This window comes from Artemia sp. Qi Xiang Cuo, chromosome 11, assembly GCF_049724085.1.
Source record: "Artemia sp. Qi Xiang Cuo chromosome 11, ASM4972408v1, whole genome shotgun sequence".
NCBI classification, from domain to species: domain Eukaryota; kingdom Metazoa; phylum Arthropoda; class Branchiopoda; order Anostraca; family Artemiidae; genus Artemia; species Artemia sp. Qi Xiang Cuo.
Window position 1 is genome coordinate 6,339,283 of NC_142804.1, and position 105,280 is coordinate 6,444,562.

Below are 105,280 nucleotides of genomic sequence, written 5' to 3' on the forward strand. Positions count from 1 at the left end.
TGACAAATAATGCAAGCTGTTTGATAAGTTCTACGAAGAGACGGAGAGCTGTGTTCAAGTCAACGGAAAACGGAGCACGACATTTGGTATCAAAACAGGTGTCTGCTAAGGGTGTGCCACCACCCCAGAACTTTTCAACTGCGTCATAGACTATGTCATGACACGAACTACAAATCGCCTGCCCTTCGGTCTGCAGTTTGGAGATCGGGTTCTGATGGATGCCGACTTCGCAGATGATCTTGCTCTCGTTGCCGACTCAATTGTCCATTGACTGATGCGCTGGAAGTCCTACAGGAAGAGGCAGCAAAAGAGGGGCTGAAAATCTACTGACTCAAAACTAAGATAATGGCAATCAAGCGCCCAAGCCTTGTCCCCTCTCCTCGAGAACATAACTGTCTGTGGAGCTCCTGTTGAAGTTGTAAGAAACTTCACTTATCTTGGCTCCGTGCTGTGCAGCGATAGCTCCATAGATGAAGAGGTACGCAGTCGAATATCAAAAGCCTCGTCTATAGTCGGAAGGCTCAACGATCTCTGGAGAACGCCATATATATCTAGGCACACGAAGAAGCGAATCTATAACGCATCCGTAAGCTCGGTTCTGCTGTATGCAGCAGAAACATGGCCCCTTAAGTTGACAACCCTCAATATGATAGACGTCTGCCAGACGAAACAGCTCCGTCGGATTGAAGAACATCGTTGGGATGATTTTCTCAGCAATGCAAGGCTGCTTTCACTCACCTCCCAAGTGCCGTTCTCCGTCCAGATAGCTCAGCGCACTCTTAGGTGGTTCGGACACATCCTACGTCTTCCAACGACAATCCCAGCCACATACATCTATGATTTCGACCCAAAAGCTCATGGCTGATCTAGCCCGAGGGGCAGACCCTGGACCAGGTGGAAGGATAGTCTCAATAAATTCCTGGAGATGGCCAACATTGCTGTCAACGAGGCCCCAATCTTAGCACCAAACTGGTCAGCCTGGAGAAGTAGAGTTGCGACGCTCTCTACGCCACCCCCAACGTGGCAGGAGCCCTAAGTCAAGTAAGCCAATAATTATTTACAGACCTTACCAAGATTTTAAATAGTCACAGTTTGAAAGCCAAATACAGAAGCAATATAGTCGTAAATTTTCCCCCGTAGCTTGTATGTCAGGTCAGCAATCCTATAAATAAATTTTGAATATGTGAGGCCAGCAATCTTACGCATATAATCACTATAAGCCATCATTCCTAAGAGTTCACGATGCGCACCGATTTATTGATGGCACGCCGCCAATAGAAGACGCACCACCATAGAGAAAAATTTCAGTGGCGCACAGGCTTGCCAACGGTACTTTCAGTAACAACCCCAACCTCTCGACGAAAACCCCCTAAAACGTCAAGGTATCTCAATGAAAATGGAATGAAAATCGCATCATCAGGTTCAGCATATCAGAAAACCCGGACTGAAGAAGTTTAAAGAACCTGTCAGCAAAAATCTTGAATTTTGTATTTTTTTTTTTTTTTTGCCAGAAGAAAGATCACGGATGTGCGTTTATTTATTCTTGTTTTTTCCTACGATTGTTCGTATCGAGCCAGAGAAGATTAGTCCTAGAAGATTTGGAAAGGGCTCATTCGGACGAGTACTAAAAGTTCTAGTGGCCATTTTACGTGATTAGTTTAAAAAAAATTCGACAAAATAAGTTTTGAAAGAAAAATAAAGAGCTCCACTAAGCCTAAAATGAGCAGAAATAAAGTCAAATAACCTTCCAAGTGTAAAACTACCGCAAATCACCATCAATAAATAAATGAAACTCAAAACTGTGCAGAAACTACACCAAACAAACGACTCAAACTAAAAACGAGAAAAACTTAACATGACTAGGCCTGACAATCTCCATGCCTTTTCAAGACCAGAACATAATTTTCACTTTACTGAAAAAACAAAAACAAACAAATGACCATAGATTGTCAGTTTAATATACATATGCTGATATTTGTTCCTTAAAGTTTTGATATTTCTTTTTATTAAAGGAAAAAGTGAAAACATTTTAAATACATCTTGTTTTCAGTTAAGTGCAAGTTATGTTCTGTTCTTGAGAACAGAACATATGTTAAGTTTTGCTCGTTTTGAGTTTGATTCGATTATTTATTGTAATTTCTGCTCGTTTTGAGTTTCATTTCTTTATTGATGGTGATTTGTGGTAGTTTTACGCTTGGAAGTTTATTTGACCTTATCTCTGCTCATTTTGGCTTAGTAGACCTCTTTACTTTTCTTTGAAAAACTTGTTTTGTGGAGAAATTTTTTTTTCAATTAATTTCTGTTCTTTTTTTGTTGACATAGTCTTTTTCATGGAAAAAAATATTTCTTTTCGTTTTTTTTCTATAAAAATCCATGGTTAACATGGTTTGGCTTGCTATTTGTGAGTTGGAGAAACTTTTGAGCAATTTTTATTTCTGACACAAATAGCATTGCTTCATTTAACTTTATACCTCCTCAAGTCGACCTGAGAAATAAAACTTAATATAATTCCCAAAAAACCCTATCTATGCCCTTTGACAGCCTGGATAAACTTACACTCTTTTGACTTATTTAAATTGTAAGAGCAGAAGTAGTAACAGTAGTAGCCCTGAAAGTTTCAAATTTATACCTTCAGTCGTTCTCGATATATTGCCGAAGTTTCTTATTGGCACCATACACACAGCGTCTTTTGATTTAGTTTTAAAGCAACATTCAGTTGAAAAGTATATTGGTCCAATTTCATAATTGTGGGGCATTGACATACCCAATATCCCTAGACACATAGCTGCTGGACTGCTCTACTATTCTGAACAAAATGGCTGTCTCAAAATTTTGGTTGGATGTGTTTAGAAAATGAATGGGTTTAAGAGGAGGGCTGCCTGTCCTCAAATCTCTCTTTACTTTTAAAAAGTGCACTAGAACTTTTAATCTTGGATCGAATTAGCCTCTTTAAAAGTTTCTACGGTATTTCTAGCTATTATAGAGCGGTGCTGCCTATGATGTTGCTTATAAGACCTTTTAAAAACCTACATTCATATATTATTTTTTTTTATTTATTTATTTTATAACCCATCAAAATACAAAGTATGACGATAGAGTATAACAAAAAGAAAGAAAATAAAAAAAACATACAAAAACAGGAGCAAATACGTGCAAATTAGAACTCAATAGACCAAACAATTCAGAAAATTAAGCCCCTCCAAGGGTTGTAAACCTCTTTAAATGTATCATACAAATAAATAATACAAAATATAAAAAAATAATAGTAACCCAGCAAAAAAATAAATAAATGAATAAATAAATAAATAAACAAAACGAAAACTAGCATTTAAAAAAAAATCCTTCCAGGATGGTTCGACGGATAACCCATAAGCTTCGAAAAAAGCTTATCTGCCGCATCAAGAGGATCTGGCAAGCTGTATCTCTCCCGCAGTCCACCATTCCTAGTCAAAGGAGGAACCTGGATAAGAAACTTTAAAAATTTAAAATAGGCCCTCATGATTTCTATTTTATCCGATTGGTTAAAAATTACCCAGAAAGGAACCAGGTATAGAACATGAGGAAGAGAAACAGCATTATTAACTTTCACAAGGTGGCGTTTGCCAAGATTCAGGTCAAGATATAGCTTTTTGTTTAATTGAAAATGCCCCTAATTGTGTCCTAAAAGTTTCACCGTAATACCCTTAGCGTCATTAGTTACAGAAACTATAGTGGTAGTATTACTAGTATATACACTGCTTTTAGTGATTTTCATATTAATGCTCTTAGCGTTACAAGTAGTTGCAATAGAGGTAGTAGTTGAAGTAGTAGCAGCAAAAGCAGTAGTAAATGTAGTAAAAGCAGTAGAATTAGTGGTAGAATGCATAAATTGCCTTTTGGTCAACTGATCTTTCCCTTTAAGCATTTTCTGGAAGTTCCAACTTCATACTCAAGTATATTCTTGGGATACGCTCTTTTGACAGCGTGCATGCACATAGTGTCTTTTGGTATAAATTAAATTTCCCCTCAATATCTTTTAAATGTAGTATTGTGGTTGTAGTATTAGTAGTGGAAGCAGTAGTAGTGGCAGTAGCTGTATTAGTAGTAGTAGTAATGTACAAATATTACCTTTTTGGTCAATTGATTATCTCCCTTACACTTTCTTTATAGTTCCAAATTAATATACTCAGTCATTCCTGATTTACGCCCTTTTGACAGCCTGTATACCGCATAACGTGTTGTGATGTAGATCAGCATTCCCCTCAAATTTCTCCGAAACACTCACCTGAATGCCATTTGTTTTTTTGGAAAGTAAAGGTCAAACATGCATACCTTTCTCAATAACATTTACTATATGTAAAAAATAAACAAATTGCCTAACTTAGAGCCTTTGTTCTGGGGGCTTTGAGGGGGGTTGACGAGCCCAAAGGCATAATTACAGGATCTTTCAACAAGTTTGAAGAAAGTAGACGTCTAAAAATTTTGAATGGATGTTTGTTTTGGAAAATGATGGTCGTGGGAGGAGGGGGGGCTGGTTGCCCTCAATTTACTTTTGACTCTTAAAAAGAGCACTATAACTTCCAATTTTCAGACCAATGAGCCCTATCCAAAGTTTATACGACCATCCATTCCATAAAAACCCTATATACGTTTGGGGCATAACTTACAATCATTGCCTCCAGGTTCTGAGGGTCTATTTCAATCCCGATTGCCTTTTTATATGATCTTTAGACTATTTTAGACTATTTTAGCAAAATGGCTAACCCATGATTCTATCGGTTGAATTTAGGGAAGAAAAGACGTGGGATGGGGCTTAACCCTCCTATCACTTTCAATGCTTAAAAAGGACACTAGGACTTCTGATTTCGAATTGAATGAGCCACATTCGAGGTTTATACGACCACTATTTCCATAAAAACCATAAATGTTAACAATGGCCAACTAATGTAACGTATAGCCCTTGCTCTGAGGGCCGTTGGGGAAGTTGTCATCCCCAAAGACACAATTACTAGACCTTTCAAACATGCTTAACAAAATAACTATCTAAAATTTTGATGTAATGTGTTTGGGGAAATGATCTGCGAGGGGGAGGGAGCTGGTTGCCCTCCAATCACTTTCGACTATTAAAAATGACACTAGAACTTTCAATTTCCAGTCCATTGAACCCCCTGCAAAATTTATCCGACCACGCCTTCCATAAAATCTTTATATGCCCCGGGCATAACTTAAGACCCTTGCCCTGGGGGCTCTGGGGGGAGTGGCGTTAATCTTCAAAGACAAAATTACTAAACCTTTCAACTACGCTGAACAGAATGGCTTTCTCAAAATTTTTGCTGGATGTATTTGGGAAATGATGGGCGGGGGGGGGGGGCTGGTTTCCCTCCATTCACTTTTGGCTATTAGAAAGGGTAATAGTCTAATAGAACCAGTAATTTCCAATTGAATCAGCCATTTTCTAAGTTCTACGACAACTCCTTCTATACGAAGCCCTCGTCTAAAAAAAACTAAAGAAAAAAAAGACATTGTGCCCTCATCTCTCTTTACTTAGGCAGTGCAATTGCGCTGCCTAAGTAAAAGTATTTACCCGGCAAAGCTTCTTTTACCTGGTTATGGTTAACAAAAAAAAGCTTCGGACCAAACAGCCATTTCGACGACGACCTGTAGCACGTCCACCGACCATCCAAACGGACCTGTTTACGGTAGCCCACTGCAATGCACGAGGTCTCAGATATAAGTTTGACCAGTTCCTACATTTAGTGAACTCGGTCAAGGCCTCTATCATGTGCATCACTGAAACCAATCTAAACCAAGAAATTCAGAGCAGTGAGGTTGCCATACAGGGATACACGCTCCTCAAGCAGGATGGAGAGCGCACTGACGGCGCTAAATACGGAGGAAGAGGTGTCGCTGTTTATCTACAGAGCCATATACCTTATTTATGCCTGAACTTACCAGATTCAGCAGGCGAAGAAGCTCTGTGGGTTAGGGTGACCCTCCCAAATAAATCCGTGATTATCGGTACCGTGTATAACCCTCCAACTTACCAGGTTACCAGCTACCTTGAAACCTCCCTTGAATATATTTATGGCAAGTACGCTAAGTCTGCCATTATCCTTCATGGAGACTTCCACGTCCATCATAGAATGTGGCTTCGAAGCAAAAGTACTGATAGGTAAGTGTCGGATGTGTATGATCTATCTCTCTCTTACGGGCTGGAACAACTTGTCGATTTCGACACGTATAACGGCCCAAACGGATCATCTCGTCTTGACCTATTCCTTACAGATCACCCTGACTCCTTTAAGGTAGACACTCATGCTTTCACCAGTGACCACGTTGCCGTCGTTGCACGTGGAAACCTACGTATTCCGCCTCCAGTAAAGCATGAACGAACAATCTGGCTATGCAAAAGAGGTGATTGGGCCGGTTTGAGAAACACTCTTTTTTCTCAGCAGTGGAGACCCTTCCTCCTGGAAGGCCCAGAGAAAGCTGCAGATAAGTACCAGCAGGCCATAGTTGACTCTGTCGAAAAGCATATCCCTTCAAAGCGGATCCATGTATCCAGTAAGGACAAACCTTGGTTCAACGCCCAGTGTAAGAAGACAATCCGAGAAAAGCAAAAGGCACACAAGCGATGGCTACTTTCGAAGAGCGAAGAGGACAGAATTGCATTCATAAATGCGCGCAAAGATGCAGTTCGAGCGATTTAGCAGTCCCGGGTTCAGTATAAGGAGAAATTCGCCACCAAGCTTCAACTTGCTAGAGCAAAGAGTTGGTGGAAAATTGTCAAGGAGGCTTTACCGTCGTCCAAGGGGACCGCAATTCCATCTCTCCAGAGTAACGGGACAGTGGTACAAGATCCACAGGCAAAGGCTGAAGCCAAATGCTTTTGCCAAATTCTCGAATCTAGACGATGACGGTAGAGAAGTGCCTAAATCCTCCGACCGAACCGACACTGTCCTGAAACGCGTAAATTTTTCTGCTCCCAAGATCTTTCCCATTCTGCAACATCTAGATATGACCAAAGCCACGGGTCCTAACAATATACCCAATGCTGTCCTTAAGTCCTGTAGTGCCAAAATAAATAGAGCCTTGTTAGTGCTTTCCCAGCCGTACTTTCACTCCGTAACGTTCCAACAAATATGGACTTCCACCAATGCTACGATAATTCTAAAGCCATAAGGAGATCCAACGAGCGTGAGCTCCTACAGGCCTATTAGCCTTCTCTCCTGTGTTGGCAAAGTCTACGAGAGCGTCTCCAATAAAACACTCCATCAGAACCTGGAATCAAATGACCTTCTAAGCGATCACCAATAAGGATTCCGCCGGAAACGCTCAACATTAGACAGCCTAGGGGTCCAGTATCAGGAGTGGATAGAACTTGCGGCAACGGGATGCGCCACCAGGCTATTATCCTTCTACATTGTGAAAGCTTTTGACAGAGTATGGCACCGTGGCCTACTAAAGAAACTCTATGTGTATGGTGTTCGTGGATGTCTATTAAAAGTGATTGAGAGCTTTCTTTCCGATCGTTCACTGCGGGTTGTTCTTGACGAGTTTATTTCCCGCTAATATTCAGTGAAAGCAGGGGTACCCCAGTGCAGTGTCTTGGGACCTACGCTCTTCCTCATCTACATAAACGACATGGGAAACAACCTCAGAAGCCCACTGCATCACTTTGCCGACGATACCATGACACACTCAGCCGTCCCAGAAACGAAGACCCAACACAAGCCTCCCTTTCGCTACAGATGGATCTTCTGAAAATTGAAAAGTTGTCTGATACATGGATGATTAACTTCAATGCATCGAAAACAAAGGAGCTTCTAATTACCCGATCAAAGGTGCCAGGTGAACACCCCAGTTTCATCTTCAAAAATGAAGCTATAAAGAGGGTCGACGAGCTTTCTCTACTGGAGATTCATTTCTCCCACGATCTCTCTTGGAACAACAACCTTGCTCGGGTGAGAACCCCCTGCGCAAGAAGGCTGGGAGCTACTCTTTGCTGCAAAAACCTTCTTCCATCAAGCTCGATCATCCCACTCTACAAGTCTTGCATCAGACCCATAGCCGAATATGGATGCCCGCTATTTGCTGGTGCTCCGAAAACGCTGTTGGCACCACTTCAGAAGATCCAGAATATGGCAAATAGGGCGGGCTGCACCTCTACACAAGAATCGGTCCAGTCTATAAATGAAAGTTTTGATATAGCGTCGATGGCAGTTTTCTACAAGTACATGAATTCGCCTCCCTCAGACGAGCTCTCTCTAATTGTGCCCCCCTTTGTAAAGCCGACAAGGCAGACGCGAAGGCACACAGCTCGGTCCAATTATCTAAAGGAGGATACGCCGATAACCTAGTACTTGAGGAACAGCTTCATCCGGCGTTGCACTTCTATCTGGAACGATCTTCCTGGGGATACTATCCCTGCAAATCCCTCTGTTGACACCTTCAAAAGAAGGTTCAATAGACATTTAAAACCTCGAGGCCATTGAAAGAGGTAAATGAATAGTGGCATATCAGATACTTTGAAGTACCTGGCGCCGTAAATACTGGAATAAAAAAAAGGGGCGGGGGAGGGGGTGGCTGGTTGCCCTCCAATCACTTTCGACTATTAAAAAAGGCACTAGCCCTTCCAATTTCCAATCGAAGAAGCCCCCTTTGAAGTTTCTACGACAACCCCTTCTATACGAGATTCCCTGGTGTGAAAAACCCTAAAAAATCAAAAAAATACATTGTCCCCACATCGTTCTTTACTTAAACAGATCTATTGTGCTGCCTATGACCAAATAGGAAGGAGGTCAACTAGCCCCCTCACACGCCCCATTTTCTCGAAAGTCATATGATCAAAATTTTGGGATAGCCATTTTGTTCAGCATCGCTGAAAGATCCAAAAGCTATGCATCTGGGGAGGACATAACCACACATCCTCTGGGGAAAGGGCTTTAAGTTATGGCATGTGCCTATTGCTTGTATATAGTATTTATTGTTAGGATGCTTGCAGACGTTTTTCAGGAGGGGATGATATTTTCTGTGTGGGGGACTTTTCACGGGGAGAATTTTGCGTGGGGAGGGTAGTTTCCGGGGCTGAATTTTCTAGGAGAACTTTTACACCAGGACAATTTTCCAGACCTCCTGCAGGAAAGTCTTTTTATTTGTCTTAGTTTCTCTTTGGTGACACAATTTTACATGTAATATTGAGGGAAAAAAACAGTCAGGGAGAAATGTAGCCCACATTATATCTTAGTTAGGCCTGCACATGATTTGAAAAACCATCCGAAATTAATAAAAAAAAAAGTTTTTTCAACTGAAAGTAAGGAGCAGCATTAAAACTTGAAACAAATTGAAACTATTTCGTATATGAGCGGGGACACCTACTCCTCAGTATCTTGTTCTTTACGCTAAAGTTTGAATTCTTGTCCAAATTATTTAAGAACGACTCATAAAACACAAGGTCCGCTTAAGTAGAACAAGAAGTTTTTTTTAAAGCACTAAAAAACGTTAGGGTAAAGAGTGAGGGATTTAAGAAGGAACAGCCTCCTAACATACGGAGCAATGTCTTCTTTTTAAGTTATAACGTTGCTCCTTACTTTCGTTTGAAGAAATTTGTTGTTTTTTTTATTCACTTTTGAGATCTATCTCGCGTCACCAGCCGTAATTTGTCATTCCTTCGGTCATTCCATCCCTGTGTTCTAGTTTCCAGCATATTTTATTTCAAAATTCTGTTGTTTTTTTTATTTTAGTTTTGGGATTAAGGATAATCAGTTTTGTCTTTCAAGTGACTCAGTAGGTCACGAAGCGGCAAAATATTTGGAATTTAGAGTCCTTTGATGTAAACTTCTTTTTCCTTCATAAAACAGCCTCCCGATGTCACGTATCATAGGCAGCGCAATAGCGCTGCCAAAGTAAAGAACGATGTTGGCACAATGTTTTATTATTATTATTATTTTTTCTTGGTTTTAGACCAGGGCACTTCGTATCGAAGGAGTTGTTGTAGAAACTTCGGAAAGGACTCATTCCATTGGAAATTGGAGTGGCTTGTGCCCTTTTCAATAGTCGAAAGTGATTTGAAGGCAACTAACACCCCTTCCACGCCCACCAATTCCGCAAACACAACCAATCAAAATTTTGAGATAGCCATGTTGTTCAGCGTAGTTGATTTCAAGATAGAAATTATGTTTTTGAGGAGGACACTCCCCTACAACCCTCAGGGCAAGTGTTTTGAATTATACCCTGGGGATGGGGGATGAATTATAAGAATGATGTTGGCACAATGTATTATTTATTAATTTTTTTCCTTTAGAGCAACGCACTTCGTATCAAAGAAGTTGTCGTATATACTTCGAAAAGGGCTCATTCAATTGGAAATTGGAGTGGCTTGTGCTCTTTTTAATAGTCGAAAGTGATTGGAAGGCAACTAACACCCCTTCCACGCCCACCATTTCCCGACACATCCAATCAAATTATGAGATAGCAATTTTGTTCAGCGTAGTTGATTTCAAGATAGAAATTATGTTTTTGAGGAGCCACTCCCCCACAGCCCTCAGGGCAAGGGTTGCAATTTATGCCTTAGGAGCATATAAGGTTTTTATAGAAAGCGTTGTCGTAGAAACTTCAGAAAAGGCTCATTCGATTGGAAATTCAAAGGGCTAGTGCCCTTTTTAATAGTCAAAAGTGGTTTGAATGTAACTAACACCTCTGACACGCCCACCTTTTCCCCAAACACATCCAATCCAAATTTTGAGATAGCCATTTTGTTCCACGCAGTTTAAAGTTCACGAAATTATATTTTTGAGCAGGAAACTCCCCCCACAGTCTTCAGGGCAAGGGTTATAAGTTATGCCCTGGGGGAATATAAGATTTTTATAGAACGCGGTGTCTTGAAACTCCAAAAAGGGCTCATTCGATTGGAAATTGAAATGGCTATGCCTTTTTTAATAGTCGAAAGCGGTTGGAAGGCAATCAGGTCTTTAAGGATGACACCCCTCCCACAGCTCTCAGGGCAAGGGTTGTAAGTTATGCCCTGGGGGCATATAAGGTTTTTATAGAAAGCGATGTTGTAGAAACTTCAAGAGGAATTATTCAATTGGAAATTGAAAGGACTAGTGCCCTTTTTATAGTCGAAAGTGATTGGAGGGCAAGTAACCCCCCTCTCACGCCCAGCATTTTTCCAAACACGTCCAATCAACATTTTGAGATATCCATTTTGTTCAACGTAGTTGAAAGTTCTGGAAATTAGGTCTTTTAGGATGATAACCCCCCAACAACCCTCAGTGCAAGGGTTTTGAGTTATGCCCTGGGGGCATTTAAGGTTTTTTATAGAAAGCAATTTTGCAGAAACTTCAAATAGGGCTCATTCAATTGGAAATTGAAAGGGCTAGTGCTGTTTTTATAGTCGAAAGTGATTGAAGGGCAACTAACCCCTCGCAACTAAGCTTTGTCGTAGAAACTTCAAAAAGGGCTCATTCGATTCGAAATTTAAAGGGATAGTGCCCTTTTTAATATTCGAAAGTGCTTGGAGGACAATTAACACACCTCTTACGCCCATCATTTCCCCAAATCCATCTAATCAAAATGTTGAGATAGCTATTTTTTTCCATGCAGTTTAAAGTTGAGGAAATTATATCTTTGAGCAGGAAACTCGCTCCACAGTCTTCAGGGCAAGGGTTATAAGTTATGCCCTGGTGGCATATAAGATTTTTATAGAACGCGTTGTCTTGAAACTCCAAAAAGGGCTCATTCGATTGGAAATTGAAATGGCTATGCCTTTTTTAATAGTCGAAAGCGGTTGGAAGGCAATCAGGTCTTTAAGGATGACACCCCTCCCACAGCTCTCAGGGCAAGGGCTGTAAGTTATGCCCTGGGGGCATATAAGGTTTTTATAGAAAGCGATGTTGTAGAAACTTCAAAGAGGAATTATTCAATTGGAAATTGAAAGGGCTAGTGCCCTTTTTATAGTCGAAAGTGATTGGAGGGCAAGTAACCCCCCTCTCACGCCCAGCATTTTTCCAAACACGTCCAATCAACATTTTGAGATATCCATTTTGTTCAACGTAGTTGAAAGTTCTGGAAATTAGGTCTTTTAGGATGATAACCCCCCAAGAACCCTCAGTGCAAGGGTTTTGAGTTATGCCCTGGGGGCATTTAAGGTTTTTTATAGGAAGCAATTTTGCAGAAACTTCAAATAGGGCTCATTCAATTGGAAATTGAAAGGGCTAGTGCTGTTTTTATAGTCGAAAGTGATTGAAGGGCAACTAACCCCTCGCAACTAAGCGTTGTCGTAGAAACTTCAAAAAGGGCTCATTCGATTGGAAATTCAAAGGGCTAGTGCCCTTTTTAATAGTCGAAAGTGATTGGAGGGCAACTAACCACCCTCTCACGCCCATCTTTTCTCCAAATACATCCAATCAAAATTTTGAGATAGCCATTTTGTTCAACGTAGTTTTAAGTTCTCGAAATTGATGTCTTTGAGGATGACAGCCCCCCCCCCACGGCCCTCAGGGCAAGGGTTTTTTTATGCCCTGGGGGAATATAAGATTTTTATAGAACGCGTTGTCTTAGAAACTCCAAAAAGGGCTCATTCGATTGGAAATTGAAATGGCTATGCCTTTTTTAATAGGCGAAAGTGGTTGGAAGGCAACTAACGCCCTTTCCACGCCCACCATTTCCCCAAACACATCCAATCAAAATTTTGAGATAGCCATTTTATTCCACGCAGTTTAAAGTTCAGGAAATTATATTTTTGAGCAGGACACTCCTCCCACAGTATTCAGGACAAGGGTTATAAGTTATGCTCTAGGGGAATATAAGGTTTTTATAGAAAGCGTTGTCGTAGAAACTTCAAAAAATGGTCATTCGATTGGAAATTCAAAGGGCTAGTGCCCTTTTTAATAGTCGGAAGTGATTTGAGGGTTTCATTTTAATCAACGTAGTTGAAAGTTTTGGAAATCAGGTCTTTAAGGATGACACCCCCCCCCCCCACAGCTCTCAGAGCAAGGGTTGTAAGTTATGCCCTGGGGGTATATAAGGTTTTTATAGAAAGCGATGTTGTAGAAACTTCAAAGAGAAATTATGCAATTGGAAATTGAAAGGGCTATTGCCCTTTTTATAGTAGAAAGTGATTGAAGGGCAAGTAACCCCCCTCTCACGCCCACCATTTTTCTAAACACGTCCAATCAACATTTTGAAATATGCATTTTATTCAACGTAGTTGAAAGTTCTTGAAATTAGGTCTTTTAGGATGATAACCCCCCAAGAACCCTCAGTGCAAGGGTTTTGAGTTATGCCCTGGGGGCATATAAGGTTTTTTACAGAAAGCGATGTTGTAGAAACTTCAAATAGGGCTCTTTCAATTGGAAATTGAAAGGGCTAGTGCCCTTTTTATAGTCGAAAGTGATTGAAGGGCAACTAACCCCTCTCTCACGCCCACCATTTTTTCCAAACACGTCCAATCAACATTTTGAGATAGCCATTTTGTTCAACGTAGTTGAAAGTTCTGGAAATTAGGTCTTTTAGGATGATAACCCCCTCAGAGCCCTCAGTGCAAGTGTTTTGAATTATGCCCTGGGGGCATATAAGGCTTATATAGAAAGTTTTCGTAGAAATTTCAGAAAGCTCTCATTTAATTGGAAATTGAAATTACCCTTTCTAATAGTCAAAATGGAGTGGAGAGTAATTAACCCCCTTCTCATGCCCATCAGTTCCCTAAGAACATTCAATCAAAGTTTACAGATAGCCATTTTGTTCAACGTAGCTGATATTTCTGGAAATTATATATTTAAGGATGGCAAACCCCTTAGAACCCCCAGGGCAAAGGTTGTAAGTTATTCCCTGGGGGCATATAAGGTTTTTATAGATAGTGTTGTCGTAAAAAGTGCAAAAGGGGCTCATTCAATTGGAAATTGAAGGGCTAGTGCCCTTTTTATAGTGGAAAGTGATTGGAGGGCAACTAACCCTCCTCTCACACCCACCATTCCCCCAAACACATCCAATCAAAATTTTCAGATAGCCATTTTCTTCAACGTATTAGGAAGTTCTGGAAATTAGGTCTTTCAGAATGACATCCCCCCCTCACACACTCAGGGCAAAATTTGTAAGTTATGCCCTGGGGGCATATGAGATTTTTATTGAAAGCGTTGTCGTAGGAACTTCAAAAGGGCTCACTTGATTGGAGATTGAAAGGGCTAGTGTTTTTTTTAATAGTTGAAAGCGATTGGAGAGCGACTAAAGCCCCTCTCACGCCCACCATTCCCCCAAAAACATCCAATCAAAATTTTGAGATTGCCATTTTGTTTAACGTAGTTGAAAGTTCTGGAAATTAGGTCTTAGAGGATGACAACCACCCTAAAAGCCCTTAGGGTGAGAGGTAATTTATGCCCTGGGGGCATATAAGGTATTTTTAGAAAGCATTGTCGTAGAAACTCAACAAGGGCTCATACGATTTAAAATCGAAAGGCCTAGCGCCCTTTTTAATAGTCGAAAGTGATTGAAAGGCTTGACATTTTCAAACAGTTCGTGGCAACGAACTGTAAGTAAGGAGCGACCCGGCTCAATGGTAACCGAAACTCTAGAAAACGGTATTTTGATACAAATAGATACATCAAAAGAATTAAATTTTAATGCTGATTTCAGATATATAAGTTTCATCAAGTTCAGTCCTACCCATCGAAAGTTACGCGCTTGAGAAAATTTGGCTGATTTTCGAAAAAAGGGGGAAAGACCCCCTAAAAGTTATAGTACCATAATGAAAATCACACCATCATATTCAGCGTATCAGAGAACCCTACTGTAGAGGTTTCAAGCTCTTATCTACAAAAATGTGGAATTTTGCATTTTTTGCCAGAAGAAAGATCACGGGTGCGTGTTTATTTGTTTTTTTTTCTTTTTCCCAGGGGTGATCGTATCGACCCAGTGGTCCTAGAATATCGTGGGAGGGCTCATTGGAATGGAAATTAAAAGTTCTAGTGCCCTTTTTAAGTGACCAAAAAAATGGAGGGCAACTAGGCCCCCTCCCACGCTAATTTTTTTCCCAAAGTTACCCGATCAAAATTTTGAGATAGCCCTTTTGTTCAGCATGTTCTAAAATATTATAAGTATGTCTTTTAGGATGACTTAATACCCCGAAGTTCCTGGGGGGAAGGCTGAAAGTTATGAACTTTACCCAATGTTAACATATAGTATTGGTTATTGGGAAGTATACAGACGTTTTAGGGGAGATTTTTTCTGGTAGTGGGGGGGGGGGTTGGTCGGGGATTATGTGGGAGGATCTCTCCATGAAGGAAGTTTTCATGGGGGAAGGGACATTGCTATGCAGGGGACGCCGGACTTCCCAGCATTATTTAAAAAAAAGATCAGAAATTAAATATAAAAAAATAGTTTTTCAGCTGCAACCGCAGCAACATCAAAACTTTAAACGAACAGAAAATATTACATATATGATTGGGTTCACCCCCTAGTCAATACCTCGCTCTTTAAGCCAAAGATTTTTTACTACTTTCATAAGAGCTATTTATTCTAATTAACGGCGTTTGTGATTAAGCGGTTATTTTTAAAGAGTTGGAACAACATTCGAACTTTAGCTTAAAGAGCAAGGTATTGAATAGGGGGCAAACACCCTAACATACGTATTAAAAATATATCAGTATAGAAGTTCGTTACGTAAGTTTATTCGTAAGTTACGTATATTTATTACTAATAAAAAGGTTCGTAAATAAAATTAAACAAGTTTCGAGAAAGCCATTTAACCAAATAAAAGTAAATTAATATGCACATTTGTTTTTAATTATTCATGTACGGTGAACCAAAATCAAAACCTGCATTTATTCAAAAACGTTCAAAAATTAAATAAAAAAACAAGTTTTTTTAACTGAAAGTAAGGAACGACGTTAAAACTTAAAACGAACAGAAATTATTCCTTATGTGAAAGCGGCTGTCCCATCCTGAACGCCTCGTTCTTCACGATAAAGTCTGACTTTCTCACAACTCTATCAAACAGTTCGTGGTAACGAACTGTAAGTAAGGAGCGACCCTGCTCAATGGTAACCAAAACTGTAGAAAACGGAATTTTGATACCAGTAGATACAACAAAAGAATAAGATTTTTATGCTGATTTCAAATATATAAGTTTCATCAAGTTTAATCCAGATTGTTTTTTTGTTGTTTTTTTTCCCAGGGGTGATCGTATCGACCCGGTGGTCCTAGAATATTGTGGGAGGGCTCATTGGAATGGAAATTAAAAGTTCTAGTGCTCTTTTTCAGTGACCAAAAAAAAATGGAGGGCAACTAGGCCCCCTCCCACATTCAATTTTTACCCAAAGTCACCTGATCAAAATTTTGAGATAGCCATTTTGTTCAGCATGTTCGAAAATATTATAAGTATGTCTTTTAAGATGACTTAATCCCCGAAGTTCCCGGGGGGAGGGCTGAAGTTTTGAACTTTACCCAATGTTAACATATAGTATTGGTTATTGGGAAGTATACAGACGTTTTCAGGGGTGATTTTTCCTGGTAGTGGGGGGGGGGGTCGAGGGTTATTTGGGAGGATCTTTCTATGAAGGAAGTTTTCATGGGGGAAGGGAACTTGCAATGAAGGGGACGCCAGACTTCCCAGCATTATTTAAAAAAAGATCAGAAATTAAATATAAAAAAACAAGTTTTTTCAACTGCAACAGCAGCAACATCAAAACTTTAAACGAACTGAAAATATTACATATATGATTGGGTTCACCCCCTAGTCAATACCTCGCTCTTTAAGCCAAAGATTTTTTAGTACTTTCATAAGAGCTATTTATTCTAATTAGCGGCCTTTGTGATTAAGCAGTCATTTTTAAAGAATTGGAACAAAATTCAAAATTTCGCTTAAAGAGCAAGGTATTGACTAGGGGGCGAACCCCCTAATATACGTATTAAAAATATATGAATATAGAAGTTCGTTACGTAAGCTAATTCGTAAGTTACGTATATTTATTACTAATAAAAACGTTCGTAAATAAAATTAAACAAGTTTCGAGAAAGCCATTTAACTAAATAAAAGTAAATTAATATGAAAATTTTGTTTTAATTATTAATGTACGGTGAGCCAAGATCAAAACCTGCATTTATTCAAAAACTTTCAAAAATTAAATAAAAAAACAAGTTTTTTTAACTGAAAGTAAGGAGCGACATTAAAACTTAAAACGAACAGAAATTATTCTGTATATGAAAGGGGCTGTCCCCTCCTCAACGCCTCGCTCTTTACGCTAAAGTTTGACTTTCTCACAACTCTTTTTTTCTGAAAAACTTTTTTTGAAAAACTGTAATAAAAAACTTTAGAGTAAAGAGCGAGGCATTGAGGAAGGGACAGCCCATTTCATATACAGAATAATTTCTGTTCATTTTAAGTTTTAATGTCGCTCCTTACTTTCAGTTAAAAAAACTTGTTTTTTTTATTTAATTATAGTAAAGATCGATGTGGGTACAATGTATTTTTATTATTATTATTTTTATTTGAGCTCAAAACCCCAATGCCTTCCCAAGGCCAGAAAATAATTTGCACTTTACTGAAAAAAACACAAATGAATTTGCATTGTCAGTTTAATATACATATACTGAAATTTATCAATCAAAATGTTAATATTATTTGATTTATTAAAGTTATAAAAGTAAAAAATTTTATACTTTTTTCAGTAAAGTGCAAATAATGTTCTGGCCTTGGGAAGGCATAGGGGTTTTGAGCCCAACTTATGTTAATTTCTGCTCGTTTTAAGTTTGACTCGGTTATTTATTGTAATTTCTGTTCGTTTTGGGTTTCATTTATTTATTGATGCTGATTTGCGGTAGTTTACGCTTGGTAGGTTATTTGATTCTAGTTTTGCTCATTTTCAGTTTAATGGAGTTCTTTACTTTTCTTGAAAAAACTTATTTTGTGGAAAAAGTTTTTTTAATTAATTAACAAAAAACCTGACTGCTTGAGTCTATGATAGTGTTGAATGAGTCACAGCAGTCTTATTTTGTTTCGGATTTTTTATGCTAAAGATTGAGGAGAACATACCTTCAATCATTATTTTCTATAAGGCAGATGAAAAGTTACGCTTAGATCAACGATTCTACTACTACTACTACTACTATTAACAACTCACCGAAGCACCAAGCCGCCTGAGGCCAACACAGCCACGCACGCTCCTCCTCCATCCCAATATATTCAAAGCCTCCCTTTTTACCCCCCCCCCCAGGAAGTTCCCATTTCCTTTAAATCTTTCTTTATGACGTCCTCCCACCCCATACGAGGACGACCTGCTTTCCGTTTAGCAATAGACGGTTGGCCGAAAAGAACAATCTTCGGCAATCTGTCATCCTTCATCCACAGAACGTGCCCTAGCCACCTCAACCTTCCTTTCATTATAGCCCTAGAGAGCGGTATTGAACCACTTTTTTCTTACAGCCTATTGTTTGAAATACGGTCAGTCGGCCGGGTACCCAGAACAATCCTTAAGCAAATTATCTGGAAAACATCTAACAAATCTTCATCCACTTTCCGGAGTGCCCATGCTTCAGAGCCATATTTGAACACTGTCATCACTGTAGCTTCTAATATTCTAGTCTTGGTTTGCACACTTATCTTCCTATTCTTCCAAACTTTTTTTTAACTGTAGGAAAACACCTTAGGATCTAGCTATTCCACTTATTAAATATTTACCGTTCCCACCATTATCACTCAAAATACTACCAAGATAGATGAAGCTGTCCGCCTGAACAATGTCTCCGAAACCCAATGTAACAGTCTCATCATTGCTTATTCCTAGCCTTAGTGACTTAGTCTGCGTAACCTTTATTTTTAGGCCTATTCTAGCACTTCGAACTCGAATAACCAGTAAAATTACTTTTATTTTGCTCAAACATTAATCTAGGGTTATTAAATCTTCAGAATAATCTAAGTCCAGGAGACTTTTTCCTCCCCATTTGATTCTGTGGTCTCCCATTGCCTTTCCTGTGCATCTTAAGACAAAGTCCATCAAAATAAACCATATAAAGGGGGATAGAACAAAACCCTGCTTAACTCCTGATTTAATGCAAAACCAGCTGCCAACCTCATTTCCTACCTTAACCGCAGCAGTGTTATTCTCGTACATAGCACTAACCACTTTAATGTATTTGTATGGTATACCATACAAGGATAAAACCTTTACTAAAGTTCTTTTATCAACAGAATGGACCGCTTGCTCATAATCTATAAAACTGAGGACCAAAGGTGTTTGACAACTGAGGCACTTCTCAATTATTAAGCTAAGATTGAAAATTTGGTCGACACATCCTCTACCTTTTCTAAAACCGCAATGTTCTTCTCTTAAAACTTTGTCTACGGCATCTCTCAGCCTAAAAAGTTTCATATTACTAAGTAATTTACTACCTACAGAGACCAGACTAATGTCTCGATAATTACCACACTCACTTTTATCACCTTTTTTATGAAGTGGATTAATTAAGGTTTTCCTAAAATCCTTAGGTACTTCCCCTTTTTCAAAAATCATATTCATTATCTCCAGTAACTTATTTCTAACCTCAGAGCCGCCATATTTAACAAATCTAAGTTAAGAATATTTCAAAGAAGCCGTGAGTTGAAAGCATATTCTTGAACTCTTGCAACTAAGGTCATATTTTACGTATTTTATTTTATTGCTCGCTGTAAAAAAATAGAATAGTTCAAACAAATACAAAAGCAGTAAATTCGGCAAGCGAGTAGCTTATTTTAGGTCAGAAACAGATTTTACTTTCTTAGTTTTAATTGGGCCGATTTGAAGAAACTACAAAAATGCAAGGTTAACGAGTTTGGCATTTTACCATATCTATTCCAGAAAATTCATTTGGATATCGGAAAGAAGAGAGGAATAAGATTAAAATTTCATGCGAAATTCGACCAAATCCTCAACTTTTTTTTCAAAGCTACGGTACGATTTTAAATTTTGATTGGGATTTCTACTACTACTACTACTACTACTACTAACAACTCACCGCAGCACGAAGCCACCTGAGGCCAACACACGCTCCTCCCCATCCCAATCTATTGAAATCCCCCCTTTTTACACCCTTCCAGGCAGTTCCCATTTCCTTTACATTTTTTTTATGACGTCCGCCCACCCCAGACGAGGACTTCACTATATTTAAAAACTAGACATATCAATACGCGACTTTCACAAAATTTATGAATTGTACCTTCACTACTGAATCTTGGAATTGATATCAAAATCGGATCGAAATTTTTGACTTTCTGAGATTCCACTGTAGCTATTTCGTTTTTACTCGGATTCAGTGTAATTTTGGTCCAAATTGTATTGAATCTCAAAAAGTTGGGTTGATACCCCTCTCTGTTCCGACACCCCTGTCCGTCGCAATAGAGATAGAAAGCATAATCAGCTTGAATTTACATGCATTGTAGCTTCCATTGTTCAAATCTTGTACTACTTAAGGCCTCCAAACTGGGTCTAGTTTAAATGCTATAGGGTAGTTGCAAGAAGTAGTTTATGCTGTTTTTTCCCCTTCCCGCAAACGAACTGAGTCAAAACTTCTGCTGTGTTCTGCTTCCACAAAAAATGAAAGCTGATTCACCATTGTGACACACACTCCTTTGAAATGTATGATACTGTGATTCCTGAGGTTTAAAGCTTATGATCATTTGAAACATACTTGCCCGTTGTACTAGCTCATCCATATTTAATTTAGATAATTTCGGAGACCGCACTGCCTATCCATGACGATAAATAAAAGTTCAAATAGGGATAAAATCTTTTTAATCGACTGTGTTTCACAAACAGTGACAGAAATTCACAAAAATACCAGATATTTCGGTCACTGCATATGTGACCGAAATATCTGGTATTTTTGTGAATTTCTATCACTGTTTGTGAAACACTGTCGATTAAAAGGATTTTATCCCTATTTGAACTTTTATTTATCATATTTAATTTAAACCTAAAGAAAAAACAAATTGCTTCAGATTCTGAATATCTTGTGAGAACCTGTATTCATTCAATCTGACAGGTAAATAGCCGTATAAACGAACTGCTAGTTGCAATTTACTAACAGCAATCCACTAAAACAAGAAAATAGTTTGTTGGTTTGCTTGAATTACATGCCAGCGAATGAAAACTGTAACGTTACAAACACCCTGAAAAAGTGTCATTTTTATAACTTAAGAATTTCATGTTTTCATTAGCATCATGAAAATAACATTAACTACATAGGCTACAGCACACTGTTTTGATTTGGATAGCTCACTATTATCTATCTGAAGTGTAAAATTTAGTAAAAAAGTAAGTCCTCTTGAAAGTCCCACCCCATCGATCCAAAAATCCTTTGTAAACTCTTTTTCGGCCTATTGGTGGAAAAATCAAGACAAAGGTTGCCAATAATTGAAAATAATCCATGGTATTTCTCAGATTATGTCTTGATCAGCGTTGTCCAGTGACTCTTCTGAATGTTCCTCTCGTAACGCTCGCATTTGACAATTATATCACCTATACCAAAGCAAAAAGACGCGTCTGAAATTTCATATTTTTGTAGAGAAGGAAAAAAAAATGTTTAAAACTCTTTAGGAAATAGTTGCTTGTTCAATGATTTAACAGCACAAATATTAAAAAAAACAACACATAATTGCTAATTTTGTTGGTAAATTTGAACAACTGCAGCTGAAGATTCTATTTCCAAGCCACACTTCATTCATATTTTCATATGAAAAAAGCCAAAATTTTTAAGCTCTTAGGCTATTCTTTGATTTTTTACGTCAAATATGCGCTAAAAAAGTGGGTGATTGAAACTGTGTGAACATAATATAAAAAAAAATATATACCGACACTAATTTATCATCAATCTAACACAAATATTTAACAAATTTTACTTGAGTGGCCATATCCTACAGGTTGTTTCAAGATTCCCAGGATTTTCTGCAATCCGGGGCTCAAAAATTCAAAAGAACTTTTGTGATCTTATCACAGATCATTTCCCCATCAAACAAAACTAACAATCTCTAGACACATGATTCAAATCTTTAAAATATGATAATCTAGTAGTCCTTAGATGCCCACATCAGCTACAATAGCGGTTCTGCAGTCAACCTCTAAGGAGTTTAAGGGACATTAATGGTTGTCCGTATACTTCCCTACATAGAAGAAAAGAATTTGTTTCCAAGTATTTTCTACTAATGCTTTGTCGTAATATGTTTAACTGCAAGCAATAATGTATCTTTTGTTTTGCAAGCTTGATTTAGGATTGATGCACATATCTCTCTAGCTCAATACAAAATTAGAATAAGTATCACTGCAAATTAGTTCTGAGAGGTTGTATTTTAGTTTGAGAGGATATATATTAGTTTGAAAGGCTGATATAGCTAGGGCACATTCTACGGATGAAGGATGACAGATTGTACTTTTCAACCATCGGTCTAGGGCTAAACAGAAATCAGGTTGCCCTCGGTCGGGGGGGGGGGGAGGATGTCGTAAGGAAAGATTTAAGGGAGATGAGAACTTCCTGGGAAGGTGTAAGTAGGGAGACTTTGAATACATTGGGATGGAGAGGGAGCGAACGTAGCTATGTTGGCCTCAGGCGGCTTGGTGCTGCGGTGAGTTGTTAGGAATAGTATATTAGTTTTAGCTTAATTCTCTTCCGGCTAATTTGACTGTTTGGAATGTGATAAACGAAGTTTTAACTTTGCAGTCATTAGAAGCTCTAAGATGAACAAAATCTTAACAACATCTGAATATCCCTAGAAATCTTGGATTCTCAATAATACTGTCACATTCTAAAATCCTACTTTTTTGGCTAAGTCCAGCAAAGGGAACGCACTAACTACAAGCAAATGTTTAGTTTTTGAAAATAAAACGTATATCCTTGACTAAAGAACTCATGACCTAGAAACGATTTTTATTCACCCTGGCATAAAGATTTAGCCCCAGCCCTGATTTTTGGCTACCCAAATAAGCAATTCTTTTTTAAACAAACCGTATAAAAGTACAAAAAAGTAACGGTTACAAATATTAATCAACTTCTATCTTGATTTTACGGTCGGCCGACAAAAGGATCCAATAGATTTTTTTAACATTTCTTAATTTCTCTCTTTTTTTCACAACGCTGCAAATGGGCCTGAAATGTCACAACTACTTTTTTTTTAAAACAGTAAAATTAATATTCTTCTTAATGTTTGAACTACTGGTGAGCTTATTAATTTTTTACTTTTGTTTAAATTTCGGCTGTAAATACGGTTTTTTCCCAAAAGGGACCAAGGAAATTTCTTCTAACATAATTTGGCACAGGTTTTAAGTTCCACTCTGGATCTGGTGACAGAATATAGCGACAAAAAAATTTTTGCTCCTATCAATTGCTTCACTCTACTGACTTCTGTAGCATAGCAACCCAAAACTTTCTTTTAACTGTTGTCTACATTAAGGAATTGTTGAACCTGTCATTAAAACTAAAATGCTCAATTAGTAAAATAATTTATTAAGACTGCATAAATAAATATAACTTAAATAACTTGAACCGCTTAGAAACGGTTCATCATGGGAATATTTCCAACGTTGGGAAAGTGACCAGGCATTTGTTGCTGCATAAGTGGACCACCGATGGACCCAACACTCCTTACAGGATTGAAAACCCCTTGCAGAGGCATGTTTGTGTTTGAAAGCCCTGATAGGTGAAGAGGATTCTGAAGGGCCAATTGGTGAGCATTGATAAGGGGCGACATCCTAAGGCCCATTGGACTTTGTGTGTTTAATGAATTTATAGCGCTTTGCGAATTAACTGGATTAAAGCCACTATTAAATCTTAGCTGATTTAGCTGCCCAGCAAGTAAGGGATTATAGCCTCCTTGACTTCCAAGTCTTTGAGCAACCATGGCTTCATTATTTAACATTTGACTTCTTAGTCTTTGGGTAAGCAAAGCCTCATTATTTAACATTTGACTTCTAATTCGTTCAGAATTTGCGGAGTCTTGGTATCCTAGTTGATTTCTAAGTCGTTCAGCTGCCAGATACTCTCCAACTTGATTGGCAAGTGTTTCTTCATTTCTTAGAAGAGTACCTATGTCAGTGAAGGGTGCCAGTTCACCTTGCCCTCTATTTCTGAGCAAAAAATTAAGCCTTGAATCTGCTGAAGATGCTGAACCGTAATGATTAGGTAGCTGTATCCTACTGCCTTGTCCTAAAAGGCCAATATTCTGATACTTTCCAACGGTTTCTTCTTTCTGAGCTTCTAGTTCGGCTAAGTCTCCTGGACTGATTTCTTGGTGGTTACCCTGAGCCTCTAGTTTAGCCAAAATCTGGAAAATAAAAGTTGTTATAATAGAATAAGTTATAAAAAATAAGAAGACCTTTTTCTTAAAACTTTGCAACAGCAAACGGATTCCCATCCCCTCTTGATAAAAATCTCAATGTTCGTTTCTTTGGGCAGAAAAATTGTGCTACATTTAAGTAATAGCTTCTTATTTATACACTGGTGGAAATGTACTACTTATATTCTTTTCTAGTTACGTACTAAAATAAGGCATATTTTTGGAAATTTTTCTAGGAGGTTTAAAGAGAAGTTTGTTTTCGGTCAGGTGTATCAGCCAGAATTCAATCTACGATGTACTTCATCATTTTCGCCTGAAAAACTTTACCGTCTTCTGCAAAAATTAGCTTTAAGTCCGTATTTGACAAATTTGTGAAATTTTTCGAAACGCGAAGTATGTAGAACAAAATCAAATCTGTATGTATTATATTCTAACTTTTATCATCTATGAAGTAACTTTCAAGGATCAGCTAGTGTACTCCCTAAGTTGAAAATTCAAGAATAAATGGAAACCCTTCTAAACTGAACTAGACCCTGGGGTAGGTGAGCGGAGAGGTTGGGGTGCTCAAACCATTTGATCAGGGAACGGTTTCTACTTACATTCATACGAATCTTGATAAGTAAAAAACAACAAAAACAATCATCATTTAGCGGAAATCTACGATCCTGTTGTGGAAGAGCAAATAACGGAACAGACCAACAAATTAAAGAGACGAATACCTAAGCATAGTGTGGTCGAGGGTGAACCCCTGAAATGCCAAGATAATGACAATTTCCCATTACTTACTTTATTTTTTACACATTTGGCCTTTTATCACCCCTCCCTGAAACACGAACTCTATAAAATGAGTCCCAGTAATTAAACAATCTCTGCCTAGCAGCAGCAGCAGTGAAAAAACTTGATAAAACTGTATTTTGTCATGTAACCAAAATTTCCATAAAAACGGAAGATTTACTAAATTTAGTGAAACAACGGTGAAGATTTGATTCCAGAACTTCAATTTTTCACCATAAAAGGAATGTAGAATCATCTATTTGAGGGTTTTTCTGAGGATTTAACTGATAACGATGATCTTTTTCATATTTAAAGAGGATATGAGGTGGAGGTGGAGGAATAAGTATGGTCATGGTATTCGGTACATTTTGAATATGAACAATTTTCGCAAAAATTTTCACCCTTCTATATCAAATTAAAGACAAAAAATCACTATTTTCTGCTTCATGCTGAGTATTACTATCAATTAGAATTGGGAATTGAAATTTTGGAAAATTTTACTGTAGTTTATTTTAAGCAAAGCTATTAATTTAACAATGTATTATTTATATAAACGACACTATTAATGTGAACAAAATTACTGTTTAACAATAGCAGATACATACAAAGTTCTTTTTTTAATTACAAGTGTTTTAAAGTTCCTGAAGACACTGTTAGAAGGGGGAGGGCTAGTGGAAAAATGTTCGCTAGGAGTGCCAAACTCGTCCAGAGTGAATTATACAAAATCTAAGGGTACCTGTATGATATACCCCATGCAGCTCAAGTTGTTCATGCATCGACGCACTGTAAACCGGTTTCTTTTGCTAGTTTCTTTCACCTTAGAGTGGGAAAAGACAAAGAGAATTGACAGAATAGATGGGAATATATATAGTCTGGGTTATATATTTGCACATTAAGGGAGGGGGTAAAGTATTTGGACAGTGTGAAGTCAGAAAACAATTCTTACTTCACAATATCAGAATTATTGTAGCTCACACATTTTGTATGTAGACCCGCTGTAATTTACCCCCCCCCTCCTTATGTGCAAATATATAGCCCAAATTTGTTTCCAAAGTGTTATATTTTATCATATTTAGGTATATTTTATTAGGATTGACCTAACTTCACTTCTTGAGCTGCAGGGGGTGTATAATACAAGTACCAATTTAGGCATTATCTGTCTTTTCTCTACTCACAGCACACAAAATGAAAAATTATAAGAAATCACAAGCTCAGTTAATTTATTATTTTTACTGTCAACATTTTAAATTTACATAACTTATTATGAAATATTATTTTAATTTGTTATTTATTATTTTTAATTTATATTTTTATTGAATGATAACCCAATTTACCAGAATCATTCACTTAGCAAAACGGAGAACCAAATTTTTACGGCATTAGTATATGTGCAGGCATACAAGTAGAAAAGAAGAGGGGGGGGGGGATTTCGGCCAACGCGTGAAATACGAAGAGGAGGGACACCTGTTTCCATTTGTTTACAGAAATTTTAATGCTACACACCTGTTTTATCTGTGTTTTTTTTCAAATTTGCCGTCTCTTCTTTCTCGAAAAAGTTCTTGGCTGCGTTTCTGTTTAGACAGGAGTAAGATTCTAGGAGCATTATACTTGACTAGAAAATTGACCCAAGAAAAGATCAGTTTTATTGCTGAATTGGCTTGGATTTTTCTCCTATTTTTACCATTAATCGAAATCAAACATTTAAAAATGAAATATTATAAATAACAACAAATAATTAGAGAATATTATTTTTTCATTACAGAAAGATGTACTAACATTACGAATATCGCTAACATGTATTGAGACAGGCAGCCAACATAAAAAATAAGCTTTGTACTCATATTTACGGATTTATCTAGGAAGGCTATGAATTAGAGAGTGCTACTTAACCTTTGTCCCCTAACTATTCCCGTGGAAGTAGGAAGAAGGGGTTGTCATAAGAGAAGGAATAGAGTAAAAAACTATATTTATTACCCATCAATTTGAGGAGGAAATAATGTTGAAGCACAAAAACAAATACTCCTGGTGAATTTAAATGAGTGCATTATATCTGTTAGGTAAGATTGGTTTCTCTGTAAAAGTCTGTTTGAGCATAAACTTTTTCTTTGCCATAGTTTTACTTGGAATTTGAGATTAATTCCTTTATTTTCTAGTTTTTTTTTTCGAAGGTTACTGCCATTTTTATATTCCATTAAAATTTTTGAGAGAAGTTAGTTTGAAAAATAGCCAAAAAAAATTCAATGTGGCAATTACGTAAAACTTTCTATTGAGGAGTAAGTTTTGCTTATAATTTCGATACTTGTAGCCTATTCAAAGGTATAAATATATATATATATATATATATATATATATATATATATATATATATATATATATATATATATATATATATATATATATATATATATATATATATATATATATATATATATATATATATATATATATATATATATATATATATATATATATATATATATATATATATATATATATATATATATATATATATATATGTATATATATATATATATCCTATGTTAAACGGACTCATTTATGTACTGCTAGTTTGGTTAATGCTAATAAAATAAAATAGGATGAATATACAATAGTTTAGAAACAAATTTTGGTTATATATTTGCACATTAGGGGGAGGTGAAGTATAGCATATATTATTACGTAACCTAACCTAGGTACCTCCCTCCCCCTAAACCCCATAAAACAACAGTTTAAATATAGTTTTTGCCATTGTTTATGTCCCACAAGCCAGCGTAAACCTGTTTTTCATCACGCATCTCGGTCTATTTCGTGACTGGTTTGCATTTCAGTATATAAAAGAGTCCGTTTAAGATAGGAATACCTCTTATTATAAATAATCTGCTTATATGTTTGGAAAGAAATAAATTTACTTTACTATCATAATGGGATGTAAAAAATTAAATACATTAATTGTTGCACTATATAGTCTTTTATAGTTTCTTACATAGGCTTTCTATTTACCGATATTATAATCTTTTTGTCTCTGCATTTCAAAGATATTGAATCTTTCCATTACTTTGTTAACACTCAAGAGTAGACAACTTTTTTTTAATTTAAATTTTCTGAAGACGTATTCTGCTTACTTGCTTAGTCCCAGGACTGGTTTGTCTCCCTGATCCTGAACGACCGCTCTCAGAGCCTGGCTTTGAATTGTTTTTGACGGCTGGAGTGGCATTTCTTAATGTCGCTTCTGAAAATAATAAAAAATCAATATTTAATAGAAGTTTCTAATAGTATATTACTGCTGTCATTAAAGCCGCTGAATTCTGTTGCAAAGAAATTTTTTGAAGAATACCATTTTTATCCTCATTAAATAACTTAAAAATCGAAGTCTCCCACATCAACATCTGTTTAAAGATAGGATACAACTTCAGTATGGTGATGCTGATGTGGAAGGCCTTGAAGTTCATTGGTGATGGATAAAACGCAAAACCATAATCTTTATAAATATTTAATCATAGGATCATAACCTGCAGCAGAAGATGATAATTTGATGAAGATAAGTTTTCGAGTTTTGTTTGCCTTAGAAAAAAACGCCTTGATTTTTTTCGAGACATTTTTTGGGTGGATCAATCTGATGGATAACATTATACTTTGATGAAACAAGTTTTCGAATTCTGCTTGTTTTTTGAGAATTGAGTCTTGATTTTTTCAAAACATTTATTTGAACAGCTCAAACTGCTGCAGAACACTTTGATGAAAAATAAAGTTTTCAATTTCTGCTTGTTTTTCGAAAATTGGGTCTTGATTTTTCGAGACATTTGTTTGGGGTGCTCAACCTGTTATATAACATGATACTTTGATGAAGAAAGCTTTCGAATTCTGCTTGTTTTTCGAGAGTTTGGTCTTGAGTTAATAGAGATATTTGCGTGGGCAGCTCAGTCTGCTGCAGAACATGAAAACTACTTTGATGAAAAATGAAGTTTTCAATTTTTGCTAGTTTTTCGAAAATTGGGTCTTGATTTTTGTAGACATTTGTTTGGGGTGCTCAACCTGCTATATAACATGATAATTTTATGAAGAAAACTTTCGAATTCTGCTTGTTTTTTGAGAGTTGGGTCTTGAGTTAATCGAGATATTGGCTTGGGCAGCTCAATCTGCTGCAGAACATGAAAACTTCGATGAAAAATAAAGTTTTCAATTTCTGCTAGTTTTTCGAAGATTGGGTCTTGATTTTTCGAGACATTTGTTTGGGGTGCTCAACCTGCTATATAACATGATACTTTGATGAAGAAAGCTTTCGAATTCTGATTGTTTTTCGAGAGTTGAGTCTTGAGTTAATCGAGATACTTGCTTGGGCAGCTCAATCTGCTACAGAACATGAAAACTTTGATGAAAAGTAAAGTTTTCAATTTCTGCTAGTTTTCCGAAAATTGGGTCTTGATTTTCCGAGACATTTGTTTGGGGTGCTCAACCTGCTATATAACATGATACTTCGATGAAGAAAGCTTTCAAATTCTGCTTGTTTTTCGAGAGTTGGGTCTTGAGACAATCCGAGATATTTGCTCGGGCAGCTCAATCTGCTGCAGAACATGAAAACTTTGATGAAAAATAAAGTTTTCAATTTCTGCTAGTTTTTCGAAGATTGGGTTTTGATTTTTCGAGACATTTGTTTGGGGTGCTCATCCTGCTATATAACATGATACTTTGTTGAAGAAAGCTTTCGAATTCTGATTTTTTTTCGAGAGTTGAGTTTTGAGTTAATCGAGATATTTGCTTGGGCAGCTCAATCTGCTGCAGAACATGAAAACTTTGATGAAAAATAAAGTTTTCAATTTTAGCTAGTTTTTCGAAAATTAGGTTTTGATTTTTCGAGACATTTGTTTGGGGTGCTCAACCTGCTATACAACATGATACTTCGATGAAGAAAGCTTTAGAATTCTGTTTTTTTTTCGAGAGTTGAGTCTTGAGTTAATCGAGATATTTGCTTGGGCAGCTCAATCTGATGCAGAACATGAAAACTTTGATGAAAAAGCTTTTCCGGGCAGCGCTGCTTTATCATAGCTAGTGATATCATTGAAACTTCTAAAGGAGCTAGTGCGATTGCAAATTAAAAGTTCTAGGTGCCCTTTATAAGGGTCAAAAGTGATTGGAGGACAAGCAGCCTCCTCCTTAGCCCATAATTTTACAAAGACTTCCGATCAAAGTTTTGACACAGCCATTTTGTTCAGCATAGTTAAACGGCCCAGTAACTATGTCTAGGGATATTTGGTATATCAACCCTCCACATTTATGCAATTTACCAATTATGCTTTAAAACCAAATCAAAAGGCACTATGTGTGATGGTTGCCATTAAGGCATCTCAGCAATATCTCAAGAATGACTGAGGGTATAAGCTGACAATTTAGCTAAATCAAAGGAGTGTAAGTGTATCCAGGTGGTCAAAGAGCACAGACATAATTTTTTTGGGAATGGTACTAAGAACAACTAGAGGAGGTATAAAACTGAATTAAACAATACTGTTTGTGTCAATATTTTCAAAAAGGTCCAATTGGTTAAAAATTGTTGAAAAGTTTCTCCAACATACAAATAGCAAGTCAAATTATGGATTCTTACAGAATTAAACGATAAAATATAAATATTATTTCTTTTTTCCATGAGAAAGACCATGTCAATAAAAAAAAAACGAACATAAGTTAATTAAAAAAAACTTTTTCCACAAAACAAGTTTTTCAAAGAAAAGTAAAGAACTCCATTAAACAAAAACAGAGCAAAAATAAAATCAAATAATCTTCCAAGCGTGAAATTGCTACAGATCACCATCAATGAATAAATGACATACAAATCGAACAGAAAATACAATAAATAACCGAGTCAAACTCAAAATGAGCAAATATTAACATTAATAGGGCTCAAAACCCCCATGCCTTCTCAAGACCGGAACATGATTTGCACTTTACTGAAAAATAAAAATAAATACAAATGAATGTGAATTATAAGTATAATATACATATGCTGATATTTATTTCTTAAAGTCTTAGTAATTTTTGGTTTATTGAAGTTAAAAAAGTGAAAACCTTTAAAATGCAACAGATAAGGGTCTCAAACAAAACAAGCTATGCTTACTTAAATCTACATTTAGAGTAAAGTAAAACTACGCCCATAACAGAGCTTTTTGAAGCCTTTTTACAGAGTATTTATTTAGCTTTTCAGACAGTTACACATAAATTTGATTCCTAAGGAGGGGGGAGGGGGGGGGGGTAAAAGGACCGAAAATTACCCCCACACTACGCGCGTGCCGATAGCTTTCAATTACACGTATGCTTGGTTTCAGACTAAAATATCTCAATCTTTGGTTTCAGACTAAAATATTTCTGTAATAAGAGACACAAGACAAACATTTCTGCTACCACCCCTTCAGCAACCATATTGAAAGTTTAGTCCAAAAATATTTATCCAAAATGTAGGTTAGGTTGTGAATCCCCTCCAAATTAATCAAAAGCACCCCACGCCAATAATTTGGAGGAAAAAAATATTATATATTCCATGGCCCTTGACTATCCAGATATGGGCCCTATTCCCCCCCAATAAAATGCTGAAGCTACTCCATTGCAGTTCAGTGATTTGACCCTTTCAGAATATTCACTCTACAGATCCTTGGTCCCAGTTCGGCCAAAAGTGTTCTATTGCGGCACCAGATTGCCCCTGTAAAAAAAAGAAAACAAAACAAGCGTCCTTGACTAGCCTTCTCGGGAAATAAGCAAAATTTTTCAGATTTAAAAGATCTGGTTAACTTCCTCGAACTGGGCAATTAAGACTGCTTTCTAAATCCTTCTGAAAGTTTGCTAAATCTGTGGGCTACACAAATAGCTTTGAATAAACGAATTGAAGGCCTTTAATGAGCACCCGCAATGGCAAGCGTAAAGTTAACTTTTGCTTTATCAGGGCGAAGAACCTGGTCCAGCACGTATTGCGATATTTTGAAAATGGAACACATCAGTATCGCTATTTTGGACCAGAAGTAGCCAAAAATGGCATCAGAGTCTTCAGTATTAGAAACTGGACCAGAAACGTCAAACTCGAACCAGCTGTGCCATGAAATTTTGATGCTTTTTTGGTAAATAAACATAGTTTTCTTACTTTTCTTTGCAAGTTCTTTTATACGTTTCAATAATGCATTGGGTTCAGAGAGAATTAAAGTGTGAATTGTCATAGATACGCCAATTTCCGTTATAAATTTAACCATAAGTGGTCCACAAAGGGGTCGTCATTTGAGGAGGGGAAGGGGGGCTGTTTTCCGTAACCTAGATTTTGAAAAATACCTTTTTGGGGTATTTTCATTGAAAATACCTTTTTTGGTATGTTTGCAGAAAAAAGTGCCCCCCCCCTACATTTCCGTGACTTGAAGCCACTGCTCACGACAAACCCGTGAGAAAAACTTGTTTTTCCAATTTTTTCCTGCATAAATAGCAGTTCAACAGTAAAATCCTTTTATTAGCCAGTGAACCACAACTAAATAATCTCTGGATATTTCGGTCACACATAAAGTGGCTGTCATGAGATTGTTTTGTTGTGGTTCACTGTCTAATAAAATAATTTTTCCCTATTGAACTGTTATTTGTGCGTCATGGAAAGGCAGTGTGGTCTTCGAAAATACCCAATTTAATTCTTAGAAACAGCTAATATTCAGGAATTTGTTCGTAGATTTTAACGCCACAATTCTACCACAAAAGAGGAAAATTGAAATGACATGAAATCATTTGAACGTCATCTATATCTAATCACTATACATCACTATTTTGTTCCAAAGTATTCTCTATTACTATCGTCCACTCATGAAGTAGGAGGAGAGGGGAAAAAGTATTTTACAAAATCTAGGGCAGAAGTTTTCTTTTTAGTTCTTCGCTGAAAGTACCATAAAGGCATTTTTTCAATGAAAATACTCCACAATTGGCATTTTTAAAATTTAAGGGGAGGGTGCGTAAAAAGATCTAGAGGAAGCGTGTCCTCCCAATTGACGTCACTTAAAGTACCCACAAATAGAAGAAAACTCGGGATATAGATGGACAGACACTGAACCCGTACTCCTGTGCAATTCCGTGTGTTAAACATAGCACAACTCATTGTATTATGCAAAGGATACATTATTGGCACTGTAGTCCGGGATTTTGCTTTTATTCATAAATGTGACTAAAATATGCCCTGGGCATAAATATTCAATTAATATTGAAATCAGTCGTTGGTTTAGCAGTCACTTCTTGATACTCGACTTACTATGGTCTACAGTAGCGACAAAAGCCGCGTTTTCAGGCTCACTGGGTTGTTCTCGTCTAGTTTCAAGTTTTTCGTCTAGTTTCAGCGGGTTCGAAGTTTCAGCCCCGTGTATGATGCACTAATGCACAACGCTTGATGCACTAGACGAGAACAACCCGTGTTCGAACCCGCTGAGCCATGAACAACCCGTCTTCGAACACGGGTTGTTCTCGTCTAGTGCATCAAGCGTTGTGCTTCAGTGTATCTAGTGCATCAAACACGGGGTTGAAACTTCGAACCTGCTGAAACTAGACGAGAACAACCCGTGTTCGAACCCGCTGAGCCTGAAAACGCGGCTAAATTGACATTTATTGACGAAATTAAAACCAACAGATTAGAAAAGTTTGTGCTTCTTAGTCTCAGAGTGTACAAATGGACCTGATTGAAGTAAAATTCAATGTGAAAAAAACAATCTTACCCATTACTCGGCTTGCTGGCTCATTACTGTATAACCTCTTCACAACTGAATTTAAATCGCTGTCTTCTGATGATCGGCGCTGAATCTTGGCAAACGAACATTTCGTAACGAAGAAGAGGAAGCAAAATGCAAATACTAATCCTATGAGTAGGAAAGTTACACCTAAATGAAGTGCTTAATTAACCTCGAATAAAACACCTTATCTATCACTAATACTAAAAACAATCAAGGGTCTCATCCGTATCATCAGCAAATCTAGGAAAACTCGGCGCACAAATAGCACATTTTGGCTAAAAGTTCACAGGCGTCCCTAGGAGGCACGATCAACTCCCCTTAGAAACGAGAAAATATTCAAATGTGTAATTTAAGAAAAATTATAGACGGTCACATTTAAATCCCGATAAAAAAGCTCTAGGTAGTATTCCCCCCCACGCCAAGTTTCCTAACAGTACTTTTACATGAGTTATACTGGAGGTAGACTAAATCTGATGATGCTTCACCCGAAAAACACATTATTCATAATTTCGTTACATTGGGCACTACATTAGACATTTTATTTTCAGTCTTCAGTCACTACGGTCTTCAGCACCTTACTAGGTACATAAGCCAAGTTCCATTTCCATGGATTACGATTCATACTTTCAGAAAAAGAGTACGATTCTCTGTCCAAAACAAAACTGCGCTGCACGAACCCCTTATCTCCGGAAAGGGGGGGGCGGGTAAGAACCTGAATCACCATAAAATTCCCTTTGGGCGCGTGAGTCCACTAGTGAAGATAAGCTTGACACGTTATCACCCATCCCTGTCAAATTCATGAGCCATATCCCCAAATTAAAAAAAACAGTGTTCGATTTCGTAAATATATGCTAGTAAGAGAGTTTATTTCGTTAGTTTTTCTTTTGTTCTAGTAAAACATGTTTATACTAGGAAAATAGTCGTGTTTGACACTTCTTTTTGTCACCTCCAGCCACTTGCTACGATCGGTAGCTCTGACCCTCAAAGCTCAAAGATTTTGGGTACTTGTCTATTATATGGTACACACTCAAGAAGTCAAATTAGGTTAATCCTAACGAAATTTACAGAAATATGATGAAAATACAATACTTTAGTAACAAAATTTGAAAACTACAACAAAGAACTATGGTAGGGGGGCCACACAGAACGCATTATATTAAATACCTAACCTAACCCAACCAAAATTACCATATCTATATATCAAATATTTAAGAAAAATATACCTACAACGTAGATTTCAACTGAACCTAATCTAATTTTCTTCAAATACTGACAGATATAAATCGGTTATTGTCTGATCTATATATCCAAATTCTCAGGTGTGTACCATAAAATACACAAGTACCAAATTTTGTACCTCTTTCCTTTCGGTGTGGTCACTAGCTTGGACTCCGAACTTCGTATGATGTCATTCCATGTAGTTTTCTGGAAATTTCTTATCCCGGTTAAGTTTTAATCAAGCTTATTAATTCACACCTATTATCATGGCTCTAAGACAGGGGCGTAAATTGCTATGGTGCAAGGGGGCAAATGCCACTCCCAGACCTCGGTTTGCCCCCCCAGCTAAAATTTAATTTCTTCAAAAATCTTGTCAAAACTAACATAAGCCTGCATAATTCAAGGATCAACAGAAACGGATCAGTTTTCTTTAGAATATATTTACCTTTATACTACTATATAGTACTTTCATGGTACCAAATGGCTCATTTTTCAGTTTTTACTATCATTTTTACTTGATTAGTAAAAAATGACTCCATCTTTGCCCCTCCCCCCCCGCCAAAATTTTGACCAAATTACGCCACTGCTCTAAAATTGGCGAAAATTTCACTTTCCTACCTTTAGTATTTTTTTTTTTTTAGTTCACAGAAACACACAAATTGACATTTTATTTTTCATGTGCTTTTATAACGCATTTTCACTTAAAACCGGATGTTTTTGCGCATTATTTCCCCGTCTTTTGTTGCAATTTCACGCATCATAACCCCTCAACGGCTGCAAAACTTTTTTCAGAATTTCCTTTAAAATAAAGCATCTAAAAAATTAACAGCTTGCTTATTTATCCCTACACATTGCCCTACATTTTTGGTAGGTTTGCCAATCACGTGTGAAGTAACAAAACGAATTTTTATGAAGTTCTACAATTTGTGGCATTAATTGTGTGTGAGCCATTTAATCTTAATATAAAAAATAACTATCTTGTAAGCACAGGATGAAGGATTTACTGATGTTTTATTAGGGGGTTGGAATCTTTTACTGTTTATTTAATGTTATTTAAAAATCATAAACCATTTTCACATCATAGATTCTTTACTATGTTATTTTATTTGTTATTACTATGCTATTAACATAGGATATTGCTTTAACATGACATACTGCTTTACTATGTTATTAACATAGGTTAAAAATCCTATGTTATTTTGAAAACCTTTAAGACTATGATGAGACAAACAATTAAAATAAGTAGTACGATCTTTTTTTTTAAACCTTGAGAATTCCTTTCTAGAAAATGTGAAGCCTATTTTGTAGTTTTGTTCAACATGAATGCATAAGGTTTTTAAAATACATCCTATGTTATTTTAAAAACCTTTAAGACTATGATGAGAGATACAATTAAAATAAGCAGTACGATCTTTTTTTAAACCCTGAGAATTCCTTTCTAGAGAGTGTGAAATCGGCCTGTTTTGTAGTTTTGTTCAACATGAATCATGGGCGCCCATATGGGGGGGCAGGGGGGCTCTTACCCCCCCCCCTGGCTGAATGATTCTGCCTTATTTTTATATTTTTGTTCTGAGATTTCTATTATATAGCATTAAAAGTAGCAATTAGACGAAGTTTGCCCCCCCCCCTGGAATTCAGCTTATGGGCGCCCATGACATGAATGCATAAGCTAAATTGCTTTTACGGACCTACTTAGAAATAAAAATTTCAGTTGGGTCATAGTGATGAATAAGTGATTTTTATTTAAATTTTAAAGGCTTATAGAATGAACTTCTTGACGCTGTTCTTAAATTTATACTCGAATATCTACAAAAAAGTACAACGGCAATAATATCAGAGGATTCACCCCCCCCTAGAAAACAAAATAAACACAATCCTGTAGCATTCGAAAAAAACGATACTTTTCCAGAACTTTTTTTTATTTTCAAACCTTGGCATCAGGGAAATATTTTGAAAACCATGCAACCAATCTTTTGAAAACCATTTCCAATGCAAATTCTTTGCATAGATATTTTTTATAGGGTTGTTCCCATGGGCGCCCGTAGAGGAAGGGGGGCAATCCCCCAGGAAACAATAAGCCATTAAACAATGTGTATAAACAGGAAAATAAAATATATTATCATTTGAATCTCGGCGAAAGAAGCTCCTGGTAGCACTCTCCCATCACTCCCTCCTTAACAAATTTCCTGGTGGCACTCATTACCCCCTCCCCGCCTCTCCACTTTTATGCCGTTAGGCATGTGAATATAATCTTTTATGTTACATAGAAAACTATTTTTACCCCTAACTAGAATTTTTGATTTCCATTCGATAGCCATCTCTTGATTTTCTAGGAAGATTGGTTCGATACGGTCACCCCTGGGAGAAAGAAACACAAAAAACAGATAAATATGCATCCGTGATCTTTCGTAGAAAAAAAAAGCAGAATCCCACAATTTTGTAGACGGAAGTTCGTAATCTCTGCGATAGAATTCGCTGATATGCTGAATTTGACAATATCATTTTTTTTTAACAACATCAATTACCCCCTCGGGGGTGTCCCCCCTTTCCTTAAATCAGGAAAACATGAGTATTATCACGATTGCACCTTTTGATGGGTAGCTTCAAGCCTGATGAATTTTATAATAATATTAAAAGCCGATTTTTGTTATGTATATATTGTTATCAAAATTATTATTGGAGTTTCGATTACTATTAGTCCAGGCCACCCCTTACTTACCACGAACAGACTTACCATTGTCCTGATGTGGAGTTCTACTATTACTAGCCGTCCAGCCATCAAACGCCGTTAAAATACTCAAGAATCAAACAATGCATCTTTTCAGGGGTTAAGCGTGAAGCCCAATTAATAACGAAACTAATTGGTTTTTATTAGTGAGTTAAAAATTAGGACGAACAGATTATTCCGTGTATGAAGGGGCTACCCTTTCCTCAACCCTCGCTCTTCACGCTGAAGTCTTAAAGTTCTTTAGCAATACTTCTCATTCAAATTCAACGGCACTTGTGTTTGATCAGTCAGTCTTAAGGAATCGTGACAAAAAGACTAACTTTCGCGTAAAGAGCTCGTTCTTTACGCCTGAGAAAGGGGCAGCCTCTCTCATATACAGAGTAATTTTTGTTTGTTGTAAGTTTTAATGTTAAGTTGTGCTTTCAGTTGAAAATGATTTAATTTTTGACCGTATTTCAAATCATGCCAGGAAATCCCCTTCCCTCCCCGTATAAAATTTGCCATGAAAAACTCCCCCCCTTCCCCCCAAAAGGAAAACTCCCCCCATCCCCAAAAAATTCCATATATTTCACAATAACAAATACTATATATAATCAACATGCAAATTGCATAACTTACAGCTCTTTCCCCAATAGCTGTGGAGGGGGGGGGGCGTGTTCCCCAGAAGTAATTATTGGACCTTTCAACTATGTTGAATCAAATGTGAACCTCGACATTTTTATCAGATGTCTTTGGGGAAAAACTGGCGTGGGAGGGGGGATAGTTGCCCTCTAAGTTTTTTAGTCACTTAAAAAGGACACTCGAACTATTAATTTCAGTTCAAATGAGCTTTCTTCCGATCTTCTAGGGCTATTGGTTCGACACGATCACCCCTGGGAAAAGAAAACACGCATCCGTGATCTTTCTTCTGACAAAAAGTAGAAAATTCCACATTTTGTAAACAGGAGCTTGCAACCTCTACAACCTCTAGGGTTCTCAGGTAATGCCAAGTCTGATGGTGTTATTTTCATTAAGATCACTTGATGTTTTGGGAGTGTTTCCTTCGTTTTTATTAGGCAAATTCTAAATAATAAAATATTAAATATAAATATAAAATTAGGCAAATTTTCTCAGGCTCGTAGCTTTTGATGGGTAACAGTAAACTTAATGAATTTTATCTATTTAGAATCAGCATAACATTAAATTATGATGTATTCTATGTTATCAACATTCTGTTAGAATTTCGGTTACTATCGGGCCGAGTCGCTCCTTACTTACAGTTGTTACCACGTTTGATATTAAAGGGTATATTCACCAGAATGGCCATTTTTCTAAAAATCAACTACAATAAGGGTATCACGTATGGGGGGGGGCACCTCAACTTTTTCAGCCAGTTTCGTTACAGGATCAACTGGCATAACGTACCCTACTATAGTTGTTGGTACTAGACCAAGTCCTTGGGAAATAAAAAATCCCCTTGAGGGTACTTCAGATCTTATTTTGCTTGGTTCTGGCTTACGGTCTGACTCCATGTTATTTAAACCAAGTAAAAAAAGGTACTTCAGATGGGAAACCTTCTGATGTACAGAGTTCTTGATTGCAAGGGACGAAATGGTATCACGTATAGGGAGAGGGGGACCCCCTCTCCATTTTTTCAACCACTTGGTAAAAAAATTTTGTCAGTAAAATAGTGGCGCGAAGCGCCAGTTCTTTGCTGGCTCTATCTTCTTTTAAAGGGCTGATGGAAATATTTAATTTAAAATCAAAGAAGGGTCGCTAACTGAGTTAGGTTGGTACATAAAATGCACAAGTGTATTTAATATTTTATTGTTAAATAAATCATAATTGCTAGTAAAACTGTTTCTACAATATTTTCTTAGAACGGCAGGAAAAGGGTGTCAACTAAGACCTCTACTTAATCAATAGAAAAACCTTTACACCACTACGAAACGTGTTTTTACTTCTTTAAATTTTGTTCGGTAAGCAAGTAGACTGACTGGCGTAATCTTTAAAAGTGATAAAGACTGATTTACATAGCAGAGTTCAAGGAACTTTACAAAAAGAGAACTTGCTGACGAGACCAGAATGGTGTTTCAAGTCTTTGCTTTGGAAATCAGCAATCCTTTGAAATTTTTTGCACATACATTTTTGATTTTGTAAGCATTGAATGCAAAAGTCTTTTTAAACTGAAAGTAAGGAGCAGCATTAAAACTCAAACGAACAGAAATTACTCCGAATATAAAGTGGTTGCTGCCCTCCTTGCTCTTCACGCTAAAGTTTTTAGCACTGTCAAAAAAGCTTCCTATTCTAATTTAAACGGCTTTTTTGGCAACAGACCAAAAACCCTTTTGTGTTTTTGCGTTTTGACCTTTTTGCGTTTCAGGAGTCGTTCTTGGAAAGTTGGCACAAAAATCTCTCCCCCCCCTCGAAAAATATCTGTATACTTCTCAATAGCAAATATCATACGCAAACAATGGGCAAATTGCATAACTTACAGGCCTTTCTCCACGAGCAGTGGGGGTCATGTTAACCCTAAAGGCATAGTTATTGGATCTTTCCACTATGATGAACAAAATGGCTATCTTGAAGTTTTGACCGGAGGAGTTTGGAGAAAAGAGACACGGGGGGGGGGGGCTAGTTGCCCTCCAATCTTTTTGGTTCTTAAAACGTGCATTAGAGCTTTTAATTTCCAATCGAACACAACCTCTCTCGATCTTTTCGGACCATTAGTTCGATATGATCACCACTGAAAAAAAACAACAAAAAAAACACGCATCCGTGATCTTTCTTCTGGCAAAAAAAAAAAGCAAATTTCCACATTTTGTATGTAGGAAATTGAAACTTCTACAACAAGGTGCTCTGATACGCTGAATTTGACGCTATGGTTTTCATTAAGATTCATTGACTTTTAGGGGGCGTTTCCATTTTTTTGGAGAATTAGACAAATTTTCTTAGGCTCGTAGCTTTTGATGGGTAACATTAAACTTGATGAATCTAATTTATTTGAGATCATCATAATAAACCAATTCTTTTGAAGTATATATTGATATCAAAATTCCGTTTTTTAGAGTTTCGGTTACTATTGAAACGAGTCGCTCCTTACATACAGTTCGTTACCGCAAATACCACTGTAATTTTGATATCATTAGATATATCAAAAGAATCGGCTTATTTTGCTAATTCCAAATATATAAATTTCATTAAGTTTAGTGTTGCCAATCAATGGCTACGAGCCTATAACATTTAACCTATTGTACATTGTCTCTGGCTCTCGCAAAATACATGTAATTTCCCAGGAGGGGAGTTTTGAAAAGAAGTCTTTTGCCCCAAAACCGCACAAATGTTAGTATTTTCATAGAAACACCTTTACACCACTACGGAGACGTGTTCTTACTTCTATTAATTATGTTCAGTAAGCAAATAGACAGACCTACCGAATCTTTAAATAAATTAAGTCTGGTTATACGGCCGAGTTCAACAAACTTTACAAAAATAGAAATTGCCCACACCAACAATTAGACTAGTCAAACTAGCCTTTTACTGGCAATGCCTATGGCCAAGGATGAAATGCAAAATACACCGTAAGCTTTAGATTTAGTCAACACAACCACGTGCCAGGAATTTCGCTTTAGCACAAGAACAAAAGACTATAAAGCGCGTATAATCACTCGTTTAGAGCAAAACACAAAGGCATATACGGATTTTTTATATCGTCCTCTATTTCCCAATTTAATAATTAACTCATCTATTAAAAACCCTCCAGTTTCCTCCCCCCACACTCTTATTTTTTGTTGTTGCTGTTTATTCTTTATCCTTGATATTTTTTCCCTTTTCCGTTAGCTTTCTGGGTTTTTCATGTTGATGTTAATTGGCGGACATTAATTTTTGTTTCGCTGAGTTTTTTTTTTTAACAACTTTTGATTTGTTGCGTTATTGCTATTTTTTTTTTTTGTGACAAGAAACGTAACTTGGGGTATTTTGTTTTATGTAAGCCATTCCGAAAAAATATCGGGTGCTGTGATTCAAAAGGCGGAATGTAACGTCTTTTGCCAAAGTGATATAATTCATCCTATTAAACGTAATACATTTAATATGGTCATTACACATCTTGTCTGGGTCTCAAACAGATGCGTCAACTCATAAAATGTAGAAGGGGGGGGGGCAAATTGAACTTTTCAAATCACGAAGGGGGAATTTTTAGTGTTTTATCCATTGTTTTTGCAATGTAAACACCAATAAAGGCTTTCACTGCTTTCACTGAAAACTATCATTTCCGTGTGTTTTTACCCAACAAAAATAGTTTTCAAAGATAGTTGTCGTGATGTGACTACGCGCTGACTCTATTGCGTGACAGGAGTTACAAAAAAGTCAACTAGAGTTTGACGGTAAAACGGTCAGAATGGCCGATGCTGCCGAAAGTAAAACGCTTGAACTTGACTTAGTTCAAATACAGTCAACTAAATTCCAAAGCCCGAACACACTCAATACGCTCAAAGATTGGAAGTGGAAACGACATTACAAATACAAAGATAAGTTTCTTGAAAGCGAATTTTATTTCTCTTTCCATTTTTTTAGCCTCTCCTAGTGACATTCTGCGTTGTAGAAACCAATATATTGAAAATTTTAAATATTGAAACTAAATGACTCTTGATTGTAAAAACAATTCCTAGCGAATTCTTTTCAGACGTCATTACGATAACTGTAATAATTTACATTGAACATATTCTAAAACAACCGATCATCCACATCGACAAAACCATGAACGCCTTAATTGAGATAGCTGCCTACCACTGGAGAAAAAAAACTTCCAGGGATGGATCTACAGACTAGAGTATGTTCCGGGAAGGTATTTTTAAGTACCTACTGCCACTCCTTCTCCTTCTAGAGGGCCTTGACCTTTGATGACCTTTAAAAATCTTTGTGTTATAAAAGTGAAACCTTACAAAATAGATCCTCTACTTAAATGAAGCACAACAAAACTGTTTTCAGCTTCACAACTTTGGCCCTGGATTCATTACTGTAAGTTTCATTTTCCTAGCCTAACCGCTTTCCAAGATAGCAAAAAATAGCTGAACTAGAATTTGACATATTTCTCACCGCATTCCTTTTAATCTTTGCTTTAGTTTCCCGCTTTTAATTATATACGTATAATTTTTCAATGATTTGCCTTCAAAAGGTTATTACAACGAGGTAGAAGAGTCTTTTTTATAGAAAGAAAAATTAAAATATATTCGTGCCAAAAAATTGATTCCAGTTAATGCGTCGTCTATAGTTTCCCGTCCATTGGGTTGATCGATGAAATCAACAAAATCAGTAGCAGTCTTCTTTTTTTTATAGTTTTTCGAAACAGAATCTTTTGCGGTTTCTTTTGTTAGTAGTAATGAACTTGTGAATGCAAGGAAATTTGTTTAATAGTGGATATGATGGGTTTCTATGGGATCATTAAATCCCCATCTGCTAGTTGAATGGTGGCGAGGGGTAATTTTATTCTAAAAGGTTTAGAAATACTTAAATTGGAACCTTTTTTTAAACTGTATCAGTTTCTTTTATATTTGGCATATGGCTTTGTCGGCTTTGAAACATGTTTCTAGTGCTTGCTGCCATTTTCCGTGCAACCCAATAGCTTTTGCCCGCAATTGGTAAGAACTTGTTCGTTACTAGGAACGCGTTATAATTTTGAACGGCTAGAGTTTCAGATAAACTTTGGTACGGATGAGAACAAGGATTTGCAGACAGGTCCTGCTCCTAAACAAGCGCTTTTCCATCGCGTAAATCTATTATGGTACTCTAGGAATTCATTTTATTAAAGAATATGTAACGACTTACATGTCTAACATATTTTCTCAATAAGGTTTATGCTCCCTACGAACCCCGCAATTTTGAAAAAAAAAAGAAAAGAAAAAAAAGAAAGAAAAAAAAAGAAAAAGGCTTCAGAAGAATAATAACCTCGAATAACATAATAACATAAACCTCGAACTTGGTGTTTTTCAATTATACCTAAATTTGTTCCAAAATGATAATAACCTCTATATATGTAAAGTTGAGTATATGTATATGTTACCGTGAATGTCCGCAAATTGGTGAGTTTCGACATTCACCTGTGAATGTCCGAAATACCTTTTCTTCTTGGATAAAAGTCAGCGTTGCCAGTTAACTATTTCAATGTAATGCAAGGTTTGATGATGACAGGTTAGCTTAGATTAGGTTTGGTGAGGTTGGGTTAACTAAGCTGAAGTATTTAACCCATTTCTGATATGTAGAACCATATTTAACCTAACTTTAACTTTTACCATCATAGCTTGCATAAGACAGGAAAAGCTGACTCGCAAATCCAATTGAATTCAAGCAGAGAAAAAGGAATTTCGGACATTCACCGGTGAATGCCGACATTAATCAGATTTCGGACATTCACAGTAACATATACATGGGTAAATGAAAGATACGTTTCTAAACTAGCGATAAACAATATAATTTTTTGGACATATACTGTAATTAACACAACAAAGAACACGGGCTGTTTGGTTTTTGTAAACAAACAAGGAAGGAAAAATTCGCAAAATTCCCATAAAAATGACTTGATCCATTCGCGAGGGCCTGAGTTACCGCCCCAGAATAGCAAGTTATTTGAAACGGAACAAGTCAATGAAAAAATAAGTTTCTAAAAAGAAAATAAAAATTATAAAAGAGGTTATACAAGAGAAAAGCCCCGCAGCTTTTAAACAGTCCCACAATTCCAGAATTAAATCCGAGATTTGGTCCCAAATAAAAGTTATAATAATTTATAAAAGAATCCACACCGCTGTAAAATAGTCCAACCGTAAGTATTAAATGAAACAAAAGCCATATCACTTTTAAATACCCCAATTATTTCCCTATAAGACCTAAAACTCGTCTCTAAATGAAAATAATAAATTCATAAATAAAAAAAACAATTAATTAAAAACAATACCACTTTTAAAAAATCCCATTATTTCACTATTAGACCTAAGATTCAACTAAAACAGTGACACAAATTGTCTCATCCAATTTTCAATACAAGGAAATATGAAAGCGACCTACATTCTTGGACAAGGAAGACCTTTGACAAATACTATATTTCAAGAATTCAATAGAAAAACTATACAAAATTTTCAACGTGACACAATGGATCTAAAATGACCCTATTCTATGAAAAACAACCTTGTCCCAAATATTAACACACTTTTCTTGGCATGGAATTTTGCATGTTCCAATCACAATATATGGCGACGTAAAAACCGTCTAAATGACTTAATATATAGAAGGACGGAAACATTTTAATAAGACTGAAACAATGCTAAATAAACAAATAAAAACAAAAACAAAGGAAGAAACAAAGATAGTTCGTTCTACTAAATAAAAGAAAAAACTATTTTCTTAAGTTTACTCATTGAAATAATCCGGTACTTGCGTCTTATAGCCACCACACTCAAGTTCTGGTGAGAACTGAAGTTTGGTTAAGAATAATGAAATCAAACAAAATATGGCGAAAATATAATACTTTATTAACAAAATTATGAAAACTAAAACAAAGAATTATGGAAGAAGGGCACCCAGACCGCATTATGTTAAACACGTAACCTAAACTAATCTAACCTAACCAAAATTCCAACTAAATATTTAATTAAAATATAGCTACAATGTAGTTTCCCACCGAGCCGAAGCTAATATTGTCTGGTGTAAAGACCATGAAAACCCGTTATTGTCTCCTGTTTACGATACAAGATCTTGAGTGTGGTCGCTATAAGACAAAAGTACCAAACAATCCTATATATATATATATATATATATATATATATATATATATATATATATATATATATATATATATATATATATATATATATATATTATATATATATCGCTGCCATCAATACATGTCTAATTGAAGAAAAAACCAAGACAATAGTCTGAGTGAAAGGCCCAGCTGGCATACGTACACATATATATATATATATGTATATATATATATATATATATATATATATATATATATATATATATATATATATATATATATATATATATATATATATATATATATATATATATCAGGGCCGTATCCAGGATTTTTGTTCAAGGGGGTTTTACTAATTTTTGACTTTTGGGGGGGGTTACTGATTTTTGACTCAGTTTTCGACTAATTTTACTGATTTTTACCTAGATTTTACTCATTTTCGACTTATTTTCGAGTCGGTCAAAAAATTTCGGGGGGGGGTTCAAACCGGGTAACCCCCTGGATACGGCCATGATATATATATATATATATATATATATATATATATATATATATATATATATATATATATATATATATAAAACAGTAACAGGGGTCCCCTTAAACCTTGAAAAATATCTTTTTTTGTACTTTCAGTGAACCAAATAAAACAATAACAAAATCGCCCTTCCCTGTACTTTTAGAAATATATTTTTGCCCCCTTTCCCTACATTCCGTGGATTAGCGCCAAGGCTTAGCTCATTTTACAGAAAAAAAGGATGATAAACTCCTAAGTTTTAAGCCGATCGACATAAAAATTCAAATTACTTCCTTTAAAAAGAGGAAATTTGTACAATACAGATAAGGATAAAATTTCACTGTCAAGTTGAGATTGTCAACAAAATTTTGATGACTCAAGTCATCTAACCAATGAAAAGAATAAAATATAGTACTCCCATACATTAAAACTTGTCACATTTCAACAGTTGATATCAATAGCTTTATAAAGAAAATAACCAAAAAAGAACAAAGGTTATTAATAAGTTTTAAACAGTCTTTGGGTAGTTGTATTATAGCCTACCGTATATATCGGTTTGAAAGTAAAAGTTATAAGAAGCTGTAAAATCAAAAAATCAAATCCCCAACTTTGACCACACAAATCAAAACCAATATATTCTAATATATAACAGAATGCAAAAAAAGATAAAAAATAATAATAATAATAAAAACATTAAGCATTTTCATCAAGAACAGTTTTTTCTGATTCAGCAAAAGAGCGTTTATCTTGAAATCTATTGGAGAAAGCATAGCTTCCCATAACACCAATGGCACTCATTATAGCACATAATAAAAATACAAAATGATCTCCAGAGCTAGTGCTTTTTGCTCCAGTTGGAGAATCTTCCTGCCTGTGTAACCATAGGAGCACACAGCAAGTTATTATATTTAACGGCACTCTAAACCAATTCATTATATTCGCGCGCAATGACTCAGGTATAACTTGACTTCTTAAGTATCCAATACTGGGAAAATAAAGCCCTATAGCAACTTCAAGAACTAAAAACGCTAAATAACTTGCAACAGGCATTGGTGCAGCAGGATCAGTAGTATAAGAACATACTAACATACTGCACAAAGCTGTTATAATACAGATGTGAAGTAAGTATTGAGGCCTAAAGCCTTTTGATATAAGTAGACTATGAAAAGAGGATCCAAGCATAATGCACACCATAAATGAAGAAAACACAAGGCCTAATGGCCATCTTTCATTACTTGCATCCAAGACCGGAGTCCAAATAAAGACAAAGATGTACATCACAGATTCAAACATTGACTGCACCACACCCAAAAATAAAATAATCTCATTTGAAAAAATAACCCTGAGTCCTTCAGCACAACTTCTCCCGATATTTGTTTGTGTACTGCCAAAATTTTCTTGCCAATTTGTTGCAATTAAAGCACCAGCCATCAATAAAAATGGAACAGCTGTCATAAATGGTGCAACTGGCCCAAATTCCAACCACTCGGCACCAACATCTGCTAAAATCCCAGCCAAAATGGCAAGAACACCATTCCAAAATGTTGCCATTGAAAAAGTACTTGAAATCCATTCAGAAGGAAAGCCAGTATCCATATGGTGGCAGACATACCATGCTTCAAATGCAGAAAATAATATTGATGTTGAAATACCCCCACAAATCCTTCCAAATGCTAACCAATAAAAATCAGGGCTCAATTTCGTGAGACAACAAACTGAGTAAAGCATACAAAATACAATACATGCCCGTTTTCGACCGAATCGGTCAGCTAAAGGACCAGCAAACGTTCCACAAAACGCACTGGCTGCAAACCCAATCACATATAGGAAGGCTATTTGTCCAGGGTCAAAACCATACTGACTGTAAAGACGGTATACATAAGGCCCTTGCAGCCAATCTCCCAGGATTGAAAGCAGATACGGTCCCAAGAATAACTGTCGAAATTTCAGGAAGTCTGGATTTGTAGAAACCACAGCAGCTGCTTTCGTCCTTGAAGATATGTACTGCAATATCCCTGATGCTGCGGCCAATATACCAAGTATTGACAAGATGAATTCCTTCATTACAATCTAGAAACAAAAATTAGACTCTTTAAAGATTGCTTCTCAATTAACTAAGGAGTTGGAAAAGTTAACAGACTACAAGCACAAACCCAAAAGAGAGAGATAATCCGGTAAATGACTTTAAATAAAGACACTGGGAACTACAATACAAACAAACACAATATTCATAGACTTTTATAATAAATTCTCATTGAGAATTCTTGCGGAGTGAACAAAAAAGGAAATAAAGAGAAAAAACAAAATAAAATAAAAACTTTGCTCTCTACAATAAAATCCTCATTTAAACAAAACGTATTAATCAACAAAGGTTGCCATATGCAGCACCAATTTTAATTAGTTCAATTTAAACTTTTTCAAACGAAACTAAATATCACTGTTAAAGCTTAAAAAGAACAGAGATCATTATTAATACAGTGGGAGAAGTCACCCATCGACCCACCTCCCTTTCCTCCCTCTACACGAAATCTTGACTAATACATTCCCAGTTGTTTGCTGCAAGTGTTTAATTTCCCAGTTGTCTTTCAAAAGATTTGAACAAAAAATTGTATTGTTTGTTGAAGTCCCTCTCTACTTCCCTTACTTTCCTCTTATTCCCGTAAGATTTATTACTCAGGAGTATCTTTTACTCCTCATCTCCATCTCTCTTATACCACTATCTCTTATTACCCCCTATCTCTCTTCAACCAAAACCTTTCCTGCTACTTCCCAGACTATTTTATTAAAATTATTCCATTTATCTTCTACAATGTCAAATTCTAGGCTCACCACTTTCATACCCAATTGCCCTTAGAAATATCCTCTCAAATTCTCATCCTAGAGTCAATACATGACGTAACCACTTGGAAGACAGTTACACTTCTTAAATTTCAGCTTTAAATAAATTCTAGACACTACTAGATGGCAATCTTCACTTTTAACATCAATAACAGTATTTCTATATGGCCTAGTGTATTTGATTTACAATAACATAATCAATAAGGTTGGCCGTCTAACCATTATGTGAGTACTGTGTCAACTTAAAGACCATTATATGACCAAATACGGTGTTGGTTACAACTAGATCATTGTGCCTAAAAAATTGTAGCAATTTAATGCCTGGGCATTAAAGTTCTGAAGTAAAAATACCACATCTTTTACCTGGGATTCTGTCTATCTGTTCATACAACTGGAAAAAAGTATTTTCATACGCAAAACAACAGTGTTTTTCAAAATCTGTAAGGGGGGTGTGTAAATATCTAGGATGGGGAAAAGCCCTTTCCCTCCACTGTGTACTTTTTCGTCACAAAGCAAGCAACTAGAATTTTACTACTAATAACTTCTCCTCATAGGCAGCGCGATAGCGCTGCCTAAGTAAAGAACGATGTGGGCACAATGCATTTTTTTTTTTTTTTTCTTCTCCACACCCGGGCACTTCGTATCGAAGGAGTTGAAAGGGCTCATTCGATTGGAAATTTGAGTGGCTAGTGCCCTTTTTAATAGACGAAAGTGATTGGAGGGTAACTAGCCCCCCCCCCCCACACCTATCATTCCCCCAAACACAACCAATCAAAATTTTGAGATAGCCATTTCATTCAGCATAGTTTGATTTCCAAATAGAAATAATGTTTTCAAGGAAGACAATCCCCCACAACCCTCAGTGCAAGGGTTGTAAGCTATGCCCAAGGGGCATATTATGTTTTCATAGAAGGTTTTGTCGTAGAAACTTCAAAAAAAGCTCATTCGAGTGTAAATTCAAAGGGCTAGTGCCCTTTTTGATAGTCGAAAGTGATTGAAAGGCAACTAGCCTGCCCCCCGCCACGCCCATCATTTCCCCAAACACAACGAATCAAAATTTTGAGATAGCCATATTGTTCAGCGTAGTTGATTTCCAGATAGAAAATATGTTTTTGAGGAGGATACTTTCCTACAACCCTCAGGCTGTAAGTTATGCCCTGGGGGCATATAAGGTTTTTATAGAAGGCGTTGTCGTAGAAACTTCAAAAAAGGCTCATTCGAATGAAAATTCGAAGGGCTAGTGCCCTTTTTAATAGTCAAAAGTAATTGGAGGGCAACTGCCCCCTCCACGCCCATCATTGCCCCAAACACATCCAATCAAAATTTTGAGATAGCCATTTATTCAACGTAGTTTTAAGTTCTGTAAATTAGGTCCTAGAGGATGACAACCCCCTCACAGCCCTCAGGGCAAGGGTTGTAAGTTATGTCCTGTGGGCACGTAAGGTTTTTACAGAACACGTTGTAGCAAAAACTTCAAAAATGGTTCATTCGATTACAAATTGAACTGGATCGTACAATTTTTAACAGTTTAAAATAATTAGAAGGTAACTAACATCCCTACCACGGCCACCATTTCCCAAACACAACCAATAAAAATTTTGAGATAGCCATTTTGTTCCACGCAGTTGAAGTTCAGGAAATTATAGCTTTAAGCACCACAGTCTTCAGTGTAAGGGCTATAAGTTATGCCCTGGGGTATGTAAGTTTTTATTGAAATCTTTGTCGTAGAAACTTGAAAAAGGGCTCATTCGATTAGAAATTCAAAGGTCTAATGCCGTTTTTAATAGTCGAAAGTAATTTTTATATAAGTTTTTATATTAGGTTTTTATAGAACGTGTCGTCATAGAACCTTCAAAGAGGTCTTATTCGTTTGGAAATTGAATTGGCTAGTGCCCTTTTTAATAGTCAAAAGTGATTGGAAGGCAACAAACAACCCTTCCACGCCCACCATTTCCCCAAACATATCCAATCAAATTTTTTAGATAGCCATAGATAGGGCATATAAGGTTTTTAATGATAGAGTTGTCATAAAAACTTCCAAAGGGGCTCATTCAATTGGAAATTGAGAGGGCTAGTGCCCTTCTTAATAGTTGAAAGTGACTGGACGGTAACTAACCCCCCTCTCACGCCCACCATTCCCCCAGACACATCCAATCAAAATTTTCAGATAGCCATTTTGTTCAACGTAGTAGAATGTTTTGGAAATTAGGTCTGTGAGAATGACGACCCCCTCATAGCCCTCAGAACAAGGGTTGTAAGTTATGCCCTGGGGGCATATAAAGTTTTTATAGAACGCGTTGCCGTAGAAACTTCAAAAAGGGCTCATTCGATTAGAAATTGAAATGGCTTGTGCACTTTTTAATAGTCGAAAGTAATTGGAAGGCAACTACCACCCCTTCCACGCCCACCATTTCCCCAAACACATCCAATCAAAATTTTGAGATAGCCATTTTGTTCCACGCAGTTAAAGTTCAGGAAATTATATCTTTGAGCAGGCCACTCCCCCCACAGTCTTCAGGACAAGGGTTGTAAGTTATGACCTGGGGGTATATAGGTTTTTATTGAAATCTATGTCGTAGAAACTTAAAAGGGGCTTAGTCGATTTGAAATTGAATGGTCTAGTGCATTTTTTAGTAGTCGAAAGGGATTTGAGGGCAACTAGCCCCCCTCTCTAACCCACCTTTTCCCCAAACACATCCAATCAAAATTTTTAGATAGCGATTTTGTTCAGTGTTGTGGATTTCCAGATAGAAATTATGTTTTTGAGGAGGACACTCCCACACAGCCCTCAGGGTAAGGCTTGTAAGTTATGACCTGGGGGCATATAAGGTTTTTATAGAACGTGTCGTCGTAGTAACTTCAAAAACGGCTCATTCGATTGGAAATTGAAATGGCTAGTGCCCTTTTTAATAGTTGAATGTGATTGGAAGGCAACTAACACCCCTTCCGCGCCCACCATTTCCCCAAACATATCCAATCAATATTTTTAGATAGCCATTTTGTTCCACGCAGTTTAAAGTTCATTATACCTTTGAGCAGGACATTCCCACCACAGTCTTCAGGTCAAGGGTTATAAGTTATGCCGTGGAGGTATATAAGTTTATAATGAAATGTTTGTCGGAGAAACTTGAAAAAGGGCTCATTCGTTTGGAAATTCAAAGGACTAGTGCCCTTTTTAATGGTTAAAAGTGATTTGAGGGCTACTAATCCCTCTCTCACGCCCACCTTTTCACCAAACACATCCAATCAAATTTTTTAAATAGCTATTTTATTCAACGCAGTTGAAAGTTTTGGAAATTAGGGTCTTTAAGGATGACAACCCATCTCCTCACAACCCTCAGGGCAAGGGTTTAAGTTATGCCCTGGGAGCATGTAAGGTTTCTTATAGAAAGCGATGTTGTAAAAACGTCAAAAAGGGCTCATTCAATTGAAAATTGAAAGGGCTAGTGCCCTTTTAATAACCAAAGTGATTGAAGGGCAACTAACCCCCTCTCACGCCCACCAGCACATCCAATCAAAATTTTGAGATATCCATTTTGTTCAACGTAGTCGAAAGTTCTGGAAATTAGGTTTTTTAGGATGATAACCCCATCAGAACCAGTGCAAGGGTTATAAGTTATCCCCAGGGAACACATAAGGTTTATATAGAAAGTTGTTGTAGTAATTTCAAAAGGGGTTCATTTGATTGGAAATTGACCTTTTTAATAGTCGAAGGTGAGTGGAGAGTAATTAACCCCCCCCCCCCTCACGCCCCCCAGTTCCCCAAACACATTCAATCAAAGTCTAGAGATAGCCATTTTGTTCAACCCAGTTGAAAGTTCTGTAAATTATGTATTTAAGGATGACAAACCCCCAAAAACGAGCAACTCAAAACGAGCAGAAATTAACATAAGTTGGGCTCAAAACCCCTATGCCTTCCCAAGGCCAGAACAAAATTTGCACTTTACTGGAAAAATACAAGTGAATGTGCATTGGCAGTTTAATATGCATATACTGATATTTAGTAATCAAAATGTTAATATTATTTGAGTTATTGAAGTTATAAAAGTAAAAACATTTGTATTTTTTCAGTAAAGTGCAAATTATGCTTTGCCCTTGGGAATGCAAACGGGTTTTGCACCAAACATATGTTAAATTCTGTTCGTTTTGAGTTTGACTCGGTTAATTATTATAGTTTCTGTTTGTTTTTGGTTTCATTTATTTATCAATGCTGATTTGTGGTAGTTTCACGCTTGGTAGATTATTTGATTTTAGTTTTGCTCATTTTTTGTTTGATGGACTTATGTACCTTTCTTTGAAAAACTTATTTTGTGGAAAAAGTTTTTTTAATTAATTACTAGAAAGGATGGTCGATGCAATAAAGATGTAAAAAAGTGCAATAGCCAAGCAGTGTTTAAAAAAAGTTTGTAAGAACAGGAAGATAAGTTTGTAAACTAAGATCAGAATATTAGGAGCCATGGCAATGACAGTGGTCAAGTATGGCAGTAAAAGTGGGTGCTTTGAAATACTAACAACAATTTGTTTTCCAGAAGAATTGAATAAGGATAGTCTTAGAAAACAGGTAAAATGGCTAGGTCACGTTTTATGGATGGGATTTGGCCCTTTCTTGCCATCCATCTGGGGCCAAACGAAAAGTGGCCAATCTCCAAAAGGGATGGGAGGCGATTATAAGAAATGATCTAAAGGAAACTAGAACTTTACGGAAAGAGGCAAAGAGTTAAGCTTTGAATGGGTCAGGGTGTTGGTGGAGCGTGAGCAGCTTTCTTGGCCTCAGGCTACATGGTGCTGCATTGAGTTATTAGTGATAGTATATTTAACAATCAATTTACTTTCTTGATTTCTTTCAGCAGTCTTGATTATTATGGTGATTACTTTTATTGATAGATATCCTAATAAATAAAACCAAACTGTCCAAAATACAGTGCCAGGAATACCTCTTCCCTCCCCCACGGAAAATTTCCCCCAATACAAAATTGAGCATCCAAAGAGGAAGGACGACACATAAAAATAAAGAAAAAAAGATGGATTTATGGAACATTCTACCTATATTCCAAAAAATATAGGCAGAATATGCGGTGTAGAATATCAGGGAGCCGACGTCCCCCCCCCCAGAAAATTCCGCCACACATAAAATTGAGAAGTCGAAAAGAAATAGATAGCCTACACCAAATGTCCATCAGATGTCCTAGGGTGTAACAAAAGGACCATATATCAAAAACAGTTTTAGGACAGCAGCTGGTTGATCTCCAATCCCATTGACTAACAAAAAAAGGACTAAAACTATCAATTTCTCTTCGAATGAGCATCCTCCGTAGTTTCTACGACCATGAGGCGGAGGTGAGGAAGGGGCAGCCCTCTCCTATGCGGAATAAGTGCTACTCATTTTGGGGTTTAATGTTACACTTTACATTCATAATAACAGCGTAGACCAGAAAAATTCCCAGATATAAAAAGGGATTATCAAGGCTATATTTGGGGGATGGATTAGGGGGTTTAAACCCCCTACCCCCCAAACTTGTTTGTCCGACTTAAAAACACAATAAAATGCATAAAAACACATTTTTGACGCGTTTTTTTGTACAACCCACCGATAAAAATACCCCCTCCCTTAAACAAAAGTCCTGGATACGGGCCTGGGGATTAAATGTCAATTTCTATCTCCACCGCCCCTTCTCCCTTAGGACTAAGTATGTATTATCTGAAGGTTCAATGAGAGCTGGGAGGTTTTGGCACTAAAATGCACCCTTTAAGGCATCTGCGTCCCTCCCTAAACGACTACTGAAACACAAGGGCCGTTGAATTGGAATAAAAAACTTTTAAAAAACTGTAGTCGCTAACAAATCATTCGGTAGTAACTGGTTGAAAAGCAGGCTAAATCTTAAAAAGAGAACTAGAACTTTTGATTTCTAATTGGTTGAGCCCCCTCCAAAGTTTATGCAACCACCCTTTCTACAAAAACCTCATATCTTAATAATGGACAACTTGCATAGCTTACAGCCCTTGCCCTGGGGCTGGAAAGGAGGTTTGTCAAACCTGAATGCATGGTTATTTGACCACTGGACTATTCTGAACAAAATGGGTATCTCAAAATCTTGATTGGATGCGTTTGAGGAAAAACGATGTGGGGATGGCTTTTTGCTCTCCGATCACTTCTGACTCTTAAAAAGAGCATTAGAACTTTTAGTTTGCTATCGAATGAGCCCCCTCCGACAACTACCCCTTCCATATAGAGAGCCTCTGGGAATAAATAAATAAATGTACATTCAACCCCTTTGGCTCTATATCATTCAACCCTTATGGCTCTTTACTATAGGAAACCCTACAGCATTGCCTCTGACTTAAACATGTGAGTAGAACTTTCAATTTCCCTTCGAATGAACATCCAAAATTATCTTAGGGTGACATGCGGGGGAATTTCCCGGAGGGGGAGGGAACCCAGAATATCTTATAGTAGTTGTTATTAAATTTTCAATTATTTTACTTTTTTGTGATTTAGGGGGTTGAGTTATAGTAACTGGTTAAGATAAAGCTTAAAAGAAATAATTTGAAAATATGAATTTAGAGGCAATTGTAGAAGGGTTGCCCTTCTTGCTAACTCAATTGTTTTACAGAATGGTTAAAAAAAGGGGGGCGTACCATTCCACCTCCATGAAAGACACCTCTGCCGAGAACTATAGTACATGATACAAGCTCACCCCTGCAGTCAAGAATAATTTGCACTTTACTGAAAAAAATATAAATGTTTTTACTTTCATAACTTTAATAAATCAAATAATATTAACATTTTGATTACTAAGTATCAGTATATGTATATTAAAATGACAATTCACATTCATTTGCATTTTTCAGTAGAGTGCAAAATTTTGTTCTGGCCTTGGGAAGGCATAGGGGTCTTGCCCCCAACTCAAGTTAATTTCTGCTCGTTTTGACTTTGACTCGGTTAATAGTAGAAGGGCCTTATTGACTCTCATCACTCACCCCTGCTGCCACCTATAACTTTTTTTACATAGTTTATGGATGGTTATGTGTGTTGGTCGATTTATTTGATGTTTTATGGTTTTGTCAGTGAGAATGAAAAAACAGGAACTTTGTCACATTTATGTCTGTTTTCATGGACGGTTATGTGTGTTGGTCAATTTATTTGATGTTTTTATGGTCTTTGTCAGTGAGAATGGAAAAACATGAACTTTGTCACTTTCATGGACTATAGAGTCATTAGGGAGAACACGTGGTTAATGGGGTCAATGTTATTGTTGTTGTTTTGGGCACGCGATAGAGCCATTAGGGAGAACACGTGGTTAATGAGGTCAATGTTATTGTTGTTTTTTTTGGCACGCTCACAGCGAATGTCAAGGTCAATGTTGTTGTTGTTGTTTTGGGAATGCGATAGAGTCATAAGGGGGACCATGTGGTTAATGGGATCAATGTTATTGTTGTTGTTTTGAACACGTTATCCAGTAATAAGGGGAACCACGTGGTTAATAGGGTCAATATTACTGTTGTTGTTTTGGGCACGCGATAGAGACATTAGGGAGAATACGTGGTTAATGGGGTCAATGTTGTTATTGTTGTTTTGGGCACGCGATAGAGTCATTAGGGAGACCACGTGGTTAATGGGGTCAATGTTGTTGTTGTTGTTTTGGGCACGCTCTCAGCGAATGCCAAGGTCAATGTTGTTGTTTCCGGGCAAAGTTAATAACACTTCCTTCCTGTTGTTGTTCGAGGCAAATGATATGAGTTTCCGGGAAACAGTCAGATCACGTGTTTCCAATATTTGTTGTTCAATGCAAATGATATGAGTTTCCGGGAAACAGTTAGATCGCGTGTTTCCAATATTTGTTGTTCGAGCCAAATGTTATGAGTTTCCGGGCAAGGTTAATTAATGTCTGACAGATAACGTCAAGTTAATTAATGTCTTTGGATTTCGAACAGAAATGTTATCGAGGCAAAGTTTAGATCACACATGACAGATGATGTCATGATTGATTGAATTGTCTCCGGCGCGAAGTTTATTAATGTCTGGAGTTTTTCCAGAAGAATCGTTTCCGAGGCAAAGTTTAGATCTTAGCGATGAATTGTTTTAGCGCGCGAAAAGGTTTCTTTGTAATTTCAAATGTGAAAGCACAGGGATGCTAAACAAAAGGAACATGCTGAAATTCCGTTTAGGGATTATTTGGGCGAAACCGTTTTAGCCATTTTAGGGAATTATTTCGCCGAAACAGTTAGAGACATTTTAAAATATGATTTTTGAAGAGATTTTAGAAGAGGATTTGAGGGTCAAACTCCATGGTCGTTATAATACACAAGTTCCATTTGAACAGTGTTGTGAGGTCCTCTACCACAACCCAAAAGGGCTCCCATCCCCCTACCCCAACCCCAAAGGGTTCCGATCCCCGTACCCCAACCCCAAAGGGTTCCAATCCCCCTACCTCAACCCCGAAGGAAGCCCCCCAGTCCTCAAGGGCCCCCCCACCAAGCTCCCAAAGAGCCCCCAGACCCCAAAGACTCCCCGGGCTCCCAAAGGCCCTTCCCCTGTCCCCAAAGGTCCACCGGGCTCCCAAAGGACCAAACGGTGCACAAGGGCCCCCCAGACCCCAAAAGGCCCTACCCGAGCCCCCAAAGGCCCTCCCCGGTCCTCAAGGGTCCCCCCAAGCTCCCAAAGGCCCCATACCCCCAAAGGCTCTCCCCGGGCCCCCAAAGGTCCTCCCCCGGTCCCCAAAGGTCCACTGGGCTCCCAAAAGACCACCCAATCCACAAGAGCCCCGGATCCCCAAACGCCCTCTTTGGGCCCCAAAGGCCCTCCCCCGGTTCCCAAAGGTCCCCCGGGCTCCCAAAAGACCACCCAATCCCAAAGGGCCCCCAGACCCCCAAAGACTCCTGAGCCCCACATTGTAATACTTTTTAAGGCTTTATTACATCTTTTCTGAACAAGTTCCTTTCATAATGTCATTCCTAAACCCATTTTCCAACCTAAAAGACTCACCTCCCCATTTCGTAAATACTTTCTTGAATTTTTATAATGGTATTTTTTTTAGCTTTTTTACATATCTTAAAATGACATGAACACAAAAAAAAACTCACACACACACGCACAAAAACTTACACACACACACACACTAACAAAACTTACACACACACACACTAAAAAAAACACACACACGCCAAAACATACACACACAAAAACATACACACAAACACAAACAAAAACACTAAAAAACAAACACACAAAAAACTAACACACAAAAAAAATAACAAACACACAAAAACAAATAAAAACACAAATACACACACACACACAAACACATACACACAAACATACACACACACAAACACAAAAACACACACACACACAAACAAAAACACACACACACAAACACTAACAAACACTAACAGACACTCACACACACACACACACACAAACTTACACACACACACAAAAAACTTACACCCACACACAAAAGCTTAGACACACAAAAACTTACACACACACAAAAACTTACACACACACACAAAAACTTACACACACACACAAAAACTTACACACACACACGAAAACTTACACACACACACGAAAACTTACACAGACACGCCAAAACTTACACACACACAAAAACTTACACACACACACACACAAAAAAAAACTTACACATGCACACGAAAACTTACATGCACACAAAAACTTACATGCACACAAAAACTTACACACACACACAATTAGACAAAAAAATTACGATATTTATGCACAGTTATGTCTAAGCAATAAATATCTTAAGCCTCAACCGTTTTTATTCTTTAGAATAGTCCATCGCCATGAAAATTATACTTTCGGATTCAACATGTCAGGGAACAAACTTTCAGGTTCAGCATATAAGAGAACCCTAAATACTCATCCCCAAAAAAAGGTAATTTAACCCTAAACTCCTAATTAATTTCTCTGAAATCACACTGTCAGGTTCAACATGTATAAGAACCCTAAATGCTCATCCCTAAAGAAAGGTAAGTTAACCCTAAACGCTTAAAGAATTTCGTCACAAAAACTTACACACACACACACGAAAACTTACACACACACGCAAAAAATTACACACAAAAAAACTTACACACACACACACAAACTTAAAAACACACACACACAAAAACTTACACACACACACAAAAGCTTACACACACAAAAACTAACACACACACACAAAAACTAAAACTCTTACGCAATAACTTACAATCACAAAAAAACTTACATGCACACAAAAACTTACACACACACAAAAACTTACACACACAACAAAAACTTACACACACACACACAAAAACTTACACACACGCGCAAAAACTTACACACACACACAAAAACTTACACACACACACAAAAACTTACACACACACACGAAAACTAACACAAACACACGAAAACTTACACAGACACGTCAAAACAAACACACACAAAAACTTAATCACACACACACACACACACACACACACACAAAACTTACACATGCACACGAAAACTTACATGCACACAAAAACTTACATGCACACAAAAACTTACACACACCATTAGACAAAAAATTACGATGTTTATGCACAGTTATGTTTAAGCAATAAATATCTTAAGCCTCAACCGTTTTTATTCTTTAGAATAGTCCATCGACATGAAAATTATACTTTCAGATTCAACATGTCAGGGAACAAACTTTCAGGTTCAGCATGTAAGAGAACCCTAAATGCTCAGCCCCAAAAAAGGTAATTTAACCCTAAACGCTTAAAGAATTTCTCTGAAATCACACTTTCAGGTTCAGCATGTAGGAGAACCCTAAATGCTCATCTCTAAAAAAGGTAAGTTAACCCTAAACGCTTAAAGAATTTCACTGAAATCACACTTTCAGGTTAGGTTAGGTAGGACCTCTTAATATCTGATTGTGCTATTTTTATTTTCTCATACTATATATGTATAGAATAAGGATACCAGCAGAGACTACGGTACATGAATAGTTCAGTTTGATTAAATCACCCCATAGAGTATTATCAGTCCACAACCAAGTTTTCCATCAAAGATAAAAAATAAATCATTTTTCTAATCTTTATTCTTATGATAAATCAATATTTATTATAGTTTTTATGTACACAATCTTGGGTTCTATTATTTGAACCTCATCTTCTTCTTCATTTACTACTATATCTAGGAGAGGAGGCATGTCCTCAAATAAATCCGCTCGTATTCTTATGTTATTCGTCGAAGAGGGCAAACCATCAAGCAAGCGCTCATCATCATCTATACTGAGTCGGTCCGAAGGTCCCCTCCGCACCAAATCCTCCGACGTATACGATAATCCGTCCTCTGTATAATGGATCTCTATTAAATCATCAGTAGCATCTACATTACTGTTAAGAAGAAGGAATTCTTCTTCAGATTCAGATAGAACCCATGCATTCCACTCCATGTTCTCCTCCTCTTGAACATACTCGGGGAAGCTCTATAAATGTAATAAACAAGATTACTTAATATTTTTCATTATATCAATACTTTTTATGTCTAAAATTCATCAACTAGCTAGATATCTAAATTTAAAATCTGGGAAAAACCTTTTTTCCATAAGAGAACATTTTTCAACTAAAAGTAAAGAGCTACTAGACTAAATCAATCATGTGCTGAAATAATAACGAATAATTGTTCAAACTTAAATTTTCTGTAAAGTTATGTATAGCGATAAACTTTTTAGAGTGACAAAAATTTTTTTTTCACAAGAGGACATTTTCAACTAAAAGTAAAGAGCTACTAGACTAAAACCATGGGAACGTATTTTCATCGTATTTTGCGTATTTTCGTTAGAAAAAACACTGAAAGGCCATATTAAGAGCTATATTTTTGAGTTTTTCACTGAAAATTCCTTTTTCGTGCCAAGCCTTGACCTCCCTAATTGAAGGATATGAATTAGAACCATGGGAACGTATTTTCATCGTATTTTGCGTATTTTCTTTAGAAAAAACACTGAAAAGCCATATTAAAAGCTATATTTGTGAGTTTTCACTGAAAATTCCTTTTTCGTGCCAAGCCTTGACCTCCCTAATTAAAGGATATGAATTATAACCATGGGAACGTATTTTCATCGTATTTTGCTTATTTTCGTTGGAAAAAACACTGAAAAGCCATATTAAGAGTTATATTTTGAGTTTTTCACGAAAAATTCCTTTTTCGCCAAGTCTTGACCTCCCTAATTGAAGGATATGAATTAGAATCATGGGAACGTAATTTCATCGTATTTTGCTTATTTTCGTTAGAAAAAACACTGAAAAACCATATTAAGAGCTATACTTGTGAGTTTTTCACTGAAAATTCCCTCTTTTTTTTGCCAAGCCTTGACCTCCCAAATTGAAGGATATGAATTAGAATCATGGGAACGTATTTTCATCGTATTTTGCTTATTTTAGTTTGAAAAAACACTGAAAAGCCATATTAAGAGCTATATCTGTGTTTTTCACTGAAAATTCACTTTTTCTTGCCAAGCCTTGACCTCCCTAATTGAAGGATATGAATTAGAATCATGGGAACGTAATTTCGTCGTATTTTGCTTATTTTCATTGGAAAATACACTGAAAAGCCATATTAAGAGTTATATTTTTGAGTTTTTCACTGAAAATTCCTTTTTTCTTGCCAAGCCTTGACCTCCCTAATTGAAGGATATGAATTAGAACCATGGGAACGTAATTTCATCGTATTTTGCTTATTTTCGTAGTAAAAAACACTGAAAAGCCATATTAAGAGCTATATTTGTAATTTTTTCACTAAAAATTCCTTTTTTTGCCAAGCCTTGACCTCCCTAATGAAAGGATATGAATTAGAACCATGGGAACGTAATTTCGTCATATTTTGCTTATTTTCGTTGGAAAAACACTGAAAAGCCATATTAAGAGCTATATTTTTGAGTTTTTCACTGAAAATTCCTTTTTTTTGCCAAGCCTTGACCTCCCTAATTGAAGGATATGAATTATAACCATGGGAACGTAATTTCATCGGATTTTGCTTATTTTCGTTAGAAAAAACACTGAAAAGCCATATTAAGAGCTATATCTGTGAGTTTTTCACTGAAAATTCCTTTTTCGTGCTAAGCCTTGACCTCCATAATTAAAGGATATGAATTAGAACCATGGGAACGTAATTTCGTCGTATTTTGCGTATTTTCGTTGGAAAAAACACTGAAAAGCTATATTAAGAGAGATATCTGTGAGTTTTTCACTTACAATTCCTTTTTTTATCCAATCCTTGACACAACTAAATTACGGATATGTCAAAGAACAATTTGAAAGTATTGTCTAATGTTTTTGCGGCTTTTTAATGGAAAAAAACACTTAATATACAGATAAAGTACGATATTTTTTAGTTTTTAAATGTCAATTACATTTTTTTAGCCAAGCCTTGACCTCCCTAATTGAATTAGAAGGATATTAATTAGAACCATGGGAACGCATTTTCATGGTTTTTTGCGTATTTTCGTTGGAAAAAACACTGAAAAGCCATATTAAGAGCTATACTTGTGAGTTTTTCAATGAAAATTCCTTTTTTTTTGTCAAGCCTTGACCTCCCTAATTAAAGGATACGAATTAGAACCATGGGAACGTAATTTCCTTGTATTTCGCATTTTTTCTAACCTGTTGTGTGTTTTCGCAATAGAATGGCTCGATTGTGAGTTTTTCACTGACAATTCCTTTTTAGCCACGCCTTTATAATCAATGGATCATAGTTCTTTGTATTTTACATATTTTTGATTGGAAAACACACGAAAGGTCATATTATTTGAACTTACATCAAACGTTAGAGGGCTTACAATTGAAGAACTATCCATTATTTGTATATATTGTTCTATATTTCAGACTATACTGTTTTCAAAAACTTCAAAACCCCGAAATATACTCGCTTAACGGTTACCTATTTGTGAAAATCGTACTAGGTCACGCTCTTAGAACAATAATTACCTCACTATCTATCACTCACGGGGAACAGATTCAAAACAATACTTCATACATCATATAGTCAGCTCATTTAATTGGAAATTAAGGTGGATAATGCCCAATTCACAGGAGGGGGCATGAAAACTATAGTTTTTAACTACGATATGCAAGACTAGAAAGAAAAGTCTTTAGGAGTGGGGCTGACCATCACCTCAACCCTTGCTCTTGAAATCCCCACACCCCTGCCCCCAAAACTCAAATTTTCCAGAGGATTTTAAATCCCCCCCCCCAAAAAAAAATTCTAGGAACGTATCTTCATCATATTTAATTATTTTCGTTGGAAGACCTGCTTACCGAAGCGCTAGTGCTACCTAAGTAAAGAACTATGTGGGTACAATATGTTGTTTTTGGTTTTTTCATCATAGCCAGGGCACTTCGTATAGAAGGAGTCATCGCAAAAACTTTGAAAAGGGCTCATTGATTGGAAATTAAACTGGATAGTGACCAATTCACAGGAGAGGGGCGTGAAAACTATGGTTTTTAACCATGATATGCAAGACTAGAAAGAAAAGTCTCTAGGAGTTGAGCTGCCCATAACCTCAATCCTCGCTCTTGAAATCCCCCCCCCCCCTAAAGGTGAAGTCTAGTCTAAACTAGCATGACCACAAAATTACACAATATTGCATAGAAAAACCACAACCATAGGTTAGGCTATGTCAGGTTAGGTTAGAAGTTAGGTTTCTCCACGTTTAAGTTAGGTTAGATTATGCTAGCTTATCATGTGCGCACATGATAAGCTAGCTTAATCTAACCTAACTTAAACGTGGAGAAACCTAACTTCTAACCTAACCTGACATAGCCTAACCTAGGGTTTTGGTATTTCTATGCAATACTGTGTAATTTTGGGGTTATGCTAGTTTAGACTATACTTCAACTTTGAGGGGGGGATTTCAAGAGCGAGGGTTGAGGTGATGGGCAGCCCAACTCCTAGGGACTTTTCTTTCTAGCCTTGCATATCATGGTTAAAAACCATAGTTTTCACGCCCCTCTCCTGTGAATTGGTCACTATCCAGTTTAATTTCCAATCAATGAGCCCTTTCAAAGTTTTTGCGATGACTCCTTCTATACGAAGTGCCCTGGTTATGATGAAAAAAAACAAAAACAACATATTTTACCCACATAGCTCTTTACTTAGGTAGCACTAGCGCTTCGGTAAGCAGGTTTTCCAATGAAAATGTTTAAATATGATGAAGATACGTTCCTAGAATTTTTTTTTTGGGGGGGGGGATTTAAAATCCTCTGGAAAATGTGAGTTTTGGGGGCAGGGGTGTGGGGATTTCAAGAGCGAGGGTTGAGGTGATGGTCAGCCCCACTCCTAAAGACTTTTCTTTCTAGTCTTGCATATCGTAGTTAAAAACTATAGTTTTCATGCCCCCTCCTGTGAATTGGGCATTATCCACCTTAATTTCCAATTAAATGAGCTGACTATATGATGTATGAAGTATTGTTTTGAATCTGTTCCCCGTGAGTGATAGATAGTGAGGTAATTATTGTTCTAAGAGCGTGACCTAGTACGATTTTCGTAAATAGGTAACCGTTAAGCGAGTATATTTCGGGGTTTTGAAGTTTTTGAAATCAGTATAGTCTGAAATATAGAACAATATATACAAATAATGGATAGTTCTTCAAATGTAAGCCCTTCCAACGTTTGATGTAAGTTCAAATAATATGACCTTTCGTGTGTTTTCCAATCAAAAATATGTAAAATACAAAGAACTATGATCCATTGATTATAAAGGCGTGGCTAAAAAGGAATTGTCAGTGAAAAACTCACAATCGAGCCATTCTATTGCGAAAACACACAAAGGTTAGAAAAAATGCGAAATACAAGGAAATTACGTTCCCATGGTTCTATTTCATATCCTTCAATTAGGAAGGTCAAGGACTGTATAAAAAAAGGAATTTTCAGTGAAAAAATCACAAGTATAGCTCTAAATATTTATTTTAAGTGTTTTTTCCAAAGAAAATACTCAAAAAACGATGAAAATTGGTTAACCGGATTCTCCTTCTTATCCTTCTAATTCAATTTGGGAGGTCAAGGATTGGATAAAAAAGGAATAGACATTGGAAACTTCCAGAAGATCAATCTTTATCTGGCTTCTCATTGTTTTTTCCGACGTAAATACCCGCTTTACTATTAACATAATGTTCCAATGTTTAATTTCCTTTTCGACCCTGCGGGAGTTCACAGCTTGGCAAAAAAAAGGAATAGTCAGTGTCAAAAACACAGTTATATAGCTTAATAAAGATTTTCTTTGTTTTTTCCAAAAAAAATACGGAAAATACGACGAAATTACGTTCTCAAGGTTCTAATTCATATCCTTTAATTAGGGAGGTCAAGGCTTGGCACGAAAAGGAATTTTCAGTGAAAAACTCACAAATATAGCTCTTAATATGGCTATTCAGTGTTTTTTCTAACGAAAATAAACAAAATACGATGAAATTACTTTCTCATGGTTCTAATTCATATCCTTTAATTAGGGAGGTCAAGGCTTGGCAAAAAAAGGAATTTTCAGTGAAAAACTCAAAAATATAGCTCTTAATATGGCTTTTCAGTGTTTTTCCAACGAAAATAAGCAAAATAAGACGAAATTACGTTCCCATGGTTCTAATTCATATCCTTCAATTTGGGAGGTCATGGCTTGGCAAAAAAAGGAATTGTTAGTAAAAAAATTACAAATATAGCACTTAATATGGCTTTTCAGTGTTTTTTCCAACGAAAATAAGCAAAACTCAATGAGAATACGTTACAATGTCTATAAGTTGCATTCTTCGATTGGGGATGTCAGTACCTGGCAAGAAAAATGTAATTGTCATTGAAGAACTAACAAAAATAGCTCTTAATAAAGCTTTTCAGTGTTTTTTTCCAACGAAATTAAGATAAATACGATGAAAATAAGTTCCCATGGTTCTAATTCATATCCTTCAATTTGGGAGGTTAAGGTTTGGCTAAAAAAAGGGAATTTTCAGTGAAAAACTCACAGATATAGCTCTTAATATGGCTTTTCAGTGTTTTTTCCAACGAAAATAAGCAAAATACGATGAAAATACGTTCCCATGATTCTAATTCATATCCTTCAATTAGGGAGGTCAAGGCTTGGCAAAAAAAAGAGGGAATTTTCAGTGAAAAACTCACAAGTATAGCTCTTAATATGGTTTTTCAGTGTTTTTTCTAACGAAAATAAGCAAAATACGATGAAATTACGTTCCCATGATTCTAATTCATATCCTTCAATTAGGGAGGTCAAGGCTTGGCGAAAAAGGAATTTTTCGTGAAAAACTCAAAATATAGCTCTTAATATGGCTTTTCAGTGTTTTTTCTAACGAAAATAAGCAAAATACGATGAAATTACGTTCCCATGGTTCTAATTCATATCCTTCAATTAGGAGGTCAAGGCTTGGCACGAAAAAGGAATTTTTCAGTGAAAAACTCACAAATATAGCTGTTAATATGGCTTTTCAGTGTTTTTTCCAACGAAAATACGCAAAATACGATGAAAATAAGTTCCCAAGGTTCTAATTCATATCTTTCAATTAGGGAGGTCAAGGCTTGGCACAAAAAAGGAATTTTCAGTGAAAAACTCAAAAATATAGCTCTTAATATGGCTTTTCAGTGTTTTTTCTAACGAAAATACGCAAAATACGATGAAAATACGTTCCTATGGTTTTAGTCCAGTAGCTCTTTACTTTTAGTTGAAAATGTCCTCATGTGAAAAAAAAATTTTTGTCACTCTAAAAAGTTTATCGCTATACATAACTTTACAGAAAATTTAAGTTTGAACAATTATTCGTTATTATTTCAGCACATGCTTGATTTAGTCTAGTAGCTCTTTACTTTTAGTTGAAAAATGTTCTCTTATGGAAAAATGGTTTTTCCCAGATTTTAAATTTAGATATCTAGCTAGTTGATGAATTTTAGACATAAAAAGTATTGATATAATGAAAAATATTAAGTAATCTTGTTTATTACATTTATAGAGCTTCCCCGAGTATGTTCAAGAGGAGGAGAACATGGAGTGGAATGCATGGGTTCTATCTGAATCTGAAGAAGAATTCCTTCTTCTTAACAGTAATGTAGATGCTACTGATGATTTAATAGAGATCCATTATACAGAGGACGGATTATCGTATACGTCGGAGGATTTGGTGCGGAGGGGACCTTCGGACCGACTCTGTATAGATGATGATGAGCGCTTGCTTGATGGTTTGCCCTCTTCGACGAATAACATAAGAATACGAGCGGATTTATTTGAGGACATGCCTCCTCTCCTAGATATAGTAGTAAATGAAGAAGAAGATGAGGTTCAAATAATAGAACCCAAGATTGTGTACATAAAAACTATAATAAATATTGATTTATCATAAGAATAAAGATTAGAAAAATGATTTATTTTTTATCTTTGATGGAAAACTTGGTTGTGGACTGATAATACTCTATGGGGTGATTTAATCAAACTGAACTATTCATGTACCGTAGTCTCTGCTGGTATCCTTATTCTATACATATATAGTATGAGAAAATAAAAATAGCACAATCAAATATTAAGAGGTCCTACCTAACCTAACCTGAAAGTGTGATTTCAGAGAAATTCCTTAAGCGTTTAGGGTTAACTTACCTTTTTTAGGGATGAGCATTTAGGGTTCTCCTATATGCTGAACCTGAAAGTGTGATTTCAGAGAAATTCTTTAAGCGTTTAGGGTTAAATTACCTTTTTTGGGGCTGAGCATTTAGGGTTCTCTTACATGCTGAACCTGAAAGTTTGTTCCCTGACATGTTGAATCTGAAAGTATAATTTTCATGTCGATGGACTATTCTAAAGAATAAAAACGGTTGAGGCTTAAGATATTTATTGCTTAAACATAACTGTGCATAAACATCGTAATTTTTTGTCTAATCGTGTGTGTAAGTTTTTGTGTGCATGTAAGTTTTTGTGTGCATGTAAGTTTTCGTGTGAATGTGTAAGTTTTTGTGTGTGTGTGTGTGTGTGTGTGTGTGTGTGTGTGTATGTTTTTGTGTGTGTGTAAGTTTTGGCGTGTGTGTGTTAGTTTTTGTGTGTGTGTGTAAGTTTTAGTGTGTTTGTGTTTGTTTTCGTGTGTGTGTGTAAGTTTTTGTGTGTGTGTGTAAGTGTTTGTGCGTGTGTGTATTTTTTTGTGTGTGTGTGTGTGTAATTTTTTTTGTGTGTGTGTGTAAGTTTTTGTGTGTGTGTAATTTTTTGTGTGAATCTTATTGTTTTTGTTCATGATATTTTGTGCGTATGGGTGTAAGTTTCTGTTTGTGTGTGTGTATAAGTTTTTGTGTGTGTAAGCTTTTGTGTGTGTGTGTAAGTTTTTTTTGTGTGTGTGTATGTTTGTGTGTGTGTGTGTGTGTAAGTTTTTGTGTGTGTATTTTTTGGCGTGTGTGTGTAATTTTTCGTGTGTGTGTGTGTAAGTTTTGTGACGAAATTCTTTAAGCGTTTAGGGTTAACTTACCTTTTTTAGGATGAGCATTTAGGGTTCTCTTACATGCTGAACCTGAAAGTGTAATTTCAGAGAAATTCTTTGAGCGTTTAGGGTTAACTTACCTTTTTTGGGATGAGCATTTAGGGTTCTCTTATATGCTGAGCCTGAAAGTTTGTTCCCTGACATGTTGAATCTGAAAGTATAATTTTCAAGGCGATGGACTATTCTAAAAAATAATAACGGTTGATGCTTAAGATTTTTATTGCTTAGACATAAGTGTGAATAAATATCGTAATTTTTTTGTCTAAGTGTGTGTGTGTGAAAGTTTTTGTGTGATTGTAAGTTTTTGTGTGAATGTGAGTTTTCGTGTGCATGTGTAAGTTTTTTTGTGTGTGTGTGTGTGTGTAAGTTTTTGTGTGTGTGTAAGTTTTGGCGTGTGTGTGTAAGTTTTTGTGTGTGTGTGTAAGTTTTCTTGTGTGTGTGTTAGTTTTTGTGTGTGTGTGTAAGTTTTTGTGTGTGTGTGTAAGTTTGTGTGTGTGTGTAAGTTTTTGTGTGCATGTAAGTTTTTGTGTGCATGTAAGTTTTTGCGTGTGGGTGTAAGTTTTTGTGTGTGTGTAAGTTTTTGTGTGTCTAAGCTTTTGTGTGTGGGTGTAAGTTTTTTTTGTGTGTGTGTGTGTGTGTGTGTGTGTGTGTTTGTGTGTGTGTGTGTGTGTGTGTGTGTGTGTGTGTTTTTGTGTTTTTGTGTGTGTGTGTTTTTTTTTTGTGTGTGTGTAAGTTTGTGTGTGTGTGTGTGTGTGTGTAAATTTCTGTGTGTGTTAGTTTTGTCGTGTGTGTGTGAGTTTTCGTGTGTGTGTGTAAGTTTTGTGTGTGTGTGTGTGTGTGTAATTTTTTGTGCGTGTGTGTGTGAGTTTTTTTTTGTGTTCATGTCATTTTAAGATATGTAAAAAAGTTAAAAAAAATACCATGATAAAAAATTCAAGAAAGTATTTACGAAATGGGGAGGTGAGTCTTTGAGGTTGGAAAATGGGTTTAGGAATGACATTATGAAAGGAACTTGTTCAGAAAAGATATAATAAAGCCTTAAAAAGTATTATAATGTGGGGCTCAGGAGTCTTTGGGGGTCCGGGGGCCCTTTGGGATTGGGTGGTCTTTTGGGAGCCCGGGGGACCTTTGGGGACCGGGGGAGGGCGTTTGGGGCCCAAAGAGGGCGTTTGGGGATCCGGGGCCCTTGAGGATTGGGTGGTCTTTTGGGAGCCCAGTGGACCTTTGGGGACCGGGGGAGGACCTTTGGGGGCCGGGGGAGAGCCTTTGGGGGTCTGGGGCCTTTGGGAGTTTGGGGGGACCCTTGAGGACCGGGGAGGGCCTTTGGGGGCTCGGGTAGGGCCTTTTGGGGTCTGGTGGGCCCTTGAGCACCGATTGGTCCTTTGGGAGCCCGGGGAGTCTTTGGGGTCTGGGGGCTCTTTGGGAGCTTGGTGGGGGGCCCTTGAGGACTGGGGGGCTTCCTTCGGGGTTGAGGTAGGGGGATTGGAACCCTTTGGGGTGGGGGTAGGGGGATCGGAACCCTTTGGGGTTGGGGTAGGGGGATCGGAGCCCTTTGGGGTTGTGGTAGAGGACCTCACAACAGTGTCCAAATGGAACTTGTGTATTATAACGACCATGGAGTTTGACCCTCAAATCCTCTTCTAAAATCTCTTCAAAAATCATATTTTAAAATGTCTCTAACTGTTTCGCCGAAATAATTCCCTAAAATGGCTAAAACGGTTTCGCCCAAATAATCCCTAAACGGAATTTCAGCATGTTCCTTTTGTTTAGCATCCCTGTGCTTTCACATTTGAAATTACAAAGAAACCTTTTCGCGCGCTAAAACAATTCATCGCTAAGATCTAAACTTTGCCTCGGAAACGATTCTTCTGGAAAAACTCCAGACATTAATAAACTTCGCGCCGGAGACAATTCAATCAATCATGACATCATCTGTCATGTGTGATCTAAACTTTGCCTCGATAACATTTCTGTTCGAAATCCAAAGACATTAATTAACTTGACGTTATCTGTCAGACATTAATTAACCTTGCCCGGAAACTCATAACATTTGGCTCGAACAACAAATATTGGAAACACGCGATCTAACTGTTTCCCGGAAACTCATATCATTTGCATTGAACAACAAATATTGGAAACACGTGATCTGACTGTTTTCCGGAAACTCATATCATTTGCCTCGAACAACAACAGGAAGGAAGTGTTATTAACTTTGCCCGGAAACAACAACATTGACCTTGGCATTCGCTGAGAGCGTGCCCAAAACAACAACAACAACATTGACCCCATTAACCACGTGTTCTCCCTAATGACTCTATCGCGTGCTCAAAACAATAACAAAAACATTGACCCCACTAACCACGTATTCTCCCTAATGACTCTATCGCGTGCGCAAAACAACAACAATAACATTGACCCCATTAACCACGTGTTCTCCCTAATGACTCTATCGCGTGCCCAAAACAACAACAATAACATTGACCCCATTAACCACGTGTTCTCCCTAATGACTCTATCGCGTGCCCAAAACAACAACAACATTGACCTTGTCATTCGCTGAGAGCATGCCAAAAACAACAACAATAACATTGACCCCATTAACCACGTGTTCTCCCTAATGACTCTATCGCGTGCCCAAAACAACAACAATAACATTGACCCCATTAACCACGTGTTCTCCCTAATGAATCTATAGTCAATGAAAGTGACAAAGTTCCTGTTTTTCAATTCTCACTGACAAAGACCATAAAAACATCAAATAAATTTACCAACACACACAACCGTCCATGAAAACAGACATAAATGTGACAAAGTTCCTGTTTTTTCATTCTCACTGACAAAACCATAAAACCATCAAATAAATCTACGTACACACATAACCATCCATAAACTATGTAAAAAAAGTTATAGGTGGCAGCAGGGGTGAGTGATCGGAGTCAATAAGGCCCTTCTACTGTTAATTATTGTAATTTCTGTTCGTTTCGGGTTTCATTTATTTATCGATGCTGATTTGTGGTAGTTTCACGGTTGGCAGATTATTTGATTTTATTTTTTGCTCATTTTTGGTTTAATGGAGTTCTTTACTTTTCTTTGAAAAACTTATTTTGTGGAAAAAGTTTTTTTTAAATTAATTTCTCTTCGTTTTATATTGACATAGTCTTTTCAGGGAAAAAGAAAATTATACTTTAAATCTTTTCTTTTTTTAAGACTTTATAGTGTAGCCTGCTATTTGTATGCCGGAGAAAAATTTTCAACAATTTTTAACAACATACACCCTTTTAAAAATCTGGACACAGACAGCAGTGTTTAATTTAGTTTTATATCTCCTCTATTTGACCTGAAATAGAAAACTTGATACCATTCGCAAAAAAAAAATAAATCTGTTTACTTTCTTTGATAGCTTGGATACACTTACGCTATTTTGATTTGGTTAAATATTAAGAGCAGAAGTAGCCCCGAAAGTTTGCACACAATACCATAATTCGTTCTTGGGATGCTGCTGAGATGCCTTATTGGGAATTAACATTAACACAGTGCATTTTGATTTAATCTTAAGGCAACATTTAGTTTTTAAACATAACGGGCAAATGGTAGGGTGAGCGTGGGAGGGCGACTAGCTGCCCTCCAATCACTTTCGACTATTAAAAAGGGCATTATTCCTGTCTATTTCAATCGAATGAGCCCTTTTTGAAGTTCCTACGACAACTCCTTCGATACGAAGTGTCCTGGTCTAAAAAAAAAAAAATAATATTACATTGTACCCAGATCAATCTTTACTATAAAAATATCAAGCCTTCCAATCACTTTCGATAATTAAAAAGGGCATTCTCCCATCCAATTCCAAATTGAATGAGCCTTTTTTGAGTTTCTACGCAAAGTTTTCTATAAAACCATACACGGCCCCAGGGCATAACTTAAAACCCTTGCGCAGAAGGCTCTGAGGGAGTTGTTATCCTTAAACACCAAATTTCTAGAACTTTCAACTACGTTAAACAAAACACCTATCTCAAAATTTTGATTGGATTTGTTTGGGGAAATGGTGGGTGTGAGAGGGGGGTTAGTTGCCCTTCAATCATTTTCGACTATTAAAAAGGGCACTAGCCCTTTCAATTTCCAATCAAATGAGCCCTTTTGAAGTTTCTACGACAAAACGTTCTATAAAAGCCTTATATACCCCCAGGGCATATAACTTACAACCTTTGCCGAGGGTTGTAGGGGGGGAGGGTTGTCATCCTCAAAGACCTAAGTTCCAGAACTTTCAACTAGGTTGAACAAAATGAATATATCAAAATTTTGATTAGATGTGTTTGGAAAAATGGTGGGCGTGAGAGGGGGGCTAGTTGCTCTTCAATCACTTTCGACTATTAAAAAGGGCTTTACCCGTTTCAATTTCAAATCGAATGAGCCCTTTTTGAAGCTTCTAAGACAACTCTTTCTATAAAAACCTTATATGCCCCCAGGGCATAACTTGCAACCCTTGCCTTGAGGGCTGTGGGGGGGTTGTCATCCTCAAAAACATAATTTCCAGAACTTTCAATCACGTAAAAAAAATGGCTATCTCCAAATTTTTATTGTATGTTTTTGGGGAAATGGTGGGCGTGAGAGGGGGGTTAGTTGCCCTCCCATTACTTTTAACTACCAAAAAGTGCACTAGCCATCTCAATTTTTCAATCGAATAAGCCCTTTTTGAAGTTTCTACGACAACACTTTCTATAAAAACCCTATATGCCCCCAGGGTATAACTTACAACCCTTGCCCTGAGGACTGTGGGGGAGTGTCCTCCTCAAAAACATAATTTCTATCTGGAAATCAACTACGCTGAACAAAATAGCTATATCAAAATTTTGATTGGACGTGTTTCGGGAAATGGTGGGCGTGGAAGGGGTGTTAATTGCCTTCCGATCACTTCCACTATTAAAAAGGACACACGCCACTCCAATTTCCAATTGAATGAGCCCTTTTTGATGTTTCTACGACTACTTCTTCGATACAAAATGCCCTGGTCTAAAGCAAAAAAAATAATAATAATAAATAATACATTGTGCCAACATCGTTCTTATATGCCCCAGGGCATAACTTAAAACCGTTGCCCTGAGGGTTGTGGGGGATTGTCCTCTTCAAAAACATAATTTATATCTGGAATTCCACTCCGCTGAACAAAATGGCTATCTCAAAATGTTGATTGGATGTGTTTGGGGAAATGGTGGGCGTGGAAGGGGTGCTTGTTGCCTTCCAATCACTTTCGACTATTACAAAGGGCACTAGCCGTTCCAATTTCCAATCAAATTAGCCCTTTTCCAAGTTTCTACGACAACTCCTTCGATACGACGTGCCCTGGTATGGAGAAAAATGCATTGTACCAACATCGTTCTTTACTTAGGCAGCGTGATTGCGCTGCCTATGATAAGCAAGGAAATCAATTTCTTTAACCTTTATCTTACTCTGCTGTAACAACTCAGCCCCCAGCCCCCCAAAAAACGAAAAAAGAACTAATAAAAATATATCCGATTTAACAAACTAGATAAAAACACTTTTTTTTCGACTGAAAGTAAAGAGCAACAATAAAATTTAAAATGAAGAAAAATTATACCATATATAAAAGGAGCTGCCCCCTCCTCAACTCCTTGCTTGTTATGAGAGTTGGGATATTTGGGCATTAAAACTCACTCTTTGAGACATCTGTCTTCTGCCTACAAAATGACCTACAGCCCCTCCTTCACAATAGCCGATGTCTACTTACAAATCATTATAGGCTATATAATTTTATGAAATATACAGCAAATCAGTTTAGTTAAAAGAAGCTTTAAAATAAATGTAAGAAACCTTGGTCTGCACCAAGAAGAGATAAGTCACACCACAGCAACTTTATAATTCCTACCCCCCTTCCTATATTTATCTGAAGGCTCATGGAGAGTTAGGCAATCTGGGCACTGAGATGTGCTCTTTTGAGTATCCGACAACCCCCATCCACACCTGCAAAATGACCTACTCACCCCCTTGCACTGAAGCTGATTTTGCCCACCGATTTGGGCACTGAAGCTGATGCACAAGTATGCATCACCAACATAATTTCATGAAAAATAAAGTGCATTGACTTGGTTTATCAGTTTAATAAAGTGTATAAAATCAGGACCAACACTCCAGCCTTACCTATCAAACAGTTCGTGGTAACGATATTGTAAGAAAGGAGCGACGCGGCTCAATAGTAACCGAAACTCTAAAACACAGAATTTTGATACCAATAGATACATCAAAAGAATCAAATTTTTACGCTGATTTCAAATATATAAGTTTCATCAAGTTTAGTTTTACCCATCGAAAGTTACAAGCCTGAGAAAATTTGCCTTATTTTCGGAAAAAGGGGGAAACGCCTCTAAAAGTCATAGAACTTCAATGAAAATCACACCATCAGATTCATCGTATCAGAGAACCCTACTATAGAAGTTTCAAGCTCCTATCTGCCAAAATGTGGAATTTTGTTTTTTTTTGCCAGAAGAAAGATCACGGATGTGTATTTATTTTTTTTTCCAGGGGTGATCGTATCGACCCAGTGGTCCTAGAATATCGCGGGATGGCTCATTCGAACGAAAATTGAAAGTTCTAGTGCCTTTTTTAGGCGACCCAAAAAAAGGAGGGCAACTAGGGCAAAAGTCTCCCGATCAAAACTTTGAGATACCCATTTTGTTCAGCAGGGCTGAAAAATACAATAACTATGTCTCTGAGGATGACTTAATCCCCTACAGTCCCCGGGGGAAGGTCTGCAAGCTATGAACTTTTCCCAATGTTCACATATAGCATTGGTTATTGGGAAAAACACATCAGTTTTCAGGAGGATTTTTTCAGAAGGTCCAGAAATTCTGTTCTTGAGGATGACACTTCCCCCACAGCCCTCAGGGCAAGGGTTGTAAGTTATGCCCTGGGAGCATATAAGGTTTTTTAATTAAAAAAAAAATATATATATATTAAAACATTGGAGCCGTATGGCCTTTACTATAGGCAACGCTACAGCGTTGCCTCTGATAGAAAGCTTTGTCGTAGAAACTTCAAAAAGGTATCACTCGATTGGAAATTAAAACGGCTAGTGCCCTTTTTAATAGTCGAAAGTGATTGGATGGCAAGTAACCCCCCTCTTACGCCCACCATTTCCCCAAACACATCCAATCAAAATTTTGAGATAACCATTTTGTTCAACGTAGGTGAAAGGTCAGGAAATTATGTCTTCGAGGATGACAACCCCATCACAGCCCTCAGGGCAAGGGTTGTAAGTTATGCCCTGTGGGCATGTAAGGTTTTTTGAAAGCGTTGTAGTAGAAACTCCAAAAGGGCTCACTCGATTGGAAATTGAAAGGGCTAGTGCCTTTTTTAATAGTTGAAAGTGGTAGTAAAGCAGCTAACGCCCCTTATTTCCCCAAACACATCCAATCAAAATTTTGAGATAGCCATTTTGTTCAACGTAGTTGAAAGTTCTGGAAATTATGTCTTTGAGGATGACAGCCCCCTCAGATCCCACAGGGCATGGGTTGTAATTTATGCCCTGGGGCATTTAAGGTGTTTATAGAAAGCGTCGTAGAAACTCAAAAAGGGCTCATTTGATTGGAAATTAAAAGGTCTAGTGCCCTTTTTAATTGTCAAAAGTGATTGGAACGCTTGACATTTTGATAGTAAAGATCAATGTCGGTACAATGTATTATTTTTTTTTCTTTTGTTTAGACCAGGGCACTTCGTATCGGAGGAGTTGTCGTAGGAACTTCGAAAAGGGCTTATTCGATTCAAAGTAGAAAGGGCTAATGCCCTTTTTTATAGTCGAAAGTGATTGGAGGGCAACTAGTCCCCCCCCACGCCCACCCTCCCATTATGTTTAAAAACTAAATGTTGCCTTAAGCTTAAATCAAAATGCACTGTGTTAATGCTAATTCCCAATAAGGCTTCTCAGCAGTATCAAACTTTCGGGGCTACTTCTGCTCTTAATATTTAACCAAATCAAAATAGCGTAAGTTTATCCAAGCTATCAAAGAAAGTAAACAGATTTTTTTGTGAATGGTATCAAGTTTTCTATTTCAGGTCAACTAGAGGAGTTATGAAACTAAATTAAACACTACTATTTGTGTCCAGATTTTTAAAAGGGTGTATGTTGTTAAAAATTGCTGAAAATTTTTCTCCAGCATACAAATAGCAAGCCAAACTATAAAGTCTTAAAAAACGAAAAGATTTAAAGTATTTTTTTTCTTTTTCCCTTAAAAGACTATGTCAATATAAAACAAACAGACATTAATTAAAAAAAACTTTTTCCAAAAAATAAGTTTTTCATAGAAAAGCAAAGATCTCCATTAAACCAAAATGAGCAAAAATAAAATCAAATAATCGACTAAGTATAAAACTACCCCAAATCTACATCAATAAATAAATGCAACTCAAAATGAACAGAAATTACAATAAATAACCAAGTCAAACTCAAAACGAGCAGAAATTAACATGAGTATGGCTCAAAATCCCTATGCCTTCCCAAGGCCAGAACATAATTTGGACTTTACATAATTACACTTTGCTTAAAATCCAAACAAACTACATGCATACTGTTTGTCAAAAGTGCACATCAACGATTCTCAGGGACTGCTGAGGGTAATAGAAACAAGAAGAAACTTTCATAGCTTGCTCAGGAGTATGCTCATAAGCAATTAGAGGGCAGTCAGCCCCTTCCCCAATATGCCCTATTTGGTTGCTCTTTTCCCAGCAGGGGCGTAATTTCGTCAAAATCCTGGGAGGGGGGCAAAGTTGGAGCCAATTTTCCCAAATCAAGTGAAAATGACAGTAAAAACTAAAAAAAAACAAATAAGCGGTTTGGTTCCATAAAGGTACTATTTACTATAAATGTACTTTATAGTACTATATAACGGTAATTTACAGTACTATAAAGGTAAATATGTACTAAAAAACTGACCTGGTTCTGTTGATGCTTGAATTATGCAGGTTTATTTTGGAAGAAACTAAATTTCATCTGGGGGGGGGGGGCAAACCGTGGTTTGGGAGAGACAGTTACCCCTTCTCCCTGCCCCATAGCAAATTACGCCCCTGTTCCCCAGCATTGACCAAAATAAAAAAAAAATGCTTTGTCCAAAATAGTCAAATGGTCTTCTAACTATGCCTCCAGCAATACCAAGCCCCCTCAGTCCCTTGTATAAGGACTCTAAATTATGCAATTTTCAGCTTGTTTACATACAGGATCTATCATTGAGAAAGGGGGAATGATTGATTCTGGGTGTGTATGAAAAAGCTAAGGGTGTAGTAGTAACAACTACTACTACTACTGAGGCTAAGAGTATTAAGCTGAAACTTCGGGGAATGTGAGGGGGAGGGGATACTGAATTAAATCAAAATACATTGTGTGTATTGAGAATAGCAATAGGGGGAATCTATAATATCTTAGGGACAACAAAGGGAATTAGCTTCAGACTTTTGGAACCACTATTGTTACTACTACTGTGACTTTGGCTACTTGATAATTTTATTACCTTGAAAATTTCAGGGCCTTTACTATGAATAGGCTACTACTGAGGCTAGTTGTCACTGGGACTTTGACAACTTGTGACTTCAACTACTTCTGACTCTGACTACTTGCAATAGCTACTACACACAACTCTAACTCCAACTACTTTTACTTGTGACTACTTTGAGTATTTGTCGAGGGGGCTATTGGATAAAATGAAAACACAATATGGGCATGCTGTTTGCTAAAGGAAACATCAGAAATGTCTCAGGAATGGCTGAGGGTATTCAGCTGAAAATTTTAAGGCATATTCGACAGTGCTTGGAGGGCAAAGGGCCCCATTATCCTTCTTGGATGTCTTTCCTCAACACTGGTCAAAATTATGAAATCCCCACTTTGTTCAAGATAGTCAAAAGGTCTAATAACTATCCTTCTGGGAATATCACCCCTCTCCCCCAACTCCCTAGGGCAATAAATAAAAGTTCAAATAGGGATAAAATCCTTTTAATAGACAGTGATGATGATAACAGTGATAGAAATTCACAAAAATACCAGACTTTTTCAAAAAGAAGAAAAAGGTTTCTAGAGACTTCTAAGGAAGTCTTGGAGACAACTCGGGAGAAGGATGTTTTTTGTTCCTTACCATATGTACCCGGGCTAAGTGAAAAACTTAAAAGAATTTTACAAAGCAATGGTCTAAGGGTAGCTTTAAAGAGTAATAATACTTTGGGTAGTTTTCTACATTCTGGGAAGGATCTACCTTCATTGGGGCAACAAAGTGGGGTTTATCAGATCCCAGGTACTTGTGGAAGCTCATATGTGGGACGTACTAACCAGAGTTTGGAAATGAGATTATTACAACACAAAGATTCTATTTCTTTGGCTTTAAAGCAAGATTCTAAGTCTGAAGATTTCACTTCAGCCCTTTCAGATCATATTTTTAATTTTCCAGATCATTTTATTTTGTTCGAGAATGTCTCTTTGATTTCTAGGGATCGGGGTTTAAAGCAAAATTTTCGTGAAATTCTTGAAATAAAGAAAATCTTATTCAAGAATATTGCTTTGAATCGGGATACAGGTGAATATGGGCTGAACTCTATCTATAATAATTTATTAAAATCTGACAGAGTAAAGTTCAATTCACCCAATGTAGTTGACCTTTGTCCAAATGTTATATCATTGAACGCTAATGAACCGAATCCAAGAAGGTCAAAGAGAATAGCTTCCGCCTTTGCTTTGAAAAGAATTAGGGATTCAAATAATATGTAGTGTTATTTGATTTAGTATATAAAATTTTGTTTTAAATTGTTTTAGTTTAGTTTTACTATTGATGACGGTCACTGTATATATGACCGAAATATCCGGTATTTTTGTGAATTTCTATCACTGTTATCGTCGTCACTGTCTATTAAAACGATTTTATCCCTATTTGAACTTTTATTTATCGTCATGAAAAGGCAGTGTGGTCTCCGAAATTATCCCTAGGGCAGGGGTTGTAAAATATGCATGTGCTCATTGTTTACATACAGGATTTATTATTGAAAAGGAGGGGAGGGGGGATGCTTGATCCTGGGTTTGTCAGAAAATGTTAAGAGTATTAAGGCAAAAATGCAGGAATTTTGAGAGGGATGTTAAACAAAATCAAAAGATACTGCTGTAACTTTAACTGCAACTACTTGTGACTGCTGCTATGACTAATTTTGACTACTTACAAGTCTGACTTCCAATTGTGACTACTACTATTAGTATTACTACTACAATTATGACTGCAAATACTACTGCAACTTCTATTATTATAACTAGAACTAGCATATTAAGCTAAACTGAAAGAGTTAAACTGCATCCTGCTTGTCAAATTGATGTAGTGCACCCAGGTTGTCAAAAGAGCTTATCTGCTACATGTTACAAATGACTGAGGTACTTAAGTGAACATTTCAGGAAATACTGAAAGAGATGTTGCACTAAATCAAAAGACATTATATGCACCCCAGTTGCCAAAATAGCATATCTTTAAGGTTTCAAGAACTGTCAGGAAAGAGTTACAAGTTCAAAATCTGAAGAATGCTGAGGGGATGTTGAACTTAAAGACAATATGTGAATCCCAATTGTTAATGGGTGTAGCTGCAATGTCTCAGGAACAGCACAGATTTTTAAGTTGGAAATTTTGAGAAATGTCAATTGGAATGTTGAATCAAATCAAAAGACAATATAGGCATTCTGTTTGGCAAAATGGCATGTCTGCAATATCTCTTGAATAGGTAAGGGTATTAAGTAGAAACTTACAGAAAATATCAAGGAGAATATTGAACTTAATAAAAATACAACTAAAGGGTGTGTCCAAAAAGCAATGAGACTCACTCTATAAACAGGAATTTATTCATCCAATTTTAATGACACCTCAAAATTCTTCAAAATAGTTCCCTTGGGCGTCAATGCACTGCTGCCAGCGCAATTTCCATGATTCATAGACTCCTTCAAAGCCAGCTTCCTAAATGCCTTTTAAAAAGTTTGTTATGGCCTTCTGGATGGTGGTAACATAATCAAAACGGCATCCTTTCAGGGTGGTTTTCAATTTGGGAACAGAAAAAAGTCTGATGGGCTTAAATCAGGGCTATATGGAGGCTGTGGTAAATTTGAAACCTCTATCCAGGCCGGCCAGGTATGACATCACATGGAAGGTGGTGTGGCTTGGAGTGTTGTCATGGTGGAGCTTCCATCAATCAGCAATCTCTGGTTGTCTCCTCTTCATTTTCCAGTGCAGTCACGCAAGGATGTCTTTGTAGAAAGCAGTGGTGACAGTTTGTCCTTGAGGCACAAACTTGCTGTGTACCACCCCATGGCTGTAAAAAAAAAAAGTGAACATGGTCTTCACCTTTGACTTTGCCATTCTTGCCTTCTTGGTGTGCAGAGACCATTTTGTGTGCCACTTGGAACTCTGGCGTTTGGTGTTAGGGTTGTATTGGAAAACCCATGTTTTGTTGCCTGTTATTATGGCATCCAAAAGTCTGCTTCACCTTCCACAACCTCCACCATTTCATGGCACAGTTGAACTTGTGGTTGTTTCTGTCCATCACTCAGCACTTTTGGCACCAATTTTGCACAAAATTTTCTCATGTTGAGATTCTTGGTTACAATGTTGTGATCAACTTGCACATGTTAAGTTCTTCTGCTATGAATTGCAGACTCAACTGACAGTTGGAGTCCAAGAGTCCTTTAACTTTTTGACACATTTTCATCCAATGAACTGGTCAAAGAGTATCCAGATCAATCTTTGTCCTAAACTGTCTCCTGCCTGTTGTTGAAGTCCTCCTGCCAATGAAAAACCTGGGCTTTCAACATGGAATGGTTTCTGTAGGCCTGCTCAATGAAGGCAAGAGTCTCTGAAGCAGTTTTGCCCAAGAGAAAGCAGAATTTGATGGCATATTGCTGCTGTGTCATCCACTCCATTTTTTACTTTTTATCCCATGACCAAAATGAAAAAACACACTTTGAAAACTATTGATCCTCACTCTCTCACTGTCCAGAAGTGACTGCTGTGAGGCGTGATGCTTTGGCAAGACCCCAATCACCAATACCACCTATTGACAGCATGCTGGTGGCAATTGGAAGGCTGCACATTGGCCAGTCTCAATACTTTTTGGATGCACCTTGTATTTGTGTCCTGGCTGTCAAAAAGGTGTAGTTGCAATATCTCAGGATCAGCTAATACTCTTTGGTTGAAACTTTCAGGGGATGTTGAACTAAATCAAAAGATACTATGTTCATCTAGGTTGTTAAAATGGTGTGTGCAATTTCTCAGGAACAGTTAGTACTGTTAAGTTGGAACTCTCAGAGAATGTTGAGGGGGGTGTTGAGCTCAATAAAAGAATATTATGTGCATTATAGTTGTCAGAAGAGAGTATCTGGAATATCTCAGCAATAGCTATTGGCATCTGGTTGACTTTTATGGAATGTGGAAATAAATCAAAAGATACTAATTAAAAGTAACAAATCAGAATTGGATACTTTAATTGTTATGCTAAAGAAGTGAAAGACTGTAGAAATAATCATATTTACTCATAAGAAAACTTTGGTAATAAAAACAAACAAAAATAATTATAATAATTTTCCCTAAAATGAAGTTTTCCAAAAAAAGGTAAAACCATATTAAACTCAAGACAAGCAAAAATAAAGTCATACAATTGTTCAAAACAACCAGAAATGACTGTTAAAGAATAAATTAAACAGAAATTAAAATAAATGATCATATCAAACATATAGATTCTAGATACTGATATAGATAAATGATTTAACCTTAAAACAAATAAACATTGAATCTAATAGTCAAGTAAAACTGAAGACAAATAAAATAAAACCAACCAAAGGTTTGGCTGCTGTACCCTTTATCTTCTTTAACTATAAAAGTTATAAAGCCTATTTCATCATTTGCACTTTAGTGTAAACAAGTTTCTCTAAATTAGGTATTTTCTTCTTTATCTGGATCTTACCTTTTTCTTTAACTTACTACCTCTATTTTATTCTTTACCTCTACTGCCTGTGTTTTCTAAAAAACATCAAAAACATTGACTAAGATGTAATCAATCAGGAAAATCTGATTAATAATAACTTTCTACATATTATAAAGTAAGAATATTACTATTATAACATTGTCTTATAGTTTTGTAAATGGCTTGTGGAAGTAATGCTTTATGGCTGTGCCAATTCAGGGTATATATTTGCACATTAGGGGGGTGGGGGGGATTTTATTTATGATGTAAATGGGAGGTAAGTTAAAAATTACCCCCCCCCCTAATGTGCAAATATATACCCTGAATTGGTAAATAGGGGTGGGGGTAAAATTCATTTCTGATGAAAATTATTATTATTTTGGAAAGAGCATAAAAAAAGGCATCAAGTGGTTTATTCACTGTAAAGTTCTACCAAATCATATTATTGACTTATGCATAAAGTGAATATACCACTTGATGCCTTTTTTTTATGCTGATTACAAATATAGTAATCACTTCTATCAGAAATGAATTTCAGCCCCCCCCCCCTATATATGCCAATTCAGGGTATATATTTCTATAACCTAACCTGACCCTGAATTGGCATATATAGGGGGGCTGAAATTCATTTCTGATAGAAATGATTATTATATTCATAATCAACATAAAATAAAGGCATCAAATGGTGTAGCCTATTCACTTTAGTCCCAACTCAATAATATGATTTAGTAGAACTTTACCTTATTCACTTTATTGTATTTCAATAATATGATTTGGTAAAAATTTACCTACAAAAGATCCATAATAAGGTCAACACCAGCAGAAATAAAGTCCTATGAAAATTCAAGCTAAAATCCACCAAAAAATACTATTAAAGAGCAAATGAGGGTAAAATTCTACTTTAGTTACTTTTACCTATCTTGGAAAGGGGTGAGGTTAGGAAAATGAAACTTTCAGGGATGGGTCTACAGGCTTAAATATATATCATATTACTGAGTTAGGAATAAAGCGAATACACCATTCGATGCCTTTTTTATGCTGATTATGAATATAATAAGCATTTGTATTAGAAATTATTTCCAGCCCCCCCCCCCCTATAACAGCTATACCTAACCAACCCCGGAATGGGCATATATATGGGGGGGGGGGGCTGAAATTAATTTCTGCTTGAAATGCTTATTATATTTCCAATCAGCATAAAAAAAGGCATCGAATGGTGTATTCACTTTAGTCCTAACTCAATAATATGATTTCATATAACTTGACCAAAATATGTCCTGGGAAGGTATTTTGAAGTACTTATCTCCTCTCCTTCTCCCTCTAGAGGATCCTGAAATTTGTCTACATGACAGGTATTTTAAGCCATATCAATGTTACAGTATTTTAAGACATATCAATGTTAATTTTCAAAATTTAGGAAATGTATTTGCATATCTTTAAAACTCTATAAATCAGGATTGAGCAAAGTTGCAAGGCTGAAAACAATTTGTTGGACTTCATTTTAAGCGGAAGATTTATTTTAGAAGGTTTCACTTTTAAAACACAGAGATTTTTAAAGGTCATAAAAGCTCAGGACCCTCTAGAGGGAGAAGGAGTGGAGGTAGGTACTTCAAAATACCTTCCCTGGGCATACTTTAGCCTGTAGATCTATCCCTGAAAGTCTCATTTTCCTAACCAAACTCCTTTCCAAGATAGCCAAAAGTAGCTAAAGTAGAATTTTACCCAAATGAGACCCAAACAAACAGAAATAATTAATCATATCAAATAAAAAGATAACATATACTATTATAGATGAGTAAATAAATCCTAAAACAATAGTATTTGTCGGTTTCTTTGTTTGAATGAAGTTTTTATGGCCAACCACTACACAAACTTTACTTTCCTGGGTTGCCTGAATGCTGTTGGTCCTAGTATTCTCATAGACGATTATTTTTACTAACCTTTAATTACAACTGTCCTGTCTAGGTTTTTAAATCTGATGCTAGTTTACAATGTTGCCGACAGATAATCGTAGACGCAGGTGTTACTTGCCAAAAGTCCTCGGGCGACAGAATGAACAATTTTTATCGTAATACAGAGGATTGCATTTTAAATAATGGACTTCCGTCAGGTTGAACTGAAGTTAGTATTTGTCAAATACCCCACCAAAAATATTAAGGCATAATTACGAAGCATTAGATCTAAATTGTGTTTAAGTATCAGTACTAAGTACTCCAAAAAAAATATACGGAAGTAAGAGCATTCAAGGCTTTTTTTACAGGGTAAAGAATGAAGTAAAAAAAACTATTGAAATTGTAGATCGTCAAGAGAGATAAATGATCAGATTGCTCCAATATTTCATTTGAGAACTGAAGGGTATATTTATTTTTGTCGTAATTACTGAAACTCAGCTTCAGCCATACAGAAGCTTTTGTGATAAAGACTAACACACAAAATAACTGCTTCTTAAACAATCACGTACGCAAACACAAAATTTCATTGACATTAATAGCAGTTTCAATTAAAGATAATAGTGTATTATCCACGGCTGGGTATCGGTAAAAGGGGGATTTGGTGGCGCATATCTGCTGTAGCTGATTTGAGAGCGCTTCTTAGGGTATCTGATGGTGCTGATTCTGAATATTGGGGCATACCAACTCTTAACCGTGTAGAAGAGTTTAATTTTTGCATAAAAGTCCGTTATTGGCATATAAGGGCATCTTTACACAGTTTATTTTCTGAGCCTGTGATATTGAAGGTGAATTCTCAAAGATTGTCCTAATTATTTTACACACTTGGTGTAATCTTGACGGTCAAAATTTCATTTATGAGGGAGTTATACATTTTCAAACTATACCTGTAACATGGTCATTGGTATTTTATGTTGAAAGTACATGTCATGCTTTTCAGCCAATGACGTACAATGATAAGTATAGAATTCAAATACAAAATGAAGTAAGTAATGTGACATCTAATACATTTTGCTTTGTCATGATGAGCCACTAGTAGCTCAAAACGACATTAAGCAGAGTGATGAAACGGTTGTATTTTGAAAAGACATCAATTACGATGATATTTAGCGTCTTCTTAGGTTAAATTATGTGCTTAATTAGACTGTTTTTCTTAGCTCAACACTATCTTCTGAGCCAAAAAAAGGCTTATAAATGCCTCGCACGTTCACATGTGAGTAAGGGAGCACTAATTGCTGGAACTGGTTCCAGTTTTATTTCTGAGCTTATAGATGAAGAAATTTTTCCATAAAACTATTTTGGTACCTCACAATTTTGGCTGGCTTTCATTAGGAAAATTTCTTTTACCATTGATAGTAAACAGAACCTAAATACATTTATTACTGACTTTTTTGGTTTTTCTGTATATTTTGTCTTGGCGACAAAAACACCCCAACGGGGCATCGGCTTTTTAAGTGTTCCACAGACAAAGTATAATGTGAAGTCAAAACTTTCACCCACAAGTGTTCTTGTACTGGGCAGATTAGGTGCTTCTGTTAAGAGACTAACTGAATTTCTAACACTAGATTGCTGGTTCAGCTGTTCGGTGTAATTGTCGTTGATAAAGTTCTATCTAGGCTTTTTGTAATTTTTAGTTTTGATCACTGGCAGAATCAACAGATTTCACAAAATTGTGCACTCGGCTCATCGTTCCACTGCAGGTCGTTTAAATGTTTTTCCATGGATCCTCACTAAACATCCTTTTTCTTTTTCACAAAACAGACCCATCGAATAGTTAAATTAGCAACAAATTGCTCATTCTATGCAAATCTTGCCAGAACTAGTCCGAACAATACACTTCATTACGAACACTAAAGATCAGGAAAGAAGACTAGAACTTTAGTTAAGGTCAATCGTGAAGATAATAAAGTCTTGTGAACTTTAGTTAGTATCATTTGGCGGGAAAATAGCACACTGTTGTAAAGCCTACAGCGGATAAAAAAAGGCTTAGGAAAGTAGAGCATCTGAGAGTCATGTTAGCTTCGTTTTGCAAGAAGTTCTCAGAGTCTATAGGTTAGTATGAGGCTGGAGGGCTACTTGGCTTAATCTAATTTCTATTAATCTTCAAAATGCTTTCGATTTGATTAACCACAATTTACTCATAGATAAACTTATAAATGAATTCCACATTGAAACTTTCCTTGTTAAGCTCGTTGCCTCTTTTCTTTTTAATAAATCTCAAGCAGTTACACTTCTAAATCATTTTTCGCATCATCTCTCCATATATAGCGGCAATGCTCTAGGGACTATTCTAAACCCTCTCCTTTTTCCTCGTATGATTAACACTCTTTCAACCCTTTATGACAGTAGGTATAAACCATTCAATGACTTGACACTTTTAGAGATATGCCATAAAAACATGTTTAGCAATCTAATGGGCATGCTCCAGGATATTGCCTGTGAGGCCTCGTCCCTTGACATGACAGTTAACCATTCTAAATCCGCAATAGTCTCAGTAAGTTTCCTGAAATCCCCTCCCCTTTTTCTTGCTCCTATTCCTCCTGAAACCTCGATGTCACATCTCTTAAACTCCTTGGTGTTACAATTTCTTCCAATTTGAAACGGGATGACCATATAAATAATATCCTACAACAAGCAAACTCCTCGCTTTCGCTCCTTACACTTTTAAATAAATTCAGTTGCCCTCAATCACATTTACTACAAGTATACATTTCTTTTGTGCGTCCCATATTAGAGTATGCTTGTCCTGTGTGGCACCCTGGCCTCTCAAATGAAGCAACACAAAAAATTGAAAATGTCCAAAAGAGAGCTCTAAGAATTATTTTTAAAGAGGGCAAGATACCATATTTGCATTTGTTTAATATTTCAAACCTAGAGACCCTCGAGAGACGAAGAAATAATTTGTGCCTCCGTTTTGGTAAGTTGGCACTTTTGAACCCCCGTACTGCGAACCTTTTCCCTGAATACCATATACCTGATAGAAATTGTCCGACCCAAACTATGTTACAGCCTATCCCCACCTTATCTCCCATTGTTTGTACTACCTTACGGTATAAGAAATCTTGAATCCTTTTTTATACTGACTTAATTAATAGTTGTTAATTTGAACATATTTTGTCTTTTCTCTTATATAATAAAAGAAACAGCTCGTTTTTCTTTATGCTCTTTTTTTTGGTCCCTATCTCCTTTTTATGTTGTTTTTTAAACATTTGTTAATGTGTATATTATTTATTTTTTTTAGTTTTATCAGTTTTTATCTTTTTAACTAGTTGCCATTTTGCAGTTTTTAATATAAGTGACAAAGGAATCATATAGCATTCCGATATTTAATTAATTATTTATTTTTTTTGCATTGGTTGCCAATTTTTTAGTTGTTGTGCTTTTGTTATGATTTTCTTGCTTGTTTTTTTTTTATGGACTTCGAAATTCGAATTCGGCCCTTCAGGGCTTGTGATAGTAATTTCTCGAAATAAATATCTCTCTATCTCTCTAGGTGTACGTGACACAAGGCATGCTTTATACAATAATATACTTTTTTCAGAAATGATCATCGCTTTGTATTCTTTTACTTCTGGCAAAATTTCCAAAACGAGCGACAGCTACTTAACATTGGAGCATAAATCGTTGAAATAGTTTTAGGTAATACTCTGAGGCAAAGACGAAATTGCAGAAGTCTGAAGGGGGAAAATGGAAGTATCTTTTAGATCTGAAGTTGGCGTTAAGTCTAGCCCGTATGAGCATTGACATATATACTAGAAAAGTCGACGTGAGCTCTGTCTTTGGTGATTTTGTATTTAAAAAGACGTATCGTGCGTATAAGCTTTACATTCGAATAAAACATAAGGAAGTTAAGTTCTGAGGGCATATTGCAGAATAAAGGTTAGTCTATAAAAGTTTGATTTTCTGATTGTTTACAAAGCCAAAGACAGAAGGCTATTAAAACATTCATAAAGAAGAAAATCACTCAGGAAACAACGCATTTACAAAGAAACGTTAAGTGATGTTTAATTTTTTTCTCTGGTTGCGACTGAGATTTTGTGAAAATTATAGAAAAATATATTTTCTACATGTAAAAATATAGAAAATATTTTCTTGTTCACCAAAAAGTGATCTTTATTTTGATGAAGTAAAAGCTGGATGTTAACTATGGACTTTTTCAGAGAAAAATGGCATTTTCTTTGCAAATTTGAAGATTTTGCGTCAATCTTTTGTTTAAAGTTGCATAGCTTTTTCCTCAAATGTTTAAGGGTATTGACTAATAGAGAAAAAAAAAAGATTAAGAAAACTTGATAAAACTAATAACTGCATGTTCAAGGTAATTTGTTCATCATACAATTTAAAATCTTCATTTTATTTACTTTTTAATCATCAGCTCAAAAAATTAGGACTGTCAATGTGATGATGGACTGTCAAAGGAGGATGGACTGTCAAAAAATTAGGACTGCTCATCTGTCAATGTGCGAAGCGTTTTACAGCCTATTAGTGGCTAAAAAGACAATATCTAGCTACGAGAACAATTTAAAGAAGCCCGTAATGCAGGCGAACAAAACACTAGAGACCATCACCATAGATTTTTTCAAAATATAGTAGATTTTGCCGCTTTTTTTTACTCCATTTTGAGCTGACAGGTGGCATATCATGATGAAGCAAAATATCGTAGGTATGTCATTACTTGCTTCATTTCATATTTGAATCCTATATTCATCATTGTATGGAATCTCTGCGAAAAACAGCTGACTTGTACCAAGACGATGCTCTCATGACCATGTCATAAGTATAATTAGAATATATAAACTCCTTCAAAAATAGAATTTTCACCATCAAGAGCACAACAAAGTGTTCAAAATATTCAAAACAACCTTAAATAAAATTGAAAAAGTTCGGCTGTCTTGAAGAAATTTTGAGAAAAATAAAAAAACACTAGAAATACTTGAAAATGTAATATTTTTTGGAATTAACCTTATTTGAATTGGGGGAGAATATGCTTCATAAAATTCAGTTATTGTCTTAGAAACTGCGACTTAAATTGGAAAAAAGCTAGGTACTAGGAGTCACAAGTGGAATGAAATCCTAGTCGCAAGTGGTTGCAGTCACATTGGCAAGTAGCCACATTTGCAGTCATAAATAGTCATAGTCATAGTCGCAAGTAGTCACAGTCACAATTATTCGCAGTTGTAGTCACAAATAGTCGTAATCTCTGTTACAACTAGTCCCAGTTGCAAGTATTTGCAATCACAGACGGAAATAATCACAATCACAGTCTTAAGCAGTCGCAGTCACCAGGTAGGTGAAGTCACAAGTAGTTACAGTCCCAGTCACACCAAGTTGCAGTCACAGTCACATTTGCAAGTAGTAGTAGTTGCAATCGCAGTAGTAGTAGCAGCAGTTGTCCTGAATGTTTCAAATTAATACCCCTTAGTCGTTTTTTAATATACTCCAGGTACGTGCTTTGGATAACCTGGATGCACATAATGCCAGTTGATTTAGTTTGAGATCCCTCTCAACCTTCTTTGAAGTTTCCCCATAATACCATTGGCGCTTTCGGACACACCCTAGATAAAACATTCCCCCTTCCCCAACAACAAATTGTATATGTAGACAATTGGCAAATTTTATAATTTACAAACTTTACCGCAAGATCTGTGGAGGGGAGGGGGTCTCCTCATCTTTGGAGGCATAGGCATTAAAGCTTTGATTAATTTCAACGAAATGACCATCTCAAAATTTTGAATAGTCATAACTGGTTTCATTTTAGAAGAATATCCATACTGGTTAGAGGAGAGGCTCATTTGCCCACTATCACTTTTTAATATCCCATTCAACACACCCTGACAGTTTCAGCCTAACACCCTCACGCTTTCTTGATATATTGCTTATATGCCCTTTTGACAATTAGCAGGCGCATACTGTGTTTTGATTTTGTTCATCATCTTTCTCAATATTTTCTAAAAGTTTCAATTTCGTATCCTAAGCATTTTTGGAGACCCATCATCAAATATTCTTCCCTTTCTCCATAACAAACCCTATGTGCAAGCAATGGGCAACTTCTGTGACTTGTGGTCCTCGCTGCAGGGACTACAGTGGTCAGGTCATCCCTGGAAGCATAGTTATTTGACCTTTATACCATTTTGCACAAAATAGCCATCACAAAATTTAGATTGGGTGTCTTTGGGGGAAAAGGGATCTAGAAAAGGCGCAGGATTGAGGCTGGCTGCCCTACAATCATTTTTGAATCTTAAAAAGGCCACTAGAACTTGCAGTATGAACCCACTTCAAAGTTTCTGCAACCACTTTTTTCATGTAAGTGACTTTGGGAGAAAAGAAAAAAATAATCATAGAATACACGCTCACTAAACCCTTTTGGCTATTTACTACGAGCAACGCTCGATCGCTGCCTCTGATAATTGTAATCATGCAATTAAAAAAAAAAAAAAAAACACACACCAAAAACAAAGTGGTGTATGTAGAATGAGCACCTTGTTCTCGCGGAAAGTCTTATGTTGGTAGAACCAAACAAAAGTTACAAAACAGACTCCAACCGGACAAAATAGCAATACTTTGTTCTGCAGTAAGCTGACCAATTAAGTTAGAAATTGATTTTAGTAAGATAAAATAATAAGACGCATAATTCAAAATGCGAAGCTTTGAATTACCACCTTTTACTAAGATAAAAGTTTGGAAATTAACCATAAAACAACCACATATCCTGGGCTCCATGATATGTGTAGGCTTTGAAAAATAACCACTTCCTTGCTTATGTACGTTTGTGGCCCAGAAAGACGTGGTTGACCTAAAGTATAAAAGATACACTTTATGGTATCAGGTAACTTTTGATTTTAATTGCTCGGGTGACCTCTGGTCCTTTTTACTTAGAAACACCTTGGAACATTGTAAGTGCCCTAATGCCTTATATTTTTAATTGTATTATTGTATCCGTTTTATGCTACGGGACGAATAGCCCCAGTGGCCTATATATTTCCAGATTCTTGTATCGTTGTTGTGAGTCAAATAAGAATAATCTTATTTATATCCAGCCTGTCTATAACATTATTTAACTACTACTACTACTACTACTACTACTACTACTACTACTAAAAAATCACCACAGCACCAAGCCACCTGAAGCCAACAAAGCTACGCACGCTCCTCTTCCATCCCAATCTATTCAAAGGCTCCCTTTTTACACCCTCCCACGAAGTCCCTATTTCCTTTGTATCTTTCTTTACGACATCCTCCCACCCCAGACGATAATGAACGGCTTTCTGTTTAGCCCCAGACGGTTGGACGAAAAGAACAATCTTCGGCAATCTGTCATCCTGCATCCGCAGAGCTTGCCCTTGCCATCTCAACTTTTCTTTCATTGTAGCCCTAGAGAGCGGTGTTGAACCACATTTTTCGTATAGCCTATTATTTCAAGTACGGTCAGTCAGCAGGGTACCCAGAACAATCCTTAAACAATTTCTCTGGAAAACATCTAGCAAAGCTTCATCCGCTTTTCGGAGCGTCCATGCTTCAGAGCCATATTTGACCACTGTCATCACTGTAGCTTCTAATATTCTAATCTTGGTTTTCAGATTTATCTTCCTGTTCTTCCAAACTTCTTTTATCTTTGAAAAAAAACCCAAGCCTTGGCTATTCTGCTTTTAACATCATCACTGTTCCCACCATCTTTACTGATAATACTACCAAGGTAAGTGAAGCTGCCCACTTGATCAATCTTTTCATTACCCAGCGTCACCTTTTCATCTTCACCTATTCCTAGCCTTAGTGACTTAGTCGTCTTGACATTAATTTTTAAAACTATTCGTACACCCTGAACTCGCAAAACCTCTAAAACCTCATTCATTTTGCTCACACTTTTATCTAGGATGCTTAAATCATCAGCATAATCTAAGTCCAAGAGACTTTTCCTCCCTATTTGAGTGCGTGGCCTTCCATTGCCTTTCCTGTACTGCTTAAAACAACGTCCATCAAATTAATCCATACTAAGGGGGATAAAACACAACCCTGCTTGACTCCTGATTTAATACAGAACCAGCTGCTATTCTCATTTCCTACCTTAACCGCAGCACTGTTATTTTCGTACATAGCACTATTGACTTTCACGTATTTGTCTGGTACAAATACCTTACAAGGATAAAACCTTGGCTAAAGCTGTTCGATCAACAGAAACGAACACTTGCTCATAATCTATCAAACTGAGAACCAAAGGTGTTTGAGAACTCAGGCACTTCTCAATTATTAGCCTAAGAGTGAAAATTTGGTCGACACATCCTCTACCTTTTCTAAAACCGCACTGTTCTTCTCTTAAAACTTTGTCTACGGCATCTCTCAGTCCAAAAAGTATCATATTACTAAGTAATTTACTACCTACACAGACCAGACTAATGCCTCGATAATTATGACACTCACTTTTATCACCTTTCTCATAAAGTGGCTTAATTAAGGTTTTCCTAAAATCGTTAGGTACTTCCCCTTTTTCAAAAATCATATTCATAATCTTCAGTAACTTATTTCTAACCTCAGAGCCACCATCACCATATTTAATGAGCTCATTTAACACGCTATCAACACCTGGAGCCTTATTATTCTTTAATCCTTTTAGTACTGTTACTAATTCCTCCTCACAAAACAAATCTTTCTTCACATCCAAGGTATCACGAACTTTGTCTGGTATACGATACAAGGATAAAACCTTTACTAAAGCTCTTCTATCAACAGAATCGAACGCTTGCTCATAATCTATAAAACTGAGGACCAAAGGTGTTTGAAAACTCAGGCACTTCTCAATTATTAGCCTAAGAGTGAAAATTTGGTCCACACATCCTCTACCTTTTTTAAAACCTCACTGTTCTTCTCTTAAAACTTTGTCTATGGTATCGCTCAGTCCAAAAAGTATCATATTACTAAGCAATTTACTACCTACACAGACCAGACTAATGCCTCGATAATTATGACACTCACTTTTATCGCCTTTCTTATAAAGTAGCTTAATTATGGTTTTCCAAAAATGGTTAGGTACTTCCCCTTTTTCAAAAATCATATTCATAATCTTCAGTAACTTATTTCTAACCTCAGAGCCACCATATTTAAGAAACTCATTTACCACGCTATCAGCACCTGGAGCCTTATTATTCTTTAATCCTTTTAGTACTTTTACTAATTCCTCCTCACAAAACAAATCTTTCTTCACATCCAAGGTATCACGAACTTTGTCTGGTATACGATACAAGGATAAAACCTTTACTAAATCTCTTCTATCAACAGAATCGAACGCTTGCTCATAATCTATAAAACTGAGGACCAAAGGTGTTTGAAAACTCAGGCACTTCTCAATTGTTAGCCTAAGGGTGAAAATTTGGTCCACATATCCTCTACCTTTTTTAAAACCACACTGTTCTTCTCTTAAAACTTTGTCTATGGTATCGCTCCGTCTAAAAAGTATCATATTACTAAGCAATTTACTACCTACAGAGACCAGACTAATGCCTCGATAATTATGACACTCACTTTTATCGCCTTTCTTATAAAGTAGCTTAATTAAGGTTTTCCTAAAATCGTTAGGTACTTCCCCTTTTTGAAAAATCATATTCATAATCTTCAGTAACTTATTTCTAACCTCAGAGCCACCATATTTAAGAAACTCATTAACCACGCTATCAGCTCCTGGAGCCTTATTATTCTTTAATCCTTTTAGTACTGTTACTAATTCCTCCTCACAAAACAAATCTTTCTTCACATCCAAGGTATCACGAACTTTGTCTGGTATACGATACAAGGATAAAACCTTTACTAAAGCTCTTCTATCAACAGAATCGAACGCTTGCTCATAATCTATAAAACTGAGGACCAAAGGTGTTTGAAAACTCAGGCACTTCTCAATTATTAGCCTAAGAGTGAAAATTTGGTCCACACATCCTCTACCTTTTCTAAAACCGCACTGTTCTTCTCTTAAAACTTTGTCTACGGCATCTCTCAGTCCAAAAAGTATCATATTACTAAGTAATTTACTACCTACACAGACCAGACTAATGCCTCGATAATTATGACACTCACTTTTATCGCCTTTCTTATAAAGTAGCTTAATTAAGGTTTTCCTAAAATCGTTAGGTACTTCCCCTTTTTCAAAAATCATATTCATAATCTTCAGTAACTTATTTCTAACCTCAGAGCCACCATATTTAGGAAACTCATTTACCACGCTATCAGCTCCTGGAGCCTTATTATTCTTTAATCCTTTTAGTACTGTTACTAATTCCTCCTCACAAAACAAATCTTTCTTCACATCCAAGGTATCACGAACTTTGTCTGGTATACGATACAAGGATAAAACCTTTACTAAATCTCTTCTATCAACAGAATCGAACGCTTGCTCATAATCTATAAAACTGAGGACCAAAGGTGTTTGAAAACTCAGGCACTTCTCAATTATTTGCCTAAGAGTAAAAATGTGGTCGACACATCCTCTACCTTTTCAAAAACCACACTGTTCTTCTCTTAAAACTTTGTCTACGGCATCTCTCAGTCCAAAAAGTATCATATTACTAAGTAATTTACTACCTACACAGACCAGACTAATGCCTCGATAATTATGACACTCACTTTTATCACCTTTCTCATAAAGTAGCTTAATTAAGGTTTTCCTAAAATCGTTAGGTACTTCCCCTTTTTCAAAAATCATATTCATAATCTTCAGTAACTTATTTCTAACCTCAGAGCCACCATATTTAAGAAACTCATTTACCACGCTATCAGCACCTGGAGCCTTATTATTCTTTAATCCTTTTAGTACTGTTACTAATTCCTCCTCACAAAACAAATCTTTCTTCACATCCAAGGTATCACGAACTTTTTCATTTTCCTCTATATCTTTTCCTGCAACTCTATCTCGGTTAAGCAATTTCTCAAAATGTTCGACCCATCTCTCTTTAGGTTTTTCCTTATCGCTAATTGCGGCCCCATTCCTATCTTTAACTGGGGCAAGTCCGGATTGACTACTCCCTCTCAATTTGTTAACATGTCAGTACAATATTTTACCAGACCTCCTTAGTTCATATTTTAATGCTTTCTCCACTTTCTTTACATCCCTATTGTTTTCATATGATCTATCACTCAGATAGATCTTTTACAAGTCCTTTCTCCTTTCTATTAAACATAAAGCTTTTTCACTGATATTCTTAGCTACAGTTCTAGCTTTCTTCCCTAAGACACCTTCAGCAACTTCACAAATTATTTTTTAAAAATTATTCCAACCATCTTCCACATTATCAAATTTTAAACTCTCAAGTTTAGGATTCAACTATTCCTGGAAAGTTTCTCTCAAATTCTCATCCTGGAGTCTACCAACATCATAACTTATCGGGAGGTAGTTACCCTTCCGATATTTCAGTTTTAAATTAACCCTTGACACTACTAGATGATGATCTTTACTTTTAACATCAATAATGGCACTCCTATATACCCTAGTATCTTGTAGTAATCCAGCCAGTCTTTGGTTTACTATAACGTAATCAATAAGATTTGCTGTCTTACCATCACGTGAATACCATGTTAACTTATGAGCCATTTTATTACCAAACACCGTATTGGTTATAACTAGATTGTTATACCTACAAAATTGCAAAAGTCTGTATCCATTACTGTAATCTTTTCCTACACCAAATTTACCTAGGCTAGGATACCTATTTCTACCGACTTGGGCGTTAAAATCTCCCAGTAAAAACATTATATTTCTACCTGGGACCGTGTTTATTTGTTCCTGTAACTGTAAGTAAAATGCATCTTAGTCACTACTATGTCCATCAGTTGGTTCTAAAAGGGCGTATACTGCTATGACTGATACCCTGTACTTTTTAGTCATAAAATGAGCAATTAGTATTCTATTATTAATACCTTCCCAGCCTAAACAAGACTTAGCATCTCCCTTATTCATTCTGAGCCCTACTCCCTGCCTAAGCACCCCATCCTTCCAGCTTAAGTAAGTAAATTCAGTGTAATCTAATTTCATGCTTCCTACCCCAGGGATATGAGTTTCTGAAACTCCTAATAAATCCAGTTCGAATCGTCTGAAGTCGTCAGTCAAAGTGTCGATACGATAGTCATTTTTTAACGTCGTAACATTCCAAGTTCCAATTTTCTTGTTCTTTAAATCATTGACATTATTTACGCCTCAGGAAAAGCAATGATCCCGGATACTAGTGCAGGACGGGGATCACATATCTTCCCATGTCTACAACGATGTGCTTAAGCCGGCTTAGAACCGGACAGCAAGAAGTCCCTGTGACCTCCGTGAATGGAGGCTTCTTGCAATCCTGGGCCCATCTTGGTCACAACATGGTTTTCAGCACTTGGCGATGCTCTTGTATCAACAAGAGTCAGTATTTAAGCTTCTTATTTATTAGCCAGGCCAACCTTAAGGAAACGCTACCCTATTATTAGTCACCCTTAGGACCGTACCCCATACCCCCTCCAAGGGCCAGATTAACACCCACTATTAACACCACCTTAAGTTACTTTACTACACTTCCTTAAAGTATTAAACAAATAAAAACATCTTTTTTCAACTGAAAGTAAGAAGCAACGCCAAGACTTAAAACAAACAAAAAATATTCCACATATGGATGGGGAAGGACTGCCCCCACCTCAGTTCATCATTTTTTACACTGAGGGTCGACTTTTTGTCAAAATTCTTTAAGAACAACTGCTGAAACACAAGGGCCGTTGGATAGGAAAAGAAACTTCTTTAAATCACTAAAAAACTTTATCGTAACAAGGGAGGGATTGAGGAGCGAGTAGCTCCCCTCATGTACGAAATAATTACTGTTCGGTTTAATTTATGATATTGCCCCTTACTTTCAGCAGAAAAAACTGGATTTCTTTCTATTTAATTTCTGATCGTTTTTCAAACAATGCCAGGAAAACCCTCTCCGTGGAAGATTTCTCTCAGAAAAATTTCCCAATCCCAGGAAAAAAGCCCCCCGGAAAATTCACCATAGGGAAATTCCTCCAATGTAAATTCCCCCCCCCCCCCCATAAAAAATACCAGGACAATTCCCGCTGAAAATCCCCAGTAAGATTTTCCATGGTGAATTCCCCGAAAACACTTTCTCTCAGTGTAAGATTGAACCACCAGAGAGAAAGTAAGACAAATAAAAGAAATTCCTTGTCAGATTTCCGGAAAATTACTGCGGGAAAATTTCCTCCCCATGAATTCCCGTTCATTTTTGCTCCTTACTTTCAGATAAAAAGACTTGTTTTTATTTAATTTCTGACAACCTTTCAGACATACCTGGAAACCCCCCTCCTCGTACAAAATTTTTCTTGAAAGTTTTCCCCCGAAAAATTTCCTCCCCATAGAAAATTATCCCCGCTGAAAATACCCCAAGAAAATTTCCGAGTATACTACATGTTAACAATGGAAAAATTGCATAACACCCGTAAAATTTCACGCTATGATGAGGGAGGAGTTAAACTGACCAAAAGGCAATAAGTGCATATTACTGCTGCTGCTACTACAGTTACTACTACTACTATTACTACTCAGGGACAGATAGAGGATTTTTTGTTTGGGGGGGGGGGGGGGTGCAAAATAGGTTGATCCGATAAAAAAAAATTAGGGAGGGCGCAAAATAGGTTGACCCGATAAACTTGCGTTAGGAGCAAGTTTAATTAACGCAAACTTGAGTTAATTAAGTAAATCACACTACTTTAGACTACGCTAGGGGGGCAACCCCTCGCCCCCTGGATCCACCACTGTTACTACTTCTACGGCTGCTACTACTACTAAGGACACGAGTATTAAGGAAAAAAATTCAGGGAAGACTGAATGGGAAGTTAAACTATATCAAAAACCCTGTGCATGTTCTGGGGGATGTTGAACTAGCCGAAGAATATTTGGCTATATTTGCAATATTGCAATATTTGCATGCTACTACTATCACTAAGTTGGAACTTTCGGGGTATTTGAGGGGGATACAGAAAAAAAACAAATGCCGCTATATGCATACTGCTGTTGATGCTACTACTATTACTACAGCTATTGCAACTACTGAGGCTAAGGGTATTATGGAGAAGCTTTCAGGGAATGTTTAGGGGAATATTCAACTAGTCCAAAATATACTCTGTGCATATACGTTGTCGAAAGGGCGTATCAGTTTTCTGGAGCGGCTTAGGGAATTAAGTTGAAACTTTCAGGGTATAGTGAGGAGGATGTTGATCTAATCAAAATGCAGTATTTGCATACTACTGCTACTACTGAGGCCAATAGGATTAAGGTGATATTTTCAGGTAATCTTTAGGGGTAGTTTGAACTAATCGAAACGCATTGTGCGCATGCATGTTGTCAAAACGGCATAGCAACGTTTCTGGGACTGTTTAGATTATAAGTAAAGCTTTAGGGGTATGTTGAGGTTGATGTTACATTAACGGTTAACTTTTTCTAGTGAAGGAAGGGAGGGGGGCACGTGGGAGTATTTTTCAAAGGAGGAATGTTTCGTGGGGGAAGGAGATTTTCCATGGAGGGGGAGCTGGATTTCCTAGCATTATTTAGAAAACGATCAGAAATTAAATAAAAAACAACAATTTTTTTTCAACTGAAAGTATGGAACAACATTAAAACTTAAAACGAACAGGAATCATTACGTGTATGAGACAGGGGGAGTTGCCCTTTCCACAATACATCACTTTTTATGCTAATGTTATTCTTAGAACTTTTAAAAGGGCGTATTATTCTAATTAAACGGCCTTTGTGATTTAGGAGTTATTCTTAAATAACTGGAATAAAAAATCAAACTTTAGTGCAAAGAGCGAGGAATTGAGGAGAGGGCAACCGCCCTCATACACATAATAATTTCTGTTCGTTTTATGTTTTAATGTTGCTCCTTACTTTCAGTTGAAATAACTTTTTTTTTAATTATATCCAAAGAACGCCCTTAGTTTTTTTTATGTTTTTTTTCTTTATGGGTTTTCTATGACATTCTAAAATTTGACTAAAATGTCCTGAGGGACGATCCTAAGGCACTTTTTGGGCAACGATTCATTGCTAAAATTTTAACATCTATAAAAACAATTCCTGAGGGACGATCCACGGACACTTTTTGGGCTGATGACTAATTACTTACCTAATTCCCAAGAAAAAAAGTAAAGGTAAAGCATACAAGGCATTTAGTCGGGATAGGGAGAGGTTAAAGTATCCTAGTCAAATTTCTTGATGAAGTGAAGGTAGTAGTTGTTTCAACGGGGCATCTGGAGTCAAGGATGGTTCTGTCCTATACGCGTTTATGAACATATTTTAAAAACAAAAAGAGGAAAGAAAGAAAAAGAAAGAGAGGACAAAGAGAGAAAAAAGAGAACAAAGAGAGAAATATCACGAAGAAGAAGACAAACGAGACTGATACCAGTAGAAGGAAAAGGCAAAACTAAAGCGATGCGGATATTCCGCCTGCATGAAAAAAGGCGTCTTCAACGCTAAGAAAACAAAAATAAAAGCTAACATAAAATTAAATAAAATCCAAAACCAAGAAATAACAACAACAAATATAAATATATACACTTGTCGCTACTGGAACTGAGCAAAACAGAAGCCAAATAGAGCTGCTTCAATGAGAACACTAAAGCGACTGGATAAAAACAAAATAAAATGAATAGGAAATTAAATATTATATTGCGAATTAATCCTATTGTTTATTCCTACTTCTGCAATTCTTCTATGTTTTGTATTTAATCTAATCCCTTGGTGCTTTTCTAATCTAATCATTTTCTAACCTAATCCCGAGGATGGTGTTAAATGACAAGGTTAAAATCTCCTAGACTAAGATTGCGTAGATGATGTAAGTGTTTAAGATAAATAATATTAACAAATTGGGTTATTTTTGGATATTAATCAGATTTCAAGGTGGCAGAATAGGGTTAAAAATTAACTTCGAGAAGAATAAAAAGAATTAAAATCTTAGGAAGACAAAGTTGCTTAGACTAGGAATACTTGAGGATGTAGAGGTCACGTTAGGTAACGGGAAATTCGGTCAAATAAATATCTTCATTTGCCTGGGTAGTATTGCTATCAAGTATACTAGATATAGCGAAGATGTAAGAAATGGAGTAGCCATTGGGCAGAGTTTTTTTTTTTTTTTTTTTTTAACGTTGAAAAAGGTTTCGAAGGATAAAAACCCAAGTCCTCAAACTTAAGATAAATAGTCAAGCATGGCTTTGGAACGTAGGTGCTTTAAAAGGTTAAGGAAGAATTGCTAGATTTTTTCAGAGCACGTGTCTAGCTATAGTTTTTAAGTAATCGATCGACTGATCGCATATAGAATTAACTAAAAAACGTTTAAAAATATTATGTAGGAAAAGTAAAGAGCGTCGTTAAAAACTGAAACAAAGTCCGACAGTAATTCAAACTTAAAATGAACGAAAATTACCGTCAATGACTAACAAAAACCCGAAATGAGCATAAATAACAATTAGCAGCCACATTAAGAGTAAAGAAAACATGTACTGTTATAAATCTTAGCCGAACAGTCAAACTTAAAACGATCAGAACTGACAACAAACTGGAGTGGGGCTGGGATTCCAATTGGGTATAGTGATGGTGGTGAGGAGGGGGGAGGTAATGGTGGTGCCGTGAGGCGTGTTTAAGGGGAAATTTACCACCCTTCTATATTTTATTGCCCCCCCCCCAGATTTTGAAAAATTCCTTTTGTGGTATTTTCATTGAGAAGTTCGATGAAACAAAACTGCCACCCTTCACTAATTTTTGAGAATACTGTTATAAAAATAAAAAAAGCTTTGCCCTCTTACATTTTTGTAAATTCGTACTTCTGAGTAGGGGATACTTCCTTTCAAAGGCCTGGAGTGCCATTTGTACTTTACAAAAAGCAAAACATATTTGGAACATATTCTCTTTTACAGTTATTAATTTGAAAAACTTTTTCCACAAAACGAGTTTTTCAAAGAAAAGTAAAGAGCTCCACTAAGCCAAAAACAAGCAGAAATAAAGTCAAATAACCTTCCAAGCATAAAACTGCCGCAAATCACCATAAATAAATAAATGAAACTTAAAACCAACAGAAATTACAATAAATAACCGATTCAAACTCAAAACGAGCAAAACCCCATGCCTTTCCATGATCAGAACATAGTTTGCACTTTACTGAGATATAAAATTTGTTTTTCCCAAAGTTGCCCAATCAAAATTTTGAGATAGCCGTTTGTTCAACATAGTCAAAAAATCTAATAACTATGTCTTTGAGGATGACTTAATCCCTCATTGTTCCCTGGAGGAAAGGTTGCATGTTATGAACTTTGTCCATTGTTTACATATAGTGTTGGTTATTGGGAAGTATTCAGACGTATAGAGGGGGATTTTTTTAAGGGGGGAGAGGCTACGTGGCAGGATATTGCTATGGAGTAAACTTTCATTGGCAAAGGGAATTTTCTGTGAAGGGGTGCCGGATTTCCCAGCATTTTTTAAAAAACGATTAGAAATTAAAAAAAAAAAAAAATTTTCAACTGAAAGTAAGGAGCAACATTAAATATAAAGGCTCATAATTAACTATTATCAATAGATAATGAAAAACTAGGGCCAATACACCAATTTATTCATATGTTCGTAAATCATAGTCTTCGTTATATATAGCCTATATATAGTATTGTTGTTTTTTTTCTTTTTACTACCTTTTTCCTAAGTGGTTGCATTCTGGCTTCCCTGTGAATTATTATAGAGCTTCCTTGGTCAAAACACTTACTGGAATCATCTTTCTCAACTTGGAAGAGCTGATATACTCAATTCGTTAAAAATGTCAGTCTGCTGCGGAAGCACCTGGGCTCGATACCGGCTAGAGAAATTTCATAAATGGATACTAGGTTGAAAGATATAGCAGTGAAGGATAACGTCCAACAGCTAGCAAGGAATATGGTAAGTTCGGGGAACTTGACCTCTAGTTTCCAAACCGTAAGTTTTTTCGGTGCCCAAGCAGGGGCCCTTGTGGTCCGAGCTTCGACTCAATCTGGTGTCAGGAATAACAATAATAATAGTAACAAAAATAATAGTTCAAAATACTGCAATGGAAATAGCCAACTTGAGAGCCTCTTACAGCAAATAAATAAAAATAAAAAGAGATAAGCTGTGTTATGGAAATTATAATACGATTTAGACTCTCAATTCGGTGGGCTGTCTTTTATTCTAGACTCTCGGCACCAACTTAATTGACAAAACTTCGTCATTTCTTGTGCCACTTTTGACAGTTTTCTTTTATTCTACTTTTAACTAGAAATATCTTTCATATTTGGGAATTTCATCTATACAAACAAAAACCAAAATTGTGTTTGTTTGTTACACCTAGTTTATTAATATTTTTGATTAATTTTGATTTACATAAGGCGAGAACCATGATACGCTTTTGCCAAAAGGACACCCTATAAGTTTTTATGTAATGTACACAAGAGATTTTAGTTGTCATTTATTCTCCGTAACTGCTGAGACCCTCTTTTTTTTCACCTTTCCTTTACAGCAGGCCAATGATATAATGCCATCTTTGGGCGTGATCGTTATTTTTATTAACTATTTTTATTAATTATTTCTATTAATTATTTTATTAATAATTTCTGGAATATCTTCTTATAGTTCTTTGAAAAGAACTCCAACTATTTCATGCTAGAGAAAGGATAAATGCTAAAAAATTGTGTCGGGTTATTGCTGTTGTTGGTAACAGCTAAATACACAAGGAGTTATATTTAAAGGGGGCACAATAAAGCTCTTTCCAAAAAAGCAAAATTGTTGAATCCCATGTGAAATATAATAAATTACACAAACATTTGAAACATACAAACAAAAAAATGTCAAGATTTGAGACGCTATGGATTATGCCCCCCCCCCTGATTACAAGCTTGGCTGGTGCTAAAATCCTTCTTAATAAAAAAGCTAAATCCTAAATTATTGTCCTAACATTAGTCAGGGTGAAATAATTGCCCTAACTAGTAAGTGTCAATGCGAAATAAATATACTACCTGTTTAATTAAATTATTCATCAAAACGCTAGGGATACCAGTAGTAAACACTCTTATCTCGATTCTTATGCAAGTCGAAGATCAAAAATAAAATTAGTCTCAAAATTGTATGTTACGAGATAAGAGCAAGATGAACAGGATATTTTTATCTTTCCTAATATTTTTAATCAAAGAAATATACTCAAATGAACCATTTCAGTCTCAGTACTGTCCTAAGGATAAATCACTAACTCATCCTTGCAGCTGTGGACAATTTACCAGCTACCCACTACCAAGTTTATTTTGTAATTCAACAGAGCTGACAGTCAGGAAACTGAAAAAGGTTTTAGATTCTGTAACTGAGATTGATAGCTTCAATCATCTCCAGATATTAAATGGAGATCTTAAAGTACTACCTAGAAATATAGATGGGGACAAATATTTTCTTGCTATTATGATTGGTAGGTCTAATGTGACTACATTTGATGTTTGGGCATTTGAAGGATCTTTTCACTCATTAGAAACATTAATTATTAAGGAAAATAAAAATTTAGACTCTTTTGATTTTAGCCAGCTATATAACTATGAAAAATTAGTGGCTTTGTATATGCACGACAATGGAATAAAAGAAGTTAGAGGCTTTCCAGCTATGAATAGTATTAACACACTTTTGCTTCAAAGGAACGAAATATCTTATTTTGAACCTTTTGCAAGAAATGAAAAATTGAGATATATTTCTTTTGCTGAAAACAAGATAAAAGCAATACCAAGAAATGCTTTTATGGAATTACCAATGATAGCTGAAGTTGATTTGAAATATAATCAACTGGATGTGATTAAAGAAGGGACTTTACATTTTAACTCGAAAGATATGGTTTCCATTGTACTGACCGGTTGTGGAATAAAACAAATTGAGAAAGATGCTATATCAGGTAAGTCAATTTGTTTTGTTAAAGAATATATATCTAAACAATTGTAGGATCCTATTGTCTTGTTTTAGTTGATCTGAAACAAATAAGAATTTCAATAGAGATAAGTCCTTTATTAGACAGTGAAAAAACAAAAACACAAGTTCTGAATATTTCGAAGATACAGTCGGTCTTCATCATCAGCAGAAATACAAAAGTATTATAATTAACACAAACTATATGTATACAGAAAAAAATGTAATAAGTTCCGGATCATTAAATGTTACCGGTTCATTGGCTTAAACAGTTCATTAACTGAGTTCATTCAAAGTCTGGAATTTATCAATCTTGCTTAATCTTAGGTTGAATTCTTGCTAGGGTTGGCACAATCTTGTTTTTTTTTCTTATTGTAAACACAATTTTACTAAGTTTATAATTAATAGTTAAGTTGGCACATTCTTCTTCTTCTTCTAATTGTAAACGGAGTGTTAATACATTCTTAGACCACACTGGCTATACATGACAAATGAAACTCAGAGAGGAGAGAAAGTAACAAAATGAAAAATAAAATAAAAAAAGGGTGAAAAAACGAGGATTTTGTCAGCCAGTGGCGAAACCATGAAGATGAAAATATAAGCAAATATTTCAACAAGGACCTCCGCAAAGTTGTCCTCAGTGCTAAACGAAAAAGAAAGAAAAAAAAAACGAAAATCTAATCTTTCAAAGTTTAACTTACAAAGACAGAACAGACACTGAATAAAAACCAGGCATGAATAAATGAAAATGAATTTACCAAGATGATTGGGCAAGGATCTTTCGTCTTGCTATAGTTTTAGCTGGTCTACAATTTCGGTTTTCATTAGATATACAAATAGGTTCTTTTAAGTTATTTCGGGTGAAAATATTGATTGAGTCCTTCAAGATTAAACTGTCGTAAATTGGGCTTAATGAAATATCTCTAGTACCTCAATATATTGCTTAATTTTGGTTCATATATTTTTTTTATCTCAATTACCTCTTTAAAAGTTTATTGTACGCAATTTACAGTTGATATTAAGGTTGCCTCGTCAAACAGAACTAGATGGGTCGGACTTACAAAAATATGCGAAGCCAAAGCCGAATCAAAGTTGTCATTGTTATTTTTTAATCTCAGGGACTTATCTATTGAAATTTTGT

At 36.4% G+C, this 105,280-nt stretch overlaps 3 protein-coding genes across 4 annotated transcripts in view; 1 reads left to right on the forward strand and 2 right to left on the reverse strand.

Annotated features, from left to right (window-relative positions):
- Positions 1 to 23,424: 23,424 nt before the first annotated feature.
- LOC148946576 (uncharacterized) lies at positions 23,425 to 44,657 on the reverse strand. Its single transcript, XM_089097052.1, has 4 exons — positions 44,649 to 44,657; positions 33,760 to 33,900; positions 28,171 to 28,277; positions 23,425 to 24,262 (listed from the first exon to the last, which is right to left on the reverse strand). The coding sequence occupies exons 2-4, from the start codon at positions 33,761 to 33,763 to the stop codon at positions 23,489 to 23,491; spliced, it is 885 nt and encodes a 294-aa protein (XP_088953178.1). The 5' UTR covers positions 33,764 to 33,900; positions 44,649 to 44,657; the 3' UTR covers positions 23,425 to 23,488.
- A 1,371-nt stretch (positions 44,658 to 46,028) lies between these two features.
- On the reverse strand, positions 46,029 to 84,302 carry LOC148946577 (solute carrier family 61 member 1-like). 2 transcript variants are annotated; one of them, XM_089097050.1, is made up of 2 exons: positions 84,207 to 84,302; positions 46,029 to 48,042 (listed from the first exon to the last, which is right to left on the reverse strand). In XM_089097050.1, exon 2 carries the CDS (start codon positions 48,034 to 48,036, stop codon positions 46,666 to 46,668), a length of 1,371 nt encoding a protein of 456 aa, XP_088953176.1. In that variant the 5' UTR covers positions 48,037 to 48,042; positions 84,207 to 84,302; the 3' UTR covers positions 46,029 to 46,665. The 2 variants fall into 2 exon arrangements, with proteins under 2 accessions (XP_088953176.1, XP_088953177.1); XM_089097051.1 differs by lacking the exon at positions 84,207 to 84,302 and adding an exon at positions 84,145 to 84,164.
- Positions 84,303 to 103,342: 19,040 nt separating this feature from the next.
- The window catches only part of LOC148946578 (uncharacterized), a 24,240-nt gene continuing 22,302 nt past the window's right edge, over positions 103,343 to 105,280 (forward strand). Inside the window, exon 1 of the mRNA XM_089097158.1 lies at positions 103,343 to 104,128. Coding sequence (XP_088953284.1) covers positions 103,348 to 104,128 — 781 coding nt within the window. The 5' untranslated portion in view covers positions 103,343 to 103,347. The remainder of the gene's footprint in view (positions 104,129 to 105,280) is intronic.

Bases quoted from the DNA above. Each gene is read 5' to 3' on its own strand.
- LOC148946576 (XM_089097052.1), bottom strand. The intron at 24,263-28,170 runs GTAAGCAGAATA...TTTATTTTCCAG, and splicing joins CCAGTCCTGGGACTAAGCAA to ATTTTGGCTAAACTAGAGGC.
- LOC148946577 (XM_089097050.1), bottom strand. From the start codon at position 48,036: ATGAAGGAATTCATCTTGTCAATACTTGGTATATTGGCCGCAGCATCA.